The sequence below is a fragment of the Miscanthus floridulus genome, chromosome 9, assembly GCF_019320115.1.
Source record: "Miscanthus floridulus cultivar M001 chromosome 9, ASM1932011v1, whole genome shotgun sequence".
NCBI classification, from domain to species: domain Eukaryota; kingdom Viridiplantae; phylum Streptophyta; class Magnoliopsida; order Poales; family Poaceae; genus Miscanthus; species Miscanthus floridulus.
Window position 1 is genome coordinate 57,267,879 of NC_089588.1, and position 138,430 is coordinate 57,406,308.

General features: G+C 48.2%; 3 protein-coding genes and 1 pseudogene across 12 annotated transcripts; all 4 read right to left on the bottom strand.

The window, feature by feature from the left end:
• Positions 1-40,274: 40,274 nt before the first annotated feature.
• Positions 40,275-41,411, bottom strand: LOC136481974 (protein NRT1/ PTR FAMILY 5.6-like; annotated as a pseudogene).
• Positions 41,412-43,737: 2,326 nt separating this feature from the next.
• Positions 43,738-48,863, bottom strand: LOC136479960 (vegetative cell wall protein gp1-like). Its single transcript, XM_066477655.1, has 2 exons — positions 48,488-48,863; positions 43,738-44,288 (listed from the first exon to the last, which is right to left on the bottom strand). Exons 1-2 carry the CDS (start codon positions 48,861-48,863, stop codon positions 43,738-43,740), a joined length of 927 nt encoding a protein of 308 aa, XP_066333752.1.
• On the bottom strand, positions 44,881-45,989 carry LOC136483855 (transcription factor bHLH110-like). Its single transcript, XM_066481009.1, has 5 exons — positions 45,777-45,989; positions 45,532-45,620; positions 45,343-45,391; positions 45,165-45,212; positions 44,881-45,045 (listed from the first exon to the last, which is right to left on the bottom strand). The coding sequence occupies exons 1-5, from the start codon at positions 45,987-45,989 to the stop codon at positions 44,881-44,883; spliced, it is 564 nt and encodes a 187-aa protein (XP_066337106.1).
• Positions 48,864-57,932: 9,069 nt separating the features above from the next.
• Positions 57,933-110,419, bottom strand: LOC136483740 (uncharacterized). 10 transcript variants are annotated; one of them, XM_066480889.1, is made up of 17 exons: positions 110,183-110,419; positions 106,984-107,064; positions 106,473-106,872; positions 106,107-106,365; positions 99,735-99,954; positions 99,505-99,628; positions 89,172-89,384; positions 88,663-89,034; positions 78,006-78,473; positions 75,120-75,578; positions 74,217-74,281; positions 74,079-74,133; positions 72,127-72,534; positions 71,867-72,025; positions 71,535-71,725; positions 60,563-60,637; positions 57,933-58,291 (listed from the first exon to the last, which is right to left on the bottom strand). In XM_066480889.1, exons 2-17 carry the CDS (start codon positions 106,998-107,000, stop codon positions 58,210-58,212), a joined length of 3,567 nt encoding a protein of 1,188 aa, XP_066336986.1. In that variant the 5' UTR covers positions 107,001-107,064; positions 110,183-110,419; the 3' UTR covers positions 57,933-58,209. The 10 variants fall into 10 exon arrangements, with proteins under 10 accessions (XP_066336986.1, XP_066336987.1, XP_066336989.1 ...); XM_066480890.1 differs by having other exon boundaries at positions 106,984-107,094; XM_066480892.1 differs by having other exon boundaries at positions 88,675-89,034; positions 106,984-107,107.
• Positions 110,420-138,430: the final 28,011 nt, after the last annotated feature.

A 138,430-nucleotide genomic window follows, 5' to 3' on the forward strand; every position in this document is an offset into this window, starting at 1 on the left:
CAAAAGCAGAATTAAAACTATTGGTCTAGCCAAGACTACACCCCTCTATCTAAGTTCTCAAGCACCTTATGAAAGATCATACTTGGGCAACAAAGGTGCCAGGCTAGCTAGAGCTCACCTAACCAATTATAGAAGCACGGTCACACAAACCTATGCAACTAGTACTTGAAGCAACGGGAGAGCTCCTACTCAAACTAGTATGCAAAAGCACGAAGCCTAAGCTCACTAGCAATGCTCAATAACAAGGCTACACAAGCCAAATTAGAGAGCTCAAATTACTAAACTCATTGTTCTCCTTCAAAAGGTTAGTCTCACAAGACATAGAAGTAGAATAAGCATCTATATGTGAAGAACATGGCATAGCTAATAAATCATCACAAGAGGTGGATACATGCTTCTTGCCTACATCACAAGGGTTAGCAACAATATGTGATTGATCAATTGACCCATGTGAACAGCTCTCACTAGTTTTAATTTTCTCATTGGGATGCTTTTTAGTGAGAAGAGCATGGTCTCGTACCAAGTTATCATGAGCAACATTAAGTTTCTCATGAGCCAATTTTAGCTACTCATGTGAACAAGTAGTAACATAAAGTAGATGCTTTTGTTGTTCACATGTTTTCTTTAGAAAAGAGTTTTGATTTTTTAATTTCTCGGTTTTAGCCATCTCTTTTTCTAAAGCTTTGATCATGCAACCATATCTATCTAGAAGCTCCTCATATGAATCAAGATCAATCATATTTGCATTAGATACCTTGGTGTCACCTTGTGACATGAAGCAATGTGATGTAGTTGGAGAGCTTGTAGAAGTGTCACTCTCATATCCCGAGCATGAACCATCATCATCATCATCAAGTGTGGATGGGGTAGCATCAGTATTTGCATCACTTGTGGCATCATCATCAACCTTGTCAAGTAAACTTGCCGAAGGTCTTTCATCATCATCACTTGACCATGAGGTGGAGCAATCTTCCGTAATCACCGAATTATGGCTATGCTCAACATCCTCATATGCCTCCTTCTTGGGCTCATCATCATCATTATCGGAGACTATCCCGTATTTCTTATCGAGATAACTCCAAATCTCATGGGCGGTTTTCATGTCAATGATCTCTCCAAATATGCAATCATCCAAAGAACTATACATGATATTAGTAGCTTGGATGTCGAGATTTAGACATTTCTCTTGGGCTTGAGTTAGATTATTTTCATCCAACACTTGAGAAAAGCCTACATCTACCATCCACCACATTTGAGGGCAAATAAACTTAAAATTACATATCATCCAATTTTTCCACCGTGCAAAGGGTGTGCCATAAAAAATGTGTAGACAATCAACATCTAGCCCATAAGTCGCCATCCTCTCGGGTCGGTGAAGACCACAAATAAGAGACCTAGCTCTGATACCACGTGTATGGTCGAGATGGCGGACTAGAGGGTGGATGAATAGTCCTTTCCAAAAATAATCACGCCGGCTAACCGAAACAAGTGCGGAATTAAAAATATTGGTCTAGCCAAGACTACACCCCTCTATCTAAGTTCTCAAGCACCATTTGAAAGATCCTACTTGGGCAACAAAGGTGCCAGGATAGCTAGAGCTCACCTAACCAATTATAGAAGCACGGTCACACAAACCTATGCAACTAGTACTTGAAGCAACGGGAGAGCTCCTACTCAAACTAGTATGCAAAAGCACGAAGCCTAAGCTCACTAGCAATGCTCAATAACAAGGCTACACAAGCTAAATTAGAGAGCTCAAATTACTTAGCTACACAAATTAAGAAAAGTAACTAACAAGGCTACTCAAGCCAAATTAGTTAGGTAAGAGAGCTACTTCTATGCTATACAAGCAAGAAGATAACTAGTAAGCCACACAAGCTAACTAATTACAAGAGCAACTACACAGGCACAATATATGAAAGTAAATATAAGCTTTTGTAAGGGGATTGTAAACCAATGGAAAGATGATGACACGGTGATTTTTATCCCGTGGTTCACATGCTTGCCAACACGCTAGTCCCCGTTGAGACAAACTCCATGGTTGCCGCCGATCCTCTTGCTAGTGGTGACCGCAAATCACACTCTCCCACGTGGAGTGCTTACCAGAAGCTCTATCACTTTGACATGGCCGGATCACTTGTCGCTCTGTGTCTCGCTCTACTAGAGTTGCTCTTCGTGGCTCCCGCAGGGTGAGCACAATACACATCACAATCACTTCTCCAGAGCACCGCACAATCACCACGCGGGCTTCACAATGGAGACCACAATCCACCAAGCCGTCTAGATGATGGCAATTACCAAGAGTAACAAGAAATCCTCAAATCAGAAAGATTTTCTAGTGCCACCGAATACGAATCCTGAATTACACACTGAACTCTCGATCCCTCGCTCAAATTAGCACAAGCCTGAGAGCCAGCCACTTAACGCTCCCAGCGCAGCGCCCTCACCCACCAGGCCGCAGGCCCAGCAACGTCCTCGTATGACTCCCCAATGCCTACAGGCAAAGGGCACAGGAGCAACGGTCACACAGCAAACGGCCAGGCGCACGCAGCTGCTCCCTCGCATGGTTGAACAGCGGCCAATGGCTCCAGGCCAAACACCGCACACGCCCAGCAGTACTTAGCCCTTGTTTAGTTCGCGAAAAGTTTTTTCAAAAAATACTACAGTACCTATCACATCGAATCTTGCGATATGTGCATGGAGCATTAAATGTAGACGAAAAACAAAACTAATTGCACAGTTTAGTTGGAAATTGCGAGACGAACGTTTTGAGCCTAATTAGTCCATGATTGAACATTAATTACCAAATAAAAATGAAAATGCTACAGTAATCAAATTTCCAGCTTTTCGCGAACTAAACAAGGGCTTAGTCCACGAGCGCAGGAATGGCTCCCAGATGCTCCAGCCTTTTTTCAAATGGATGGATGAGCGGACGCACGCCTCTGCTCTCCCTTGCATGTGTGCATGCACCCCCTGCGCCTGCCATTCCTTTTCCTTGGTCAATGCATGCAGCAGCACCAGGCCCCACGCGGCTTAAATTAGCAGCAGTAGGCACCGGACCAGGGAAGCATCGAGGAAGCTTCCTGCTCTCTAGTACACGCTCGCTAGCGAGCATGCAGGCGCGGCCAACCAACACATATAGCAACCACGCATCTTCTAGAACACTGGTCGGCAAAGCCTTCCGAGCTGGTTTCTATTGGCCTTCAGCCATCGCCGATGCAGAAGCACTTGTTCACCGGTGTGAGAATTGCTAGTTTTTTTATAAGCAAATCCATGTCCCAGCCTAGGCCCTACAGACGATTCCTACTTCTTGGCCCTTTGCATGTTGGGGACTAGATATGATCGGGCTATTCAAGCCTACGCCAGGAGGATTCCGCTGGGTCCACGTCTGCATCGACAAGTTCTCCAAGTGGATTGAATACAAGCGCCTTGTCCAGGCCACAGCGAAGAAGGCAGTAGAGCTACTCAATGACATCATACACAGGTTTGGCCTGCCAAATAGTATCATCACTGACCTGGGGTCCACGTTCACCGATAGCGACTTCTGGGATTTCTACGATGAAAGATGCATCTTAGTCAAGTACATTTCGGTGGCACACCCCAGGGCTAATGGCTAGGTCGAACGCACCAATAGCATGATTTTGGATGCATTGAAGAAGAGGCTCTACAAGAAGGAGCAGAAGCACCCGGGCAAATGGCTCAAGGATGTGGTCTAGGGACTAAGAACCCAACCCAGTCGCAACATCAGTGTCTCCACATACTTCATGGTTTTTTGCTCTGAGGCCGTTCTACCTACCGACGTTGCCTTCCTAGCACCCAGGGTAGAACACTACAATGAGGAGAACTCTGACCGAGCTCGGGCCAATGATATCAATTGCCTAGAAGAAGAGCGCATGGTCAAATGTGTTTGGACGACAAAGTACCTTGATGGCCTGCGAAGATACTATAACCGCAACGTCAATGATAGATACTTCTTGGTTGGAGACTTGGTACTCTGTAGGAAATAGAAGACAGAAGGCATGCACAAGCTCTCGTCACCTTGGGAGGGCCCCTTCATCATCAAGGTAGTCACCCGACTAGGATCTTACAAACTATGCGACATGGATGAAGTAGACGTCCCAAACTCCTGGCACATTGATCTCCTTAGGTGTTTCTATATCCTTCAAACGTTCCATACAAAGATATGTACCTTTCATATTTGAGTATTAAATGAAGTTTTTTGCTTTGATGTTTCTTCATGTTGTTTCCCCCATGTTTTTCGCTAAGCGATCTTTCTCCATGTATAACATCTTAAACATGACATAAGATTATGCCTAAGGCAAATCCTTGAACAGTCATGTTTACATTTGGAGGTCCCCAGAGACGGCCTTGTCTCCGGCTTCTCCCTACACGTGCACGAGCATCTACCCTCTGCGTTATGGCGGTCGGCAATGGCTCCTTGGCGATGCTTTGTTCTTACTACACATACAAGGGCTCCGCGCTCCATGTTATGGTTAACAGGCTAGCCAAGGCTAGAGACTCAGCTATAAACTAACTGGCCGGATGGTTTATATTAAATATAAACACAAACTTCACATTAACACTAAGTGTTCACCAAAAGCTGCTAAGCAACTTTACATAGCATTCCAACATAATTTTTTCCTAATCTACTAGACATTGTCTCGTCCCTCGCCGAATAGGTCAACATCTCTTGCAAGCCTCGCCGCCGCCTCCTCTGCCTCGTCTTCTAGCTTCGTGATCTTCGTCTAATTCTTCCCTCGAGCAAAGTCGATCATTATCACTTTAGGTTTCATCGAAGCATAATGCAACCGTAGTACCACGAGCGCGTGGATGATGGCTCCATGGGTGGCGCTGCATGTGAACTCCTTGAATCCATCCACAACATCTGGCACCGATCCACGATCAATCTGTGGGGTAAGTCACTAGGCAGCCGCGTTGATCCCTCGGGTGGCTCGAAGCCGACGCAGTCCAGCACGGGTTTGATCCCTGCTATCACTGCCTCTAGCTTCTCCTCTCGGGCCTTCACCTGATCGCCGAAGACCTTGAACTGTGTCTGCGCATTGTACCGATATTTTGCAACAAGATGATAACATGTCAAACATGTTTCCAGCATTACAAGAACGCATTCTATAGAAGACTCCCTCTCCTTCAAAATCTTTGGTGACTCTATCAGCCTTCTCCTCTGCCTCCTCCTTCTCCTTTTGGAGTTGGGCAACGGCCTCACAGGAGAGGTGGAGCTCTATCTCCAGCTCTATATAAGAAAAGACAGATAAACAATCTACAACATTGAGCAATCATAAGACAACATTGAAAGTCTTACCTCTATGTTTGTTGGTGCCGCGACTAAGTCGCTCGGTGAGCAAACCATTCTCCATCTCTAGCAACTGGCGATCTTTCTCCAATGCTAGGACCTTCACCTCCAAGTCCTCTCCTCGATGTCGTGCCTTGGTCAGCATCATCTCAAGGTCCTTCACCGATGACTGCAACCTCTTGTTCTCCACCAGAACTGGAGCCATTTCATCCAGTTGTCATCACCGCTACTCAAATATCTTCATCACATTCTGCAGAAGCGAGTGGTCAAAAAGTGCACCTCAAGAAGAACACAGCAACAAGATTGCTTTTGGCTTACCTCAATCTAGCCCATCATTATTGATAGGTCAGTCCTTAGCCTCTTTATCTCTGCGTTCACCTCCTCCTCTTCCCGCATGTCAAACTCGTCGCCACACCGAACAACAATGCAGAGGAGTTGGGGAGGTATTTCTTCAACTTTCACAGTAGCTGTCCTTAGAGGCGACCCCCTTTGGGCACTGCTGTGCTCAGTCAGGATGACCGAGGCCCATCTCCATCACCTGTGGCGATGTGGTCATCGTGTGCTCCACGATCGCAGGTGGATCCTGCGATGCGCTACTTGACACACCCCCCGCGGCCTCCGTCGTTGCCTGCGTAGGGCCAACAGACACGCTGCCCATGGCCCACACCTCTTCACCGTCTGACGCATCCACAGGGTCACCCTCGTCATGTGCCCCACCACCGGGAGTGGTCGGCCCAGTAACTAGTGGCTCCTCCATCGCAAGAATGACCGGTTCCGCAGCCGGCGATTTCTCCATGACAGGGGCAACGGGGTCCACTCCTACTCAGACCTGCTCAGCTCTAGGAACCTCTAGCTCCACCACTCGCTGTCCATCATCACCGGCTGACGGATGCAGCTCTTCCGTTGACTCCGTGCTACAACAAGGAAATAGAATCACCAAACAGCAACCTTACATACATACGACGATGTAAACAAAGGAAACTTACAATTGAGACTTGCGCTGCGTGGTTCTATATCAGCGTGACCTCCCCGAGCCACCCTACCCCACGGTAGAGCCATCTAGCGCTCCTGCCATCCTTGGGTTGGTCGTTCCTGTCGTTATTGGTGTAGGTACCCGAGCAGGCTCGGGAACTTGGGTGGCGGCTTCCCTCATCCGGCGCCTCTCCCGCATCTTTGCACTGACCGGCACAGCTAGCGGAGGCGTCTCAGTGGTTGGAGGAGGAGGAACTGTCGGTCTGTCGTCATCTAACGAATCCATCACTACCATCCTCCGCCTCCAATGAGGGCAGGGCCCCCAATGCTAACACCTCCCTCCTCGCGGTGGGAGGAACTTGAAGTCTTTCTCCTCTTCGACGATGGCTCATATTCAGCCAACCATTTCCCTCAAAGCTTCTCACGGACATACACAGTCCGCCCATCTTCATCCGTAGCTCCATGGTGCTTCGACCCCTCTTCGTCAGCATCTGAGCTAGACTGACGCTGGGGACTGCTTGGCCAGGCATGTACAGCCCTCGGCCAGGCATCTGATGGCACCACTGAGAAGTACACCACCTGGTCCTATCCATGGATCTTCAAAAACACCTACTTCTCTAGCCTTAGGCACATTGAACATGATAAGGTTGATATTATGTACATTGTTCATTCTTATAACATGGGTGATAAGATCAGAAAGATGAGCATGAATGTCGTATTTGAGTACATGTAGCAAAAAGGTTGAGTTCCTTAACCTATGGAAGGATTGTCCAACTTTACATAATGTAACAAACTTTACATGATTGTGACTATGATCTTCCAAAGATAAGATATGCAACATTTTAGCTCATTTGGTTAGGACTATGAGATCGAGAGAGTGGTGCTATGAACAAACTTAAAGAACAAGACATGTTGAATTAGTTTGGTTGGATCAAGCAAAGTTATAACTCGAACATGTTTGTTTCTTAATTATGTGCATAGTAGAATCAAGAGAAAGCTTTATTTTTTTTTACCACTTACCTAAAGATGTTACCTTTGTCATTGAAGCATGAAGGCACCATGTGACAAAGAGTAGATGACTTGTGGTGATCTTTTCTTTCTGCTTGAAGCTTTCCTTGCTTGACTAGCCTCGCATCTTGAGCTGTTCATGAGCATCTTGTATCCTATGTTGCACTCCTTTTTTCTCATTCTTTTATCATGCCATCTTTTTGTTCTTTCTTTGTGAATGTTTGCATTGTTTTTGGACCTTTTGCTCCACTCATTGATTCTTTCTAGTGTGCCAGAGTGACAGGAGCCTAAGAGGAGGAAGAGCATGGTCGTACCATCTGTAGAAGGGTCGGCCTTCCTCCCCCACACTTGGACTTTTATGTCACTCGACACTTAAAGTCAAGTGTGAATGTTGAAGCATCCCTCAGAGTGTATTGCAACTCCCATGTTCTCAGACATTGTTCATCCTTCATTTTTTAAATCTTAACCTGTAATGGTTAGTGACCAAGAATACCTGAAGGGAACTTGTCCTAGGAGCATGTTCTTGTTATTTTTTTATTTGTGGAGGACTTTATTAGAGAGGGGAGTGAGAGTTTAGTTGTTCCAAGATGAGTTGTTATGGACTTTATTGCCACCACACTAAGCATCTCGTGGGTTTTTACACTCCATAGAGGTGTTTTATGGGGCATGAAAAACCTTGACAACACAGCCCTAGAGAAACTAAGCCAAATTTTATTATGCAAAGAAGTAATATGAGCACATTTTTATTTCTCTTAGATATATTTATAATTTTTTCTTTTCATAACTTAAGACAAGATTGTTTTAAGTTATTATGCATGAAGGAAAAGAGTTTGAATCAAAAAATAAACATGCAAAAATTCAAAATCAAAAGTTGTATGGAAATCAAATATGAGATAAATACCGATTTACCTGTCGGCGAGGTGTGCCACAAGATGATGATAAAGATGTGAGAGAAACAAATGAAGATAAATATGTCTCTCATGATCAAGTGGTGGCACAAGCTCAAGATGTTGATGCTCCACAACTTCCTCCCCAAGTGGTTGAAAGAAGAACAACTCTACTACTACAATCGCATCCACAAGATCTCATCATAGGGAGTCCTTCAAGGGGTGTAATGACTCACTCTCAAAAACTTACTTCATTTATTGAACATCACTCCTTTGTCTCTTGTGTTGAGCCTACTAGCATAGATGATGCTCTCAAGAATCCCAATTGGGTGAATGCCATGCACGAAGAATTGAATAACTTCACCCGCAATCAAGTTTGGACACTTGAAGAGCGACCACAAGATGCAAGAGTCATTGGAACTAAGTAGGTGTTCCGTAACAAGCAAGATGATCAAGGCATTGTTATGAGGAACAAGGCAAGACTAGTGGCACAGAGATTCTCTCAAGTTGAAGGCTTGGATGTTGGAGAGACCTTTGCACCGGTTGCAAGACTTGAAGCCATCCGTATCCTTCTTGTATATGAATCCCATCATGATATGAAACTATATGAAATGGATGTGAAAAGTGCATTTTTAAATGGCTTCATAAATGAACTAGTCTATGTTGATCAACCTCCTGGGTTTGAAGACCCTAGATATCCTAATCATGTTTATAGGTTGTCCAATGCGCTAGGGCATATCAATCACTTGCACTTCATCTTCATCATCTTTTGGCTTGATGGCTCCAACCGGCATGTTCTTCATAGCCTCCCTCAATGGTTCTTCACCTACATGTAACATCCCGAGTTTTTTTATAACACCAAAAATGTGAATTATTTAAAATTTTTCCTGCAATGTGTGAAGCATGCAATCACTAGGTGACTTAAGTAAAATTTCCCCCCTTTCTCGATCTAACTTCAATACCACATCTTTAAAATTATTTTTGCAACAAGCCACATGTCACGAAGTTGACCAAGTCAACAACATAACAAGAGGCATTTTCCCACATAAAATGTTTTTCAAATAAAATAAAAGTTGAGTTGAATTCAAGCCCCGCTCAAATTCAACCTACCACCGCATAAGTGATTTCTATTATCCTTAAAACGAAACCCTAACTCCCTTTCATCCCCTTCAAAAGAATTTACAAACAAACTTGACATATAATCTAGTTGCATACTTGAGTGCCTTGAGTTGGTTCTTCTTGGGAGTTTATTGTTTGATTGTAGGTTTAATAGCTAGTTGCTTGGACTAAAATCCCCTTTACCAAAATAGGAAAAGCCTACCTCCTCTTCTTGGACCTAAACCAACCAGCAGGCCCACCTCTCGCATGGCCCCGCCAGCCTCTCATCACTAGGGTCCACGCACCTCACCCCTTGGGCCTCAGCCTCACTTTGCAGCTGGCCCAGCCCCCTCGCCCCGCACCCCCATAGGCCCAGCCTGGGTGCAAGGCCAAGCTTGCCCAGCAGCCACTCCCCTACGCCCAAACATTAGCAGAGCTGCTGCGCTGCTAGGCGCTCCCAAGAAGGAGCCGCCGCCACCACCGCCTCCCTAGGACCCATGACCTCAATTTCAGTGCCCCATGGATGGCCACCATGTGCCCAGCCATGGGCACGGACGCCTAGGATGGACGGAGCCCCTAGGAACCCTAGCCTGTTTGCCTATAAAAGGAGTTGTAGCCACCGCTCTCCCTAGACTCCCTATAGCCGCCGCCACCTGCTTCCCTTTCCCTCCTCCTCTATATGGAAGGCCAAGCCGATGCCGGTGGGTGCCTCACGGCCATGGCCGCACCCCGGTTGCACAGCCTCGTCCCTGGCCGGCCACTGAAGGCCATGGCCATGCTCGGCCGGCCATGAGCCTCGCTGCACCACAACCATGGCACCAGCCTCTACGACGACCACAACCCTCACCTCCTCCCCGCTGCTCTCAGCGTATCAGCAGATGGAGCTACGCCATGACCAGCTGCACCTCTGTCTCTAGCCAGCCACGTGGGTGCTGCAGCTAGCCATGTGAGTTGCCCAGCCAACCTTGGCCACTGCTACGCCCACTGCTGCTGCTGGCCACAGCTGGCTGTAGCCAGCCTCATCACCTCCAAGACCGCCCTACGCCTCCTCGCCCTAGCCGTCTACACCATGCCACCAGCCACGACATTGATAGTCGTGCCACCGACCTCACCCCGACATGGAGCCCTATCGCTTCGTGAGCCGGCCGCTACCTCATCACGGCCATGCTCGTCTCCAAACCCAAAGCCAACGCCTTGAGCCTTGTCCTCATGAGAACCGTGAGCATGACGTCAAGCTAGAGTACAAGCCTTCGATGACCACGCCACGACGTGCTCGGTGGAGCACCATAGCACCACCGTCCATGACCTTGAGCACATGGTCGCCTCCTGCTTTGCTCCGGCTGCGTTTGCTTCACCCTGGCCAACTCCAGCCAGCTGTAGCCACTCCTTGGCTAGCCGCAGCCACCACTGGCTGGCAACAGTCGCCCCTGGCTAGCCACAGCGGGCCGCAACCAGCCACAGCAGGCTACCGTAGTCCACCGCTGACCCGGAGCTAGCCATAGTAGGCCACGAACGCCCTCGACAAGCCCTGGCCTTCCTCGGACCTCCTCGCAATGTGAGTAAGCCTCCTTCCTAGCCAAAGTTTCCACCTTGGATGCCAATTGCCATTCCTAACCCTTTTGCTTGTGCTGCGAGGTCGACCTACGACCACCACAACACTAGCATCGCCTTGATCGAGGAACCAAAGCCCGTGAACGAACCGCAAGCACTGCCAACCCCTACTTCGTCTACGACAAGCCCCGAACCGAACTCTACCGAGCGACTACAACAACGTAGCTGTGCTGTCGGCAATGATCCCTACCCACGTCAAGCGACCTACTGTCCGCAAGCCCACCGGTAAGGAACCAAAGGCCGGACCTTTCCAACCCCTGCTGCCGGTGGATGTCGATGAACCTTCCACCTTGACCCCTACCTACCTGCTGCCGGCCCAAGGCTGGTAACCCCTCTGTGATTGGCCTTCGAGCCACATTTTCTGTAGGGATGAAAGCCCTAGTTTGGTTTTGGATAATTGATGAAACCTATTTGGACTAACCTAATTGCTAAGTGTGTGTAGCTAAGAGAGGTTAAGTCCAAAGCCAAGTGGAGTGGTCGGCTATGATGATCAAGTGCTCCAACTTGGAAAGAAGAAAGAGAAAAACAAAATGGGCTCAAGGCAAAGGTATACTTGATAGGGCCATTTTGTTTTTGGCACTCGAGACACCATAGAGGGTGTGAGTGTATTTAGGATTGATAGCCGTACTATGAAGAGGGGAGAAGTTCATTTGTGAAATGCGGTTATCAAAGTGCCACTAGATGTTCTAACTCATTACATATGCATTTAGATTCTAGTGAGTGCTAACACCCTTGAAAATGCTTTGGAAATATGCTAACACACATGCACAAAGGTGATACACATTGTGTTTAGCACTAGGGAACAAGGGTGAAGTGTTTGGAGATGAAACAGGGTTCACTGAGTGTGATCGGACGCTAGCCCCCATGGGACCGAACGCATCTAGTGCTTAACCCTAGTGCACCGTACGCTGGCCCCATGGGACCTGATGCGTCCGGTGGCTAACCCTAGCCTCGGGCTCACTGGCCAGGGTGACCGGACGTTGCCTCTTGTATGCGACCGGATGTGCCTATGCCACTATGCGCCAATTGACAGAGAGTGCACTGGACGCTGGGCGCGTCCGGTCAAGCGGACCGGACGCGTCTGGTCGGCAAAAATAGGTTTTGGAACCTCTATGAGTTTGACCGGATGCTGAAGCGTGGCAAGTCCGGTCAGTTGACTGGACGCATCCGGTGGTTGAGCAGTGAGCGCGCATGAGCAGCCATTGTGCGCCAACGGTAATATTCAAACGGCTAGGACATGTCACTACTACAGGAATCAATTTGCGCAGCGTGGCCAAAACACGCTCCGTGGCGGGCACCTTTTTTGCCCGCCACGGTTAACCGGTGGCCGGCCAGCGAGGCCGGCCACCGGGGCGCCCGCTGCGGGAAATTAGTTTACCGCGGCGGGCAACCTTACCTGCCCGCCGCAGGAAATCGTTATTTACCGCGGCGGGCGGTATGAATAGCCCGCCGCGGTTAATATGGTTTACCATAGCGGGCTATTTAAACTGCCCGCCGCGGTAAAGACTTGATTTACCGAGGCGGGCGTTTTATGTTGCCCGCCGCGGTAAAGCCTGTACAAATACAGACCTCAGACCCTCCTTCTTCTCCACGGGTCTTCCTCTCTCAAAACTCATGGGGGGAGGCTTTGCCCTAAAATTTGAGGAAACTTTTGATTTGAGTTGAAGGGCTTGGATTTGAGGGAGGAGGACATCATAAGAGGTTCATAAAGGCTCTCCCTCTCTCCTTCCAACCTCTCTCTCTATTTCCATCACCTAGAGTTCTCTTTAGATCTAGATCTAGATCTAGATCAATTTTAATGGAAAAAATGATGTCATGTATTTCTTTAACTTTAGATTCATCATAGATGCATGCTTCATCTTTCACATCGTCATTTCCTCTCTTTTTCATGATTTTGGACGTAAAAATCATCAATTTCTCCTAATTCTTCTTTATTTAATGTTGATTGTGATGGATAATGTTCGCAGATACGATGGATAGATCGGAATGGATGTACCGGATCGATAGAGTGAATGATCCGCGATACCTCTTTGAATTAAGGAAGTTTATTGCGGCTGGTAAAGCTCACCGTGAGAGACTGAAGCGGATGACAACCATATGTCCATGTTCTCGTTGCAAGAACCTGAAAGCCCACCGAGACAGCGAGGTGCAAACTCATTTGATCATGTATGGTTTCATCGAGGGCTACACAGTCTGGACATTTCACGGCGAAAGAGTTGGTGCGAGTGGCGCTGCATCTGGAGTTACCTCTTCGACGCTGACAACGACAGCACCACCGGTGAATAAAGATCCTTCCGCAGCAGCTGCGCCAGCCGACAGTGACAACAGTTGTCGCGATTACATCACGGTGGATGATGTAATGCAAGACATGGCCGACGAAGCCAGCGACGGTGTTGATGGTCAGGATACTGTGAGCCAACCCGAGGATGTGCAGCTTGTTGAAGATCTAGTCAAACACTTCGATGAAGACGACGTTGTGTTGGGTTGCCCAAAGTGGTTGGAGAATTTCAGAGAGTTGAAACAGGCGGCAGTTGATCCTCTCTATAAGGACGGCGGCGATTGTCCAAAGGACTGCACGGCGCTCCGTTTTAACCTCCATATGTTGATGTTGAAGGCTCGTCATGGTTGGTCTGACACTAGCTTCAATGAGTTGTTAAGCTACCTTGCCACCACGTACCCAACGGCTAACAAGGTGCCCGCCAATACTTATCGGGCCAAGAAGCTGATCCGGCCAGTGGCGATGAAGCTTAGAAAGTTTGATGCATGCCCTAACCACTGCATCCTGTATCGGGGCAATGAGTATGAGAATTTGATGAGTTGTCCGCACTGCGGCTTTAGTCGGTACAAGAAAAATGCTGGTTGTCATGTGGATGCAGAAGACGAGGGAGGCTTACGGGGTGGTCGGAAGAAGAACAAGAAGGGGGCAAAGAAGAGTAGTGTGGCCAAACAGATCTCGGCTCAGCAGGACGATGAAGAAGAGGGTTACACGCACAGGAAAAGTCCAGCACTGTCGGTGTGGTACCTGCCCGTGACCGATCGCCTGCGTGCAATATTCGGGAACCCAGACGATGCCAAGCTCATGTCCTGGCATGCATCTGCTGACCGCCTGAACGACGATGGCAAGCTACGGCACCCATCCGATGGCAAGCAGTGGAAGGATTTCGACGAGGCCTACCCGGAGTTTGGCAAGGAGCCCAGGCATGTTAGATTCGTGCTAAGTACCGACGGGATGAACCCGTTCGGTGAGCTTAGCAGCTCGCACAGCACTTGGCCCGTCGTGCTCACCATGTACAACCTACCTCCCCATCTATGTCAGAAGCATAGGTACCTTATGCTGACCATGCTTATCTCCGGACCGAAGCAGCCCGGCAACGATATAGATGTGTTCCTGGAGCCGTTCATGGAGGAAATGAAGATACTATTTGATGTTGGGGTCCAGATGGTGGATGCATCCCGCAAGGAGAAGTTCACACTAAAAGCAATCATCTTTGTCACCATCACCGATTACCCCGGTCTCTTCTCACTGTCGGGGCAGATCAAAGGGAAGACCGGCTGCGTAATTTGCATCGACGGGACCTGCTACACTTACCTTAAGGGATCCAATAAGATGGTGTACATGAGGCACAGACGGTTCCTCGCAAAAAATCACAGGTATAGAAGAAGTATTATGAACAAATACTTTGACAATCAGGACGAGCCGCAGCATGATCAACCGACACAGACTAGTTGGGTGACAAAGGTGTATGAGATGGTCAAGGACATGGATCAGGTGGAGTTTGGAAAGAAGAAGAAGCCACCTGAAGAGGGGAGCAAGCAGACAAGGAAGCGAAAGCGGGACCAGACGGAGGAAGTCCCCTCCGCCGTTCCTTTCAAGAAGATGTCAATTTTCTTCAAGTACCTGTCGTATTGGAAAACACTGAATACACCCCATGCCATCGACTGCATGCACCTGGAGAAAAATGTCTTCGAAAGCACGATCGGTGTCCTGCTGGACATCAAGGGCAAGACAAAGGATGGTATTAAGTCACGGACGGATCTTGTCAATCTGGGCATCAGGCCGGACCTTCACCCGGGACCACCTCAGAATGGTAAAGTCGATATCCCGGGTGCGGCCTGCAACCTAACGCAAGACGAGAGGATGGCTTTTCTTAAGTTGCTTAGGGGTATCAAGGTGCCGACTGGTTTCTCTTCCAACATCAAGAGCCTGGTCTCCATGAAAGACCTCATAATGACCGGCTACAACTCACACGACTGCCACGTCATGCTGACGGTGTTCCTACCAATTGCGATTAGGGCTATCTGTCCAGAGTACGTGAAGATGGTCATCACACGGATGTCATACTTCTTTAATCGCATCACTCAGAAGGTCATTGATAAGGCTGAGCTGCCTACCCTGAAGGAGTTCATCGTGGAGACCCTTTGCCAGCTCGAGATGTGCTTTCCACCATCTTACTTTGATATTATGCCACACCTAATGATGCATATGGTCGATCAGATCCATCAACTAGGCCCTGTGTACCTACACCAGATGTGGACGTACGAGCGGTTCATGTCCACCCTCAACAGATACGTCCATAACCGCGCTTACCCGGAGGGCTCTATGATCGAGGCATACACAACGGAGGAGGCCGTGAACTGGTGTATGAGGTACATAAGAGATGGGAGGGTGATTGGGTTGCCTGTCCATCACCACGAAGGCAAAACCTCAGGAATGGGGTGCACAGGCCAAAAAGTGCGCACCGATGTGCCAAACCGAATGGTGCAAGAAGCTCATTACAGCATCCTTCATCAGTTAGTGAGCATGGAGAAATATATTGAAAAGAACCTAGAAGAGATCCGCGCCGCTAATGATGGACAACGCATGGAGGCATGGGTCCAGAACCATCACAAGAGCAATTTCGTAGAGTGGCTCAAAGAGCAACACATACCCCTTGAAGGATGCCCTGATGAAGATACGGAGACCGTTAAGAGGCTTGTGTTAGGCCCATCTAGCCAAATCACCACATGGCAAGGGTATGACGTCCAGGGCTACAGGTTCCACACGAAAGACAAGGACAAGAAGAGCTCGGCACAGAACTGCGGTGTTCGATACGAGGGCAAAGAAGAGTACACGGGCCAGAGGAGGCAATACTATGGGCAAGTTGAAGAAATATGGGAACTTGACTACGGCCAGAACCTACGCATAACCGTCTTCCATTGCCAGTGGGTCAAACCGAATGCGGTTGCAGTGGACAGTTATGGGCTAACCACCGTGGACCTCAAAAGTATTGGCTACAAAGATGACCCGTGGGTACTAGCAACCAATGTCGCACAAGTGGCCTACTATATATATGCAGAGGACCCAAAAAGGCATGTGGTTGTGTCCGGAAAGCAGCGGATTGTGGGAGTTGATGGGGTGCAGAGTCCCGAACAATACAACAACTACGCAAAGCTCGAGCTTTTTACCGATCACCCAAAGAAGATCAAGGCCGTCGAGGACCGATTCAACAAGTCCAGGATGATGCCGTGGGCCCGCCCCGATGGTGAGAAGAGGACGGTGAAAGCACCTGCACCAAAATGATTTATGTATCCCAGAGACATATATATATATGTAATAATGTAGTGGACTCTATATGTATCCCAGAGACATATATATAATAATGTATCCTAGAGACTCTATATGTAACAATCCCAGATACTCTATATGCATACTCTATAAAAGAGGATAAGATTCTTAAGTGTGCTACAAAAGTCAAGTAATAAAAAGCCAAGGGTTCTTTTTATCACTCAGCGCTTCTAGATAGGTGGTTGTTGAGTGTTGGTGCGAATGTCCCTATTACTTGTTAGGGATGCAAATATATCGGATATGGTGGGATATCATTGATATTATATTTATTTTTATATTTGTATTCGATTTTGAATTCTAATGCATTATGTTAGTATAGACTAATGAATATAGCTAATGAATTAGCTAATGAATTATGTTAGTATAGACTAGATTCATCTTCATGAGACTTAAAATAGCTAATGAATTCTGAACTGATGATCTTTACCGCGGCGGGCATATAATAGAGCCCGCCGCGGTTAATAGATTAACCGCGGCGGGCAACTTCACCGCCCGCCGCGGTAAACATTTCCCACGGCGGGCTGTTACGTTGCCCGCCGCGGTTAATCGCAACCTATATAAGCCATCCCCACCCTCAACATTCTAAGTCTTTCGCGCGGTTCAGTTTTACCCCGAAGGGCTGCCAAAATCTCACGCCGCCGCCGCCATCTCCACCACCGATTGAGCTCCTCCGCGCACCGACCCCCGCCCCCGTTCTCCTCCCCGTGCCCGGTCCGCGCCCCCGTCCTCCTCTCCCTTGCCCGCGCCCCGCCCCCGTGCTCCTCCGGCGCCCCGTCACCGGAACCCTAGCACCTGCTCTCGAGTCTCTCGACTCGGCTGCTGCCGACGCCGCCACCACGACTCCGCTCGCAGTGACTGGATCCTACCGCCGTAGCCCGCTGCCTGCCCGCTGGCCACCGCCCTGCTGGATCCCTGTCTCCCTCCGCCGGTCTGATGCCCTTGCCCCTCGGCAGGCGGCAGCTCATCTCGAGTGCTCCCTTCTCGCCCACGGTCGTGCTCACATAGCCCGGCCGGCGTCACCGCCGGAAAGGTGTAGGCAGAGCAGCGGCGCCGTGCTGCACCGCCCTCGGGCCCCGGCTGTCTTGTGCCACCACCCACGGCTTGTAGGGCGCAGGCTGGTGGCCGGAGCTCCGTTCCTGCGGTCGGGCCTTCAAGGTTGCACTCCTATTCGTCTGCTCTGGTATTTGTTTTTGTGCGAATTATATTGGGGTGGGGGGTTAATTGCTTGATGACATGATGATCTAGGAAGTACGGCCATCTTCTAGGCGACTACAGTACTAGATATGAATCGTATCAAATAAAAATCAGTTTTGTTGCTTTGCCCCTCTAGAATCTTTTCAGTTGAATAATCACCTAAACTGGGCTTATTGAATTTGGATCTGTATGTCTAGGGTCAGTTTTGTTGCTTTTGGTCTCTTTGCTTTGCCCCCTCTAGATCAGTCGAATAATCACCTGAACTGCATGCTTTGATATGTGCTTTGATAGTTCCTTGGATATGTGCTTTGATAGTCGAAGATGTATGTTGTAGCTGTTACCTGAGAAAGTTTTCATTGTTGTCAATCTGCATGCTTAGGAGATACATGAAGGCTTATATGCAGTTGACGCTATAGCTTTTGCCTGTGAACACTACTAGTATACTGCCTACTACTACTCCCTCCTCCTCTACTCCTCTACTCCCTCCTATACTACTAGTATACTACTACTACTGCCTACCTCTACTCCCTCCTATAATACTACTAGTATACTACTACTAGTATACTACTAGTACTGCCTACTACTACTCCCTCCTCCTCTACTCCCTCCTATACTACTAGTATACTACTACTACTGCCTACTACTACTCCCTCCTCCTCTACTCCTCTACTCCCTCCTATACTACTAGTATACTACTACTACTGCCTACTACTACTCCCTCCTCCTCTACTCCTCTACTCCCTCCTATACTACTATTCTACTACTGCTGCTCCTGTTTTTGATTTGTGAAAGGTTTTTGTTTAATGGGGCTGGTTCCTTTTTTGGCATATGCAATGATGAACTTTTTTGGCATTTGCCTCTCTTGCTTGTCATTGGCAGTTTGGCATTGCCAATTGCCATTATGCCCATTAATCCACTGCCTGCACTCTACTACCTACACTCTACTGTCTACTGCCTACACTCTATAGCTTGATGCAAATTTTTTGATTTGTGAAAGTTTTTTGAGATGGCTAGCTACTACTTATCCCCTTACTGGTACTCTACTACTTGATGCAAAATGGTACTTGTATTACCTATTTCTCTCTACCACTGTTGTCTTACTACTGCTGCTACTACTCTGAAATTTATGACAGTGGATTTTGAACTGCTATACTACTGATCTATGATGCTTTTGGTGAACCGTAGCATTTGAATTCAATTCTTTTTGCTGCCTATGATGCCAAAGAAATTTATGACAAAATTCTGAGCATATGCCACTGCCTATGATGCACCTTGCCTTTAAACTAATTCTGAGCTAAATTTGTGAGAATTTTGAGATGAATTGGTCACTCTGCTGCAATTTTGCCAAATTTGATATAATTTGTGAGAATTTTGAGATGAATTGGTCACTCCCTCCTTTACTACTAGTATACTACTACTACTGCCTACCTCTACTCCCTCCTGTACTACTACTAGTATACTACTACTACTGCCTACTACTACTCCCTCCTCTACTCCTCTACTCCCTCCTATACTACTATTCTACTACTGCTGCTCCTGTTTTTGATTTGTGAAAGGTTTTTATTTAATGGGGCTGGTTCCTTTTTTGGCATATGCAATGATGAACTTTTAAACTTATTGCTGAGGCAGTGGCATATGCAATGATGTGAACCCTTTTATGCTGAGGCAGCGGCGATGATGATCGAGTGCCCCCGCTAAACTAGGATGGCTTGTATACCAGATACAAGCAACCAGTTTAAAAGCGATGTGATGACAATGGGGCAAATCTGAGCCAACTACTACTACTTTACTACTCTAGTACTACTCTACTTTACTACTCTATAACTGTGTCTATACTGCTGAAATATGTATTCATTGTAGCTTTCCAATGGCGGAGGAACCGATAAGCGAATGGCGCGACCCTACCCCTAGTGCATCATCATCAACTAGCCTCGAGAGCCAAGTGTCCGTGACCCCGAGGCCAACAAAGAAACGTCGTACAGAGGACGATGATGATCCAACCTACCAACCGAGGGACGACGAAGTTGAAAGTGCACGGTCTCCAAACCCTGAACAGATGCCGGTGGTGCCTCGAGAATTGAATTTCGAGGAGGAAGAAGTCAGTGACAAAGAACCCCCCGCTCCATCTCCAACCACTTTAGGCAAGTCTAGTGGTCAGAGGACAAAGCTGAGAAGGGGGGAACACGGGAGGCACCGGAGGGAAATCCACGGCGAAGTCCATGTGATCCATGAGGTGGGACCAGAGGGAAACCCGTTGTCGCCACCCATGGTCCTTGCCAAGTTCAGCAACCAGGTGGCATGTATAGTCAAGGACAAGGTGGAGATCACTTGGGCGGAGTGGAACAATGTCCCGGTCGACTACAAGACACATATCTGGGGTGAGGTGACGAGGAGCTTCCATTATCCCGAGGACGCCGATCTGGACAAGTGCAGGGAGTGGGTCATGCACGTGGCAGGAAGAGCCTTTAGAAACTTCAAGTCCATGCTGACCAGGTACTACCTGAAGCTAGGCAAGTCACCCTGTGTCAAATACACTATGGTGAAGGAACATCACTGGGAAGAGTTCTGCAAACAAAGAACAACAGAAGAAGCAAAGGCAAAGAGCGCCAAGTTCAGCGCACTCGCGAAGAAGAACCTGCACCCCCACCACTTGGGCATGACTAGGTTTGCTGGTAAGAGGCCCCAGTGGCGGAAGGAAGAAAGGGCTAGAGCTGCCGCCGGGCTTCCCGATCCATACGACGGTGTAGACTTGAGGGCTAAGGACTTCATTTATGCCCGCAAGCCGAAGAAGCTCAAGGAGGGCGCGAGCAAGTTCAATGAGCCGAAGTTCGAGGAGGTGGAGAGGGCTCTCATCGAGGCCGCTAAATCCAAGGACAGCTTCGAGGTTCGCAGGGGCCAGGACTTGCTGACCCTGGCGCTGGGAACCCCCGAGCACCGTGGTCGCGTCCGTGGCATATCGTCGAAGATGAGCTGGAACTCAGTGGAGTCATGGCAATCCGACGCTGCCACATACCGGTCAAGGCAGAGGTACAAGGAGGGCATCTTTCAGAAGGGCTATGATCAAGGCGTGGCCGAAATGATCAGTCGGTCCATAAAAGAAGCCTTCACGGGCAATGACCCAGATATGGTGTCGATGAGGTCACAGATGTTTCGCCAGGCTGGCGTGGCCGTTTCATAAGTTCCACAAGGGCAGACACAAGGGCAGCCACTGCCGATGATCGAGGATCGCCCAAGGCACCCCGTCGACGACATCCAGCAACCCATGCGCGTCCACCTCAACATCCCGTTCGGCAGGGCGAAAAAGTTGACCGTGGGTGAGGGTTACATGCACCCCAAAGAAGATATCAAAGATTTCAACCAAGACCAGATCCCTGCCAACTATGCTGCCGTGATACTTACATGGTATGTGACCCAATACGAAGAATTTGAAATGGAATATCCAACTGCACAAGGGGTAACGATCCTTGGAGCTGCCATTGGTTCCGAAGTCCTATGGAACAAGGACGACAAAGAGATCATTCTCTCGACGCCGACTTCTACGCCGATGGCGACACCAGCATCACAACCATCCGTTGCCGGATCTTGTCCCCCCGATGATCCGGATCACGGCGACGGCGATGACGAAGGCAATGGCGGGGATGACAAGGGAAGGAAGTCACCCCGAGGCACAAGCCCTCACCCTCGTTCTCCTCCTCCAACAACAAGTCCACCTCCACCTCCCGATAGTCTGTCTAAGGGCACAAGCAAAGGACCGGGAGGCACGGAGGAACCGGGGGCAAAGACACCACCTGCTGCCATTGCGAGCACAAGCCACTGTCCTCCACCGCCGGCGAAGACTAAAGGCGACCAAGGGCATCTCACATACTCACTTGAGTTCGAAAGGTATGGTAGCGGCGAGCATAATTTGCTAATAACTTTTCTTTGCCATAATATGGTACTAACATTTCTATCCCAGGCCGAGATCACCTTTCCATCTATTTCCTGAATCGGATGACTGCCTCGGCCATTACGAGCATGGGAAGTTCATGATAACCAAGGCCCAGCTCGTCGACGAGGAAAGGTGGGAGACAAGGAGGTTTCATCTCTGGTACATGGAAGCGGCAAAAGCTGGCCTACATGGTTTTCTAGTCAAGGTTGTGGTGGAGTACTTCCACTTGCCCAGCAACGATGTAGAACTCCCCGTGGACTTCCACGACATGTACAGACTACTACGGGAACAAGACCTTGACATCGCCCAAGTCACCTTGTTCTCTATGTAAGTGATGAATTGCGAGTTTCACATATCACCTACCTTTGAATCGGTCAAGACTACTTATATATGCCACGATGGCTTGTCCTTGCAGGTTGATGGCCTATATATCCAAGGAACTAAAACTTGATGTTATCTATCTATCTCCAATGCATATTGCTCAAAGAGTTATCATTGGTTACCACCTAGATGACAATCATCCAACCATGAAAGACTTGACCAAGCGACAGAGAGAGGCGCACAGGAAGAAATTGATGGACAATGAGAAGTTGAACATTTCAAGGTACATACTAGGAGCAATGAAGAAGATCAGGAGAAATGGGTGTATCGTAGCTGCCTACCACTTTGGGTAAGTCAAAGACATGCCTGTAGAGATAAGTGGGTAGCTAGCTAGTATTATTATTTCTCATTGTAACCTGTATTTTGTTTCAATGGCGCAGCCAAGGCCTCGAGGGTCACTGGGTTGCATTTATCATCTATCCTCAGGATGGCAGGGCCTGCGTATTTAATTCGTTGAGAATGCCAAACTTAAAAGGGTACAAGGCCTTTGAAGATTGCCTCAGAGTGTAAGTGACTGAACTGTCTTCTCATATGCGTTCTAATGCCCTGCCTAATACTAGTACATTTCGTATAGCGCTTATAAGGAGTACGTGAAGGATCCTGAATGCTATGATCGAAGAACAGAGAATTTTAAGGCTAAGCATAAGAACCGCATCAAAATTAGACGCAACTTTCCGGTAAGTATTTGAAAGGTTTAATTGTGCTTTCTGTTCATAAGCGTTCTAATGCCTGTATTCTAATGCTTGTGTATCGATCATGCAGTGTGCCAAACAACCGGTAGGATCACAAACCTGTGGCTTCTACGTCTGTGAGTACCTGAGGGAGTGCAAGCAGTACAGCAGCAGTTGGAGGGTGCTCAAGAATGGATTGAACTGGTGGAGAGACATGCAGAGCACCCAACACTCCTTCAAGCAGACAAAGGCGGACATATGTAAGTTTGTCTTAGACAAATGCGTGCTTGAAGGGAGCACGTTCTTCAATGAGAACAGCCAGCTAGCAATTTTACCGGAGTACGAGAGGCTGAGGAAATGGCCCACGATGATGCGTCCGCAAGATTACTCCTTAGGGCATGTATAACGACTTTAATATGTAAATGTAATGAATTAACGATGACAAGAACGACTAAGTGAATGTATATATATGTATATTATCTCATGTGTAATGCCTGCATACTTTTTAAGTTTAATCTGTGAAATCTGGATGTGATTTGAATTTGAATTTGAATTTAATTATATGCTGCTGTATTTTTTTTAATTCAGGAAATAATTTACCGAGGCGGGCAAATAATAATGCCCGCCACGGCTAACTAACATAACCGCGGCGGGCGGTGTACCGTGTCCGCCGCGGTAAAATAATTTACCGCGGCGGGCGGTTCAACGTGACCGCCGTGGTAAAAGTATATTTACCGCGGCGGGCACGTTACACCGCCCGCCGCGGTAAATAGGTTAACCGCGGCGGGCACGTTACACCGCCCGCCGCGGTAAATAGGTTAACCGCGGCGGGCAAAGCCGCCCGCCGCGGTTAAGCCACGATTTACCGTGGCCTCTAGACCGCGGCGGACAGCTTTGCCCGCCGCGGAAAATCAAAAACACCCGCTTCCATTAAAGTTTGTGTAGTAGTGTGTGTCAACGGGCGATATACTGGATGCACGGGCACCGAACACGTCCGGTGCACCCTGCAACGCGTTCGGTGTGTGTACAAAAAGCCCAATGAGTTGTCCAACGGGTATGTTTTCAATGGGGTGTCTATAAATACTAGTTGGCCAGCTTTGGGCCAACTCTCTTGACAATTTGACATTGCTAACATCCCATTGAGCTAAGCATACTCCCTCCCACTCATCTCCTTGCTTGATATTGCAAATCTAAGTGAGATTGAGTGATCCAAGTGCATTGCTTGAGTGATTGCATCTAGAGGCACTTGGTGATTGTGTTTCGCTGTGGATTCCTCTTGTTACTCTTGGTGTTTGCCACACCTTGATGGCTTGGTGCAGCGAGGATCGTTGAGTGGAGGGTGGTGTTTGTCTCCGTCTCCGATCGTGGTGATTGTGAGGGGTTCTTGAGCCTTCCCCATGGGAGTTCACGAAAGGCATCTCTAGTGAATTGCTCGTAGCTTGTGGATCCCCATCTTGTGTTGGTTGTGCAGCACCCGATTGCGGGTTTGGCGTGTGATACCAATTAGCGCGTGAACCAAGTGGGTGAATCACTACAACAAGGACGTAGCTTGCCGGCAAGCAAGTGAACCTTGGTAAAAATCTTGTGTCATCATTCCTCCAAGGATTTCATTGTGTTTATCGATTCTTCACTTGCCATGGTGATATAACCATCTCTATCACTCCTTGGTATTTACATTGATATACATCTTGTGTAGAGATAGTTTATTTTACTAGTTGTAATTAGCTTTCTTGCTAGTTCGCTAGTAGTAGTTGTTGAGTGGTTAGATAAGTATATCTCACTAGACTTGTGGATAGGTGGCTTGCATCTTTTTGTAGTGCTAGCGCAAAACTCACTTTACGCCATTTAGTTATCTAACCATCTTACCTTAGTGTTGTTGTAGAATTTTTTATTAGGCTATTCACCCCCCCTCTAGCCATTTAGGACCTTTCAAGGGACCTCGACGACCACGTGTTAACGATGCTTGTAGACATGTCACACGTACACACGCACTCGCCGTGTCCTTCCGTGGCACTCATGCCTCGGACGACGCCGGCTTGTGACTATTTTTGCCACACAGACAAGCACCATGGCATGACCCGCATTGCATAACCGGGGGAAACACCAATGTCACCCACTATCGCTTGTGCGAGGCCTAGCCCCGCATTATTGCGGCCACCACGAACCCGAGTGCGCCGTGACCGAACTCTCGGATGCCATCCAGGACACCTAGACCGCTCCCATTTTATCGATGCTAAGTCGACCCTCACCTTCCCATCTGGGAGGCATAAGGGCGTAACTCAGCTCCACTCGAACCCTGCACACATGCCACGTGTAGCATCACGGACATGCACATTCTGGCCAAGACCCTAGCTTGCCACTATCGTGCACCCAAGGTACCGCCTTGCACACACTGACGCCTCAGCATTTTGTCGAGCACTCCGTGGCCCTCCTACTCATCGCTGCCCTTGCCGGCCTCGTAGCAAACCCGTGCTCACACGCAGCATAGCACCGCCGTGGCCATGCATGCAAGCACAAGCAACACCTTAGTAGTGCACGGGCATTTTGCCCTCCATGCACATGGACGACGGTCAAGACACCTTGCCCAGGTTGGAACACCATCCTGCCCTGCCCCGGCTGCACCACGCCACACCTCTACGCACTAGCACTACCACCCGCGCTCACCAAATCACACTTAATGCTATCATGGTGTCTCAACCACTAGCCATTGCGCAAGTCTACCATAGCAACACATGACCACCACACGTCGAGCTACACGCGTACACGGCCACCATACCATGCTACCTCCAAGCCAAGCATGCAGAGATTCCTTGGTCGGTGTTGGAAGCCACCTCTGGGTGCTTGTCGTTGGACCCCCGACCACTCGAACATACACTAGACGTACACGTGAACGCTGCGATAAGCACGCACGGTGAACCTAAACCATTGAGTCTGTGCCATCACCGTTGCCCAAGCTTAGCCAAAGCCTTACCATCAAGCACCTTGGTGGCCTAGCAGTAGCCCGAGCTAACAAGCTTTTAAGCCCTTCTACATCGCTAGTAGTTGAAGGCAAGCGTAGCAGCCTTGACTTCTCAATATGGCGAGAAGCCCACCTAAACACACCAAGCACTATGCTCCTTCTAACCCAAGTGGAGTCACTGTTCCCTTGTACTGAACCACCCCCTCCAAAGCAAGTGAGATGATGCCTTCACTCAACTTGAGCCAAGCCGAGCCAAGCCTAAGGCCCTTTTGCCGGTCTTGTCACGACACCCGAGTGCCCCTGACCTAGGCTAACCCAGCGGTTTGGGGCTGAGTCGATTGCATGCCGCCTTGCCATCAAGCCTACACATGCACCCCGCAACTCAGCCACAGCATGACCAAGTAGAATCCTGACCTACAGCTATGTGACCTAACCCTAGCTTAGCATGTGGTAATACCAGGATCAACCTAGACTAGACCATAGTAAAGATGGACCTCCACTTGTCGGCCTCATCCAATCCTAGCATAACACAGCCTTGGCCTATTCAACCCATGTAGCTGTAACAGCCCAACACCGACACAAGAGTCACCACCAAATTGTATGACTGGGCTGAACCAAATCCCACCATAGCACTCTAACCATGACCTGAGCCACCTTATGCCTACCATGTTCCCTAGCCACCCTTGAATGCACAGCCATGTATGAGTGCATTTGGTTCTTCTCTGTTTTATTGGTTCTTTGTGATAAATCTGTAGCTTATAGTGTTACCGGTTACACGTGCAACAGCTCTAGAGGACTCGCAAGACAAAGCTGACCCGGCGTACACTGAGTTGGGCGATGACAGAAACGAAGGTGCCATGTTCCACCCAACCTCGTAGAATCCTATTAGACATGCAAATACATATATGCTAGTGCTTTACTTTTGCAAATGAACTATGATAGGTTGCATGGTAGAATTGCTTGGAAAGCCATTACCTTGTCGCAACCTTACCCCTACACACCTGCTGTTAGGATAGACACTCGCATTACTTGCTCGCTACTTACTTCTACTTTGCATTATATCTATGATGTGATGCTGAGTGGAGGATTGTTTGTGAGTGGCTAGGCACTATGTGCCACTACAATGATAACAACTTGGGGAGATCTTGGCTTGTGTCTTGGGTGTGTGGTGAGGGTTGAGTCGATCGGATAGGATGCTACGATTAGTCTTTGGAGGAGTCTTACCGAGGGGGTGTGACCTAGGCATCCCCTGTGTGAGGTACCTGTGGCGGGTACATGTGAGGTGAGTAGATCCCGGGGAGGAGTGTCTTCATGGGGTGAATCCTCGGGATGGAGGTGCCATCGAGGCACATGGTGTTGGTTATCCCCCTTGCGAAGATGTCCTGTCTGGTCCCCCTAAGGACTGGTATGTTGAGAGAATCGGCTCATAGGACCTGCACGCCACTCGTTCCTGATGGGCGGGAAACAGCATGCCGTCTAGCTAGGGCGGTGCCACTACTACTAGGTTGGTAGCGGATAGTGTAGGGAGGTATGGGCTGGTGGCCCACACCCTCCTAAGACAGCATGGTGACCTTCGTGGCCTAGTTCTATGTCTCATAGTCTCAGCGTGCCGGTGGACTCCAGAGTGCCTTAGGGCTGAGTGGTAGGGTGGCATCGTACCGGTTAGAGGGTAGCCCGGTATCAGCCTAGATGGGGTCACTGTCGATGATGGTGATCTTGTAGTTCCAGGTGTACACGCTCTGCAGAGTTGATCAATCAATACATATAGCCGTGTCCACGGTTATGGACATTCCTATGTTCTACGCTTCCCTTGATTAGTGAGAGGTGTTTCCCTTCTCTCCCCCTGGTTTGGTTTGGATACGGCTGTTAGCCGCTGAGGCAAGGATGAGAGGGAGTTGTCCTTGTTGCCTAGAGAGCGTGGTGGTGAGATGTGAGAGTGTGGTGTGACTGTGTTGGATATGGGATGGGATGGATGGATGGAAATGGGTTAAAACTTGAGAAACAATTATAAAATATTGATGAACTTGCATAGGAAAACTATATCCAAATAGTAGGCCTTTCGTTTACCCTTGCATACCACTTACCACAAAGCAAACGCAAAGCATAGGGTGGGAGCCAGTGGCCAGTATAAATCGTACTGATAATTGTTCAGCAGGTTTGGAAGCCGTCTACGACTACCACAACGTTGATTAGAAGGATTAGGTGGTCTTGTCCTACGCGCAAGGTTGCCTATGAAGGAGGAGTCTTCACCCGCTGAGGCGCTACATATACTCTGATGTTACTCTGTGTGTGTTTCTGCTAGTACGGTGTTGTACTATAGTGTGTATCTCAGTGATGTAATACCTTGTAAACCTATAATTCGTGATGTATGACTATGGTATCAACTGAATAATGATAATGTGATAGCTTGATCTTCCTGGGACTATCACATTATGATGTAATCTATGGATTTCCCTTCAAGGAAATCGTGGATCGTTTCACTACATCATCAAAATTCTCATGTGCTCCTTAAGAGCCATTGGATTCATCGAATTCCACATCATATGTTTCCTCTACCAAGCCGGTGGCATGGTTGAATACACGATATGCTTTGAACTTCAATGAGTAACCAACAAGAAAATTAATGTCACAACGTCTTTGAAACTTCCCTAGGTGTTGTCGCTTCTTGTAGATATAGCATTTGCAACCAAACACCCGAAAGAATGAGACATCCGACTTGTTCCCACTGAGCAACTCATAGGGGATCTTGTTAAGGAATCGTTGAATGAATAAGCGGTTGGATGCATAACAAGCGGTGTTGATAGCTTTGGCCCATAAACTCTTCGGTGTATTGTACTCATCAAGCATAGTCCTTGCAAGGGTGATCAATGTTCGGTTCTTTCTCTCTACTAACCATTTGTTGGGGAGTGCAAGTTATGGAGACCTCATGCTTGATCCCAACTTCATCACAATAGCATTCTATGTTTGTGTTGTCAAATTCTTTGCCATTGTCACTTCTTATCTTCTTTATCTTCACATCAAATTTATTTTATGCTCTCTTGGCAAACTTCTTGAATGATGTGGCCACTTTGGTCTTGTCATAAAGGAAGAACACCCAAGTATATCTTGAATAATCATCAACTATTACAAGACAATAGAGGTTGCCTCCCAAATTTGCATAAATTGTAGGTCCAAATAAGTCCATGTGGAGAAGCTCTAACACTCTTGATGTTGACATATAAGCCTTGCATGGATGAGTATTGGCAACTTGCTTGCCAGCTTGACATGCACTACAAAGCTTGTACTTCTCAAACACAACATCTTTCAAACCTCTAACCATGTCCTTCTTCAATAGCTTCTTGAGTGTACTCATTCCAACATGAGCAAGCCTTTTATGCCATAGCCACCCAAGAGATGATTTCGTGAATAGGCATGTCTTCAAGTTAGCATCATCGGAGGTGAAGTCTACTAAATATAAGTTGTTGTATCTAAAGCCTTTGAATATGACTTTATCATCATCCTTCTTTTACATAACCACTTCTTTCTCGGCGAATAAGCATTGAAAGCCAAGATCACACAATTGACCAACAGATGGCAAATTGAAACTCAATGAAGCAACAAGAAGCACATTTGAGATTCAGTGATCATTTGATATTGCAACTTTGCCCAACCCTTGTACTTTGCCCTTTGAATTGTCACCAAATGTAATCCTTTCTTTATCATCCACATCTTCATCTAGTGAGGTGAACATACGAGGATCACTGGTCATATGTTGTGTGTAACCACTATCAATAACCCAATGACTTCCATCGGTCTTGTAGTTCACCTACACACATAAGAGATCAAGCTTGATTCTTAGGCACCCACACTTGACGGGGGCCAACCACTTTCTCAACTAGTGACTTTGCTACCCAAATTTGCCTAGGCCTATCTTGTTAGGTGGACCTAGAAACACAACTTGAGATGAGTCTTCTCAATTTTGAGTCTCTTGTTCTCCTCTCTAAGCATCTCAATGTCAAGAGCCATATCATAATCTTCACCTTGCTTTTCAATGACAATTGTCTTGTTGGTTGATAGCTTCTCAAAATCTTTCTTTAGCTTCTCATTCTCATTCTTGATCTTGACAAAATCATCATAATGATCGGCCACAACCACTTGTTTGCCTTTGCTACTAGATCCTTGCTCAATGTTCTCATCAATCAAATCATCACATGATGTAGCTATATCAATCTTAACAACATGGTTAGTAGCATCATGTGTTTCATTTAGCAAGCTATAACTAGTGTTGAGCTCTTTGTGTATCCCCTCAAGTTTATCATATTTTTCTTTAAGCTCTTTTAAGTTAGCTTTGAGCTCCTTGAGGGTGGATGACACAACCTTGTTTTCATCTCTAAGCTCATCACTAGTTTTTTGGGCTATGCCATACTTAGCTAGAAGAGATTCATTCTCAAGTTCAAGCTTTTCATTTTTAGCTCTTGTCTTTCTTATGATTTTAGAGTACTTGTTAAGCAAGGCAACTAGTTCATCATAAGAAGGTGCTTCAAATTCATCATCATTATCACTACCACTTTCATTACAACTACTGTCATCATCACTTTGTACCTTTCGTTCACCCTTGGCCATGAGGCATAGGTGTGTAGAGGATAATGGCGGTGGTGATGGTGGAGGTAGTGAAGTCCCAATCATAAGAGCGGCCACCTTCTCCTTCTCATCATCACTATCTTCACCGGATGAGCCACTTGATGATTCAATATTCGTGAGCCAACCACCAACAATATAAGCTTGCCATTCTTCTTCTTGTTGTGTTGCTTCTTCTTGCCATCTCTTTTCTTGTATGACTTTTGTTTCTTCTTCTCATCATCACTTGAGTCATCTTTGTTGTCCTTGTACTTCTTCTTGTACTTGTCTTTCTTGGGCTTTGGACATTGATGAGCTAGATGACCAAGATCACCACAATTGTAGCAATCTGTTTCAGAGATGGGCTTCCTCTTGCTACTTGTGAAGAATTTCTTCTTCTTGGAATCGAACTTGACACCATTCTTGTTTAGCTTTTTGAGCATCTTGGTGGTCTTCCTCACCATGAGAGCAATGTTGGTGTCATCTTCATCTTCACTTGAGCTTTCAAGAGCCACTTTTGCTTTGCCCTTCCTTTCTTGGCTAGCCTTGAAAGCCAAATCTTTCTTCTTAGTGAAAGAGGAAGAGCCATCTTGTGGAGTGATGTGTATGTACATCTCATGCACATTGATCTTTCCCAATTTTTATGTTGGTGTAGATGTGGAAAGATCACCGTGGATAGTCACAATATGCCCATACTTGTCAATGGGAAGAACACTCAATATCTTTCTTACAACATCGGATGGTTGCAATTGTGTAAGTCCAAGCCCGTTGACTTCCTCTACAAGCACATTTAAGCGTGAATACATCTCATTAGCACATGCATTAGGAAGCATTTCAAAAGAATTTAGCTTTTTGATAATAAGATGGTAGCGTTCCTCACGCTCACTCTTAGTTCCCTTATGGAGCGCACAAATGTCCGACCATAGTGCATGGGAGTTTTTGTGGTTCCGGACATGGTTGAAGACATCCTTGTAAAGGCCTCTAAAGAGGGTCTTTTTGGCCTTTGCATTCCACTTTTCATAGTTGGCCTCATCACCAACAATGTTTGTAGGATCCTTAGGTTTTGGGAAGCCTTTTGTGGCGGCTCTAAGCACTCCAACATCTATAGCCTCTAGGTACGCCTCCACACGAATTTTCCAATAAGGAAAGTCATCTCCCTCAAAGTAGGGATGGGGTCTATCCCCATGAGACATCTTGCTCTAGGCGATTAAGCCTAAATCAAAGAGCACTCAGCTCCGATACCAATTGAAAGAATCAAGGTGCCCAAGAGGGGGTGAATCGGGCTTCTCTAAAAATTCTTGGAAAAATAAGTCCTATCCTTAGCCCACTTCACCCTAGTGCCTAATTGTGTATCCTATTGTTCTAATGCACAATGAGTTTAGCACTCTAGGTTCAAATCCTACTCTAGCATGTCAATTCTAAGAATGTAAAGACAAGAAATGAATTGCTCAAAGTAAAGAGAGGGAAGGAACACAGCGATGTTTTGCCGAGGTATCAGAAAGTCGGCACTCCCCACTAGTCCTCGTTAGAGCACCCACGCAAGGGTGTCGCTCCCCCTTGATCCGCGCAAGGATCAAGTGCTCTCTATGGGCTGATTCTTTGCCACTCCGGCACGGTGAATCGCCCACAACTGCTCACAAGATGAGTTGGGTCATCCACAAGCTCCGCTGGATGATCACCAAGCTCCCAATCACCACCAAAACATCTTGGTGATGCCGGTCACCAAGAGTAACAAGCACAAACTCTCACTTGATCCAAACAAGGCTAATGAGGAAGGTGGATGCACACTTGCTACTCCCTAGACACTAATGAGCTCCTTAATATTAGATTATCAAATCTCAATCACCCCACTAGGCACTTGCTCTCACTTGAACTCCAAATGGTTGCCTCAGCTGAACAAATGAACAAGAGAACTAAATTGGATGAGTAGGGGATGTATTTATACACCCCACAATCAAACATACCCATTGAGGTCCAACTCAGCAACTTCAGTGATGACCGGATGTGCCTATCGGGGTGACCAGACACGTCCGATCAGTAGCCAACGGCTACGTGACGTCAGCTCTAACAGGCAACGGCTAGTGTGACCAGACTCTGCTAGGGTCCGGTCCATACTGACCGAACGCGTCCGATCATCAAAATCCTTCTCTGGAACCTCTCTCAATTGGATCGGACACGCTGGCCTCCAGTGTCTGGTGCCATGGGCACAGCGTCCGGTCCTCATAGGAGACAAAACCCTAGGCACAGTCGTGTCCGATGAAGACACTGTGCCAGAGTCTGGTCGACTATTGGGTTCCCTCTGCGCTGTCTTACACTGGCTGGACGTGTCCGGTCCCACAGGGATCAGCGTCCGGTCCCTCTGTCATAGCTCCAAACACTTCCAAATCAAAACACTTTGTGAATGGAGTCGACTTCAAATGATTTTTGTGTTAACTCTAAGCTACCTAGTGCTAAATTTGACAAGTGTGCACCACACCTAACACATTAGACTCACCTAGGTCAAGCTACTAGTTCATACCCCCCTTAATAGTACAACCAAAGGAAAAACAAAGCCCTAAACTAATCTAAGTGTCTCTCCAAGGCCAAATGACACTTAGAACTAGCCGTCCTTGATCTTGTTGTCCATCATTTGAAAACCGAAATGATTTCCATCGATAGGGGCATGAATACCATTGATTGCCCAAACAATCACCATTATCATGATCTAACTCAAATTGTTTCTGCAAAACACACGTTAGTCATAATAATCTTCTGTTGTCATTAATTGCCGAAACTCACTAGGGGCCTAGATGCTTTCAATGGGATCTCATAGGATGTAAGCGTTGGTCAGACGAAAGCCTACGTGACTACATAAAGCACTTCACACAGCGCAAGAACCAGCTCCAAGAGGTCCCGGACTCCAGTGTCGTCCACGCCTTCATAGCAGGCGTCAAAAATGAAGCCCTCATTCGCGATATTGGGCGAAAGAAGAACATCAGCATCAAGACATGTTCGGTTTAGCTCACAAGCACGCCGACGGCGAGGACTATCTTAACGCCAGCAATGGCAAATACAAATCACGCCCCGCTGACAAATCAAGCCAATCCTCACCCATGAGGAAGGACCGCAAGTGCAGAGGCGAATTTGTGTCCAGCGTCGAGAAGAGTGATGGCAGCAAATAGAAGCAAGGCCATGGGAGCTGAGGCAGGTTTGAAGAAATCAAGAACAAGCCATGCCAGAATCACGGCTTTCTGGTGAATCATCTGGCCAAGGATTGCCACACGTACTAGTAGCACATCGCCCGACAAGGTGGCAAGGATGCATCGAAGGGCAACACTCAGGGCAAAGGCCAGAAGGGAGACGACAACAACGATCAAGATGACTTCCCTCACGTTCAGGACATCATGAACATCTTCGGCAGCCCGAAAGCCTATGAGGATTGTCGCCATCAGAAGGTAACACGTCGGCTAATCTTGGCTACTACCCCCGCTATGCCCACTTATTTAAAGTGGTCAGAACGTCCGATCACCTTCGACACGGACGATCATCCTGATCATGTCATCGAGGCAGGTCATTTTCCCCTAGTGGTCAACGCAGTGGTGAAGGGTGTAAAGATGACAAGAGTCCTGATGGATGGAGGCAACGGCATAAACATCCTTTACAAGGATGCCTATGAGAAGTTGAACATCGAGGCAGGAAAGCTACGCCCCTCGCGCTCCCCATTTCACGGGATCGTTCCGGGATGCCGGGTCATGCCACTCGGCATAGTTACCCTTTCCGTCACGTTCAGTGACCAGATACACTACCGTAAGGAAACACTCTCCTTTGAGGTCGTCGACTTCGAAGGCCCATACAATGCCATTTTTGGAAGGCCATGCTACGCCAAATTCATGGCGGTCCCAAACTATGCCTACCTCAAACTGAAAATACTAGGCCCATGTGGTGTAATTACCATAACTGGTAATTTAAGAGACGCCTATGAATGCGAAAAGCAAGCAGTGGAGCAGGCCGAGCGTGCTCTGATCCTCGATGAGCCGAACCTCGGCGACGGGACCAAAAGCAAGATGAGTTTGGAACCCTCCTGATGTGCGCTCTCGCCCTGAGCATCATACTACACCACCCACTCTGGCCAGTGTACTGCCTACCCTCCCTTTGGATTCAGTCTCAACGGCGACCCCGGTGCCTTAGGAAGCACCCAAAAAAGCAGAGCCAAAGGGAAAGGGATGCGACTCAGCAATGGACGGTAGCCCCAAGGCCGAGACCTGAAGCGCCGGCGACACCGTCTGCAATAAAGCTTGGGCCAGCCCTGAGCGTCCCAAAGACGTAGGACCGAGTAAAATGGACTACCGTGCAGTGTTGCATTGTGGCGGGGATGTCGGGCTCCAAGCCCATGTTTGTCGTTCATTCACATAAAAGAGAACGAGAAAAAACTGAAAAGCTGCGGCAAGTTGGGCAGCGCAAAGTTCTCTGTGTTCGTTCTCCACTCTCACGTGCGTTCTGTGTGTGTGGTGATCGCTTTCCGGCAGCATTCGCCTGTGTTCGCCGCCGGCAAGATCAGGAGCTCGGCGGTCACCGCCGGTTCCTACACACAGGAGCTGGCGCGGTCCGCCGCCGTGATCACTAGGCTGCTCAGGAACCTCCCCGCGCCGAAGACGCTGAGGTAGAGCCTGACGCCGATGTTGTCCATGCTACCTGGCACCCCTCGCCAGAGACAAGTCGAGCACACTAACTGCACACCAGGAACTCAGAAGAACACACACGAACTCGAGAGTGTTTTTGGTGCCGCGCACTACTTGCGACGTTTTTTTACTCTATTGATATAAACGTACAATGTTTGAGCGCACTTCGCGCCACGATGCTGCACTCCCCATGACCTCCGACTGGACCGCGCCATTCCACGGTCGAGAGCATGTCGAGTACCTCCACTACTCTACAGAAACTAAGAAAATGGGAGGCCACTGCATGAACGCAGCATGCATCTGGCTCCAACTAACTGACGCTCTCAACCTGGTTAGGATTGGGCTCTCCTTATTCTAATCTAGGCCGATAACTATGAGCTGGTCCAAGCTAGGATTACAACATTTCTCCCCCTAAGACTTACTCGGATCAGCTCAACTTGATGACGCCAATCTTGGTACGCAGTTCGCAGAAGCTTCCTCGCCCAAGAGACTTCATCAGGACGTCTGTGAGCTGCTGTTGAGTGCTCACGTAGTCCAGGCAAATCCTCCCATCCTCCACGTAGTCACGAATGAAATGAAAGCGTGTATCAATGTGCTTACTCCTGTCGTGAAGCACAGGATTTTTGCTCAGCGCGATGGCAGACTGACTGTCCATCTTTAGTTCCGGCGGCTGAACTTGAACGCCGATGATGTCTGTCAGCAGCCGGGTGAGCCACACAGCCTAGCACGCTGCAAGTGCACCGGCCATGTACTCAGCTTCACAGGTGGAGAGTGCCACTGATTTCTGCTTCTAGGATTGCCATGAGATCAGCTTGTCCCCAAGGAAGAAGATTACTCCTGCAGTGCACCTCCGTTCGTCGACATCTCCCCCCAAATCACTGTCACTGTACCCCGTCAGCTTGTTGTCGCCACCACTGGCGACCTTGGAGTAGAGTATGCCAAATTCCACCGTGCCTGCGATATATCACAGCAAATGCTTTATAGCGACCAGGTGCTCCTTGCGTGGTGTCTCCATGAACCTGCTCAGGTATCCCACTGCAAAGGTTATATCTGGACGTGTATGGATCAGATACCGCAAGCTGCTGATCAAGCTTCGGTACTCAGTAGCATCCACCTCTGGTGTGGTGCTCTTGGTTGATAGCTTCAAGCGGACTTCCATAGGAGTCTGACACGGGTTGCAACCAGTCAGACCCGCCTTGTCGAGCAGCTTCTTTGCATAGGCGGCCTGCCCCAGTGAGATGAAGTTCTTTCTCTGTTTCACTTCGATTCCCAGATAGTAAGAGAGAAGACCAAGGTCGCTCATCCGGAACAGCCGCTGCATCTCCTTCTTGAACGCTTCAACGTCCATGTGTGTCGCGCCTGTGATGATGAGGTCATCAACATAGACACCCACCACCACCCGCGACGTTGTAGCTCCCCTTGTGTACATGCCGTACTCACTTGCACACCTCTTGAAACCGAGCTCGCACAGGCTGTGATCAAGCTTGATGTTCCACGCTCTGGGAGCTTGGCAGAGCCCATACAACACCTTCTTTAGCTTGAGCACCTTGCCTTCGTGCCCAGCAGTAGTGAAGCCTGGCGGCTGCCGGACATAGACTTCCTCCTTGAGCTCCCCATTGAGAAAAGCCGACTTGACATCCATGTGATGGACAAGCCAATTTTCCTGTGCAGCCACTGCAAGAAGGGTTCGAATTGATTCCATTCGAGCAACGGGAGCATATACCTCATCAAAATCAATTCCGTGCTGCTGGACATAGCCTTTTGCAATGAGCCGGGCTTTGTACTTGATGATCTCCCCTTGTTCATTGCGTTTGAGCTTGAACACCCATTTCAGACCGATCGGGCGATGGCCTGGGGGTAGATCAGAGAGTGCCCAGGTGCTGTTCTCTTCTATGGAGGCCATCTCCTCCATCATGGCCTTCCTCCAGTGTTCGTCGCCACGTGCGTCCTCGAACGTGGTGGGCTCATCATCCACGATGAGCATGAGTTCGCCATCTAGCTCCCGATCAGCAAGCTCCAGAGTAGCCGCCGGTCCCAGAACGTTCTCCAGTGTTATGAACCGGAGTGGCACCTCGTCGTTGTGGTCGGCGTCGAGGTCCAGCTCCCCTAGTGGTGGGGATGCAAACCCCACTCCTGCAGGTGTTCCTGGTGTAGGCGAACCCGCTGGAACAGCTTCCTGTGCTGGTGTCGCTGGTGTTGGGGCAGTAGGCGTGGCAGAGGTAGTGTGCGCTAGCGACATTTGTGGTGATGTCGCTGGTGACTGCGGCACGTGCCTGCTGCCCTGGGAAGACAACGTCATGTACTCCACGATGAATGGCTCCCCCGGAGCCATGCTCGCCGCCTTGTCTCCCTAGCTCCAGGCCCTTCCTTCTTCAAACACCGCATCTCACGATATGTGAACATGCTCCATGCTCGGATTATAGAACCTGTACGCCTTTGAACCGAGCTTGTAGCCGATGAACACCATGGGTGTGCTACGATCGTCCAGCTTACGCTAGTGTCCACCGGTGACCTTCACATGGGCAACACAACCGAAGGTGCGAAAGAAGTGCACAGCCGGTTTAGGGCCATACCAGACTTCGTAAGGTGTCTTCCCCTCCATGCTCCACGTAGGTGATCTGTTCAGCACGAAGATGGCGGTGCTCACCACCTCACCCTAGAGCCATCCGGGCGCGTTCATTGCCTTCATCATGCTGTGGGCCATCCCCAGCACAATTTGGTTGCGCCGCTCCACCATGCCATTTTGCTGAGGCGTGTACGGCACGGTGAAGTGTGGCTGGACCCCATGATCTGCGCAGTGGTCAACGAACGCCTGCGTCATGAACTCGCCGCCGCGGTCGGTGTGCAGCGTGCCTAGCTTCTCTCCAGCTTCCACCTCCAGACGCTTCTGCAATTGTATAATCGCAGCAGCAACTTGATCCTTGGACGCTAGCAGGATCAGCCACATGTACCGGCTCTGTCATCCACGACAAGCAGGAACATGCGCTTGTCGCCCGGTGTCTCCGGCGTGATCGGCCTGTAGAGATCCACGTGCACGAGCTCCAGGGAACGCGACGCGCGGAATCTGCTCACCACCAGGAACGGCTGATGACGTTGCTTCCCGGTGAGGCAGCTCTCGCACACCTGCTCCACGTGGTCGATCGCCGGGAGCCCTCGGACCATCTCCTTCCTGGATAGCAGCTTGAGCCCTTGGAAACCAAGGTGACCGTACCTCGCATGCCACTTCCAGGCGACGTCGTCGGCGTGTGCGGCGAGACACACCGGCGCACAGATGCTGAGGTCGAGGGTGTACAACCGGTTCGCCGAGTGCTGCACCTTCGCCAGAAGACGCCGGCGTTGATCCCAAATGCGCAGGATCCCATCCTCGATTAGGACCTTGTACCGATCCTCATCTAGATGCCCGAGGCTTATGATGTTCGCCGTCAGCTTGGGGATGAGGTAGACGCCGGCGAGCCTCTGGTGCTCCCCGGTCTTGCAGCTGAATAAGATGGTTAAACGCCCCTTGATCTCGACGATGGAGTCGTCCCCAAACCGGACTGTACCATGCACGCCGGTGTCGATGTCGGAGAAGGCAGACCGCTCCCTGGTCATGTGATTCGTCGCCCCCGTGTCAAGGATCCATCGAGTCCGCCCGTTGCCGCCGTTCTCGCCAAGCTGGACGAACAGCTTGCTCTCCTCGAGGTGGACCGCCTGACGCTCCTGCGACGAGGATGCGGATGCATCTGCCGCCGCAGCGGACACTAGAGCCACGTGCGCCATGGGCTCCGGCTCCGCCTCGGCAAGAGCCCATGTAGCACTCCCCCGCCCTCGATCTTGACGGAACGTGCGCCCTCAGACGACTGCGGCGATGGAGTGTATGACGGCGGCAAGGTTGGGGAATGAATGACGCTCAGTGACGTCACCCCCAGCAGCAGCGCCCCTTCTTTGGGCTCCTCCTCCGCTTGGGCCGCATGGGCCGCCTCGTCGCGTTTCTTTTTGCGGCATTCGCGAGCCCAATGGCCCGTTTTGCCGCAGTAAGCACATTCATCGCCGGCGATCTTCTTCTTCTTGCCATCGCCGCCGGTGGGTGGCTTGGAACCACCACCTCTTCCACCGCTTTGGGATGAGCCACCACCGCGGCCGTGTCGTTGCTTGGACGGTGGAGGCCGCCCAGCTCCGGAACCGACCTCGCCTGAGAGCTGTAGCCGGGACACCACCCGCGCCACTAGCTCCTCCTCCGTGTGGTTGAGGCGCGCCGTGGAAGAGCTTGAACCTCCACCGGTGTCGTGCCCGTCGTCAGCCGCCTTGAGCCTCCCCGTGACCTCCTCGATCGTGAGCTCGTTGATGTCGAGGAGTGTCTCGATGGAGATGACGAGCTGCCTGTACCTCGGTCGAGCGACGCGGAGGTATTTGGCAACCACCTTCGGCTCCGGCTCTGGGTCGCCGAGGATCGCCAACCGCTGCACGAGATTAGACAGACGCAGGGCGAAATCCTCGACAGACTCACCATCTCGGAACGCGATCTGCTCGTACTCCACACAGAGACTCTGCGCCGTCGACTTCCGCACCCGATCGTCGCCGACGCGCATCGTCCGGATCGCCTCCCACGCCTGCTTGGCCGATGGCTTGGTCGCCAGGGTGGGCACCATCTCCTGGGGCCGGAGCAAATCACCTCCAGCGCGGAACGGTCGTCGTGGTAGTCGACGTCCTCGTCCTCAATCGCCTCCCAAAGATAGTGAGACTGCAGCTTCAGCTTCATCAGCAGCGACCACGAGTCGTAGTTCGTCTTCGTGAGCTGCGGCCAGTTGCCGGAGCCGGTCGTCTCCCTCACGGCGCGCTCGACGGCGCCCTCACGGCGTCTCGTTCGCGAACGGCGAGCGCCGCGAGTCCGCGAACGGCGCGTCGGTGAACGGCTTGGGGACGGCGAACGCCTTGGAGACTTGTTGCCCGAGCCGTAGCCTTTCTCCTTCGTGCCTGCCGGCAGCGGCGAGCGGCCTCGGCCCTTCGATGACCCCATCACGACGCGCTAAGTCCCTTATCTTACAGCTCCGGTACCTATTGTTGTCCACGCTGCCTGGCGCCCCTCGCCGGAGACAAGTCGAGCACACTAACTGCACACCAGGAACTCAGAAGAACACACACGAACTCGAGAGTGTTTTTGGAGCCGCGCACTACTTGCGACGTTTTTTTGACTCTATTGATATAAACGTACAATGTTTGAGCGCACTTCGCGCCACGACGCTGCACTCCCCATGACCTCCGACTGGACCGCGCCATCCCACGGTCGAGAGCACGTCGAGTACCTCCACTACTCTGCAGAAACTAAGAAAACGGGAGGCCACTGCATGAACGCAGCATGCATCTGGCTCCAACTAACTGACGCGCTCAACCTGGTTAGGATTGGGCTCTCCTTATTCTAATCTAGGCCGATAACTATGAGCTGGTCCAAGCTAGGATTACAACAGCCGAGGCTGCGCATGCCGTCGGGGACCTGCTCGTACAAGTACTCCTGCAGGCCCACCACCGCGAACGCGTCGCCCACGCCCATGATTACGAACTGCGGCACCAGCCACAGCACCGACGACACCGGCGCCGCCGCTCCACCGCCGCCGCCACGCCCAGCGCCACGGTCGAGAACGCCATGCCGACGCCGACGCGCTTCAGGATGCTGAGCCCGCGCTCGCCCCGCGTCGTCCCGGCACGGCGCCGGAACAGGCACGGCACCAGCGCCCTGTCGTAGACCGCCACCGTATCATGGCAACCGCGGACAGCGCGAACATGGACGCCGGAGGGAGCTCGAAGCCGAAGCGCGCGCCGCCCAGGCGCTTGTCCATCACGCTGCCCTGCTTGATGAAGAAGGTGGAGCCCTGCGCCGCCGTCATCTCGAAGTTGAGCGTCGACACCCAGATGGGCACCGTCGCCAGCATTAGCTTCGTCTCCTCCACCTCCGTCACCGTCGCCAGCCGCCACGCCCCGCTCGCGTCCTCGCCGGCGCCGCCGTGCTCCAGTATGGCCGCCCGGCCTGTCGAATAACCTGCATGTGTACGTACGAGCCACTATTGCATTAATTTTCCCTGGGAGCAACTGCATTTCGCGAGCGCTTTAGTTTAGTTGTTATGTTACCGAAGTCGGTCGGTGTGGCAAGCAGCCTCTTGTTGACACTCTGCGGCGGCTGGACCTCGTACAGCTCGGCGGCGTCGTCGGGAAGCCGGAGGCGCCTCTTCCTGAAGGCGGCGTGAGCGGGCTGCTGTCGGGCACCCTGTAGCGGTAGGTCCGTCGGGCGGCGAGGAAGACGGCGAGCGAGGCGGCCATGACGGCGGCCAGCACGAGGGTGGCGGCGCCCCAGCCGAGGCGGTCCTGCGCCTAGACGACGACGGTGACGCCGAGCAGGACGGTGCCCGCGCAGAGCGCGCATGCAGTTCCACCAGTTGAAGAAGGACATCTTCCGCGCCCCAGCTATAACACGTCGCGACTTCAGTTTCTCGCGCGGGAAGTCAGAGGTGCAATGCATGCAAGCGCCAGCGAGCCATCCATCGGCAGCAGCAACCAGCATCCAGGCATCTAGCACCAGCAGGTCACAACGCGTTCAGAAGCGGCCGCGGCGCCGTGATGCAAAGCAATTGGCCGGGTGCGTACGTTTCGATCTCTCGCCGGTTGACTGTATCCAGCAGCTGTTTGTTTCCTGCTCCCCTGTTCCAAATTACTATAAGATGGTCTGTCTTTTTTACCTACATAGATAGATGCATAGGTATTAACTAGCAAACATGCCCGCGCAATGCAACGGGAAACAAAAAAAAAACGCTATCAAATGTTCAACTTATTCGCTTCATGTTGCTACACTGCTGCAACGGCTGCAATAGTTTAAATTCATATAGGTGCTATTTTTTATGTTGAGTAGTTGTTGCACCAATCACAAACGAATGGGCTTGTTTTTATGAAAACAAGGATGGCAATGTCACATATCTATTTATGTTTTATCCTTTTTTATAAAAAAATAAAATTTGTACTTTATTTTATGATGAACATGGCATCCATAATATAAGTAAATATTAGCAATAATATGGCAATGTCTTATTACTTCATGTATTGAATTAGATATAACCTTGATATATTTTTTCTTTCGTTATAAGGCGTAAATATATTTACTCGTAAATATATCATAACTTTAGTTTTCATACTATTCATGTGTAGATAGAGTTAGATATCATGTTCTATGACTTCTTTTGAGGATCCACAAAAATATTTAATTTTAATATGTTATCAAAGTCAGCAATGATTAGTCATCATCGTATCAAGAATTGGTCTCTCTATTGATGAGTATGAAGTATGACCGATAAGTTTCTTGATTTCCACATGCCAGCCCTTGTCGAGAGTTGCTCTGGTATATATACGAACAACTTGGAGATTTACACTGGTATATGCGGACAACTTGGAGAAACATTTAATTGATTAGATTGGATGACAAACTACTCAAGATTTTAGTTTACAGTTTGATTAGTTAAGCCATCGGTCGATTCAAGTTGATTAGTTAAGTCATTGGTAGATTCATTTTATAATAATAATTTATTCCTCATCAAAATTAAGTGACAACTCAATGATAGAAATATTTATTTATTAGGTAATAGTCACAGTTTCGAGGACCTGTAATACTGTTTTATTATTTATTTTTTTTATCTTTATAAAAAAGCAGAGTTACATATACCAGAAAAGAAAAAAAAACAGAAAGGGAGGCACGGGACGCACACCCATAATCCACCAACGGGGGGAGCACTTTCCTTATTATTTATTTTTTATCTTTATAAAAAAAAGCAGAGTTACATATATCGGAAAATAAAAAACACAAAAAAAAACCGGAAAGGGAGGCACGGGACGCACACCCATAATCCACCAACGGGGGGAGCACTTTCCTTGAGACGGGACGTATGGACTACCGACGACTACGCAACACCTCCGAACGGGAGAAGAAACCGAGACGGAAAAAAGACAAACACGGACAGAACATATTTATGGGACGAAAATTTGATTTGATGGCAGAAATTTTGACACTTTTGTATTAGGTATAGATATAGATATATAGATATAGATTTGGTGCTCCCTACGGTTCGAATTGCCCGTCGTTTCTACAACTTCGAGACAAATTTGTGACGTCTTCTTCTCTAAATAATGGACGACATATTGTTTGCGCGGCTGGCATAGTCCTGATACTGGTTCCGAGGCCTGCTCTGTTGCTTTTGACGGTCGCTCCACGTTGACGTTGAGAGATTAGGGGGCAAACATGATTTTTAGTGATTATGACTCAATTCCTTGGCATGTCAACTACCCCTCCTTTCTTTTGATGAATCAGAACCCAGCCAACGAAAGACGGAACGAGCCAAACGGTTTTGCAAGTCATTCTATTTCATATAGAAACATTTTTTAGCGAAAAAGCAAATCCGGTATGTAGTAGATTTATCACTTTTTAAGTAAAAAAAAAAGACGCTCCAATATGCATAGATAGAAATATAAGAGGCAACAGAAGAGAACGTCCGGCCAAGACTTCAGATCTCGGCCCATTCCGAAACTGCTATTGACATTGAATCATTGAATGCTATGCGTTCTCCTTCTCGCTCTATCAGGGAAGAAAAAGAAGTACTGAATTTCTGATGAAGTGATGATCTATACTTTTCCTGGAATCGTCGAATGGATGATCGCAAGAACTTTAAACTTCTGGTCTGATTTTATTCATATCATAATCATGGCTCTTGAGCCTGATCAAATTAACACAAATCATAATTACTTTTACAGCGTATACGAATATCGATCGATCTCTCCTTTAGTTGAAACAATAATATAAAATTCCTCTCGTGTTATCCGGGCAAAAGCGCGCGCGCGCGCATGCGTCAGTTCTTGGGGTTCTGCTGCACCGTCGTCGCAGGGATGCCATCGCTGCCGTGCAAGGACGGCGGCGTCCACGGGTTTCTTGGACGTGGATGACGAGGCCACGGCCACGCCGGCATCGGCGGCGGGTGGAAAGGGAACGGCGGCAGCAGCGGCCAGTTGCCCCCGGGGTGCGGCCACGCGGGCACCGGCAGCGGGTGGAACGGGAACGGAGGCAGCGGCGGCCACTTGCCGCCCAGGCCGGGGTGCGGCCACGCCGGTGGGAACGGCGGCGGGTGGAATGGCGGCAGCGGCGGCCACGGGTTGTTCCCTAGGTGCGGCCACGCGGGGAGCGGCAGCGGGTGGAACGGGAACGGCGGCAGCAGCGGCCACTGGCCGGTGCCTGGGCGCGGCCACGGGAACGGCCAAGGCGGGCTCTGGCCGTGCGGGCTGTCGGCCGCCGGCGCACCTGGTGTGTACGGCTCCGGTCGTGGCGCGGGTGGCGAAACGTCCGGCTCCGGCTCCGGCTCCGGTGGCGCGTGGTGCCCGTGGTGCTTGGGCGGCGCCTTCGGGTCACTGGGTGAAAAACGCTTTGTTGGGACGGCCGCAGATCGTTGGTAAAGCGGCTCCGTCGGCCGCCCCTACCGTCTCTATATATTATGTATTTATAGGGACGGTTCTCAGATCGTCCTTACAAATTAATTTATAGGGGTGGATGGTGTTACTAGCCGCCCCTATAAATCGATTTATAGGTGCAGCTACGGTACCAACCGCCTCTACAGTATATTTTTTCGCTAAAAAAAATTAAATTTACAATTTAAATTCGACCCGAATATATATATATATATATATATATATATATATATATATATATATATATATATATATATAATTCAAATCAGGCATACTGAATCTACAAGTGCCGTCACAACTCAGGCATACTGAATCTACAAGTGCCGTCACAACTTGTTATATAATTCAAATCAGGCATACTATAATAATAACCTCAAAAAGCGCATGAGTAATTTTTATTTTTCTAAGTGAAATTGAGTTCTAACGCTGCAACTGAAGGCCTGATGACACCAGCCGGCAACCGTCGATGCCATGTCTGATGTCTCGTACTCCTACCCTCTACCAACTGAACCATGGCAGCATCCTCCGGCCGGCTACAGAGTGCCGAGGCAGCGCCAGTGATCCTCTGTGAAGGCCGCGTCGCGGTGGCGGAACGCGGCCTCGGCAGACACGAGCTGCACGACGGCCGGGGACAGCGGCGCCACGCACAGGCCTCGCCTGCGCAGATCCATCGCGCCGCCATCTTCCTCGTCTGTGTCCTGCCAACCACAGAAGCGATTCAAAGCTTTCAGTTTCAGCGCAGATCTTTCGTGTGAAGCACATTGAGAATTTAGACAAAAAGTCGCTTTATATGCTATATGATCCCGTAATCGGGTACCTGCTGTGACGCTGAAGAACTAAATTCAGGGTAGGAGGCGGTCAGAATCTGCAGAAAAAAATGATAGCGAAACGGTGACGGAAAAAAACCGTGAGTTGCTGCAAATTTGTTACTGCTCGTGTACAAGCGTCGCGTGACCATTCAGTAAGAAGCTGATGCAATGCAACATCTGGCTCACCTGGATCTGCTCGTGGAGATGCTTGATGCAGGTAGCTGCCTCGTGAGCACTGATCCGTATCGGTCTGCACACGCGGGTAGATCTTATTCAGGTTTCAGAGACACAAACGCTCTTCAGATTGGCTCATGCTATGCATGCAGATCACAAATAGGAATACACACACAGCATGGGCAGCAAAGGTCGACGAACTGCTGGAGCTTTACCTTGCCATACGGGGAGACGAGCTGCTGAAGCGCCGTGATTTTGTCCCCCAGCTTCTGGGTCCTCTTACATGGTGCCTGCACAAAGTATATAATAACCAAAAAAAAAGGAAAAAAAACATTCAGAATACAGAACGTTCAGGTGATGTTGATGTCCGGGATCAGGCAGGCATCGAAGCCAGCCTGTTGTGCATACAAACGGGGTTTACACGCGAACAAAACAACCTCGGTTACCTTCATCATAGACTGATTTCTTGTTGGTTTGGGATTGCACCGTTGGCCGTGCTGTGGACCTTGTGCTGTCGCTGGCGTCGTTGTCTTGAGCCTCTTTGATCCCCTGAGACGGCTGCCATCACCGGTCACCGTCTCCCCCGCTGCCGTCCATTTCATCGAGTAGTGCTGACAGAAACAGGCATGTCCAAGACGCAAACTTAATACTAGAACCATTAGCATGATACTAGAAGGTTTCAACTTGAACAATGTGAAGAGAATCACGAGTGCATACTGACAATCTACAAGTGCCGTCACAACTTGTTATTTCTCGTGAGGATGTGGTTCAAGTAATCAGGCATCCCAGAAGACATATAAACCAATCTCAACAAAGAAGATCCTAAATTTGATCACTATATATTATATAGGCATAGAAGACAATGAGGACAAATTGAAAATACAGAAGCAATATGTCAGTATCTCAAATGAGAGAAGCATAGAATTGGCAAGAGATTGTGCCCATTTCATAGAATAGAGAAGAGTTTGTTACAGGAACAAACTCATATATACATATGCTAGATGCTACTGATGATCTTCCAATCTAAGTTGCTTATGTCAAATACAACAATTCCAGTTTAGCATCTATGCAACTGGGATTTGTCCAGGCTCAAAACTAAGGACCTATGATGCATATGAAGCCATTAGCCATTATGTTCAAATGCAAAACAAACAGGGACTTGGAAAAATGGGAAAAATCAATATGGGCAAGATCTTAATTGAGTTTCAAAATATTCGAATTTGTGTAGAGACAGTGGTATGTCCTTAAAACTTTGGTGTTACTTTACGCAGGCTTTTTATGCAAGTATATATGCATTTTTAAGAAAGTATATTAGCCATTTTTTCAGAGCTCCTTCGAAAAAAAAATCATACATGGTGCTAACCTGCTAAACAGAGGAAACAGAGCTGTCCCTTGAAGCAGCCAATGGATCTCTGGAATGGAACTAACTAATCAATAAGATAAATCCCAGGAAAATGCACAGTCAGCTGAGACATAGAAAAGCAAGCGAAAAGTTCAACTCTAAACTAAATGCCCATAGCTACCGCCTCTATCATTATGTGTACCCAACCCCTATCATACTGGATCTCCCAACTGGAATGTAACGTTACTTGGTAGGTAGCAAACAAATATAACCATGAAGGGTAAAGTTCTGATAGGCTATACTTGCAGCAGTTGCACAAAGTGGGAAGATTAGACAAATGTATGCATCGATATATGTATGTACCATGTAACGCGATCGAAATGCTCTGGTTTCATGTTGCATTCCTGTTGTCCTGAGGTAAGATAAGTTTTATATTGGTACCCACAATAATCGTATATCTGTAATAATTTTCAGGTATTTTGTTCCGACCGCGTTAACATGTAGAGATGACATTACTGCTGAAAACATATTTAAATTACACATTTCATCTATTACATTCTGTTCTACATGATCTGCCCAAAAATCACAAGAAGTTGTACCCTGATCTAAAGACCCAAAAAATTGTTTTGGAATACAAACCGCAAGAAGCCAATCTTATGGAAAAAGGGCATCAGAAGGCACCTGCACACTTCTATCACCGGTACTTTCTCGGCGAACACCTTGAATATGGCACTTGGTCTTCCTCTAAGGCAATGCATCAAACACCTTGAGTGTGCCGTGTGGTCCATACATGTGAAGCATCAGCAGTGTCCACCAGCAGGTAGCGAGGAAGACGGGGAAATGAAAGATGGGGTTCAGGCTCACCGAGGATGATGCTAGTTGCTAGGTAAGACGGAATTATGGAACATGGAAAAACGTTGTAGTCTGATGCTATCTAATTAGCAGGGGGTGTGTGCGCTTAACCTGGGAGAGACAGTGAAGCGAATGCAGTCCAGAGTGCGACGTCGTCCACGAGCAGCGTTACCTGCAGGGGAGACAGCGGAAGTTACAGCCGTCAAGATTAGGCATGGTGGTGCAGTAGCGACTTGGGATCTGGATCGTGGTACCTCGGGCTGATGTGGGAGGCAATTCTTGCGACGGCATTTGGAGGGACAGGGGGAGAGAGGCCGTCGGCGTACTGTGCAGGGCCCGTCGCGGCCGGAAGCACCAGATCCAGCGTGCGAAAGCGCCCAGGCCGCCGCCTTGGGACAGCCGCAGCTGGGGCTTGGCCAGATCGCCACGCCGGGAGGGGGAGCGCCTATGGCAGGGCTGCCACGGTCGGGCGCCCGTGGCGCGAGGGCCGGCGGGCTGGCCGCGGCCAAGGGCCGGTGCGCCGGGTTCGGCCGTGCCGGGGGGTGCCGCCGCCGGAGGGGAGCCCGTGGGGACGGCCGGCGGCGGGGAGGCAAAACCCTAGGCTCCCCTGTTCGCTTCGGGAGGTCGCGTCGAGAGGGAGAGGGAGCGAAGAGGAGAGAAAGAGAGGGCGACGGGCGAGGCAAACCTGCTTAATATATTAGAATTTTATTGTCGGTTCGGCGGCCGGTGATTCAGCCGCCTCTATAAATGGACATAGCAAGAGCGGCTGGTATTACCAGCCACCTCTACAAATCCGACCCATTTGTAGAGGCGGCTCGTATCACCAGCCGCCCCTGCTGTTCTATTTGTAGGGGCGGCCGGCCTCTGGGCTCCCGAGTACGCAACTGTAGGGGCGGCTCCATCACTAGCCGCTCCTACAAAAAATTTGTCTCGTTGCTACAAAGCGTTTTTCACGTAGTGGGTGGTGGTGCTTGGATTTCGGTGGCGCTGCCTTCTCGTGGTCCTTGTGCTTGCTCTTCACGTGCTGCCGTGGGGGCCCGTCAACGGCGGCGGCGATAGGGGCGGACTCCGGAGTTCCCACTGGCGGGGCTGCAGCATCTGCAGCCGGCGGCTGCGGCTCTAGCACCGTCGCCAGCTCCGGGGCACCGGCCTGGCTGCCTTCCGGTGCATCGGCAAATGAGGAGGAGACCAGCAGTGACCTCGAGGATGCCACGCAGCATGGTGCAAGCAGCGCGATGGCGAGTGCCACCATGCATGACATCTTGACGACTGCTTCCGCATGCGTGGAAGCTCTTCTTGCTGCCATGTTGGCAGATCGCTTGGTTTTGCATTGGTGCATGGGGTGGCTATGCTTATATAGGCTACAATGTGTATGTAGTGTTGTGGGTTGGTAGGGTAAAAAAAGCTATTTACCTGTGGAATTTTAAGCTTCAACTGAGTTCGGTATTAGAACATTTTGTAGTGGTCCTCCTTTTTACCTGTCCAGTGCCGAATTCAAATGTTTTACATGGACAATGGGTTGTTGGCCAGTGTGCCCATGATTCGATGAAGGTGACTAGCATTATATGAAAGTTTAGGCAGGAGTCATTTTTCACTGCTCATGGTGGATCTCCATGATCTCTCTTTACCAATGATGTCTTGTATTCACCCATCAAAAAGATATATGTTCTGTTGTTCAGTGTGTAGCCACATATAGTGTCCATAATAACCGTAGCAAATCTAAGTGCCCTGTTTTTTTTTCTTGTGTGGTTGTCCTCCTAGTATACCAATAAAAGTTTTACAATCTGATTATGAAAGACTTAGTCATTCAAACTTTCCATCCTTCCACATTCAACGCATATATAGAATTTTGCGAGACTGACAACGATCTCATAAACTTTCTATGACAAGGCATGTGATCTGGTCCACGGCCAACCAGATGCACAAAGGTATCCCTATTGGGGCAGTTCGGCTGATGGTTTCTGCGGTTGATAAGTCCGCTGATGCTATTTTGTTGCGAGAGAAAAACACTGTACTATGGCTGATAAGCCGGGCTGATAAGTTCAAGCGAACAGGACGATTGTTGATGCCAAATCCGATCACACACAACAAAGGCTAGATCCTGGGTCACACATAGTCGAGATACGCCATAAAGGGAGTTCTAAATTAAACGGGTCATATACACTAGCAAATGCAGGTCGACCGGGCCAGTTTTACGCTTGTTCTTCATCCAAAGCATCCAAGAACACCTCTCAGAAAGACACGTCGGCGAGATGTACCACAGAGGTGTCCTAGTACACTAGGAAATCTCATTGAGAGAAGTGCTGGACAACAACGAGTTGGAAAAGCTAGGGTTTGGAGGTAAAAAGTAAATGTAGACTGATTTTGAGCAATTGGATAGATGTATCTCTCAATCGGCCATGATACTCTCATATAAATAGATATGGTGGTATTATCCCAGTAGGAAACTTATTTCACACGCGATTTACAAAATTCGCACTGAGATTGAATGAGTTTCCAAAGAAAATAAATCACAATTAGGGTCTTGAAGAGCCAAAACCGGCTTAGACCGGTTTAAAAAATAGCCTTCATGGCCCCCCTAGAAAAACTGGCCCAGGATGGTTCTAACTGTTGCTCAATCACCGATGCTCCAAACCAGCCTGGGGCCGTTTTCAAATTGGCCTAGACTTGTTTTCCTGAAATTTGTCAAATTTTGGCCCAAATCAAATCAAATTCGATCCTCTTTGTTTGCATATAATTCTCCAGTCCATCTCAAACTCTCCCAATCATATTTTGGTTGTCAACATATGTCACCCTATTTTCAAGCAAAGCATATGCAAGTTTGAAAACACATGACAACCATAGTAATGATGTGAGTTCATCAGCTATTTTTAGTCTAAATGCGATGTCTACATAGGCCATTCTGTTCTAAGGGTAATTGTGTATATTGACCATCTTTGAAGCAAATCTAGGCTCCTTGCTTGCTTTTCTTGCAATGAGCATGTTAAGGCCCTGTTTGGTTGGGCTTTTGGCTTTGGCTTTTGGCCCCAAAAGCCAAAAGCCCAACCAAAGGGGCTGCTTTTGGAGGGTGCTTTTTCAGAAGCAGTTGCTTTTCCGTAGTTCATTTTTGAAAGCTGGGTTGACCCTGCTTTTGGTTTTTGGCTTTCTGCTTTTCGAAATTGGTGGAATAAAAAACTCTTCCATAGTTGTTTCAAGAGAGATAAAGATAAAAGGTATATTTTATACTTGTTTAACCAAACAGCTTTCAGCTTTTCTACAGCTCACAGCCCACAGCAGCTTTTCCACAGCTCACAGCCCACAACAGCTTTTTCCCACAGCCACAGCTCAACCAAACACACCCTAAAACTTGCGCCATTGCATCTTGGTCAAACCTAGTGTCACCACTTTGGTTGGAAGTACTTGGAGTCTAGCTAGTTGCTCTCAACTTCATCACCATTTGCAACAACTTCTATCTCCAATTTCTGCATAGAGAATTGAAATAGATTTCAAACAATATTGACTTATCTATCTCCAATTCCACGGAGCTGATTGTAATAGATGTTTCCTTTGTGGCCTTCATGGGAACCTCCTTTTTCTTAGGCATATAATTTGCTTCAGAGAAGGCCGAACTTTTTTTTTATAGGCTGATTCACCAAATCGATCCTTTGCTTGGTATACTTGTTCATAAGTCGGTCAAAAGTTGATTTTGATTGCATATCTTTGCTAGAGATCTTGATTTTATTTGTCTTCCAAGTTTCAATCTCTAGATTCCTTGGTGTGCAGGTACGCAGGGTATTTGATCCACCTTAGTTAGGCCAATTTGAGAAATCAGCCTTGTTTTTGTCGTTCAACACCTTGAACAACAACAATATCACATTCTTTTTGCCTTTCCATGGGAGCTTTTGCTTGCCCCATGAGCCCAGAAGATTAGATGGTGATTTTAAAGTTCTCCCAACTATCAATGGACTTCTCAAGCACGACTTCGTGGCCTGAGATCTTCTCATTCTTGCATCTTCACTAGGATTACCAATTATCACATTTTTTCTAGTAGTGGATTCAGCTTGATCAGGCCACACCAAGACAATAGGATTTTTTTCTCAACTCATTGATTGGGAAGGGCATTATGTTGATTTGTATCCCTGATAGACTCAATCGTCCTTCATTAATAGCCGGTTGGACTTGCCGCCAAAACGCATTGAAGTCATTAGTAGCATGAGAAGTGGAAGTATGCCACTTACAATATACATGACGCTTCAACTCATCAAGTGGTGGCAAAGGATGTGACAATTTAATGTATCTGTTTTCAACAACTCATCAAAGATGCGATAGCACTCGGATACATCAAATGTAAAATTCATCTCCTCTTGCCCATTCTTGTGAATCGGCTCGAGGAAAGAGCAAGAAAATGATTTAGCTTGTGCTGGCCAAATAGATTCAGCAACAAAACATTCTTTAATTTTATGGTCCGAGCTATCCGAAAAATACTTAACTAGGTGCATACCCCGTGCGTTGCTACACGAACAGCAGTGACGCCAGCATCGCCATGAGTAGCAGCGACAGCTTCGTTTTCTCCATCGAGGGCTGATCTGTTCAAGGGCATATTTTTTTAGGGGGTTCAGTGCATATTTTTCTGCCACGTGGCAAGTTAGGACCTACAGTGTATGTTGATGGTCATTAAACTCCAAATCTAACAATCAACTATTGCATAAATTGACATGAAATGAATCATAAACCATAGTCATAATGCATATTTCTAACCAGTTCCACGAGTTTTGGTGCTCTCACTTGTCTTGCAGGATATTTAATTTTTCACCAAGCAAAACAATCTCAAATGGATATTTAGAGTGCACCATTGCAAAGAGCTCGTCGAGATGATCAAAATGGATATAGTATTTGCTATAATTGGAGCACCGAGGAATTAGATATTAAATTTGCAAATTAAAAAGGAGTGCTCACGTCATTGCCGACGTCAGCGCCCCAAAGTCAACGAGGCAGCAGGCCCCAGGCAGCCAGGCGCCTCGACAGGCAAGGCGGGGCCCAGCTGTCCCCACACAGGGGAACCCGCGACCCATCCAGCCAACGGGACGGCGACACGCGGCGCCAAGGCAGCACACGCGCGCGTCCACGCGGACGGGGGCGAGGCCGCTCAGCCAGCAGGGGCACGTGGCGGGCCTGGAGAGGCCACCCGGCCGGGTTGGCAGCGTGAGCGCGGGCGGGAGCGGCTGGATCGCTCGGGTCGGCAGGTCCAACTGCCCAGAAAGGCCTGTTTCAGCCCAGAGAACACAAAACAGCGACTGTGTCATCGGTTCACCTCCGGTTCAGGGCCCAAATGGCTGGTTCTTCACCGGTTTTCTGCGCAGGTCGGTGCGAAACTAAGTTACCGACCTGACCAGGTCAATTGTGGCCATGTGGCGCAAGGAGATTGGCTTGGGGAAACTTGGACTTGAATCTTACTCCATCCTGGAGTAGCCCCTACTCTTCCTACCCCTATAAAAGGACGCCCATACCTCCTCCAGAGGCACACCTACCTACCTATGCTCTAGAGCTTCATATTTTCATACACTTTGTAATAGTGTCCCTCTAGGTGGCTCTCACCTAGTTGTATTAGAGAATATAGAGAGGAGAGGAGAGAGCTAAGGAGGAGCCGGGTCCGTCAGATCCTCCTCGACTTTGTACCTCTACGGATCTGACTCATCTTTGAGTAATATCAAGGTTCTTCTTATGGTAATTCTAAGTTTTCTATTTAATTTAGTTCTATTCTTACTTTACTTTGCGTACGGGATCTCCGCTCGCATCGAGTGCTATAGTTATAGATCGTGGTGTCTAGGCTAGTGTTTACCTGATTTTGCGTCCAATCCCACGGTTAGTTGTGGTAGCCCAGAGGTGACAGCTCTATCAGGCCTTTGTAGTCCACCACGTTCAGATTGGTGTTTTTGTAGAGCTTTAGGCAGCCTTCCCTCGACTACTGTTTTTTACCTCCTTTGAGGGTCGTAAAGGTACTGTTAGTCCAAAGTAAGTATAGTAAGCCTGATCCTAAGTTATCTATTTTATCTTAGGAAAACCATAGAAAACCCCTCTCTACCCACAAAAATATTTTATCTTATCTTTCCTTGGACGTTCTTGATCCGTTGCTAGTTCACTTTCGCGTTCCCCGTGGAAATCGATACCTTGGAATACTCCCGGGTGAAAGCTATAGCTGTATCCATGCGCTTGCGGATTTTTTGTGTGCGTTAACAAATACCAACAAGCTTTTCTGGCGACGTTGCCGGGGAACGGTAGCTGTTCTAGGATCGAACCAAGTTCGCTCGTGTATCCCTTTATCTTTTACAACCACCTTTACCACATGGACTCCACACCTATCATTAATTTTTCGGCTCCTAAGGGCAAATCATTGGAGCCTCCACTATCCTCACAACCTATCCTGACATCTGGCTATGAACTTTGTCTTGCTTTCATAGCCATGGTTCGGGAGCAATCCTTATCTGGGCAAGAAGACAAAAATCCTTATACCCACCTTTAGGAATTTGAGCAACTGTGTTCTTGCCTAACTATTTCTGGCATGACACAAGAGACCATTAAATGAAAATTGTTTCCGTTCTCCCTTTTAGGAAGAGCAAAACAATGGTACGCTCATACTATAGGAAACGTAAATGGAAATTGGGATGAACTTCAAGACAAATTTTGTCTTGCTTTCTTCCCTCTTTCCCAAATTGCTGCTCTTGTTATAGAAGTTATTACCTTTCAACAGAAAGAGAAGGAGACATTAGGAGCAGTCTGGGCTAGGTTCATAAGCCTTATCAACTCCGGCCCAAACCTTTCCTTGCCTGACCACGTCCTTCTACATCACTTCCATCTTGGCCTTAGCAAGGAAGCTGCTTTGCACCTCGACATATCTTCTGGAGGTTCGTTCGCGCACAAAACCATTAGTGAGGGGAATGCCATTCTTGAGAAAATCCTTGAAAACACCCCTTACACTGGCATTTTTGATGAGTTTCCTAAAGAAGAAGAAGAAGTCGAACCAAGCCCCAACCAACAAGAGGAGGCACACGCAACCGAATCTGAAATTCCTTCAAATTCTTATGATTTGGTTGCCAAAGAACCTCCCATTGAGGGAACACAATATGTTTTGGAGGATGATGAACCCCATCCTTCTATGTTCCCTTTGAATTCAAGGAAGATCTTTTTGAAGATTTTGAAAATGCCTTGAATTTACCTGTACAAGTGAAGCCTCTGGTGCACTCTGCACCATCTGAGGATGACGATAGTCCACATAATGATTCCTTCCTTTTGGAACACATCAAAGGACTCTCGGCCATCATGAGTCGTGAGTGGTTGGCAGAAATGGAGTTATCCACCGAGGCAGCCTGAATCATTGCCCCCTCAGATGTTCTATCTTGCATCCTAAAGAAACCACCATAGAGGTTCACTATAGTCCTACCGTTAGGATGAATGTCATTTCAAAGGCTTTGGCTGAAAAACTTTGCCCCAACGAGGCCTTGATCCCATCACATAAGATTTTGAGAATTCCTTCTAGAGTTACTCTTGAAAGTTATGGGGTCATGAGATCAATTCTTTTACGAGTAAGAGGCTCCGAGTATCGCTTAGATTTTCATATCAATGATATTTCAGACAAGTCTCTCTTGATTGGTGTACCTTTAGGGACACTCTTTCGAGAATGACCAAAACAGGGTCTCTTAAATTTAAAGCTGGGAAATTCTACTATCGTCATTCCGCTTGCTCGCTCAAACAACGCGATAGTAGAACCCAAGCCCGAACAAGACCCCGTTGAGAATGTCTTAATGGCATCTCTAGAAGACATGGCCCAACCAACTCTCAATGATGAACACTTCATTCAAAAAGGGGAAGAGCTGGCAGAGCCTGTCGAGCTAGACCAAATGGAGGTGCCATCACAACCCTTAATTGAGCTAAAACCCATTTCCTTCAGGCTTGAAATATGTCTTTCTCAATAACAACCGAGAAACTCCTATCATCATAAGTGACAAGCTTTCTGAAGAAGAAACCAGTAAACTTGTCACTGTCCTAGAAAGACATAAATCGGTCATAGGCTACTCACTCCAAGACCTCAAAGGGATTAGTCCCACTCTCTGCACTCATTGTATCCCTATCGATCCTGATTCTTCACCATCGAGGGAACCACAATGGAGGCTTAAACACCATGCGAGAAGTTGTTAAGAAAGAGGCCCTCAAACTTTTGCTCACGGGGATTATCTACCCCGTGCCATATAGTGAGTGGGTTAGCCCTGTCCAAGTTGTGCCAAAGAAAGGAGCAATGACGGTCGTTGGGAATGAGAAGAATGAACTCATTCCTCAATGAACTGACACCGGGTGGCGGATGTGCATTGACTACCGAAAACTTAACAAGGCCACTAAGAAGGACCACTTCCCGTTGCCGTTCATTGACAAGATCTTAGAACGCCTTGCGAACCATTCCTTCTTCTGTTTCCCCGATGATCAAAGTAAGACTACTTTCACATGCCTGTATGAAACTTACGCATACCGACGAATGTCGTTTGGGTTATGTAATGCTCCAGCTTCCTTTCAACGGTGCATGATGTCTATTTTCTCTGACATGATTGAGAAAATCATGGAGGTGTTCATGGATGACTTTACCGTACATGGCAAAACCTCCATTGATTGTTTGGAGAATTTAGATAAAGTCTTACAACGGTGCGAAGAAAAGCACTTAAACCTAAACCTGGAGAGGCCACCTAGCCGGGTTGGCAACACAAGCACGGGCGGGAGTGGCTAGACCGCTCGGGTCGCCCGGTCCAACTGCCCAGAAAGGCCTGTTTCAGCCCAAAGAACACAAAACAGTGATTGTGTCATTGGTTCACCTCCGGTTCAAGGCCCAAATGGCCAGTTCTTCACCAGTTTTCTTCGTAGGTCGGTGGAAGTTACCGACCTCACAAGGTCGGTTGTGGCCAGGTGGCGCAAGGAGATTGGCTTGGGGAATCTTGGACTTGAATATTACTCCATCCTAGAGTAGCCCCTACTCTTCCTACCCCTATAAAAGGATCCCCTACCTCCTCCAGGAGGCACACCTACATACCTACGCTCTAGAGCTTCATATTTTCATACATTTTGTAGCAGTGTCCCTCTAGGTGGCTTTCACCTAGTTGTATTATTGAATATAGAGAGGAGAGGAGAGAGCTAAGGAGGAGGCGGGTCCGTCGGATCCTCCTCGACTTTGTACCTCTACGGATCTGACTCATCTTTGAGTAATATCCAGGTTCTTCTTGTGGTAATTCTAAGTTTTCAATTTAATTAAGTTCAGTTCTTACTTTACTTTGCTTACGGGATCTCCGCTCGCATCGAGTGCTCTAGTTATAGATCGTGACTAGAGTAGTAATCATTAGCGTGGACGTGGTATCTAGGCTAGTGTTTACCTGAGTTTGCGCCCAATCCCACGGTTAGTTGTGGTAGCCCCAGAGGTGACAGCTCTGTCAGACCTTTGTAGTCCACCATGTTCGGATTGGTGTTTTTGTAGAGCTTTAGACAGCCTTCCCTCGACTACTCTTTCTCACCTCATTCGAGGGTCGAAAAGGTACTGTTGCTCCAAAGTAAGTATAGTAAGCTTGATCCTTAGTTATCTAGTTTATCTTGGAAAAACCTTAGAAAACCCGTATCTAGCTAAAAAACATTTTATCTTATCTTTCCTTGGTCGTTCTTGATCCGTTGCTAGTTCATTTTGCATTCCTGTGGAAATCGATACCTTGGAATACTCACGGGTGAAAGCTACAGCGGTATCCGTGCGCTTGCGGATTTTTCTGTGTGCGTTAATAAATACCAACAGTGCATATTTAACAAGTTTATGTACCCAGAAATACATTTTCAAAGTTTAGGGGTCTAAATGACACCCCATGACAAGTTCTAGAGCGTCCCATGCATTTAACTCATTTTTTTCCTATAAGTTTGATGAAGATAAACTTTCCACTAAAATTGTAGATCTTGATTGAATCTACAATTTTGTAGTTAATAAGTTTTTTTTTATTTCAATCTGTTTACAATCCCAAAATTTTGTTTTAACTTCTCATATTTTGAAATTTAAATTAGAATTTTCAAACAACCTTAGATATTTACATGGTTTATACCAAAGTTGTAATTCTAAATACAATCTATATCTTTGTAATTGACAAGTTATTTATCCAAAGTGGTTTAGAGTCACAAATGTGTGTTTTTAAGTTCTTAGATTTTAAAATTCAAAATTTAGAATTTCCAAATGACCTTAAATATTGTTCACATGGTTAATACCAAAGTTGTAATAGTCAACCCAATCTCCTAGTTTACAGTTGATTTTTTTTATTTGAAGTTGTTTAGAGTCTTAAAAATTTGGTTTATGTTGTCATATTTTGAGATTCAAAATTTAAAACAATCTTAGACGATGAGACGTTCTATGCAAGAGTTATAGTGGTTGATAAGAATTAAAACTTTATAGTTGAAACCCTTTTCATTTAAGATCATTTAGTTACAAGAATATCCAATACAAGATTACAAAATGTTGATAAAAATGATTGTGTGCTATATTGAGTTGTGTGTGAAGGTGATAGGTTTGTTGAATCTTGAAAGACACTCTTTTTTTTTTTTTTTGCTTTTTGGGTTTCTGGAAACCAATAATAAAAACAGACATCTTAACCCAACCATCTGTCTTTGAAAATATTTCCTGTACTAGTGGGCCCTAAAGCTGATCAGCTCTTGCCCGGATGGCTAGTTAGCGCTGGCCAATCAATTTCAACCATTTCTATCCTGTCGTCAAATCCAATCACAAGCCTGCATAGTAAAATGTCACAGATTAGAGGTATGATAATGAAATTAGTAAGAATAATAATAATAATGTACCAAACTTTCAAAATGAGCAAAAACGAATCATGAATATAATTCTAACAATTACACATATTTTATAGTATATACATGTGTTAGGTTAACAAGATAATGAAATAATTTTTAAGATTAGAGAATTTTAGAAAAAAGATGCACATCCACTTTCCCTGAAGTTAATTTTGCGCAGTTATGCGTATCCATCTTCTTTCCCCACCAAGTAACATAGTTGTTGGCTTGGCTTTGAAACGATAGATAGTAGCTTGATTAAGGCTTTACTTTAGCACAACTTCTTCAGCGGTTTCAATGAAGCTATTTTTTTGCCAAACGAGTTCTCTGTCAACGCTCTACTTCACTTCGCTCAAAAAACAAGCTCTTCGAAGCCAGGATCGACTACAGGAGCAAAACAATTGGCTTCCCTAGCTCCTTCATCCATGCGCGTGGGCCCTTCACAAATGGCCCCTCTCCATGTGGGCACGAGGTGGACGACGATTGGGGCACGACAAACAGCTGCCAGCGTAAGGCGCGGGTGGACAATGGGCTTCGTGCGAGGCAGGGTGAGGGAAGAGGAGGCGACACACGGACAATGGCGGGCTCTTCCGTGCGGGCGCAGATGGATGGTAGGCTCCTCCATGAACTCCGACAACCATGAGCCTTAGGTCGGCCCAAGGCGTTAGGGCACGATGATCGAAGCAGGCAGAGGCACTCGAGCACCGGCGGCCAAGCGGATATGACAGAAGGGAAGAATGAAGAAATAGAAGAGAAAAAACAGAAAGGCATTATGGTAATTTCATATTCTATCTACCATAAGAAGCTATTTTATTAAAAGTTTTACTAAAATAGCTTCAGCTCTGTCACTGAAGTTGCTCGTGGAGCTGAAGCCAAAAAAAAAATCCTGCCCTGCCCCACCAGTGAAACAGAGCTACCAAACAAGTCCTAATAAATAAATTTATATTGTTCAAATTTAGTATATTGATTTCTGGGTACATTTTATTAAAAAATTTCCCCAACCACAATCTAGAGCACTGATTCCACTACTTAAAGGTCCCAGTGTTGGAGCATCTAAGATGGCAACAAATGTGCCATTTATAGAAGTGCCACACTGCCATGCAGCGTTTCTCTCTACTGTTGTCCATTTGGGGGTTTCATTTATATTCTTAAATAGCAAACATGTTCCTGCGTGGCAACGGGACATGTAGTTTGTTGCGTGGTGCACGTACCAATAACAATAAGCTAGCTATTTTTTTAATTTAATTGGATTTGGCCAAACCTTAAATCAAATTATTACAATGCAAAATAAATGCTATAAGAGCATCTCCCAGAGTTCCCTAAATCCCTTCATAATCCTTGGCTTTTAGCCAGATGAGAAAAAACCTCTCTCCAACAACTCATAATCCATCCTCCTAATCTTTTAGACCTCCACGTCTGGCCGGAGGATGCCCTCATTAGACCTCCACGTCTCTTTTCTTGCAGGGACTGCGGCTGCCCTCAGCCGGCAGAGGCTGCTCTCTAGCCTGTTGTGGCCGAGCCACTACCGTGGGGATGAAGGCTATGATCAAAGTTCAGGGGATGCTGCAGTTGATTGTGACCAGAGATGAACACAGACAAGTTCAGCTAGCTGCTTGGCGGGGGTGATCTGTCAGAGCAATGGCGCAGAGGAGGTTGAGGCCTTGGTGTGAAGGGGCGGACTTTTGCTAGCAGCTGAGTGGTATAGAGATTGAGCTATTCTAGAGACTGATTGCAGGAGTATAACTGGCATATTCTTGTAACCAGATTCTCAGCGTCACGGATGAAGGCAGGGCATTCTTGAGATGACGATGTTCAAGCATAATGAATTGAAAAGAGAGAACAATTGTGCGCATGAAGTTGCACAACTGACAAAGGGAAATAGACATATCCTGCAGTATGGCGTTTGCATTTTCCAGTTTTTGCGCTCGAGAATGTGAAACTGTTCTTGAGTAATATATCAGAGCTCTCCTTTCATGGCAAAAAAGAGTAGCGTTGTAAATAAAGGACACTGATTGTGGCAGCCTCACTTCTAGCAGGCCAACCTTATATTCTGACTTATATGAAAGCCTCTGGACATCTTGATTGAATGTGAATACTTTCTATGATGATTTATCTTATGTTTGTGATTTCAATTACTGATTTTGTCAAGGCGACATGATCATTAACAGTAAAGCCTTGATAAAATAAAGGATATAGAAGTTAATTTATGAGTACCTTTTTATGCGCTCTGTGTCTATGAATCCAAAACCTTGAATGGAACCGTCACCAAAAGAAAGTGTTTTCTCAAGCCTGACAAATTCAGAAGCACATCATTAGGATAATTTGTTTTGTATTGAGAAAAAAATAGATTGCCAATAATTAGGTAGGAATTCATATATATTGTTACGGATTAGTAAATGAACTACAAAAGTAGTAGTAAGAACAAGAATGGTAACGAAGTTTTTAGGTTGAATCGATAGGTGCATGTAACCCTTTTTTAATCTCACACTTGGCTCTAGGGACTTGTATTAATCAAGGAGAGCTCAGCTTAGTCACGAGCTACCACATGTCTTACATTATCGGGAAGATCATCTACCCAAAACATCGAGTGACCCGTGTCCCAACCCATGCCTAACTTACCTAGCTCGTACGCAGACAAGTTACATGATCTTGGAACATTAGAAACTCTAGAACATAGGAAGTGATCAAGCAAAAGCTCACGAATATCCCTAACAACATCCCACTTGGTTCTAGGTCTCTCTCATTGGACTGTATCGCTTCTCGAAGCTGGCATGAATCAGTCTCTATCTGAATGTGAGAATGTGCAGTGGCAGACAAGCCAAGGCAGACTTCGATTTTGAACCTGCGCGTGTGTGACACGATGAAGACGTGCTGAGCCTCACCGATCGTATGGAAGGGTTCCAGAACAGCATCCCATCGCGGACGAGAGCGTCAAGGGCTCTTCGAGGAGCCGCCAAGCGGGCGCCAGCAAAGGGGACCCACCTTGGAGAAAGTGATACTATTTGACACGCAGGGAAAAATTCCTTTTGGTCAGGCATACGTTCGTATTAGCTACGTACATTCATGATCGTGACTTTCTGATCAGAAGTAGCCTGCATCAGTTTGGAGATGTTCAGATTTCTTTCCTTGAGCATGATAAGGCGTGGAACAATCATACTTTGACCCTGAACCACAAGGTCTGGCTTAAGCCTTGTTCGGTTCCTTTGGATTGATGGCTTGGAACCATTCCAAATTGGAATGGTTCACAATCCAACCTGGAGTGGTTCCAGACTTCCAGGTGATCAATCCAAAGAAACCGAACAGGGCCTTATGCTTATTGGGTTTCTGTTAGATTTTTGGTCTCAGCCTAATCTTGAGAAGGTGATTGGCTCTTTTGTTAAATTGATGGTCCGGGAAGACCATAATCATTTGGTTAGAGTTCTAGTAAAAGCTAAAGTGGTCGATTTGAAGGATGTGCCTTGGTTCATTCTGCTTACAGAAGCAGATGATTTTGAAGGGGAATCCTGGACAGCCCAATGCGAGATTCTCCAAACTCACATGCTTGATGCAGCCCCTCCAACCTAAAGATCCAGATGATGTTAATGCTCAGTTCTTTTACTTCTTTGATTTTGGAATGACTGGGCAGGGGCCACAAGGTCCTCCACTTGGAGCAGTAGGTGATCAAGCTGATCAAGATCCCCCTGTTAATGAACAACACCATGGGGGTGAATGGCCTGGGACTCTGGCCTCATGCACTGGCTAATAGCTTGATTAATGAGCATTGTAATCTGAATGACCTACCTTCTCTTCTTGAACCCAATGAAGCTTTTTTGGAGCTGAATGGTATCCCTGAGTTGGCACCTTTACAACAAGTGATAGAGGAGGGGGATGCAACTGATGACGACTTAGTAGGAATTGGGGCCCTTATTGCAGAAGCAGCTACAATTGAGGCTGCTCAAGGAGTTGCTGATGTATTAGATGGCATTGTACAAGGAGATTCTAACTTTGGAGGCTCTGATCCTGATTACTACTGGTCCTTTGCTAGACTTGAACTTATCTCCTGAGAATGTGGATCCAATAGCATCCCCGCTTATTTTCATTCCTGAGGGCATCAATGAAGATGACCTTATGGATGAGAACTGCTGAACCTGAATGATTTAGAACAATAGGATGTCAATATGCATGGCTCAAGTAGAAAATTTAAATCATGACCAACATTTGGGCTTTGTGGAGCTGTTTGAGACATTAGACGACCCCTATGTTTTCCAATCTTCACTTGGGTGGGATTAAACAACATCCAGAGGCAGTTAGACTTTGGGCCAAGCACTTTGGCTATGGGCCCCCATACAAGGCAATTGAGTCCTTTGCCTTGGGCCGATTTCATCGCGTTTGCTCTTGTAGCCCACTAGTTTTGAAGGGGCCAAGAATTTCATCTCCTCTGAGGCCTGGAGTTATTTTTTATGAAGTCCCAATATGGTAAAATCTCGTTTTCTATTCCGTCATGGTGATCATGTTGGTGCAACCTCTGATTCTTCTTTGATGCATGTCCCGGGTTGGCCAGCCCCCTCAGGTCCTGATTTCCCTCAGGGGGGCATGCTAGCATCGAGACCTTCACCCCCAAATCTAAGAGTGTGATGGTGCCCATCAATATGATGAATATAGACTTGATCATTTGGCTAGCACATTTGGTTATGCTAAAGGTTCTTTACTTTCACTTATTTGGGCCTACCTCTTGGGCTTAAGAAACCAAGAGTGGAGGATTTCTGGGCCTTAATTAGCAAATGTGAACACAGACTCGCAAGCACAACTTCTCTCTCTCAACCAGGTAGACTAGAGTGTTGGCTGCCAGAGGGGAGCTTGGCCAACAGGCCATTTGGATTGTATTGAATTGCAATAATGACTTGGATACAAGAAGATGCTAACGACTGCATATATAAGCAAGTGGTGTACCTACTCCTTAGCATATTCTGACTGCATAAAGCAGATGCTATGATTCCTACTTTGGTTGCCAAGGCACCATGATCAACTTGGTTGCCAAGGAACCTGAAAATTACATGACAGTGAATAGTAAATAGCTATAGTAGGTAACTGGAAAACATGAACACTAGGCTAACTACTGACAATTCTCCCCTTTAGCCTTGTGGTCCTTGGAAGTGATCTGCTTGAGCCCAATTCTTCCCCTCATCTCTTCAAATTTTGATCTTCCAAGAGACTTGGTTAGAATGTCAGCCAGCTGATCAGTGGTGGATATGTGATCAGCCCTGATACTTCCATCTTCCAAGCAGTTTCTGATGAAGTGATACTTGATCCTGATGTGCTTACTGCGCTCATGAAAGACTGGATTCTTGGCTAGAGCAAGTGCAGACTTGCTATCAACTTTCAGTTCAACCACTTCCACATTCCTTCCAAGGAGGTCTGCCAGCAGCCTGGATAGCCAAATAGCTTGTGTTGCAGCTGTGGTAGTGGCAATGTACTCAGCTTCACAACTAGATAGAGCCACCACCTTCTGCTTCACTGACTGCCAGCACACAAGATTGCTTCCCAGAAAGAACAGAGTGCCACTAGTGCTCTTGCTGGTGTCAATGTCCCCAGCCAAGTCACTGTCGCAGTACCCAACAAACCTTGCTCTCCCTGGAGCCTTAGTGTAGTGCAGGCCAAACTCCAGAGTACCAGCCACATATCTCAGGATGCGCTTGATGGCAGCTTGGTGCTCTGCAGTCGGCCTCTCCATGAATCGACTGACAAAGCCCACTGAGAAGGCTAAGTCAAGTCTTGTGTGGACCAAGTAGCGCAAGCTGCCCACCAATCTTCTGTATTGGGTAGGATCAACTTCTGCACCCGTGCTCTGCCTGCTCAACCTCAGCCTTCCTCCATTGGTGTATGGGCGGGGTTGCAGGCATCCATACCTCCTAGCTCAAGGATCCTCTTGGCATAATGGGTTTGCCTCAGAGTGATCCCAGCTGGATCTTGGTGTACTTCGACCCCCAGGTAGAAGGATAGGAGGCCGAGGCCGCTCATGTCGAAAACCTTCTTCATCTGAGCCTTGAAACCTTCTATGGCTTGAGCGCTGGCACCGGTGATGATCAAGTCGTCAACATAGACGCCGATCAGCAGCAGCTCCTCCCCTGTTCCTCGCCTGTACATCGCGGCTTCATGGTCGCTTTGCTGGAAACCCATCTCCTTGAGGGTAGCGTCCAGCTTGGCGTTCCAAGCTCGCGGAGCCTGCCGCAGGCCATACAAAGCCTTGCGCAGACGGTACACCATCTTCTCCTTCCGGGCGACGGTGAAGCCAGGCGGCTGCTTTACGTACACCTCCTCCTTGAGGTCGCCGTTGAGGAAGGCCGATTTGACGTCCATGTGGTGGACACGCCGCCATCCTTCTTGGGCTGCCAGCGCGAGGACTCGGACGGATTCCATGCGCGTCACGGGAACAAACGCGTCGTCGAAGTCGATCCCTTCCTGCTGGACGAAGCCCCGCGCCACCAAGCGCGCCTTGTACTTCGTCACCGCGCCCCGCTCGTCCTTCTTGAGCTTGTAGACCCACTTCAGAGTGATGGGCCGGTGACCGGGAGGAAGCTCCACAAGCTCCCACGTGCGGTTCTGCTCAACCGCCTTGATCTCCTTCAGCCTCCGCGAAGCTGGCCGGCTCGCCGGCGTGCGTGAGGTGAAGCTCGGCGAAGAGACGTGAAGCCGGCAGCGGTGTGGGCGCGTCCCCGATAATGCTGGGCATGGTACGGTACCGCAGCTGCTCGCCGTTGTAGGAAGCGTCAAGGCGATCGTCGTCGTCCTCGAGCGGTGACGCGAACTCAACTGGGTCCGCCTGCTCGGTCTCCGCTGCTGGTGAAGCAGAGGCCGGTGGATCGTGCTCCCCTGGAGCTGGTGACGGCGTGCGCGGCGGAGCTCCGTCTGCGTCGACTCCCCAGAACTCGATGTCGAAGTCGCTGGAGGCAGAAGCAGACGTCCCGGCGGCCGAATTTGACCAATCACAGCCGCGCCCTTCATCAAACACCACATCGCGGCTCACCTTGACGCGTCCTGTCGCCGGATCAAGGACCCGGTAGGCCTTGGCGCCCTCGGCGTAGCCGATGAAGACCCCAGCCTTGCCGCGGTCGTCGAGCTTGCGCAGCTGCCCGAGCTCCCTTGTGTAGGCGACGCAGCCGAATGTACGCAGATAGCTCACCGCCGGCACTCGTCCGTGCCAGGCCTCACAGGGGGTCTTGCCTTGCAAGCTTCTTGTCGGCGCGCGGTTGAGCAGATGCACCGCCGTCATCACCGCCTCCCCCCAGAATTTGGCCGGCATGGACCTCTACTTCAGGAGCGCGCGTGCGGTCGCCACGACCGTCTGATTGCGCCGCTCCACCACACCGTTCTGCTGCGGTGAGTGTGGTGCAGAGTAGTGCCGCTTGACTCCTTCGGCGGCGAAGTACTACGCCAGCTCGCCGACGGTGAACTCTCCTCCATTGTCGGTCCGCAGCACCTTGAGCTCACGGCCGGTCTCCTTCTCTGCTTCGGCCTTCACCCGCTTCACGGCATCCGCGGCAGCATCCTTGGTCGGCAGAAGCACCGCCCACATGAAGCGGGTGGCGTCGTCCACCATCAGCAAGAAGTAGCGGCGCCCTCCTGGCGTCGCCGGCGTCACCGGCCCGCACAAGTCGCCGTGGACGAGGTCCAGGGGCGCCTGCGCGCGGTACTGCACCTGCTGCGGAAACGGCTTGCGGCGGAGCTTGGTGGTGACGCAGGTGTCGCAGACTTGCTCCGCATGCTTGATCACCGGCATCCCCCTCACCATCCTGCTTGCCGAGCTAGTGCAGCGCCTCGAAGCTGAGATGCCCGTAGCGCTCATGCCACCTCCATGACTCGTCCTCCTTCCTGGCGGCAAGACACACCGGCTGCGCGGCCTCCAAGTGCAGGATGTACAACCGACTGGGCCCGCGATGTACTTTGGCGAGAAGACGACCACGCCGGTCCTAGATGCGGAGCACTCCATGATCAATCTCCACCCTGGAGCCTCCTTCGTCGAGCTGCCCCAAACTCATAATCGAGTTCCGGAGCGCTAGGATGTAGAAGACGCCATGGAGGACGCGCTGCTCCCCGTTCTTGGCCTGGAAGACGATGGAGCCGGTCCCCTTGATCTCCACTCGAGACGAGTCGCCGAAACGCACCGTGCCGCGCGCCGTGGTGTCGAGCTCGGCGAAGAGCTCCCGGCGGCCGGTCATGTGATGCGTGGCCCCGCTGTCGAGGTACCAGCCGTCGAGCGCCTCCTCGTTGGCGCTGGTGTTGAGGAAAACACGCGCGCACGGCTCGTTGATGTCGAGGGAAGCCGTGGCCTTGGAGCAGACGGCTTCGGCCTTCTCGTCGAGCTCGAGGAAGCCGTGGGCGAGGAACAGAGCACCATCATCGTCCTCTGCCTCTGCGATGTGCGCAGCACCGCCACGCCCACCACCGCGCCGTGCACCTCGATCACCTCCAGCGTGGTTGCCTTCGCGGTCACCACCACCGCGATTGCCTCCCCCGCCTTGGTTGCCACCGCCGCCGCCGCGGTCACCACCACCACGGCGCGGCTAGCGGCAGTCGCGCGCCCAGTGGCCGCGATCACCGCAGTTGAGGCAGGTGTCGTCATCCACCCCGCGATCGTCGCCACCGCCTCTGTCTCCTCCGCCGCGATTGCCCTTCCCGCGCTGCTTCTTGCCGCCGCGTGGACGACGTCGCGGTTCCTTGCCTGACGCGGAAGCGGCAGCCTCCTCCTTCTCCTTGGCACGCCCCTGCTCCCTTGTCAGCAGCAGACCACCGATGGCGGCCGGTTCCGCGGCCAGCGCCTCCATGTCGTCCACCGTCTTCAAACGCCCAGACACCTCGATGGTGAGGTCCTGGAAGTCGAGAAGCGTCTCGATGGCGATCCGGAGCTGGGCGTACTTCGGCGGCACGACGCGCAGGAGCCTCTCCACGGCGCGCTCTTCATCGATGTCGTTGTCGCCGTGGAGAAGAAGCTGCTGCTTCAGGGCCATCAAGCGAAGGGTGAAGTCCTCGATCTGCTCTCCCGAACGGAAGGCGAGCTTCTCCCAGTCGCTGCGGAGTCACTGGAGCGTGGCGCGGCGCACCCGATCGACGCCGATCCGCGCGGCGGCGATGGAGTCCCAGGCCTCCTTGGCCGATCCCTTCTCGGACAGCGGCATCTGCATCTCCTGCGGCACGGCGGCGATGATCGCCTCCACCGTGCACCTGTCCTCATGGTACGGCAGATCCTGGTACTCGATCGCATCCCAGAGTTGCCGCGCCTGGAGCTTCAGCTTCATGATCGAGGCCCACTCATGGTAATTTGTCTTGGTGAGCATCGGCTCTCTCAACCGGCTCTAGATACCAATTGTTGGCTGCCAGAGGGCAGCTTGGCCAACAGGCCGCTTGGATTGTATTGAATTGCAATAATGACTTGGATACAAGAAGATGCTAACCACTGCATATATAAGCAAGTGGTGTACCTACTCCTTAGCATATTCTAACTGCATAAAGCCGATGCTATGATTCCTACTTTGATTGCCTAAGGCACCATGATCAACTTGGTTGCCAAGGAACCTGAAAATTACATGACAGTGAATACTAAATAGCTATAGTAGGTAACTGGAAAACATGAACACTAGGCTAACTACAGACATAGAGCTCATAAATTCAGTATTCTCAGCCCTTCCTACCTTCTTTTTGTGCACCTTTTGTCTTCCTAAAACAGTAATCAAGCAAATTGATAAGTTTTGCAAGCACTGTCTTTGGAGGGAACAAATCTTCAGTCATAAGCCTGCTAAAGCTGCTTGTGAAATGGTTTGTAAGCCTAAGCAAGAGGGTGGCCTTGGCATTCTGAACTTGAGAACTCAGAATGAAGCGCTTTTTTTGAAGCACTAGCACAATTTTTTTAGCAGAATGGATGTCCCTTGTGTAAATCTTAGCAACATGATAAGTTGCCCAATCATGTCCAAAAAGGTTCTTTCTGGTGGAGGGACTTCCTGAACTTGTTATATTCCTTCAAAGGCCTGGCATCAATATCTATTCATGATGGTAAATCTTGTAGTCTTTGGGAGGATATTTGGCATGCCCGAGTGCCTAAGTTAAGCTACTTCAAGCTTTTTTTTCCTTTGCAAAGCAAGTAACAATTTCCTTAAAGAAAGTTAAGACAAGTTCTAATCTCCGAACCTTCTTTCATTTACCCCTTTCGATGAGGACAATACCAAGAGATGGAAAAAGTCCCGTGTTACCTGAGCATACAAAAAGAAGGATGAAAAGCTACAAGTTCAGTACGTAGTCTCCAAGTTGGGAAGGTCCATGTGAACTGGTCAAAGCAGTTTGGGATTCATATATGTTAGAGATGTTGCAAGATGGTTGTTGTTATGTGGCTGCTAGGATTGAGAGGAGAGAGTTGAGGAGAGCGACGGCGGCTGACGCGCTACAATCAGTGTGGTGGTGGCGGCGGCTAGGGCTAAGGGCGCAGGGGGAGGCCGGCCGCGGGGCTTCGCCCACGGCCGGCAAGAGAGAAGGGATTTCCTTCTAATCTCTTGCTTTCTTCTAGATTGATACATCTCCTCTCATTATATAGAGAGGTCTGACTTGGCCACTAAGCAAGCGACTAATTAACCCTAATGGGCTAAGGCCCAATAGGCCCTTGACTCCTCTAACACTACACCCCACCTGGACATGCAGCTCGTCCTCGAGCTGCAATCTAACGATGACACTAACGATGCCTCCACTAGACACAAACCTAACACCTAAAAATAAGCCTTTTACATCTCGGCTTATTTTATTGACCTGAAGAAGACTACGACTCTTTATTTTTTGACTCCTGAAGATACGGCGGGCACCCTCCGCTTGCTGGACCAGCACGTGTGTAGCCACCTGGATCCCATGGAGACCATCGGAACGAGAGGGGTGCACGGGTATGGCCACCTAGAATTAGTGGCAACAGCAACCAGCGGAGACGTGCTCGTGGCGAACGGTGGCGGAATGCGATGGCGCTAGGCAGCGTGTTCCCGCAGCTGACAAGGAGGACAGCTGCTCCCATATCGCCGGTGCCGTAGAGTTGGAGTTCGCCGCCCACGGAAAAAACACCATGCTTGCGCCTGAAGACAACAGCAGGTTGGCACGGTTGCTGGTGGCCGTCCGACCAGGCGAGGTCGACCGACCATGCTAGGTCGCGCTCCCCTATGCTGAGGTCGACCGCCGCCAAGGTCGCCTCGTGCATAGGTGAACGCATCTTCTGAAGCCGCCGGCGCGCTAGGAGGCCACGCGCCGCAGCCTGCAGCCGCACCGCCGCAAACACCTGGCAGGCACTCGCCCGCGCAATCGCCTTCCTCTCCGTGAGCTGCAAGGCTGCTGCTGTAGGGACGACTGGCCACAAACCGGCGATCCAAGCCGGAAGCGGTGGCGGCGACGGCAGCAGCTGCTGCTGGGACGGCGGCGGCGGGTTCGGCTGCTGCCCCAGCAGGAACCCATGAATCCCGGCCACCATCTTGCCGAGGTCAAGGACAGCCGCCGTCAATTGCTCGTTCGTCATGACGCCCACGGCGGAGGACGACGAGTGGACATGATCGAACCACATGATCGAACCAGAGATCTCTGATACCAGATGTTATGTGGCTGCTAGGATTGAGAGGAGAGAGTTGAGGAGAGCGACGGCGGCTGACGCGCTACAGTACCCACGCGCTACAGTACCACGGGTACTGTTCATGTGGTGGTGGCGGCGGCTAGGGCTAAGGGCGCAGGGGGAGGCCGGCCGCGGGGCTTCGCCCACGGCCGGCAAGAGAGAAGGGATTTCCTTCTAATCTCTTGCTTTCTTCTAGATTGATACATCTCCTCTCATTATATAGAGAGGTCTGACTTGGCCCCTAAGCAAGCGACTAATTAACCCTAATGGGCTAAGGCCCAATAGGCCCTTGACTCCTCTAACAGTTGTCCACCAAGAGAAGCCCAAGTGATGGCCAAGCAACAACCAATATACACATATCGCCCTTAGAACAGTATGGCCGATGTATACATCACCCTTAGACAAAAGTAGCCGATGAATTCGACATCGTCTCTAAGGTTGTCATGTGTTTTTAAACTTGCATATGCTTCACTTAAAAACCGCATATGTTGACAACCAAAATATGATCGGAGAGCTGATATGGATTGGAAAACATGTGCAAACAAGAAAATAGCAAAAAAGATTAAATTTGGAGTGATTTGGGCTATGTGGCATCGTCTAAGAGAAACCGACCTATGTCGGTTTTGGCAAATTGCCCGTGGTGCTCAGTAGAAACTGGCCCAGGCCAATTTTGGAAACCGGCCTAAGCCAGTTTTGGCTGTCCGAACCCAAAGTCATGTTTTTCCTTTGGAAACTTATCCGATCTCGTGGAAAACTTGTAAATTGCGTTGGAAAAGATCTCCTACTGGGACAAGACTAGCCCTTCTATTTATATGAGAGGATCATGGCCGATTATCCATCTATTCATTTGACAAAAAAATACATCTACTACACCTTTTATCCTCTCTTTTCCCCTATACTACTGCTCCTCATTCTTCGTTGCTGCTACATGGCTGGTGGTCCAACAACGGCGAAGCTCTAGAGCGGTCAGGCCAGCTAGATCAGCAACCCATAACAGCCACGCACACCCCGATGGGGTCCCTCCCAGACGTGTGGGATTTTGGGTTTAAAGAGACTTTGCCGGCATGTCTTGCATATCATGCTCCTGACCAGGCTGCTCCAGCGACATGTCTTGTGTACCCCGCCCTACCATGGCTCGCTAGGGCTTGCCCTGACCTAACCCCATCACATCTTGTCCACTGCTATAGCCGACTGGGCTTGTCTGCGCACCCGCCACCGCCACTCTTGTGCGCCCTTGTGACCTCATGCTCGCGTGAACGAGTGATGTCTTGGGGCACAAGCTCGTCCTACCTATTTTGGGATGGCTTCCTCCTGATCTAAGGACAATATCCCTTTATAGGATCATCCCACTTCTAGGTATGTTTTAAGTAAACACCATAAAAAATATCTCACTTTGTCCTTGTCCCACCTGTCCGCCTCCAAACCAAACACTATCTAAACATGTGCACAAAAATTTTTGATTGGTTAGGCGAAACTGATTGACCACACAAGAGCTATATATAAGTCACTCATATCTCAACAAATAATTAGACACAAGGAAAAGAAGGTTCATGTATTATTATGCCGTAAAAGCTGACACTATACCTGCATGTATGGAAGTTCCAAAGATAAACATCCCCGCGATTTGTGCCATGAACTAACAAAGGACGCTCTGGGTGGCAGGCGATAGCAACAATCTGTGTTCCATCATCGTTCAACCATTCATCCACCCGTGTTTCATCATTCACCAGAATTTCAAGTGTGTGAACGCATCTATTTGACAGCACATCCCAGATCTGATTCACAGCAACCAAGACATGACTGATTAATTATTTTTCTGTCCAGTAATTAATAATAAGCATCTATACTCGCACAAAACTAAGTAATGCATATGCATGTGGTCTCCAATTTTGCTGCAAAGTTGTTGGTTTACGCACCTGTACTCGTGTGGTACACTTGTGTATCATCCCGCACGTGCTGTCACCAATAGCCAGATAAAGATACTTCCGATCAATGCCTTGGACGCAACAGGCAACATCAGCGGGGCCAGCATGCATGTTCATCTGATGCCATTTTGTATCGTTATTGGTCCAGATCTGTAAATTATATACGATCATACATTACAATTAATTAAAATCAGAAAACCGTATGACGGTTTGGTTATTAGCAACCAAAACAAGGGGAAAGAGAGCCAAACTAATATGTCTGATCCAGTCCCGCTGCCGTCCAAGTCTTGGAATTTTCCTGTCTTGTAACAACTATTGAAAAAGGTCATGGTGTCCTTGGCGTTAAACTCTATGTGACGCACACAATCCACGGTAAAGAATACTTGAGCAATTTTGCAGTCCAGATCCCAGTTCCACAGCGAGATGCGATCATCAGAGGAGGACAGCAGATATGGGCGAGTAGAGTGAATGGCAAGTGATTTGATGCGTCCATTGTGAGCTCGGAACCTGTTTTTTTTCTTCAGCCCGTCATTGTATGTGTAGACATGGATGAGTCCATGGTTATCTCCGGATACAATCCAATGCGTTCGTGCAATAAACTTAACACAAGTAAATATATTACAGAATTCTGTAAAGGACGTCTTCACATAGGCACTTGTCTGGAGATTAAAGTGAACAAAGGTTAATTATCTCAACACGAACAAACATATATTGTATAAAAGAGCCACATGTATATATCTGATACTTTTGAATTTTATCGTTGATTTTAAAATGTGATGAGTAGATTCCATACGTGATATATATATTAGCGATACTACTAGCATTTCAACAACAACAACAACAACAACAAAGCCTTTAAGTCCCAAACAAGTTGGGGTAGGCTAGAGTTGAAACCCAACAGAAGCAATCAAGGTTCAGGCACGTGAATAGCTGTCTTCCAAGCACTCCTATCTAAGGCTAAGTCTTTGGGTATATTCCATCCTTTCAAGTCTCCTTTTATTGCCTCTACCCAAGTCAACTTCGGTCTTCCTCTGCCTCTCTTCACGTTACTATCCTGACTTAGGATTCCACTACGCACCGGTGCATCTAGAGGTCTCCGTTGCACATGTCCAAACCATCTCAACCGGTGTTGGACAAGCTTTTCTTCAATTGGCGCTACCCCTAATCTCTCACGTATATCATCGTTCCGAACTCGATCCCTTCTTGTATGACCGCAAATCCAACGCAACATACGCATTTCCGCGACACTTAGCTGTTGAATATGTCGTCTTTTCGTAGGCCAACATTCTGCACCATACAACATAGCAGGTCTAATCGCCGTCCTATAAAACTTGCCTTTTAGCTTCTGTGGTACCCTTTTGTCACATAGGACACCAGACGCTTGCCGCCACTTCATCCACCCTGCTTTGATTCTATGGCTAACATCTTCATCAATATCCCCGTCCCTCTGTAGCATTGATCCTAAATATCGAAAGGTATCCTTCCTAGGCACTACTTGACCTTCCAAACTAACATCTTCCTCCTCCCGAGCAGTAGTGCCGAAGTCACATCTCATATACTCAGTTTTAGTTCTACTAAGTCTAAAACCTTTGGACTCCAAAGTCTCCCGCCATAACTCCAGTTTCTGATTCACTTCTGTCCGGCTTTCATCAACTAGCACTACATCGTCCGCGAAAAGCATACACCAAGGGATGTCCCCTTGTATATCCCTTGTGACCTCATCCATCACTAAAGCAAACAAATAAGGGCTCAAAGCTGACCCTTGATGTAGTCCTATCCTAATCGGGAAGTCATCCGTGTCTCCATCACTTGTTCGAACTCTAGTCACAACATTGCTGTACATGTCCTTAATGAGCCCAACGTACTTCGTTGGGACTTTATGTTTGTCCAAAGCCCACCACATAACATTCCTTGGTATTTTATCATAAGCCTTCTCCAAGTCAATAAAAACCATGTGTAGGTCCTTCTTCTTCTCCCTATACCGCTCCATAACTTGTCTTATTAAGAAAATGGCTTCCATGGTTGACCATCCGGGCATAAAACCAAATTGGTTCATAGAGACCCGCGTTATTGCTCTCAAGCGGTGCTCGATAACTCTCTCCCATAGCTTCATAGTATGGCTCATCAACTTAATTCATTTCAACATGGGTGGTAAATATACTCAGTGTAAGCTACGGTTAAAATGTAGAGGGTGGAGTGTTACCTCTGGCTCTTTCTTCCAAAGGCAAATATATTTTGAGTGAGCTGTCACAATCCTACTTTACAGAATAAAAGAAAATGAATTGGACATTGTTGAGACTATTTCGCTGCAGAAAAGGCAGAATAGAAACGAACGACTCACCATGGCTGCGTGGGATGCACGTCCATGCATAACACTGGCCCGAAATCCTCATGTATATATATGGCCTTATTATCAACAAAGTAAGTTTAGCAAAACTAGTAGCATACGACGAATGTCAGTATATACTAAATCATACCTATGCTGAACCAGATAAATGAAGAAGAGGTCACACCAACGGGTACGAAAACAATGAATATGCAAGAGTTTGGAATGGTGAGCCATGAATGATAACTAGACAATTATCTAGGGTACACATTTTTCACTTTGTGAAGTTTGTGCTCATGTCTAACATAATTCTTTGTACTGTTTTTTCATTGCATTGGATATATATATTAACCACAATCATTTTTCATGAGTGTCTAATAAATTGTTGATGGGTTCAAGTAATAGTAGATCTGGCTACTCCCCTCTAATGATCAATATATCTAAGTCCATTTATACTTATCCTAATTAAGACAGAATTTTAATATTTAACCACGAATAATTAAAATTCATGTAGATTGATAACATAAGATTAGAGCTACTGAATTTATCTTGAAAGTTACTTTCATAACATACACATCTTTCTATATAAGATAATTAATTCTTATATAGCCCCTCTGTTGTCAAATATAAGTCCATCTAGCTTTCTCTCAAATGCACCAAATGTAACTCATGGTAACCTCTTCGCTTGATTATTCCATGACTATCCTCATTAAAATGCACACTAATCAATACAATACATTTGTGATCCATCTTAACTCTAGCAATGGATGATGGGCAATATAGAATTTATAATACTTCTCATCTTAATTATTATGACCAAGTCCAAATAGAGTTATACTTGGAATCGGAGAAAGTAGTTTCCTTCGGAGGAAGGAGTTTTAAAAGATTGATGAAGATTTAAAAGGAAGCTAGTGTTACCTCTTTCTTTTTTGTTGCCTCAGTGGCTTGCTCAGGATTACATATGACAGCCATTAGTGACACCTCGCATGCCCAACCTCCACCCTCTCTGATTCTCTTTATTAGTTGAGGATGCTTGCCGACAGGGTGTGACATGGGTTTGAAGATAAGCTCTGAACTTCCGCACGTCATCATCAAGATTCGAATGTCACCAAGATGCAGCAGTGGGTATTCATCATTTTTCATTGTCACGTGGACAGAACATGTGGAATGTGGCCATATATAATCTTGGTCGACGTCTATGTTGATGTACGCTTTGTCGTCTGGTGTATTAAGTGTAATAATGAAGCAAAAGGCATGCTCTGATTTGTTGACTAGGCTTATTGAGGATCGGATTGACTTGTTCGGCTCGAATGGGAAGCAGAGCACTGATGGGTAGATTTCGACAAACTCAGTCACAATGGACCCACCAGAGCTTATCTGTAGTACAAAACTCCCATGGTTAATATATTTGATTGGTGATAGAAATAATTACTTCCATAGCGCACTTCCAGATGTATGTATACATTGCAGTTCAAAATGGAAACAAGCCACACAAAAGGTGCTTCTATATATGATTCAGCTCTGAGTTGCATAACATAATTGAACACTCTTTGTTCAAACGTAAGTTTAAAAAAAGGGCGTACCCAGTGCAGAGAGCTCCCGCGTATTTTAGCCGAGTAAACTGCCCCTTATTAGGAACATGGGTACTGGGATTGTGCAGATGGCTCATGTGAGTTTATAGTCTATGGCTGTTACTATTTTTTAGTATTGATCAGTATCCCTTATTTGTTACCAAAACACAACGCAATTACAAAGAGGTTTACAATCACCTATGCAACATCCAATGTTAAAAGAAGTGTGTGACCTTGTTGATCCACGCCCACACATGTCCATGCCTATGAGTAGGGGTGACAAGCCACTCTCCAATACCCCGGAAAAACATCACCACACCGATTCTGCATTTTCTATCCTATCCATTCCAACCTTACATTCTTTTCTTTTTAACTCCAACCTTACATTCTTACATTTATATTGTGTGTTTACCTTTCCTAGAATTGACGTGTATAATTCGTAGGATTAGGATATAGGTGCAAAACCCTTTTTTAGCGCAGTGATAGCAACATACTTCACCCATCGCCCCCCAAAAAATAGTCATTCTAGCGTTTAAATTATGTCCCAAAATAAGTGTCGCTTTAGACTACTGTACGTGGGTCTGAAAGCAATAAGGATTGTGTGGAATAATAGATTGATTGATTGGAGAGACCTATGTACATATATATAGGGGAGAGGAGATCTCGTGGTTTATAGAAACAGGACCAAACCGAGATCTCCTCATATCTCTCTAACCAAATATAGGACCGGCCGGCTATACCAAGGCCCAGGCCCATATACACACGCATATATACATTTACAGTCTAACAGGGTCCAACAATTAACATCCAGCCCTGCAGCCTTATCCCATCACTCGCCTAGCAACCCCATTGCTTGCCCCCCTCTGTCGGCACCGAGGCCTGAGCGGTCGACGTCCAGCCCCTCTCAATGGCCCCCCTTCTCCTCATTCTCCGGCACCCCTCTTCTCCTCCACCAACGTGCAGGTGGAGGTGGGGCAGTCCAGATCCTGATGCGGACCCTAGAGGTGTGGCGTCCAGAGTTGGTGCTCGTGTACCCACCGCTGCAGCTGCCGAGGGAGGCGATTCGGCAGTTAAGGTGGTGGCGAATCCAGCACGAGGCAGAGGCAGATCCAGCAGCTAGCGTCGAGGCGGCCCCCAGCCAGAGCTGCCTGTCTCCATCTGATTTTCTCGAGCTCGATTGATCCATTTTTTTGAGCTCGATTGATCTTATTTTTTTGGGGCTGCACTTGGCATGGGGAAATCGAGCAAGCGAGCGGAGGAGAGAGACGAGTCGCTGTGATGTGTAATGATTGCATAGGGGTATTTTGTTCTTTTAGCTTTTACATTGGTTTTCGTGAATGACTCTAGAACGACAACTAATATATAATGGAGGGAGTACCATAAAATTTAGTGTGTATTCAGATAGATATTGACATATGGTTTTTTGTATGTTCAGTTTGAGCTTTGGTTTCCAAAAGACGTAATTCATCTCATCTCTTAATTAGGACAAACATTGTTCCACTTGCTTCATCATAAAAAAAATCATCGGCCCACAAAACCCAATGCCCGATGTTGATCCAATGTTTTATCCTACCAAATACACAATGACGGGAAACCAATATTCCCAAGAAATACTCTTATGGAAACATCTATCAACAATCAATATAGAATATAGCAATATTATGGAAACGGTTAGCGATTCTATATATTCTCCTTATATTTCAGGACCGAGGGAGTAGTTGCAAATGCAAATTATGCTACATGCAATGAACAAATTACGTCCCAGATACGAGAACACCCCTCCCCACACACACACCTCCTCGAGGCTGAGACACATCTTCGATCCAACACCTAGAATCGTTCCTACGCCAAACTCAAGGCAAGAGTTCAATGTTATGTGAAATAAACAAAGGGGATGGAATAAATTTTCATCCTAAATTATAGGTAAAATAAAAGTAGCATGGAAACATAGTACACGCTTTCATAAATAAAAAGGGCGTACCCAGTGCAGAGAACTCCCGCACTGTGCAGGGTCTGGGGAAGGGTATTAGTGGCAAGCCTTACCCTCGCCTGTGCAATGCGAGGAGACCGCGACTCGAACCCGGGACCTTCCGGTCACAGGCGGTAGAGTTCCGCTTGCACCAGGCCCGCCCTTCACGCTTTCATAAATATAAGCTCAAAACATTTAAGAAATGCAAAAAAAAACGATACAACCAGATTTAAAGCCTGGCCAAATAAAGAGTTGTGAACTTACCATTATGGTTGTGTCTTGAACGTCCTGGTCTTCGAGGGGAGGCACATGTAGAGAGGACTGCTGCTGGGACGATGGTGCTACAAACACAATATCCAACATTACATCCTGCACATCTGTCTTTTTCTCGAACAAGGCCAGACTTACGTCTTCAGGCTTGAGATCATTGCTAAGGATGGCGCTCCGCACGATGACGTTGTCTTTGTCCTGTGCGTTTAGTAATGCCGCTTCCTGTGCTTGCACCTTTAAGATGACTACCCACGTCGACCATGGTGGCAGGATTCCCTTGCTCCGTGACCAAGAGTATTTCATTACCTTGCTGGATGACATAGGAAACAAAAACCCAACGTAGTCATTTGTTCTGTTGGTCAACTGTAGTGAGAATGACAACACCCTATTTAGGTCATCCAGAGGGTAGGACAGCTCGCGGGGATAGACCTGGAGCAGCTCTGTCGAGTCACGCAAGCATGTCTACAAGAAAAGAAGACAGATGGATGGTTAATGGGATTGAATCAACCGCTGAGGGATGGGGCGAACATGTTTAAACAACATCATCCTATATTTTTGCATCACATTTTTGTGAATGGAGAGGGACAGATGTGAAATCCATTCATGATGACGCCCATCATATGTATATATACAGTGTGAATGATGGGTATAACGATAAAAATTCAGATTACAAGAAGGAAACAATACAAAAAGATGTAGAGGTAGCTGTAAACATCCAATGCCTTAAGTGTACACAATACTAAGATACAAATTATTAACAATGTACTATACATAAAAGTATACTACATACATAATACCACATCACTACCATCTCAATTCTCATCCCTGCCACTCCATTTTGGATTGGAGGGGATCATATCCTATTTGGTCGACGTCTCTGCTGGTTAAAAGCCCTCCTAGGCCTGTATGATTGAACCTGAGAGTAGGGATAGCTCACGCACCTGCACTAAAAACTTGAGGCTCAAGACTGCCTCAGCCCAAACTCCCTGTCATGTGAAAATCCTCACCTGGACCTGAACTCGATGTGTCATGGAAATCTAACTTGATGGGGAATTGGGGATTTCCCACAGATGGAGCCACCGAGCTAGTGAAGTGGATGATCGACACAGACACCAAATATGTTTTTTTGAGAAATCAGGAGGAGCCAGTGGCTCCTACAGTGATTAAATTAAAGTAAAAGACAACAAGTAAATGTTACAACCAAGACAAGAAGTGAGGAAAAAGAAGAGAGAAAAAGAAAATCAGGGAACAGAGAAAGAGAGGAAGAAAAGCCAAAGAACTACAAGAAAATCAGGGAACAGAGAAAGAGAGGAAGAAAAGCTAGACACCAAATATGTGGCTCGCCGAGAATAAGGCTTGCGGGGGCCCACCCATCTGTTCCCCTCCTTCTGCCCGTCCTTGCTCCATCCATGGACCACGGCTTCCCCTCCCGCCGCTCCTAGGCGGACGAGGTTGAGGAGGAGCTTCCTCAGCTTGCAGCTTCGCAGGTCGATGTCGTCAGGTCGTCGAGTCTAAACCCCGACGCGGAACCTTTCTATGGGAGCTTCTCGTCGGCCGGCCAGGGCAGTAGCTATGGTGACAGGTTTTCCTTCAGTGACTCTGAGGCTTCGTCAGGAACTCAGGATCCGTGCCTATGTCCCCGCCGCCGGATGGGAAGGGGAAGGCTGTCGCGGCGGCCGGTGGCTGCCGCCGTCGCGTGCGGCGTCGGCCTCGTCTCGCCAATGCCCCTAAGGGCTTCATGGTGGCGGCAGGTCGCTCCCACCCTCATCGAGACCAGCCCCCTCCTGCACCTACGCAGAGGCGCCTAGCCTCCCTGGTGGTCCACCCCGCGCGCCCCTCGACTACGCCGGACGCCGGATGGGTTCCATCGGGTTGAGAGTCGTCGTTGTTGGCGCCAGCGCGCGCAGCCGAAGCCGGCTAGGCCAGGTGCCTAAGAACCTCGTTGGCTTGTGCTTCAACTGTTTCAACTGCAGGTGCGTGGGATATCAGGCTTCTGCCTGCCCGCTCCCCCCCACATCCAGGGACGGAAAGCGTGGACGTTCTCCGGCACGGCCGTTCGGTGGTCGCTGGGCAGCTCCGCGGAGGACCACCTACAACCCGCCTAGGGTCGACGTGGAGGATACTGCCTCTGCACACTCTGCCTCCACGGGCCGCGCTACGCGTCGGTGCCGCATTGCTGGGCTACGCCAAGCATGTCGCCGCCGCCTTCGGCGGCCCCCCACCAACCGAGTTTGAGGCGGAGATTGAGGCGGCGGAGGAAGAGCTGATGCTCGCGCTGGTCGCCGTCGTGGCTAGGACCCGGCCGCCTGTGGCGCCAGCCATGGTCCGTCAGTTCCTCCTCGACCAATTCGGTGTGTCGGAGGAGGCTGCCACCGTTCATCGCCATAACCCGAAGGACTTCGTCGTGCGGTTCAGGCATCGCGAGGATATGGAGTTGGTCCTGGGCACACCAGCGGTGGATGCCCCGTTCTCGCTGATCTGGCGCCCATGGCAGAGGACGTCCATGGCCTCTGTGGGTACGTTCAGATACAGGGTGCTTGTCGGGATGAGACATGTCCCTCTTCACGCCAGGAGCATCGCTGTTGCACAGACCATTCTGGGGTCTTCTACCTATGCCGGCGTTGAGTTAGCTCCGCCGGAAGTCGCTCCTAAAGACGATGACCATGAGTTCTTTGTTGTGGCCTAGTGCCTCCACCCTCGGTTCATCCCCGACGAGAAAATCATCACCGTCCTGGAACTGCGCATTCATGTCCATGAGGGTCCCCTCTACCTCCATGCCCATGAGGTAGTCCACACTGACCTCCCTAGGCTGCGCATCGTGGAGTACTAGGACTGGACCATGCTGTCGGCCTCGTCCGATGACGAGGGGTGGGGTGGCGGTGCGGGGGACGACAACGACTCCGACGACAGTATCGACAACGGCTACCACCCTAGTTTCGATGACGGTCGTGGCCGTTCGTCGTGGGGTCCGAGGATTGTCAGGTTTGCCGGCGACAGCAACGATGCCCAGTCGCTTGGCCGGGGTAGTGGACCCGCCTTTAGGCTATGTGGAGCCATTGTCATGGGCACCATGGAGTGCCCGGTTCCCCAAAAGTAGCTGCCTAAGGGCGTCCCAAACGGTTGACAACTTGCTAGCTAGGAGGACTGGCTTATCCAATCAGGAGGAGAGGATGAGAAAATTTACAGCGCTAGCGACGAAGCAAGCGCCTAGCTCGCACGACTTTCCAAATTTCCTGAGTCTCTGACCTGCGTTCCCTATCTTGGCTGTTTCATTTTTTTTATTGTTTCTAGCTAACACAGTAGCCGGCGATTTACTCAGGCTGTTGGGGATGCCCTAAGCAGGTGCGGGCATGCGAGAGCGTTGGGTCCTACACCCGCTTAGAGCTCGAGACCCTGCCCTTCGGCAAAAAGCAGGCGTAGGACAGCTTTGGCCTAGTGGCAAGTCGCATCCGGTTGTCCCAAGTCGATTTCGGAAGGGATGTTGACCGCTCATCGAGAAGGCTATATCGCCTTCCGGGTTGGGCAAGGTGGTCCAACCCGTGGAAAGGTGCGATGATGATGTGTCGCTCGTCAATCGTGGTGCTGAGGGCAGCGCGAATCGTGGTTTTCTCGGGGAAAGGCTGTACGACGATCTCTCCCTGCTCATGGGTGCGCAGGGCAACAAGTCCATGGACCCGATCAATGGTCCAGAAATCCTGTTGCTTCCACAGGCATGTCGTTCAGTCGTTGATAAGCCAAGCTGCTGGGCCTCTGAGTTGGGGTCATTGGAACGGCCTAGTCTGGCCGTGTCCTTGGGCAGCCCTCCTGGGCGGCCCATTATCGGTGGACGCCCAGAGCCCACGGGTGAGCGTTTCTCCAGCCCGAGACGTCATGGCTGCGGCCTCGCACTATGTCGACGCGCTGGCCTCCCCGTCCGCCCTAGTGGCTGAGTTTGCAAGACATGTCTGTGCACCGCTGAAAACACCGCTGTTCAAGGCACCGCCTCGCCATCGTAAACGTCGCTCCCCATGCTCCGCCTCCATTCGTCAGAGTGGACGCCTTGCGGTAAAGTGTGGTTCACGTGCTGCGAACGCCACGCTACAGGCACAGAAGGTGCTGACTGCTAACCACTAAGTGGAACCCCTCCAACCTTCAACAGCACAGGTCGAATGAGGAAATAGCGGCATTCAGGCAGGTGTTCCAGGAGCCTTTGGACTCGGCTAAGGGGGCGGCCCTGTGGGAGCTGATGAAGTTCGATCTGGAGGGGGTCGAATGCATGTTCGAGGAGGCATGTTAACCCTCACGTCTGCCGCTTAGATGGTCGAGACTTCGGTTGTCTATGGCTAGCGAGAATGTATTTGTGTGGAATGTATGTGGCTTAAACACGCGTGCACATCGCAGCTCCATTAGGGAGTTCGTACTTCGTAGTTCAGGAAAGGGTCTCCCTCTTGTGCCTCGAGGAGACCAAGATGGTTGATGTACCGCCTGCTCTAGTTAATGACATGTTAGGACCCCAGTTCGACTACTGCTTCCTCCCTTTCGTAGGCCTCGCCGGGACATTTTGATGGCTTGGCGTTCTGACATTTGGATGGTTGTGGACGTCTCCCGCCAACGGTTCTCCATCTCTGCCAGAGCTTCCATGAGGAATGTTGTCAGCCAACAGTGGTGGATCACGGTCGTCTACGGTCCACATGAAGATACTGATAAAATTGAGTTCCTGGATAGTCTTGTCGTCGTTCGTGCTGCATGCCCAGGCGCTTGGCTCCTGTGCGGAGACTTCAACATGATATACCAGGCCATTGACAAGAACAATGGTCGGCTTGACAGGCGAAACATGCGTCGCTTCGGAAACTTCATTAACCGGATGGAGATTGATGAGCTGCATCTCTCTGATCGTCGCTACACCTGGAGCAATCGTCGTGACACCCCTACGCTTGAGAGGCTGAATTAGGTTTTTGCCACCGCCGACTGGATGTCCTTATTCCCCAATCACCTACTGAAGGCCCGGTCGTCCGATTGCTCGGACCATTGTCCGCTGTTGTTACGTTCCAACACCATTCAGTGGGCGCGCGGCCGGTTCAGATTTGAACCATTCTGGGCCAAGCTTCCGAACTTCTTCCGTCGTTGCCTTGGGTTGGTCTGCAAACCTCATCCATGCGGACCCTTTCGCATCATCGACTACAAGTTACGTAGCATGGCGGCAACACTGAAAACTTGGAGTTCCAAGAACATCGGGAGCGTCCGATTACAACTATCGCTTGCAAGGGAGGTAATCCTTGGGTTGGACGTTTCCGAGGAGTCACGCGATCCCTCAGACGAGGAAAAACTCTTGCACAATGAACTCAAAATGAAATGCTTGGGCTTGGCGTCGCTCAGCAGAACCATTTACCGGCAATGTTCAAAGATCTTGTTGCTAAAGGGGATGCGAACTCTAGATTCTTTCATATGCAAGCATGTCATCGAAAATGGAAGAACACACTGACGACGTTGAAAGTGGGCAATTCGGAGCTTGTTCAGAACAAAGACATGGCGTAAGCTCTGTTCGAGCACTTCGACAGCATTCTGGGGCATCAATTCCCGCGGTCAACCAACGTGAGCTCCAACGCGTTAGGTTTGCCTACTTTGGACCTAGCGCAGCTCGATGTCGTCTTCTCCGAGCAAGAAGTCTAGGAGGTCGTTGTTAGCCTACCGTCCGATAAGGCGTCGGGTCCAGATGGTTTCTTAGGGCTATTCTATAAACATGCATGGACGATCATCAAGGACAATATCATGAGAGCTCTCAATGCTTTCTGGTCAAGGGGTTTTAGGAGTTTCAACTTGGTCAATGAGGCATACATGATCCTGCTGTGGAAGAAGGAAAATCCAGAGGAGATCAAGGATTATAGACCGATCAGTCTTATCCATAGCTTTGGTAAGTTGGTTGCCAAATGCTTGGCCAACCGACTGTCTAGGTTCCTAGGTTCCTGAATGACCTCGTTCGCCCCAATCAGAGTGCCTTCATTTGTGGCTGGAGCATCCACGATAACTTCAGAACACTGCAGCCAACTGCCAGGTTCTTGCATTCTATCAGATGGTCCTCGATGCTTCTAAAAATTGACATCGCAAAGGCATTTGACACCGTCTCCGGGGCATTCCTCCTAGACCTGCTAGAGTTCTTGGGATTCAACCGTCGTTGGCATGATTGGGTATCAGCCTTGCTATCCACTGCGAACACCAAAATCCTTCTCAATGGCCGGCCGGGAGGTAGGATATGTCACGCCAGAGGTCTAAGGCAAGGGGACCCTTTGTCGCCAATGTTGTTCGTCTTAGTCATGGAAGTGCTCAACGGACTCATCGGCCGAGCGGACCAAAATGGTTTCCTCAGCCCTTTGCCTGCCAGGGCGTCTCGCTGCCGAGCGTCGCTCTACGCTGATGATTTGGTCGTCTTCCTGGCCCTAGTGCATGGGGATGTCGCGGTGATGTGAGAGATCCTCAGGGTGTTTGGAGAAGCCTCAGGCCTCTTTACTAACATAGATAAGTATGTTGCCTCCCTGATCCTATGCTCTACTGAACAGGCGGGATTCTTCTAGACATCATTTGGATGCAGGGTGGCCGATTTCCCATGTCGGTACTTGGGTATACCCCTATCGATTCACAGATTGAGTCGAGCCAAAGAACAGCCTCTTGTCGATACGGTGGCCAAGAGAATTCCGGCATGGAAAGGATCATTGCTCAACCTGGCTGGAAGAGCAACACTGACGGCCGTGACTCTGTCCGCCATCCCAACTCACCTTTCCATTGTCGTTTGTTTATCCCCATGGGCGGTTGGGGAAATCGACAAACATCGTTGAGCATTTCTCTAGTCGGGTACTGACCACGTCGCCGGCGGGCAGTGCAAGGTGGCCTGGCCAGTCGGTTGTCGTCCTAAAGATCTTGGAGGGCTAGGCTTGATCGACTTGCGTCAATTCGACATTGCGCTCAGATTCAAATGGGAGTGGCTGCGCAAACTCCACTCCGACCGTCCTTGGGCATTGCTTCCGTCGAATAGCAACAAGACCTTGCTGACGGCATTTCATGCAGCTATGGATATCGTGCTAGGTGATGGCAACTCCACTGTTTTTTGGCTCGATCGATGGATGCCCGAAGACCACTCGGTACATGACATCGCGCCGAGCCTCCTGCGCGTCGTGGGCCGGAGGTTCCTTGGCCGTTCAGTAGGCGGACGCAATAGCAGAGAATGCTTAGGTCGGTGACATCACAGGCCCGCTCACTGTGCTAGTATTAGTCGACTACCTGAAGCTCTGGGAGGTCGTCCAAAATATGTGCATTTGACTGTGGGTGTCGACGACGTCCTGCGATGGAGGTGGGATGCCAGCTTGTCCTACTCATCATCGTCGGCTTATCGCGCTCTTTTCTGCGGGGCCTCCAGGCCTCTCGGGGCCAAGGAGCTCTGGAAGGTTTCCGCCCTGGCAAAGGTGAAGCACATCTTTTGGCTCGAGCTGCACAAAAGATGCTGGACTGCAGCTTGTTGGCACAGGCACGGGTTGCAGCAAACTCCGACATGCATTCTTTGCACGTCTGGTGTTGAAGAGATCGACCATATCTTGCTATCTTGCGCTTTCAGTAGGTAAGTCTGGAGCGCAGCTCTGGGCATTCTCGGTCTTGAAGACTTTTTGGTCGTAGCAGGTGACTGTTTCTGGTCATGGTGGCTGACGTCGCGCAAGAGAATCAACAAAGAGGTGAGGTGAGGTTTCGACTCCCTCACTTTCCTAGTTGGAATGAAAGGACGTTCGACTCCCTCATTGTCTCTGGAAGGAAAGGAACTCAAGGACGTTCGACGGCGCGTGCTCGACCGCGGACGAGGTGTTCCGAGCAGTCGTCGAGGAGGCCAAGCCGTGGTCTCTGGCAGGCTCCAAACACCTTCATAGCTTACTGCCGTTAGCTCTAGCTAATGTGTCACAACAAATGTTTTATGTAATTTAAACCTACGTGCTTTGCTCTTGTCAGGGTTCCGCCTTTCCTTAGTAATGCTAGGATTACTCAGGAACGATGTAACCTTTAACATTCTTTTTCTGCTTAATGAAACACGTGTCAGAAGGACACGCTCGCGAAAAAAAAGAATAAGGCTTGCAGATGATGGGGTTTGCTAGGGATGAAGCTGCCTCAACAGCTGGGAACCCAAACTTTTCCCCGTTTTATGTTAATGGACTCATGTCCCGTTTTATTTTTCGTTACCACACATGTTATGTTAATGGAGATGATCATATAAAAGCCATAGGTTAGCTTTTTTGTGTAAGATGGTACTTAAATAGAACTTCTGTATGAATTAGACTCTGGAGCCTTAATTTTATGATCATATCTTGACAATATATGTGTTAAATTTATGGAATAGTCTGGTATATTGACATTCCAAGTGCATTTAGATTATGCGACAACAGCGAATAAAGAAACTCCATATTTCCTTGATCACGGAAGGCCACTGCCCTTCCGCTTCCAAATGACAGAAGGGAAATTCTCCATGCGTGGATATCTTCCTTGTGGATGGACGGGGATTCTGTTGTCCAGAAAATACCTCTCCTCCATTTAGTTCCCTTGGTTAATCACCCTGTGGCTGCCAAACTAGCCCTAAGAGGGATGGTTGGGTCCTGGTCCTGTGACTATGGGGGTGGCACCCTAGGGTAGGCTCCATGCCTCTGCACTTCGCCAGGTTGTTAGAGCATGTATAGCCTGACAGGGGCGAATCCAGGATATCATGTCACTGGGTCAAGCACTAAGCAGTAGGATCAAAGACATGTTGATTCTCTATTTGAAAGACTAATTTGCAGGTGGATAAAAGAACTTTTAGTGTTTTTTTCGAAAAGTTACCTAGGTCGGGTGACCCCAATGAAGACATGTAGATTGGCCCCAGTAGCTTGGAATAGATCAAATATGCCATATCACATAGGATCTAGCAGACCTTGGCTTAGCACAAAACAGTGCAACATGCTAGCTGTGCCTCTTGGTACCACCAATCAGTTGAAAATGTTAACGGGGGGTCTCCCCCTCTGCTCATTTCCTCTCCCAAACCAAATGAGCAACATAGATTGGAAGTATGTTGTTGTTTTTTATGCTACTAGCACCGAGGCCTCGACTTAGGCGGAGCTAATATAAGTTGTTTATAGCCAAACTACCATGCAATGGTTTGCTCCGCGGCTAAGGGCCAAAAGGTGGATTTAGTACCCTTTTACGGCATGGGTTGCATATGCCCTTAGACCGTCTCCAACAACTGCGACCCAAAATATAAGACACATTCGTTCTTTGGGTAGCGCTACAGGCAAAGGGTTCAATATCTATTTTTTGTCTTCTCCGACAACAAGACCCAAAAGAGAACCATTTCTGCAAATGTGTCTTCAGGAGAGAGGAAAATTTGGGTTATGCTTTTCCTAGCACCCAAAATAGGTCTTCCATATATGTACTCTGTTGGAGGCTATAGGTATTTTGTTGAATACCTATTTTGGGTTTGGGTTCCGTATTGGGTCTCCTGTTGGAGATAGCCTTAGGTAGCGTTTGGTTGGAAGTCAAGGTGGGATGGGACGGTCCCGTCTCTGGTTTCTGGGATGGTACGAGGACGGGACGACTCCAGTTTCTGTTTGGTTGAAGAGGGAATGGGACAAACCCATTTTCTGTTTGGTTTGGAGACATCACAAGTGGGATCACCCACTGACACGTGGAGTCCATTTGTCAGCTTATTTTTTTCTGTTTTTTCTTTTCTTCCTCCCCACCGGAATTTCCGGGTCGAATTTCCGGCCGCGCTCTGAGGGAATTTCTGCGGCTCCGCCCTCTCCCGGCCGCCTGCTCGCCCGCGCTCTGCCGGCCTCCAGAGGCCGCAGCCTCGCCCCCGTCCTCCCCCATCTGCCGGAGGCCGCCGCTCGCTCGTCTCACCCCCGTCCCATGCGGCCCCAGCACCCGTCTCACTGCTCCCGCTCCTGCGCGCTCGCCTCGCCCGCGCGCGGCCACAGCCGGCGGCCCTGCGCGCCCTCGCGCCGCAGCCCGCAACCGGACCGGAGCCCTCGCGCTGCCGCCACGCACAGCCCCTCGCGCCGCCGCAACAGGAGCCCTCTCGCCGCCGCAACCGGACCAGCGAGCAGCGACTGGAGCCCTCGCCAGCAACTGGAGCCTCACCCGCGGCCACAACCGAAGCCCTTGCCCGCGACCCCGTCCGAGCCCGGCGTCACCTCTTCTTCCTCGCAGTCGCCAGCCAGCGGCTCATCCCACCTGGGGCGTCCCCGTCCGTGAAATTTCTGGGGACGGGGACGCCCTGCATCTGATGGGTATATTCGCATGTGGGATGTCCTCGACCCTGCTGGCCTCCCAACCAAACACAGCTCGTCCCAGGTCCGTCCCATCCCATCCCACTTCGTCCCTGCAACCAAACACACTTAGAGGCTTGCAAGCGCATGAGAGCTGCTGCAATTGGCCCCTCATCCACATGTGTGGGGCCTGGAGGCCTCATAATTCCATCAACGTACTCCATAGCAATAATAATACTAAATAAACAGTTGCTATGGGTTTATAACGTTTAGTTGATATTCAATTGTTCATAATACTTTTTGTATTTGAATTTGCCTTTGATAATGTGTATGTCAAGATAAATGTAAATACCATTTTAAAAGAAAAAAATATGCATACCAACATGATCAACATGTATACTAACCGTCAAAGTCACCTTATCGACCACTTTATCTGCTTCCTCCCTGAACACGTCATCAGTAATATTCGCTGTTGTCAGACCCTCATCCACTCTGGTGCTCTCCACATTAAACTCCCCTGTTTTACTATTCTTATAGTCTGGTGCCTTTTTTGCATCCAATGTTACTGTGACTTCACAATATGACTGTCGTGGGAGAATGCCATTTTCTGGTTTTATGCAGTACGGCAATGTGCTTGACGTTGAGATCCTAAAGGCAATGCTGTCATCTGTTACATTTGACAGCTTAATTGAGCGTGATATCTGACTTTGAAGCTTAACAGGTAATTGTAGTTCGAGTGGTTCAATCCCTAGCATGTCATCAGGTAAAGAGATATTCTGCAATTAAGTGAAGACCGATTTGGATTACCATGCATGAATGTATTGTTGAGTTTACCACTGTTGTACAAGTCATGTTTTGGCAGGTTTGACAAATCAAATAAGCTGCTTGAGGTTCATGGATATTAAGAACATACCTTGGAAACCGTTGATTCAATGGTGTTGCTGATGATGTGCTTGTCAGTTGCCATTTCATTAAGCTCAGTGATTATATCCTTTATATGAGGTCTATCTGTGGGCTGTTCACTCATGCATCGTAGTGCCAATTCGAGACATTTAGTCACTTGTTGGTACTCCAATCGTATGTGCTTCCCTGATTTTCTCCACCGGTGCCTCCATCTTCTACACACCTGCCATTTTTACAGAAGATATTTAGAATGATGACCATGCTTGATGCAAAAAGATAAGCACACTCCAGACCCCACAGCTCTAAGTTGACATCACAACTAATGATTTTAAGAAACAAACCCTCCGATTAATAGAGGCAGGCATTTGGGGGCACTGCCTCTAAAAATAATGAGATGGGAGATGGTATCCTAAGTCGTCAACCTCTGTTAATTGATTAACAGAAGCAAGCTTTCTAAAGCGATCGTGTCTGTAGATCAATTAACAGGGCGGCACTCTTAAAAGCCGCCTCTATAAATAGTTGTCTAAAAAACAATTCCTTCAAGGCGACTTGTAAATCTGATTGGAAGCTGTTTTAAAAAACTCATTCAGTGCCCTTTTGATATAGACCGGGCTGCTGTCTCTACCAAGTGCTGATAGTCAATAGTTCATCTACTTGCTGGATTAGAGCAATGCCAAAGTTCTCTAAAGCCATCACCTGGTTCCAGACGATTTTTCTGGAACCAGGTGATGGCTTTAGAGAACTTTGGCATTGCTCTAATCCCCACGGAGCAACCATGGACACCAACTGTACATTCACAACATGTGTTTATACACATACATCTAAGAGTCTTTTACCTGTGTGCCATTAAAAAAGTTTGCAATTGTCTAGCAATTGCAAACTTTTTTAATGGCACACAGGTAAACAATTGCAAACTTTTTTAATGGCACACAGGTAAAAGACTAGCACCCTGTTCGTTTGGGCTTGTTTGGCTTATAAGTCGTACTTTTTCAGCCAACGAACAGTATTTTTCTCACACCAAATCAGCCAACAGTTCTTTCAGCCATGGCTTATCAGTCAAACAAGCCCAGATGAACAGGCCGTACATCTAACCCATGAAATTGTCGCTTAAATATAGGACGACTGCTCCGGATCTCCATCCGTCAACGTATCTTTATTCGAGCCGGCGTTGTCCGAAAGTGGCGACATGGGCGGCTCTACAAATCCCGCCACCGCCGTCCTCCCAACCATCCCCTGCCTCGCCGCTGCCGGAGCAGCCAGCTAGAAGTTGGGCACGCTGCTAGGAAGGTGGTGTTGTGGTGCTGGTTGGTTCAAGGCCTGCTGCTTCACCCGGGGCTGTGGTGTTGCGCCTTTGGTGGTGCTGTGGCTGTTCCCTGGTGGCTGGCGCCTTCTATTGCGCGTGGCCGGCGCGTGATGGGTCTGGTGCAGGCGTTGAGCGGTTTCGAGAAGGTGTGGCGGCACCGCGAGCGGTGGCGCGGAGGCGACCCGTGCAGGGGCATGGTGGAGACTTGTGCGGGAGTACGATGCACGTCCAGCGGCGCGGCAGCCGCCCGTGCTGCGCTTGGCGGCGCAGATGCCACACAAGTTCCCTGTTGTATCTTTGGTGTGCGGGATTGTGTTGCAATGTTCGTGTGCAGGCTTGTGCAGTGGTGGCCATAGTCCATGTGCAGCCATCAATGCTAGTTCATGCTGATCGTTGGTGTGCTGTCGTTGAGAGTGGGTTGGGTGCTAGGCGAAAGCCTTTGTCTTGCTGTTGGGCTGACGACGCCTTTGCCTCTGGGAGCCGTACTCCTTGGACACGTCTGTCGATGCACGCCTCCTCTCTCAATGTGGATCTTGCAGGCCGGTGAAATTCCTGTCCATGTTGGACGGGTAGCGACGGTGTGTCTATGTCGTGTTCCACGCACGGTTCCCACTTTAGTGACTTCGTTTTGAAGTAAAGTTTCTAAGTAAATGAAGATGTGAAGGATTGCTACTACACGAGATCAAATTTTGAGGCCTGACATCAATAGTTTCTAAGTAAACTAGATGCGAATGATTGTTGCGGCACAAGATCAAAGCAAGTTTGAAGCAAGAGAATAGAAGTTGGAAGCTAGTCTTTCTAGCTCTCGTAGTCTTATTGCTCTTTATTTTTTGCTTACCTTAGTTTTGAGGCTTCGAGTGTAAAACCTCTTGTAAACTATGGCTGTGTATATCCACGTGTGGATATAAATGTAAGAGTGCGCAGCAGATCCGGCCCGGGTCGTTATACCCACGAGCTGACGCCCCTCTGGCCTAGGTCCACCGGAGCCCACAACATACTAAGGCCTTGGGCCAAACTCAACCCAAAAGACTAGCCTGATAGGTGAGGGCTGCCCCCACCTTTTATGTTATGCTCCCCCACCATCAATTACCGATGTGGGATTAAACCTAACAATCTCTCCGTCACACATCGGACCCAACTCTTCACATCACACAACCCCATGTGATCTCTGGAAGACGTTATCCAGGTCCTGAGTCCAACGCTCCATATCACACACAACCCATGTGACCTCCGAGACATTAACGGGCTCCCCCGTCACCATGTGACCTCTGAGATTTTTAGGTTTTTCCGACTATGGGCTCTGATACCACTTGTTAGAGTGCGCAGCGGATACCGGCCCGGCTCGCTATACCCACAAGTCGGCACCCCTCGGGTCCAGGTCCACCGAAGCCCACGACATGCTCCCCCACCATCAATTACCGATGTGGGACTAAACCTAACAATAGAGGCTGGATTTCTATCCATTATCTTAAATATAGGATGACTAGTTGGAAAGAAAAACTACAACTCTATCATACATTGGATGCATGCACATAGACACATATATCACGATTTCATGGTGGGTGCCCATGGTTGCTCCATGGGACCGTCCCCACAAATTTATTTCCTAAGTGTCCAAGCGAATATCTTACATTTATTCTCCTTATGGACCTTCCTAATTTGGTTCGGCTTGTGCCTCGCATAGGATCCTTTGAACTAAATCCAGCACACAGATTGCGTGGAGTACTTGTCATCAGCTATTGTAAGGATCTAATGGATGGCTAGAGGGGGAAGAGGTGAATAGCCTAATTAATATCCCTTCTAGGACAAAAACACTAGGCACAAAGGTTAGAGACAAAAGTGATCCCTAATAGCATTACAAGCCTAGTTTAGCACTTCAATGCAAGCCTTTCCTAAAAAATTCTAGTAGCAGGAGGATTATCTAGCTATCAACTAGAGCACACAAGCTACTTGAACTAGGCTACTCAACTTGACTAGTCTAACTACACTACCAACTACACAAGAACAAGAACAATGAAAGAAAGTGTAGTAAGGAGGCAAACCAACAAGGCAAGAGACACAAGAATTTTCCAACCAAGGATTGGTTGCATGCCGACAACTTACATCCCCGTTGAGGTGAGTCCTTGGATTTCCACTCCTCCACAAGCAAAGCAAGCCCTCAAGCTTGACCCTCAACATGGGTGCTCGCTATGAGATGGTGAATCAACAAGGCACTCCAACTAGCCTCTTGATTCCACTAATGTTTGCTCTTGCAGTCTCTACGAGAATAAGCACCAAGCCATCACAATCAATTGATCAGAGCTCTGCACAATCACCAAGCGGTGCTCAACAACCTCCACCTGCTCCAAGCCATCTAGGTGGCGGCAACCACCAAAAGTAGCAAGAAATACACAACCACCATGCTTCTCTAGTGCCACAAGATGCTAACTGACGAGATCATAACATAGGGATATGTCAAGTCTCGGGGTAAGAGGTTCCTGACCGAAGGACCCCCCGACCGATCCTAGGGATCGGTAGGATCGGTCGGGGGCTACACTCCTCAGGTGCGTTCGCCTCTAGCATAGGTCAAGGGCCAGAGCTGGAACTTGGCGCCCCGACGCCCAAGGCTCGGGGGCTCCTCGGCGCTGCCCAACGGGCGCAACGTTGTCATCCACTTCTCCGACAAAGTCACGCACGGGGCGTGACACAAGGGGACAAAACACCCTCCGATGGCTTCAGGGGTTCGGGGGCTTGCGGGCCTGCTCATCAGCCCCACGAGCCGAACACCTTCGCCACCAAGAAGCCTTAGAAGGTGCACCTGGTGGAGCTGAGGCCGGTCCAGGCTGACAAGGCCTGACGGTCCGAGCATCAAAACAGAGCAGCCGGATGACACCCAGGGCTTCTCTGATTCCATGACAACGCTGAGGTCCATCCACGCGGCAGCAGCACCCTCCAGGACTTCGGCGTATGTAAACCATAGACTAAACCCCCAAACTGTTATGTACCTGACCTACCTTAGTATATAAGGGGAGGTCGGATCCTAGAGTGGTGGGGGAGGCCGGAGAGGACGGGGAGGACGAGGAACAGAACTGAACTGAACAGAATCCTCATGACAACTCAGAGCTCTACACCGAGAGCAGGGCCTCCCCGAGAGGAGCACCGAGAACTCCTCCCCATCGACGGTCTTCTTCCCCTCCGACGGAGAAGAAACCTCACCGCCGACGAGCCTGGGAGATCACCGAGCGATCCCCTTCCAAATCTCTTACACACTCTTGTTGTAACCACCTGATTTTGGGTGCTCTTGAATACAAGGATCATCTGCTGCTGGACGTAGGGCCCCGATAGCCCGAACCAGGATAAATCAATGCGTCCTCTCTGTGTTCTTTGTGTTCTTGAGTCCACCCGAGCCACCGGAGACCCACACTCAGTGACACCCGACGAACAACAATGCTTGCCGCGGTTTCAACCCCGCGACACCAACTCTCAAAAACAATGCACTAGATCACTCCTATTATCACCTAAATGCAATCTCAAACAAGCCTATGTGAGTGGAGTGTGTTCTTGAGCTCTGAGTATGGGAGTATCAGCCATGGGAGCCAAGAGTCGCAAAGAGCTTGAACTCCCCTGTTTTTATATCCACCACCAAACAACTAGCCATTATGCTCTTGGAGGGTTGTTTGTGGGGTCACCAAAAAACTCTGATGACCACCAGAGAAGCTTCATCAGAGAAAAGATCCTAACAACTAACAGTTATCTAAAGCCTATATTGAAACGGTAAAATAGCCGTGGGAGAGCTACAAGCTCCGCTGCTGCCCTTGAGTAACCACCGGAGAAATCCGGTGGTAACTCCGAGCCTAGATGTGCTGCACAAAGGTCTTGCAGGCCCCTTTCTCCCCTGACCATCCAGGGGAAGCATTGAAGAAATCCGGTGGGCCTGGGAACCTTCTACAGAAGGTTCTTGAAGCCACCAAAAAAGTATGGTTTTCCCGGGAACCCTAAACCAGAGAGCGACGTCTCCGTTGAAATTTCCTATGCAGATATCACCGGTGCTTTGTTTTAGCCACCATCAGATAAAACCAGTGGTCGATAGAATAGAGCAAGCAATCAACACAAATAGTGGTTAGACTGGAGCCAAAACTCCGGTGCTTCCCCACCAGGGGCACTGTTAAAACTGCGCTAAGCCCTTCTCTCAAAGCTCTTTTCAAATGTGCAACTCCAATGTGTGTTTCGATGAATGCAAACACCTTAAGCACATGAGTTATCAGTTTCAAAGCATTTTCACTAGCATCCTCACCACGTCACTAGATCTAATGCACATGCACTTGTTAGTCATCACCTAGTGGCACTAGATAACCATAACTGCTTTAGAGTTCCCCCTCTTAATAGTACAACTATCTATCCTGAACCCTATCATGCATTCTATTGCACTTTGACCGGCAAAAGCAAAACCCTATTGATATACCTTTGCTTCCAACTCCATCTCCTTCTCTTCTTCTCCAAGGTTGAGCACTTGCTTGGTAAACATAATCTCCACCATCTTCTAGCCTTGCTCAACTTCAAGTGTGGAACTAGCGCAAGCATCTCCATGAAAGCATTACTCCACCAATTGTCACTCAATTACCAAAACCAAACTAGTGCTTTCAACTATCGAATTCCAAATTATGGAGTCTTGAACATCGAGATGCATTTGTATATTCACTAGGATATGGGATGTGAAATCAGGCCGCAGATCACTGTCAAGGTGTGAACACATGGTGGAGATGTGCCCATGTGTGTGTGTGATGAATGATTGACACAAGTGTGAGAGGTTTGAGGCTTTCTTGGTTGAGTCATATTTCATATGTGCTTGATTATGCTAATGACTAACCGGAGGTGTTGTGTTGAGTTGTGTTGTATTGTGAGTGTTGTGCAACATGTCTCTTGGCTATGTTGGTGCGCAGGTGTGGAGCACGGAGACGATCGACGGACATGGAGAAGGGAGACGTGCCGTGCCGATGGATTGGGAGCAGTGAAGGACGGACGTGAGGCTTGGACCGAGGGACCAAGATGGCCAGAAGAATGATCATGGTGGCTGACACTTGGGGACATCAACAAGCAAGAGTACATGTGTGATGAAGATGGCGTCGACCAAGTCAGGGAGGAGGACGATGGCATCGTGGCACTTGGCAGAGGCCGGACACGCATCTACATGGGAGATGTAGATGGCGTCGGTCAAGAAGGAAGGCGAAGGTGTCAAGCTTGGCGGAGGTCGGACACGCGTCAACATCGGTTAGGCATGCCTGGCGAGGCGTGCACGAGGGTTTGCCGGTTTGGTCCTCAAAACCGGGGATGGACGGTTTGGTGGTTTGGGCCTCAAAAACAGGCGTGGACGGTTTGATGGTTTGGGCCTCAAAACCATTGCGGCAGGTTTGACCGGTTTGGGCCTCAAAACCAGGCGTGGACGGTTTGATAGTTTGGGCCTCAAAACCATTGCGGCAGGTTTGACCGGTTTGGGCCTCAAAACCGGGGAGTGGCGGATCGGCGGACATGTGGTGGCATCTCGAAGCTTGCGTCGAGGCGAAGCGAAGTCGAGAAGGTGCCGGGTCCGTTGGATCGACGAGGAAAAACTTGGACGGTTTTACCCCTAGAGGGTATTTGGGTTGTGTGCTTCATGTAATGGCGTTTGTCTTTTGACGGGCGCCTATATATATATGGAGTGGTTGTTGGGGGCAGCCATCCTTGGAGGTGTCACTCTCATTTGTGTGGTGTTGAGAGGAGGCTAGGGTTAGAGAGAGGGGTGGCTCTTGTTCTTGAGTTTTTTGTCATCTTAGCTTTGATTTGGCAAGGAGTGGCTTGTAATCTGACCTCTTGAGTCAATCCAAGGATCAATTTCGTGCACCACTTGTTCTCCTCCCCAAATCTGATTTCCCCCTTCTAAATTTGGTTTTTCTCCTCCCCGAACCCTTCTCTTTGAGATTTTGGTGGTTTCTTTGAATCTGAGATTTTAGGGTCTTTTGAGTTGGATCAAAACGTGCAAGGACACCTGAGAATCATTCCCACCAAGTGGTTTGGGCAGATTCAACTCGAGCACGAAAATCCACTCTTTTGAGGAATTTTGAGAAAACCCCACCCTAATTGATGGATTTTGAGATTGCTTGCGATTTGTTGGGTTTTGGGTGTTGATGCTCTGAAGATGTCTTCTCAACACTCCCAAGAACATCCCTGCAAAGTTTCAAGTCGATCTGAGTTGATTTGGTCGAGTTTCGGGCTTCGAATCGATTTTTACTGAAATCTACTCGTACATGCCAGACATGTCCGGTATGAATTTCGGACATGTCCGGTAGGTCAAACTTTCGAGTTTGGAGCTGAAATTTGGTGGAGATCTTCCCTAAGGTGTCTAGAGTCACAGGTTAAAATTTCATAATTTTTGGACACCATTTGATAGGGTTTTTCCTATTTCTCCCAAAGTCGCTCTGTGCTGTCCAGCGTACCGGACATGTCCGGTGTGTGCTGACTGCGCCCAGTTCAGCAGCTTTTCTAAGGTCGTGATTACCGGACATGTCCAGTGCAGTTCCTAGACAGGTCCGGTGTGAAGTGTAGCTGTGCTGTTTCCTCCGCGGTCTGTGCATTTGAGCTCCGTTTTGCGATCCGTCTTGGTTTTCCACTAATCTAAGAAACTTATCTAGGTACCCTTGTCACTGGTTGGCTTGGGTATTTTAGATTCGGGAACTTGCTTCTTATCAATAGAAGTTGAGTATCCGCTTTTCGGTTTCTCAATTCGGTGTGAGTGCTTCTCGGTCCGTTTGCTTTGTGGTGCCCCGCTGTGTTCCTAGGGAACATCCACCCACTCATTTGGATCGTGGACATCACGGTTCTCTTGCTTCTTGTTTGGAGGTGATTTTTGGGACAGCGGCCAAGAGTTTCAAAAGAAATTTTACGGCTCCCATTCACCCCCCCCCCCCCCCCCTTTGGTCGCTGTTTTCGCTCCTTCACAAGGTCACGACGAAAACAGATGAGAATTGGGCTTGAGAGAGAAGACTGCGGGCATACGACACCAACCACCCCGAGTCACCGAGGAACCGTAGGCGCCGAGGAACCATCACGCGAGTGCTTTGCCCACAATGCTCGGCAAGTTTGGCTTTCGTGTTCCAATTCAGTGGCTCGCAGAGCCGAGAGGTGAGGAGACAAACCGAGGCAGCCGCGGTTGTGTCGCCGCACCGCCGCTCCCACTTCCGCCATAGATGTGCAATGATCGGAAGGCTATCAGGATGCCACCTGCCATCCGCACGGTGGCGGACGCTGATGTCAAAATAGTCACGTCCCCGGCCATGCCGCTCCTCTATTGCCTCGCCACCATCCGCTCCTTGGCCACCGCGGGGGATCCCCTCGACCGGCTCCACCCTGCGGTATGAGACTTTACCCTACACTGGACAACTAACAGTTCTTTAATGCAATTTAGTTTTTCAATAGAGCATCGAAACAATAGTCTACATGAGAGTCCGTTGTTCTTTATGCTAAAGTTTCTTTCGAGTCTCTCATCTTCTCGTGCTTCAATTCAGAGTTGCAGAGCTAATTCTATGATGAGTTGAGCTAGGTTCACAACCAATCTCTTTTACTTCATAAACAAAGTATGAAAAGAACCAATACTCAAATAATTGTTTGTTGACTTTTTTGTTAACTAGGGTAAATTTGCTTTTGTTTGGAGAGCCGTTGAAGATCTTATGGACCGCTAATAGAAAACAAGTTGCACCTCATCAACAAGGAAAAACTTGCATGTTCTTCTCTTCGGTTCCTTGGCTTTAATCAACATGATTCACATGAGCTTCTTGCTTTTCTATTTGGTCTCCATGAAGATATTAACCATGTTAAATGTGAAGCCTTGGAACAGGGCAGCGTTGAATAAAACACAATAGTCTTTACTCTTCAGATACATTGATAGTGTTATATAGGTTGTCAGTGGTTGATATATACCTCTGCCATGGAATCAAGTCCAATTAATTCATCACTGTCTACGTGCTTTGTTATAGAATTTTGGAACCGGAATCAGTCAATATCAACATTAAATTTTTTAGATGATGTGCTTTGGAACCTACCTTGTTCTTGTTCTCATGGTTTGTAGGTTATGGAATCAAACTGAAAATTATTACTGATTACAATTATATATTCCTAGAATATCAAGGATGATGAAATATTGAAAATTTGATCACTTTTGGTCATGCTCATACCTTGATTGGACTATTAACAGCCTTATGGCTTGATGTTCATTTTTTGTATGCATATTTTATTGTAAGAACAAAAGTTCTTATTCCGCCATTGCATATGAAATATTAGACATGTACGTGTCGCACATGCATGTCTACTACTACTACAACAACAACAACAACAACAACAACAAAGCCTTTAAGTCCCAAACAAGTTGGGGTAGGCTAGAGTTGAAACCCAGCAGAAGCAATCAAGGTTCAGGCACGTGAATAGCTGTTTTCCAAGCACTCCTATCTAAGGCTAAGTCTTTGGATATATTCCATCCTAAGTCTCCTTTTATTGCCTCTACCCAAGTCAACTTCGGTCTTCCTCTGCCTCTCTTCACGTTGCTATCCTGGCTTAGAATTCCACATGCACGTCTACTAGTACACTTAATTAACCACCTTAATTTGAAACCAGCCAATGGCTAAAGTTGTCCGGTTTTAATAATTGGAGGGCTGTGCATGTCTGGTTTTGGAGTTTGAGAGCCAAAAATAGACTTTTTTCTTTTCCTAAAACAGATTTAGCTATACCAGTGAAGCTGCTTATGGAGCCAAGCAAAACAAGCTGCTCTACCGGTGGAGCAGAATTGTACCAAACAGGGCCTAATTGTAGTCGGTTGGAGTGGCATGCAGGCACTTGGCATTGTATTTTTGCTTTGATTTGGTTGCCTATCTAACCTAATCAAATATATAGAGGAGACCAGGAGAGCGATCCATACAGAATGAAAGAACATGTAAGAAACCCTGTCTGCACAATTAGCTTTTTGGCATGACTAATTATAGTAAAAAAGGGATCATACACAACAATTAGATTTATTTTTATGAGAAAAACAACTTACATTTGTGATGCTGCACATCTCCTTACTTCCGGTCACCAACTCTAAGATTATCACACCCAAGCTATAAATATCTGATTTTAGGGAAAACTTGCCATTGGATCGGTATTCAGGAGCACAATACCCTCTGCACAAAGAAATTTATGTGAGCAGATGTAAACAGAGATGGGGAGGCGGGGGGTGGGGGTGGGGGGGTGGGGGGCATTCATGGTCTCTCTTGGTATGTTTCTTACAGTGTGTAATGACGTTCTTTACTCATAGTTTGTGATTTTCCATCAAATCTTGATATACCAAAATCTGTAATCTTGGGCACCATATCATCATCGAGTAGTATGTTAAGTGGTTTGAGATCCATGTGAATAATACGCTTTTCATTGTGTAGATAATGCAAGCCCTCAGAAATTCCCCTAATAATTTGCAAACGTGTGTGCCATTCTTCTCCCCTTAATTCATCTGCATTAAGTAAAAGATTAAATAAGAGTAGTGTTGAAAGGTGAGACATATGGAGACCTTGAATTATGCACGGTAACCTATACTAATTATAACAAACATTTCGAAGTTCATTTCTCAAGTGTTCAGTCATTTCAATTTCCTGCACCGTCCTATCACAATTTGCAATCTAATCTATTTGATCATTAGTGTGTTGTTCCTCTCCCAACCTGTCAAACCTTTTTCCCAGTACTCTACAGTTTGTTCCCCTACGTTGGTTCGCCTTCATGAACAACCGTCAGGCACCACCATAGAAGGCATATCATGGCCTTGTTATCGACCACTGACAGGCGAGGCATGCAGCTCCATCCACTCCTGATTGCTGCCAGTGCCAGTTCTCCTTTCCACCTGCTGGAGGTTATTGAACCATTAATGGCTTCAACCTCTCAAGATGATGTCGCTCCAATCTTATCTCCATTTATTTTAGTTTTCAGAAGTTCAGCAGATCTTGATGGTGGTTTCTTGCCATTATCTTTTCTTTTTTATCTGTTAGAGTGCGCAGCGAATCCAGCCCAGCTCGCTATACCCACGAGTCGGCACCCACTCTGGCCCAGGTCCACCGAGGCTCACAACATACCAAGGTATTGGGTCTAACTCAACCCAAAAGTCTAGTCTGATAGGTGAGTGTTGCCCCCGCCTTATATGTTGTGCTCCCCTACCATCAATTACCGATTTGGGATTAAACCTAACAATCTCTCCCATCACACATCGGACCCAACTCTTCACATCACACAACCCCGTGTGATATCCAGAAGACGTTTTTCAGGCCCCGAGTCCAACGCTCAATGTCACACACGACCTGTGTGACCTCCGAGACTAACGGGCTGCCCCGTCCCCATGTGACCCTAGAGATTTTCTAGGTTTTCCGACCACAAGCACCGATACCACTTGTTAGAGTGCGCAGTGGATCCAGCCCAGCTGGCTATACCCACGAGCCGGCACCCGCTCAGGCCCAGGTCCACCGGGGCCCACAACATACTAAAGTCTTGGGCCTAACTCAACCCAAAAAACTAGTCTAATAGGTGAGGGCTTCCCCCGCCTTATATGTTGTGCTCCCCCACCATCAATTACCGATGTGGGACTAAACCTACCATTATCAATGATGCGGTTTGTGGAATGACATAATGATGGTTATTCAGTTGAGTTTTATCAGAAATTTTGAGAAACCTTCAGTCCACAAGTAGTTAGAAATGTTCCATGATCTCCATGTAGGAGACCTACTGCTGTTTAGTCTAAATTTTGGGTTTACCACTCTAATACCGAATGCCCAAGAAGCAAATCTGGTCCAGCAATACTGACCAATTTCCCTACTAAAAGTGAGTTTGAAAGTGTTTAATAAAGTGACTACCATGTGCATGCAACTCTAATATATACACAATGAGTACAGTGACAGATAATGTTATTAGCACAGCTCAAATGGCCTTCATGCGCAGGGGTGTTGTTATCTTCAATGAAACGGATCATGAATATCACAACAAAAAGTATAGTGGAGTGATACTCAAAATGTATAGTGGAGTGATACTCAAAATAGATTTTGAGAGAGCCTATAACAAAGTATGCTGCCCTTCTTGTTTCGGGGACTACATATGAAAGGCTTCTTGCCTAAGTGGATAGCTTAAGGGAGTAGGACTTTTTTTTGGATGGCAGCATAGGTATCAATGTTAATAATGATGTTGCGCAGTTTTTCAAACCAAAAAAGTTCTACACAGGGATATCGCTATCTTCGCTACTCTATAACATTGTAGCTTAGATGTTACCAATTATAATTAATAGGGCCAAAGAAGATGAATAAATCAGTATAATAGTGCACCATCTAGTTGCTGGTGACTTATCTATTCTAGAAGGAGATAGACGTAACATGAAGTTATTGCTTTGTGCATTTGAGTATCTGGTTTAAAGATTATTTCCTATAAGTATAAGCTATTATGTTTTGGAGATGCCCATGATGCGATGGAACAGTACACTGAATTATTTGACTGTAAATCTGAAGATTTTCCTAGGTATTATTAATTAGAAAAAGGTGGCAGAAGAGAACTTTGAGAAATGACTCAGCATTTGGAAAGGCAAACACCTCTAAGTAAGGTAGACTCGCAAAGATAAATTCAGTGATGAGTAGCCTCCCAATGTACTCCCTCCGTTCCAAATTATAAGTCGCTTTGACTTTTTTGGTACATCCATTTTGCTATGTATCTAGACATATATTATATCTAGATGCATAGCAAATTGGATGTACCAAAAAAATCAAAGCGACTTATAATTTGGAACGGAGGGAGTATATTTTTTTGCCATACCTAGATGTGTTCTTAAGAAACTGGATTGTTTTATATCCATATTTTATTGGCAAGGAGATAATCAAAATAAAAAAAAATCATCTCACCAGGTGGAGCATATTATGTCAACCCAAAGATCAAGAGGGTTTACGAATTCATGACTTGCATATCAAGAACACTGCCCTGCTTAGCAAATGCTATTTAAGCACCTTAACATAGATGACACATGGTAGCAATTATCGAAATAACTATTTAGGATCAAAACACTTAGTATAGGTTGAATGGAAAACTGCGGACTCACACTTCTGGTCGAATCTTATAAAGACGAAGTCACAAATTCTCTGCTTTGGATTCTTTATAGTGAAGAGTTGAGCATAGGTGAGTTTTTGGGAGGACAAGTAGCTAAGATATGCAGCATAGCAGAAGTCATCTAAACCACTCCACCAAACCATTTTTGGCTCAAAGACCTTACATGTCCCAAGCTAGTACCATGGAACCAATTGTTACCATGACTGCTAACATCGAATTGGTATGCGAGAGGGACTAGTTTCACTAGAACCGGTGAAATCACATTACCGAACATTAATCTAGATCGTTGTCCCTAATATTAATAAGTTTTTTTAGAAACTAAAGGCACCACTAAAAATCAAAATTTTGTTATGGTACTTATGCAAAGGAATAATGCTAAAAAATGATTTAGCCTGGCGAAATTAGCAATCTAGCAAAACATGTTGCTTTTGCCACAAAATGAGACAATTAGGTACTTGTTCTTTGAATGCCAAGTTGTACATGCTATTTGGACCATAACTCAGGTGGCTTCAGGTCTACCTATGCCCCATAGCATGTCACATATCTTCAGCAATTGGTGAAGGGGAATTAACAAAGGACCAAAGATGGTAGTCCTACTACGGGTGGCCACAACTTGTTGGTCACTTTGGTAAACATTAGTGGTATCATTTTTAAAGGACACAATTTAATACTCCTTTGCAAGTTATTTACTCACTTATACATTGGCTATGTGCTTGTGCTATCATCCAGAAGCCGGATTTATAGGGTTTGGTTGTGGTAGTTTTGCAGTATTTAGCACAAGCCAAGGATATTTTTGCTTAAGAAATGGGTGGTGATCTAGTCTATGGAGTATGGATCGATAACCATGAGAGTGTGCATGTTAGAATCCTTAATTATGTTTGTGTGCTTCTTGTTAGGCAGAGTCTTAGAGTTATTTTAGAAAAGTTATGTCATCACAATGGAGTGTTATTGAAAATTAAATAAAATCTTGCCTTATCAGAAATAATCAATATTATACATTTGTTAGTGCATGGACATAAGATATTTCATCTTTTGACGGTATTAGTGGCTTTAGTTCCTTGATCCTTTGATATTTTTAGTGCATGAGTTCACGCTATTTGTTACATTCAATCCTTTTTATTGCATTAAAATCTATACACAACTAACACTTTCTAGTGTATTTGGTCAAACAGCTTCAAATTGTGGACAATGAATTATTAGGGGATTATATTGTTGGAAATTTATCTAGGAAAGTTAAAAGCTATAGTTGAGAAGTCAAGGTTGATATGTGCCCATGACTAAAGAATGATGTGCGATTGTTAAGATGATTTGAGGCTTTCTAGTTATGCTCTCAAGTCATATATGCTTGATTATGCTAATAGCTTACCAACAATATTGTAGTGTTGTGTTGGGTGGAAAAATGTGTCTTGTGTTGTAGTCTCTTGTCTTGTGAAGTCTATGTGATGGATGCGACATAGTGGTCAACAACCAAAGGTGAAGGTCAAGCAAGGTTCACACTGATGGAACAATGGTGGTGATGGGCGAGTGAGGAGCCTTGAGACCGATGGACTAAGTATGACCAAATGGGTCCAAGGGTGATCCATATCACTCACGTGAAGATCAAGAGTACATGGAGTGAAGATGAAGATGAAGATGGTGTTGACAAAGTCAAGGAGGAGGATGACATCGTGGCACTTTGTGAAGGCCGAACATGACGTGTCTTCTTTGGGATGATGAATATAGCGTCAGTCAAGTCTAGAAGGAAGGAGAAGGCATCAGACCTTGGTAGAGATCAAACATGCATCGATATTTTACCTCCGCACATGAGTGCTGGCGGTCTAGTCTTCAGATTGATAGTCACTAGCGTGTCTGGCTGTCTGCACCTTTGATAAAAAAAACATTTTTAGGCTGAGAGCTTCTATGTAGAGATTAGAAGTGATCTTAAGCAACTCGATGTAATTATCTTGAGTTCAATAAAATGCTTCATAAATAGAAAAACATTATGCTATTACAAAAGCTAAGCTAATGTTGTGATATAAATAGACACAAACTTTTCTATTTTTCTAAAACAAATATATACGTTTACTAAAATTCCACAGATTTGTTTCAAGAATGAGTATCTTAATCTTGTTGTGATTTAAAGTTCTTATATATGAACAAATCATTTCACAAGTACAAGAGAGAACATTCAGGCATAATTAATTGTGCACCGAAACTATTATAATTGAGCAAGTATCTATCTATATAACCTATATAGACGGAACCCACTAAGGGTAATTTATTCTTATTTCTCTGCTACCACGTTAAGCCATGTCATCGCTTTTGTTTCAGCCGTCCGATCTTAAGCAGCTATCACGATCGTAGCCATCCATCATCCTTTACCCTGGCCACTAACGTTACATTGCTTAATTAACTGCAGCACTGTGCTTTGCCATTGCTCTACGCCTCTACGTCTTCATCATTGGTCACCTCTTTAATATTTTGTACCCAATGACTGATGAAATTCTTAGTAATTAGTATAGAATAATACAAATAGACTCTATCTTCCCGGCCTGTCTATATATTAAACTGCAGAGGAGGATTGGAGGATGAGTTCTTGCATACTCACTCTCTCCCTCTCACATACACAGTTCTACAATCTGGTATGAAATTTCAAGAGGTGGTCAATTTGTTGTTTATTCACAGGGTCCAAGTAGCCATTTTTTTACCGTAAGTAATATTTGTTCTTCTTACTTCGTTTATTAATTCTATATAATAATGAAAGATCAATTTGTTGTTTGTTCACAGGGTCCAAGTAGCTATCTTTTTTTACTGTAAGTAATATCTGTTCTTACTTCATAACGTTTATTAATTCTATATAATGAAAGATCAATTTGTTGTTTGTTCACAGGGTCCAAGTAGCTATCTTTTTTACCGTAACTAATATTTGTTCTTCTTACTTCTTAACGTTCCGATGTTTTCTTTCACAGGTGAAAGGAAATATAACTTACTATACTAGGATGAATAAAAGAAACATCTTATTGGTAGAGCCACTATACAGGAACTCTACCGAATAATGTACCACATATCGAGTACATACAGTTCTTGTTCAAGTGCCATACTCTCTGTCCCAAAATATTTGTCGCTATGGTTTGCGTGCCGGTAAGTTTGACTAAATTTATAGAAAATATTAGCAACATTTGTATCTCCAAATAAATTTATTATGAAAATACATTTAACAGTCTATCTAATGATATTAATTATGTACCATAAATATTAATATTTTTTTATATATTTAGTCAAAGTTATTTCTCGGGAAGTGAAAACGACAGATAAAAAGGGACAGAGGGAGTACCTATTTTCTTTAGTTATTACTTCATTTTTTATCTCTTGAAAATTATATCCCACAGCCCATATATAGCTACACGCAATCCACCTAGTTTATTTAACGAATTAGGTCTTTCGACTCTTGCCCAGTGTGCACCTAATCATTATTTGACTGACTTTTTAAAATAGAAGCGGTAAAGAGGATTATGAAGAAATAAAGAAAATAACTGCATCAGATGTTTGCTCATGTACCGGTAAGATGGTTCTGAAGGCTTCCATTACTGATATACTCGAAGCAGAGCAACATCTCTCGTATCTCGGCGTAGATAAATGTTTTTTTATATTCCATTGCCCTTTTCTCTGTATGTGAACAATAGCCTAGAAACTGCACAATATTTTTGTGCTCAGCCCTTATGAGGCTTTGAACCTCTTGATCAAATTGCTTGTCATCGATTGTACAATGGCTGTAAAACTTCTTCACAGCAACAAGCCGCCCATTCGGGAGGATGCCCTGTTTAATATTCCATTTTAAGCATTAGTATGATCAATTTTTGATCGAGTTTATGTTTTGTTCTGAAGGAAATTTAAAGGATCCATGTAATATGTAAGTAATTTTACCTTATATACCTCTGCACATCCACCACGGCCAATTATCCGTTCTTTAGAAAAAGAGTTTGTGATGTGCCTTAAAACCTGTAAAGATAGATTTTCAGGCTTGGTGCTTCCCTCAAGTGTACTCTCCAAGGCACTAAGTTCTTCATATTCATCAGCGCCGTATTCATCTCTGCTGTATCTTAAAGCTTGCAACGATAAATTTTCGGGCTTCATAGTTCCTTCAACCAGTATACTCTCCAAGGCACAAAGTCCTTCATATTCAGCACTAACTCTGTGTTTATCTTCGTTCTGTCTGAAAGCTTGTAACAATAGATTTTCAGGCTCCCTACTTTCCTCAAGCGGTATACTGTCCCAGGCATAATAATGTTCTTCATATTCATCGATTGCGCTTTGGTTGAATATACTTGAAAACATTGCAGTATATTCAAAATTAAAATCTTATTGGATGCAATGTTTTCAAACATTGCAGTACTTGAAAACTATGAGTATATTCAATAACGTTTTGTATGCTGACCTCGTCATTCCTCCCATTGCTTTGTTTTTGCAGCAAGGACCAAATAGCAAATCCAGCGAGTGCCTGGCCCCGTTTGTTTCGCTGAAAAAACAAGCCGAAACACTGTTCTGGCTGAAAAAACAAGCTGAAAAAGACGGATTATAAGAGAAGCGAACAAGTATGGCGGCAGGGGGGGCCTTGCCCATTACACTCATACAAATTAGCAGGCGGTCATGGTCGTCTTCTTAAATCTTATTGAGTTGCTAGATCTCTGCTGGCATTGAGAACATTTTCTGATTATGGTAGACTAGTGTGATAATTAATTTTTTTTTGTGTGTGTGAAATTTGCGTGCTCTTCTGTAGCTTCATATCTGTGAGATTATTAAGGGATCAACGTACAATCACAAAAGGGATGCCCTGCTTATACTAAAGTAATCATCTATCAGATCTCAAATCGCAAGCTGCTTGCTTCAGCCCCTTCCCAAATGGAAAACAAATAAAGCTGTACATTTCACTCGAATACTGAACATTATTTTTATTCACTATGCCCGCCAGCATCATGTTCGGGACTGGACGTTTCATCTCGCACAGCCCAAACAGATGCACCCCTGATTAAATTAAAGCCCACTTTATAGAATATGTTTGAAGAATCGAGGAGGAATGATGCAATAGGATTTAAATTGGTTCCTCCAAATAAACGAGCAGGTTGCAAAATCAAGCAACTAACCCCCTATTTCGCACCAACACTTAGGTAATAGCAGACATGAAGAAGCAGCAATATATGAACCTTTTGTACCTTTTATGTTTATTAGTGTGAGGACATAGATGACAGTGGTAGTAGATCCGGTGATTTAACACATACTCCGTAGATTAGAAACCTCCAGACACCAATTAGGTTAATTAAACCGCGAATTTGCATTTAATTTACACATTTTCATCTAACTTTCCCACCACTACTATGAAAGATAATCTAAAGTAACCGCATCTAAATTACTCACATCTACCATTATAATAAATAATCCATGTAACATCTTAAATTATGTATCTAATGTACCTAACTCTATTATTGTTAAAAAAAAATTTATAATCCCCCCAAATTTACTTCTAAATTACCATCTTGTACTATGAAAAAAAATCCCATAAAGCACACCGACATATTATTCTAAATACCAATTATGCCACTCTTAAATTAGAAGAGAAAATTAGCACAAAGTAAACATACATGTGTGCTACTATGCAGAGTTGCAGACTAAGTATAGATGAATGCAAGAGCTATAAATGTATATTTTTGTAGTATAGAAAACCATAAAATATTCCCTTAACAAATCACATACCAATGAAATTTGTAGAATAAATCACTAACATTAGTAACATATATAACATCAAAATTACTTTCAGTTGTCTATGAATTTTTTTTGGTAGTGCCTTTATTATAGCTTGTAGATGTTAATATATTTTTATAGAAACTTGGTCAAAGCTATGAAAGTTCGATGTAGGAAAAGGTCAAAGTAAACTAAAGTCAAAGTGAATTATAATTTAGAACAAAGGATGTAATTAGCAAGGTTCTATCTCTCGAAAGATGGAACATGAAATTCTGTCGACGGCTCTAGGTACTAAACAGCACACAGCCACACACCAGCCAAGTCCGAGGTGTCCACCCTGCTGAGCATTTGCTACCTTGGGAAAAGAAGGCACCACCCTTTGCTTAATGTAAAGAAGTGTTTGGTCAGGGGATTTTGGTGTGATGGATCATTAGATCCTAACTCCAAACCTAACTAGCACATTTTGTTTGAGGATGGATTTTGGATTGACGTGATACATCTTCACATTATCCCTTACAAGCACATGGTTCGAATGGTTAATTTGGTCCCACCAAAATTAACGAAATGGGTCTATTTAACACTTGGAACTATACTTTTGGAAATATAAATTGTGCCTTTATTGGTTAGTAGTACTCAAAAGAATAAATTTGCTGTAGGACACTCTTTAATGGTGGTATTTGGTGATGGACATTACTCAATGTTGTCTTTGCTAGAAGACACTCTTCAATTATGGAATAGTGTCCTACAACAAATTTATTACCCTACTCAAAAAAAGGGCACTTGAATCATGAATTATGCTATTTACGAAATCACAAGGCATATGGATGAATTGAACAATAACAGAGCCGAACACTCAACTACGGCTCTTTGAGAAAATGGCTTGACGTGCTAGGTGTAACTATGTCTTGCCATACGTAATAGTTAGAACTGTCACAGAGTGTTCCAATTTCCTTGTTTGTTGGTACCATGCTCATTAATATCACAAATGGTCCATTGATAACCGCATTCTCTATTTTTTCTTTTGAAGGGCTCAAGAGGGGTTTTGGCCAATTGACTATATCAATGACATTTTTTAAAGAAAACTAGTATGTCAATGACAATTTTCTATTATAAACCATATCTGATATCATATAGTAGACTATATAAGAAACTTTTCCTTATTTTGTTTGTACATTGTTTCTCCTTTGGTACTATCAACATCTGAGTTTGAACTCAAATATTTGATGAACTCCAGTTTACTCGCAGCAGGATAATTATGCCGCTCTTGTTCTTAAAAAAATAGAAGGAAGGAAGAAAAAGGTTCTGATAGTATTTTTCGTATTTTCATCGTGTGCAGCCCAAAAACATCAACGTAACTTAGGTGTACCCCAAAAAATAAACCCACTTTAGGCCTTGTTTGGATGTTTGGATGTTGTCGTATTCACCTTGTCGTGGATTGAGGTGAATACGACAACACCCAAACGAGGCCTTATAGTATCTATTGTGAGGAATCCAGGAGGAGTAATAACATATTTTGGATTTAAAGTGATTCCACCAAGTAAACGAGGTTACAAAAATCATGCATCTATAGCCCCCTGTTCCGCATCAACAACACTTAGGAAAACCATAGCCAGTGATGAACCTTTTGTAGTGTGAAATAGACGACATGGCAGTAGATCCGGCGAACATATAAAGGCACCAGCTGGTAAGATCTGTCCGAAATGACACAGATTCTCTCTCAAAAAAAAAGGAAAAAGAAAGGAAAACAACACAGATCCGTGGAGATCGAGATCAGATGGTTTACATGAAACCCAGCTGGTAAGATTTGAAACTGTATGCACGCGCAAGAAGCTAAGTAGGAGTATTTGTCAAGAAACACAGTGCGTGGAGATATTGGCAGCGCAAAATCGACCACTAACCTGGTAGAAGATGGCGACGGGAGAGCGGCCTCTTGTTACGCAGGCAGGCTGATGAGGCTGCTAGCTGCTGCGCGCGTCCCAGACTCCCCGTGTCCCAGAGACGTGTACCTACGCGGCAGCGAGGCGGAACGAGCTGGAGTCCTCGTCCATGGTGGCTGCTGACCCAGATCTAGGAGGAAGAAGGATATCGAGTCGATATGCAGATTGGTCTGGGGGTCCTGGCTCTTGGCTCTTGGCACTTGGCACTTGGCCAGCTAGCCAGAGATACATGGAGGCGTGGACCAAGGAGGCGTGGACTCGAAACGTCAACGGCGAATTCCCGTCGGGTTACTGCCCATCTCCGTCTCCACGGGGATAAATTTCCTCCGTTCCTGTCCCCGTAAAGACTCACGGGAAGCATTTCTTTCCCATTTCCATTCCTGTTCGGGGATTTAATCCCGCGGGGATTTCCATCCCCGCATCAACTCGCCACCTGGTGGCTGGGCCACGCGCATCAGCTGCGCCCCCACGCCGTGCAAGCCGCTGGCCCAACTCTTGCACTACGATAGGCCGGCCCAGCTTCTCCACAGCGCCAGCTAGCTTAAGCAGCAGCCTCTCCACCGCTCAGCACCCAGTGGCCCAGCGCTCTCTTTCTTCTCAACCTAGCTACGCGCTCAGCAGACAGCTTCACAGCTAGCCCAGCTAGCTTAAGCAACAGCCTCCTTAGTACATATTTCGGGTCCCCACGGTGAACAGGGACGGGGGCATGCATATCATCTCCGTCCCCGTCATACCCGATGGGATGATTTTTTCTCCATTTAATTCTTCATGGGGAGAAGATTTATACCATCTTCGTTATGACTTCCCCGCGAAGAATCAGGAAACGGCCCCGTTGACATCTTTAGCATGGAGCCACACCGCTCGCTACATGGAATGGAACCACACTGAACTCCTGCGCGTGTACTGTACATCATGTGTGATAAGGCTGCACCGCTACAGTATGGTGGAGGGCCCGAGTTTGCGTGCGCCCAGGCAAAATAATTGGCCGGCCAGTATGCCTCCTTGCTTCGTTCATTTGGAGCTGGAGGCCACTTCGCTCCTCCTGGCGATCATGGTGGGGCAGGGCCACCCAGCGCGTAACATGGCACTGCGGCAGTCCCGTGAATGCATGCCTGCCTAGAGCCTACACGGGATGGACGTTCGTCCTTTATTTGAGCAGAGAGCAGGGATCTTGGATCGACGGCACTAAAATTTAGTCCATGTTATGTTCCTATACTAGTTAAAAGCGTTAAATATAGACTAATTGCATAAATAAAGATTAATTAGCGAGACGAATCTATTAAGCCTAATTAATTTATGATTTGCCCATGTGATGTTGTAGTAAACATATGCTAATCATAGATTAATTAGGCTTAATACATTCGTCTTGAGAATTATCCCGACGTATGCAATTAGTTTTATAATTAGCTCATGTTTAGTCCTTCTAATTAGCATCTAAGCATTTGATGTGACCCGCACTAAACTTTAGTATAAGATCCAAACAAGATTAGTTGGCCAGCTAAGTCCAGAGGAAGGAAACGAGTGGTTGAGTTCGTAGCAATTACCAAGCAGCACATACTAGCTCTTGCCGCTAGCCAGACAGTACTCTGTCCTAGAAAGAAAGACGTTCTAGCGTTTAAATCGTGTCCCAGAAATAAGGATGTTCTAGCCTACATGTGGGTCACATAACCTATTACGCAGTACGACATCCTACCTCTGCTTCCTTCTTCCCCCACCCCCTTCCTCGCACTTTCCGTCCCATCTCCACTCGTCGCCGAAGCGTCACTGCCCCCTCCCTCTTCCCGGTCTGTCGTCGCCGCCCGCCTCCCCCTTAATCACCGGTCGTCACCACCCCTATCCCTGCTGGAGCCGCTCCTCTTCTCCTCTGCGAGAACCGGCACCCTCCCTTCTCTTCTCCTCCATCGGCGGCCATCTCCCCTTCTCTTTCGTTAGCGCCCCTCCTCCTCGGCCCGACATGTCGCTGCGGCCGTGGCCTACACGCCAATGACGTCGGAGCTCGCCCTCAGCATGCCGGCGAGGAGGAGCCCTCGCTCGGGCATCCTGGTGTGGGGGTCGGCGGGGCGGGCCCAAATCCGGCACCCTCCCTTTGGTTCTCCTCCATCGGCAGCCACCTACCTTCTCCTCTGTCGGCAACCTCCTCCCTGGGCCTGAGATGCCGCCACGCGTGCGGCCTACACGCCGACAACACCGGAGCCCGCCCTCCTCAGCGCGCCAGCGAGGAGAAGCGCTTGCCCGGGCGTCCAGGCGTGGGGCAGCCAATGCCGGCCCTAAGTTTTCAAGGGCTCTAAGGCGAACTCATCGCGATGGGCCCTTAAGACCATGTACATGTTTTGTAGATATATGTGTATATATATATTTTCAGTTGCAAAGCAAAACAAAATCCACGACATATTCTCAATTTAACACTATTTGAAACAGGATCTTCTAATTGGTATCGAATAAACATATGTATATCACCCTTTTGTGACTTAGTAACACCCCTTTGTGATTGAATAAACTTATATATAGCATCCGGCCTTTTTGTGATTGAACAACACTCCAACTAGAAAAGAATACTACTCCATCAGAGCATGGGCTCTCATTGTCTAGGATGTTGGGAAGGCCATATATTGACTAATGAGCTATTATTAGCTAGGTTACATACTTGAGTTTGGGCCCCTCTCTAGGCTGGGCCCCTGGCCGTCACACCCGCCGCACCCCTCCAGGGACGGCCCTGGGGGCGGCAGGGCAGGCGTTGCCCGTGCGCCAACAAGGTGGGAGCCCGCCCTCCTCCCTCGCATCCATGAGCGGACGGCGCGGAGGCGGAGATGGAGCGGACGACGCAGAGGTGGAGTTGACGGTGGTTTGCTAGTGCTTCATAGGTGGAGTTGACGATTCGCTGGGAGCAGGAAAAGCCAGTTTTTTTGCTTCACCTGCTCCCACTGGCTCTGTGAGAGGAGGAGGGAGAAGAGATAAAAACGGCTCATGTGAACAGTGTATGAACATTGAATACGTCAGAGACGTGTGTTTTGTCACTCTCGCTCCTATCCAGCCATGTGCGCAGCTCTTCCCAGCGAATCGTCTCAACCCGGTTCGTCACGTATACAATCTGATGCTAACATACTTTTTGTTAAAAGTCATAATAACATCTTACTATTACTAATTAGAGACCCTAATAAAGTCTCCACGTTAATTCTCACTAGATGCATTAAGAAAAAAAAAGATAAATGCTACAATTTTTTCTCACATTATTCAGAAACATCCGATAATCAAATCGACAGACTCTAGCCACAGGTAACCATTGGATCTATTTCTTTTTCTAGGACTATCAATAATTATTAGAGGCCCAATGGAACTTTCACGTTAATCCTCACTAGATGAACTAGAAAAAAGATAAATGTTAGAAATTTGTCGGTACAGAAAGTTACCAACTAGTGAATATTTGTAGTTTTGCTATACGTTGTGATTGGAGGTGGCCTAGCACTCAATGACACAGGATTATACTGGTTCAGGCAACGTGCCCTACGTCCAGTTTGGGTCGGTCGGTGACTTTATTCCTGAGCCCAGGTGCTCGAAGTCTGCAGTGGGGTTATAAACGAGAAGGAGAAAGATGGGGGTACCAGAGGCCCGGTCGGCTCCGGTCGGAAGGCCCGAGAGCGACGGGAACTCCGCTATGAGCTAAGTGTTCAAGCGTGTGCTTGAGGTCCGAACCTGGCGGTTCTGTGGTTGTGAGCTATTGGACTAATGAATCTAAAGGAACTGAGCTTGAATGAATCGATCGGTCCTCCTGTTGAAGGGAGTGCATCCCCTTTTATAGATGAAGGGGATGGCTTTACAAGTGAGAGGGAGAGGGTATGGATGCTTTTAAGCCTTGTTGCCCACGCCGATGAGGATTGGATAATGGTAGGTGCCCACAACACTGTTGAAGTCACTGTAGAATGTCAGGTGCATGTAGGAGGTTGCGTTGTCTTCTTCAGGAAGGGTTGACGTCGGTACCTGCAAAATACTGCTGGATGCCTAGAGGCATGTGAGGAGTCTCACCACGTTTACCGGGTATGGTGAATCCCAGCGCCTACAATACTGTAGGGATAAATATCGGCGCCTACAATACTATTTGTGTTAGGGTGGTTATGGAGCACTGTTCCCGCAGGTGTACAGGGTATGGTCCCTGTACCATGGTTTGACTCGCCTGCTGCTTTCTCCGTTCGTCCCTGGTCCCATCCGAGCGGGCGTCCCCGGTCAGATGGCCCCAGTCGGCTTCGGTTGCGCTAGTCGGAGAAGAGCGGTGAGCAGGGTTCTTACGTACCCTGGTCGGAGACGTGGAGTTGGAGTCGGAAGTAGGGCTCGGGGCAGGCCTTCCGACCGGAGAGGCCATCTGGAGGCGGTTGGAGCCCGAAGTGAGCGCTCCGGTCGGATAGATGGGCCGAAGTAGCTGACGAGCGGGCGTTGCTCTTCTTGGGCCAGGCCTTCAGGTCGGTTGTTGGACCGCCCATTTGCCCTGTTGTTTTTAGACTCTCGGGTCGAGCCTTGGCATGGAAGCCGGTCCCTGAGGGACCCCGGGTTTATGAACCCGACAAGAGCCCCCGAGCCCCTGGGCGATTCGGGCAGAATCATCCGGGAGATTTTTGTCTTGTCGGCGGGTGCGCGCGAGCGCACCCGAAGGTGTAGCCCCCGAGCCCCCGGGTGGATCGGGCAGAACCGGCTGGGGGGGTTTTCTGTGTTGTTAGCGGGGGAGGTTTTTCTGTTGTTCGGCGGGTGCGCGCGAGCGCACCCGCGGGTGTAGCCCCCGAGCCCCCAGGCGGTTTGGGCAGAACCGTCTGGGGGTGTTGTTTTAGCGGGCGTGTGTGCATGTTTTTAGTCTGAGACGGATTTTTGTTTAACCAAGGTGTCATTGTGGAGCCGAGGTGTTTAGGCACGGGGATTGGATTGAGACAGAACTTACTAGTCCCGGCGTCGATGCGCGCCATGGATCGGGTGAGAAAGTTAGTTCGGACGTGAGAGAGCTCACTGATCCTGGTGTCGATGCGCGCCATGGGATCGGGTGAGGGAGTTAGTTCAGGACAAACCCTAGCATTGGTGCGCACCACGGATGGAGACAGTTTAGTTCGGATGTGACTGAGCTCGCTGATCTTTGGCATCGATGCGCGCCGTGGGATTGGGTGAGGTGGAGTCACGAGCGGACCCAGGCGTCGGTGTGCGCCGTGGATCGAGAGAGTTAGTTTAGTTAGTTTAGGAATCGGTCGAGCCAGAGCTCGTGGATCCTAACGAGGCAAGTTCAGGGTCACGGTCCTAGGAGTCTGGAGCGCAGTCAGAAGTGAAGCCGTATGACGTGAGTTTGGGGTCATGGTCCCAGGAGTCTGGAGCGCAGTCGAAAGTGAAGCTATTTGACGTGAGTTCGAGGTCACGGTCCTAGGAGTCTGGAGCATAGTCGGAAGTGAAGCCATTTGAAGCTGAAGCGTAGTTAGTTAGTTAAAGATCGGACGAGGCGGTGCTCGCGGATCCTGGCGTCGATGCGCGCCGTGGGACCGGGCGAGTTAGGGTTGTGGATCTGGTGAGTTCAAGGTCGTTGTCCTTGGTGTTTGTCTTGAGCCCCCGAGCCCTGTCGAGCCTTCGTGGGGGTCGATGTGAGTTGTGTGCGTTACCCCATCCTCAGTTCCTCACAACCGAGGGGGCTGAGTTTCGTCGCTTGTCCTGATCTTTCGGGCTCGAAGACTAGCTCGGTGAGTTTGCTAACAGATGTGATCAAGCGGAATCCAGGTCTGTCGTTCGTGATGGGGTCGGCATAGCCCTCTTGTGACATTCCACTACTCCTTTACCTGCAACCCGGCAGATGCCTAGGTCATTCCAGAGACTGACCCAGGTGGCCTAACGGCCTCCCTTTGATGGAGATTCTATGGGCCTGGCGAGAGGTTCAGGATCGAACAAGAAGGTTGAGATGACCCAGTCTGCCGGATCGGGCAAGGGCCGCATGGTGCTCATCTACGGTTTTCTCCCCTAGCTCTGTTGGTTGCTCATGTTGAATGAGGCAACCGCCGCTTCGTGACGCAACACGGAGCGTTCTGATGCATTTCGCTGCACGTGCGATGCTTAGTTCCTGAGCCCCCGGGCAGTTCAGGTCCCGAATCGTCCGGGAGGTGTGGGCGTATGGAATGAATGCACATATGGATGTATGAAATGATTGTAATGAAATAGAGGGGGTTTCATAGTGTTTACCTTGACGACTGGAGTGACGGGGCTCGGAGAGCTTCAGTCGAAAATGTCCGACCGGGACCCGTGCTTGTCGTTCATGACAGAGTCGGCATGGCCTACATGGGGCGTCCTTTCGCTTCCTACCTGTATCTCGGTGTGGATACTGAGCGACTCGATCGACTCAGTGGGGCGGTTGGTCTCCCGGTGGAGATTTCATTTTTGGTCTCCCCAGGTCTGTCCTGGGGAAGCGGGGAGCCGCCCGCGTGCGGTGGCGCTTCGGTTCCTGTGCCCGTCGTGTGGTAGTGGTTGATCATGCGGTAGTGGTGGGCCATGGCCAGGCCACGTCCCTTCTGATCAGGAGCCATTCCGTCGGGCAGAGCATGTCTTATCTACATTAAATGGAAAAGTGAGAGGTTTTCTCGCTCCGCCGTTCTACCTTCCCCGATCGGCGCGTCCTTCCCTAACTGTTGTTTCCTTTTCCTTAAGTAGGAGAAGTGAGAGGGTTTTCATTCCATTCTTTTGCCTGTTCCTCCTCTACCACCGCCTTCCCTTCTCCTTCTTGCTGTGAGCGTTCCTGAGAGCCGCGGTGGTTTCTAGGAAAGAAAGGGGAGAGAGCGAGGGAGGAGAGAAGAAACTCACCGATCCTTTTGCGATCCGGAGCGAAATGTCAAACTGGAGGTCATCCAATGTGAGGAAGTCGGTGCTGGAGGCTTTCATCAAGAAGGGGTTTCTGCCGCCGCAGGAGGTGGCACACCGGAGGGTCCTTGGGGGGAGGAGTTCCCGCAACCTTGTCCCGACAAGGTGGTTTCTTTCCTTACCTTCCATGAGCGTGGATTAGGGTACCCCACTCACTGGTTCCTGCGTGGGCTCCTCGATGAGTGGGGTCTGGAGCTGCAGCACCTTAATCTGATGGGGGTGCTACACATTGCTGGCTTTGTCACCGTCTGCGAGACTTTCCTCGGGATGGAGCCGCACATGGATTTCTTCCGGTGGCTGTTCTTCGGGAGGACCCTGACGGCAGGGAGTTCGGCCGAGACCACGCTGGTGGGAGGTTTCGCTCTACAGAGGAAGCCGAGCGTGGGAGATTCGTACCCCCGCGTACTCCCCCTGTGACTCCAACCGGGGGTGGCACGGGAAGTGGTTTTACATCAGGAATCCGGCGGAGGCGCCGTTTCCAGCGTTCACCGGTGGGAGGCCGGAGAAGCAGAAAAGTTGATCATGGGGTTGCGCCCACCCGGAAAGGCACAAGGTGGAGGCCATCGAGGAGGAGCTACGGAAGCCCTTGGTGTTTGTCTTGAGCCCCCGAGCCCTGTCGGGCCTTCGTGGGGGTCGATGTGAGTTGTGTGCGTTACCCCATCCTCGGTTCCTCACAACCGAGGGGGCTGAGTTTCATCGCTTGTCCCGATCTTTCGGGCTCGAAGACTAGCTCGGTGAGTTTGCTAACAGGTGTGATCGAGCGGAATCCAGGTCTGTCGTTCGTGATGGGGTCGGCATAGCCCTCTTGTGACATTCCACTACTCCTTTACCTGCAACCCGGCAGATGCCTAGGTCATTCCGGAGACTGACCCGGGTGGCCTAACGGCCTCCCTTCGATGGAGATTCTATGGGGTTCCACACCCTCTTCCGCCGCCGGGTTGCGCCGTTGGCGGAGAGGACGCGGCCGATGTGGATGTACAGTGGTCGGTCATACCCGGACTGTGCGTCACCGGAGGACCTGCCAGATGACAAGGTCTGGAGTTGCCTTGGCCGAGTGCTGCAGCTGAGGCCCAAGGATACGGTTGTGGGGAAACCCATACCGTTTAATGCCTCGGTTGTGTCCAAACTGGTATGATCCCTTATTTTGTTCGTGTTTCTTCCTCTGATTTTCTTATTTCTTGATCCCGTGCCATCCGTTCCATAGGGGCTTGAAAGGTACAAGTCCCGGCCGCACCTTCCTAAGGGACCGAAGGGCAGGGCCCGGCAGGCCGCCTAGAAGGAGGTGGTAGACGCCCAGAAGAAGAAGAGAACCAGGGAGGTTCAGCAGAAGCAGGAGAAGGAGAAGGAGGTCGCCCGGCGTGTGAGGGTCGGGGAACGTAGGAGCGACGTCGAGTCGGAACTCGCGTCTGATGATCCTATGGATTTGGACGACATGGTCTTCTCCGACGAGGAGGGGAGTCAGGAGGTCGTTGTGACCTCGGCGGAGCGTCGTGACCCTACGGCGATGTCCGCTGGTGAGGAGTAGGAGGGCGCGTGGCATGCGGAGGTTCCTACGTCGAGGAAGCGTGCGGCGAGTGTGGACGCCATCGGTGGACGAGCGGCAAAGTGGACGCGGTCACCGCGCCCCTCGGTGGTGTTGCCGGTCCCGTCATCGCCTGTGGCGGACGCGGCTGAGCAAGTCGGGCGGCCCAAGGAGCAGACTGGAGCTTGTGCGGCGACGGGACCGGTGCCAATGCCTGACTCGCAGCCGGAGGAGGCCCTGCCTACCATGGGTGCGGTCGAGCAGTCCGAGCGGTCTGAGGGGTAGACTGGCACCCGGGTGACGCGCGACTTGCAGTCGGAGGACGCTCCGCACGCTGCTTCGGTCAGGAAGTCCTGAGCCGGAGGTCGTAGTGACTCGCAGACCGAGCAGGAGCCGGTCGGGATGACTCCGCCCCCATCTGAAGTGAGGGGATGCGGGTCGCAGCCTAGGAGCAGTCCTTGTCTCGTTGGTCCATTGTCGTCGAAGCCTGCATTCAGAGTCGTGCCGCTCTCCTCCCGGTATGTTTTCCTTTGTTGCTCTTCGATCTTTTGCTGGTCAAGTCTTTTTGGAGTGTGACTCACCTGTAATTTTCGTCAGCGGCCGGGGGATGCCAGGGTTGAGCATCGGCCCAACCCCCATGCAGGAGACTTGGAGGCCCACCCTGCAGCGTGTTGCGGCGAGCGAATGGGGCAGCAGGGTGGTGGTGGCAAGGCCTTCCCTCCCCGGGGGTGGTGCCCCCTGGGGCGGCTACTGATAAGGCGGCAGCAACGGCGTCGGTGTTGGTGGCGATCCTAGTGCCGATGGTGGGGGTTACATCAGAGGTAACTCTCGTGGCCCCTCCTCCGCCGGTCACGGTGGAAGAGACGAGGGAGGGCGACCTCCCTATCTTGCCGGGTGGAGGGCTGCACGGCTTATCCTTGCCGCTAGAGCCGAAGGCGCCAGAGGGAAGTAAGGCCAGGACGGAGTTGGGACGCCCGGCAGCGTTCCACACGAATGAGGTGGTGAACATCCCGTCTGACGACGAGACGGATATCGCAGCGGAGCCGCCGGTGTCATCGTGGGAGCTGGCGGTGGTCCAGTTGGAGGTTGGGCCCTCTGGCGGTTTGCCGGAGAGTGACCTAGAGTGGCCCTACCCTGAGGACCCATCGAAGGCGCGGTTCGTCCTCCGAGATTCCTGGGAGCGTCAGCTCTGGGACATTTTTGGGGGGCAAGGGCATGCTGTGGTGTCCGAACTCACCAAGCTGTCCGCGAAGCTTGAAAGCGCCCAGAAACAGGCTCAGTTCGCTCGGCGGTTGGTTGAGGTCGACCTGCAGCTCGTCACGGAGGTGAGTTTCTGGTACTTGTCCTTGCCCTTTGAATCTTTTGTCGGTTGTTTTTAGCATGCTTGTTTTTCGTAGAATGTGAGGAAGATGTCGTCCCGCAAGTCTTACTTCTTCCAGACGGAACACGCCCGGATGGCCGAGCTCGAGCATCGGGTAGGGTCCGCTTGCCGTGAGTCCCAGGACCGGGTGCTCGAGCTCGCCATGGCGCAGGTAGAGGGGCAGTGGAGCGGGCGACTGCCGCCGAGCGAGGGCTCAAGGCGACGAAAGCCTGCTAGGCGGAGACTGAGGCCGGGTTGCGGACCGGACGCAAGACCTCAGCGTCCGGTCGCTCCGGTCATGTTGACTGGACACTGGACCTCAGTGTTCGGTCGCTCGATGACAGCCACGTGTCACCTGCTTCAAATACAGTATGCCCGATCTCAATGGTCATATGACGACCGGACGCTGCAACCCCAGCGTCCGGTCATTTCCTGTAAGGTACCGGACATGACCGGACGCATCCGATCAGTCGCGATCGGACGCAGCACCAGCGTCCGGTCACTCTCTAGCTTCTCTGCTCTGCCTATGTCATCATACATCACCCTGACCAGACACACACAGCCAGCGTTCGGTCACTTTCAGTGCCAGCGTCCGGTCGAAGACCGACGCTGTACGCTCTCTGCCGCCACTGACCGGACGCAGGACCCCAGCATCCGGTCACCACATGACTAGCGACCGGTCCACTCTGTGAGACCCTATCTTTTCTGTATAGGGCGCCGGTGGCACCGTCGGACTGTCCACACTCTACGGGAGGACACTCCACCGGTGGAGTTCCTAACCCTTCTCGCCTCCATTTCATCACTGAGTTGATCCACATCAACTCCAACTTCATCTCCTTTGTAAATGTGCCAACACCTCCAAGTGTATGCCACCATGTGTATGTGTGTTAGCATTTTCACAATCATTTTCCAAAGGATTAGCCACTCAACTTGCCACGCCACTCAATCCTAGCGATGATGTAAAGTTAGATCACTCGAGTGGCACTAGATGACCGATATACAAACAAGTTTGCCCCTCTTGATAGTACGGCCATCTATCCTAAACCCAGTCATCAACTTCTCTACACACCTATGACTGGTGAAATGAAATGCCCTAGGTTATACCTTTGCCTTGCGCATTCCATTCAATCTCCTCCAATGTCGATGCAACACATGCACCAACATGATCGACAATGATATGATCCACTTCATATCATCACGTGATCATATTGGTTCATCGATCTTGACTTCACTTGCTTTTCACCATTGCCTTCATCCATTGGCGCTAAGTCTTGCTCAAGCTTCACCGCCACGCGGTCCATCGCTCCAAAGCCTCTGACTTGCCCTTCACGCTTGCAACCGGTCCATCAAGCCAAGTCTTGTCTTGATCTTCTCCACCTTAATCACATGACTCAATGTCATGTCTCATGTGCAATAGGCTCCTTCATCATCACATCTGTGAGCTTTGCAACATCTTCAAGCCATTTTCACCTTCATGGCATATGTTGCTCACACATATGTACCTGTGGACTAATCACCTGTGTATCTCATATAAACATAATTAGTCCACCTAGGGTTGTCACTCAATTACCAAAACCACACAAGGACCTTTCAATCTCCCCCTTTTTGGTAATTGATGACAACTCTACAAAGATATAGAAATTAAGCTCTTTTGGATTCATGTTGCTTGCCCAAACAATTTTACCATGTGTAAATGATTTTGGACAAGTACCACAAATCCGAAATGGTAGTATTAGCTCCCCCTACATACGTGCTAGAGTGTTTGTTTTGAAGCTCGCACATATGCATAGATTGAAATTGTGGGAGAGTAATTACTACTAAATGGTGCTATGGTGTATAGAATAAACCTTTGAAGCGTGTACCAATCGGAGTTGCACCTTTAAGTTCATCCTTAGCACCATGGTTAGCTAGATATCACTTAGAAATAAAATCACTAGATACCTCGTGAGATCAACATTAAAAGCAAGGTACTAGCATTACTTGAAGAACATACTAAGTGTCTAGCTATCATCCTATACATGCTAGTTATCAAATCATCATTCAAGTTCTATAACTAGCATACACCATACAAGCATGCATATTGAATTTGAAAGCTTATGCAATGCAAGCAAGCACATGAATATGCACATATCAAATGCAATCAATCAAAGTTCATGAGCTTGCTCCCCCTACTTGTGTGCTTCTCTTGTCCAAGAATTTTGATCCATCTATTTTCTTTAATGTTGCTCCCTCTTTGTCCATGTCCATGTTCAACCTCTACTTCTTTGTTTCTCTCCCAAAGCTTTTTATATCTTATCTCTTCCCCTTGTACAATCTTAATCCCAAAGCTTTCATATCTTTGTACAATCTCTCCCCCTTTGTCATCAATTTCCATAAAAGGTGTGCTTCTTATTGATGCAAAGGTATGTATATTTGGGGTAGATGGTTGAGGCTTGAATTTTGCATTTTTTATGGACATTACTTGATTGTTGGAATGACACCACTTGTAGATACCACTTGTAACTTGTGCCACTTCTATCTTGTGTAGGGCTACTTGATATACCACACATAGGATCTTTGATCTTGATATCAATTTGTGGGATACCTCCCCCTATGTGATAGCATGGGTCATCCATTTGATACACTTGAGCTCTTGTAGGTGAGAGATGCATTCTTCATTTGATGATCACTTAAAGTTGAGGATCACTTGTGGAACCATCGTCTTGCATGATTGATACCACGTGTAGATGTGATACCACTTGAAAGATTTTTCTAGTATGGAACCACTTGTTGGATTTATCAATAAAAAAACTATTTCTTAAACATTTGCTATCTTTATGAGTACCACTTATGGGATATCACTTGTGAGTTGATCTAGACATCACTTGTAAATTCTTGATGAAATACTTGAGTCTAGATACCACTTGTAAAAAACAAACTAGATATTCACTTGCATTGTTGTCTTGTGCTTGTACTCTTATCACTATCATGAGCTTATATGATTGTCTTGAACTAAATTGATTTGCCTAAGCTTCCAAGTCCGGTTTGAACCAATGACAAGCTTCTTCACACCTCTTGCAAGGGTTATCTTGCCAATGTTGTACTTGTCACTTGTTAGCAATCCAAATTAAATCAAGTACTTGGGTTTACTAGCTCATGAACAAATTCATATACCACCACTAGGTCAAGTAATCATTCAAGCAATAGTGGTGGGTTATGAATTTAAACATTTCCTTTGTTATGCATGATCCTATGAAGCATGTACTATATGCACCAACCGCATACTAGTAGGGATGAAATGATCATGCACATTACAATGATACCTTTGCTATGTTGGAGTAGAGGATAGTCACATAGATTCCAATTCATTACTCCAATAGCAATGTGAAGTCCAATTATAAGCTTGGTGAAGACCAATAGATACTATGTTGAATTCCATTCTTCACCCATATGAAATAAATATCATTTATGATCAAGTGCACTTTCTTGTTGTGGTTGGCTTGCTTTATCTTTTGATCTTTGCTTGCATGAGAGAACTTATTTGGAATACCACTTGAAGGATCATGGTTAGCTCTCTTTTGGGTGTTGCTTGCTTTTCTTGATCAATCCTTTTAATTGCTTCAACTAAGCATCTCAAATGTCCTTTAGATCACCACTTCCATGTTAGCCTTCCAAGTACCACACTTGGTTCACCTACTCATAGGCGGCAAGCCCCTACACTAGGGAGAAATGACCTCTCTCCAAGAACCATTCTTGATACTCTCTTGAAATAACTTGATTGATTGATCCAAGTGATGAACTTAACTAGATGAGTAACATCGATTCCTTCTTTAAGTCCTTTTCTTTCTACTTGTTTAAGTCATTTTCTTTCTACCAAATGATTTCCACTAGTCACTAGAACTTAAACTTCAACTTCATCTTGAGTTTGATCTTAATCTTCCAATTAGAGTACCAAATGTGTGCAGAGTACACTCCACAATTAAATGTCCTTGTACTCTTTGCTTGTCATGCTTAAATACCATCTCAAAACTAAACTTAGGTACCTCAAACACTTATAAGCATATTTCCAACTTGAGGACCTTTCAATCAAAGTGACTCTAGATCCATCCAATATTTGTCACTTTTCTGGCAGATTCTGTATCCTTTAAAGAAATAAGCATATCTCCCAAAGTACAAATTCAAATATCACTAAATTTGGTGGAGATGTGCTTCACTAAGTTATCTAGCAACTGTAAAAATTTGAGCTTCAATTGACTTCTAGATTGCTACCAGATTTCAATTCTTCCATCACTGCTACATGCTGAAAACTGCTGCACTATAGCTGACAAGATCCACTCCAAAACTAAAGCATTTCTTATCCAATTCTCATGAAAATTTTACAGCATCTTATACCATAAGTCTAGAGCATGTACACCAATTTTTATGCCAATCCAATAAGTTTTGATCACTCAAACATGGCTAAGATCACAGCTAGCTCAGATTTTGCAATATAGGACAGATTTCAACAATTGAGCTATACTTCATCAAATATGAATCAAACTTGAAACCAACTTGTTTGAATACTTTCACAAGACATAAATCCATTCAATCCACTTACTAAATGTCATCTCATGAATTTATCCAACACAAATCAATCCAAACTTGATTACTAAGCAATTATCCATTCAATCAACTTATAGCAAGCAACATTGCATATTTATCCAATTCAATCAACTCATATGCACCCAAATGAAATGATCAACAAGAGATATACCTTGGTTAGCTCATGATCATTCAATTAGAAAGTTTCAACTCAAATATTTTGCAAGCCATCAAATATTCCAATAAGTCACCCCAACTTGAATATGACACTTGTATGTTGATAACACTTGGACTTCACTCAATTTTCACTTGGTATTGGGTTTGGATGTGCACTAGGCTTCATATCTTGACTCAATATATGATGATCAATATGAAATCAATTGAATCAAGTCTCCAATGCCAATGGTACCTACAATCAATCATCCATTTTTTGATGGTACCCAAACAATTTTGGGTCCTCTCAAGTTAGGAGCAACATACTTAGGCATAGCCTTAGTATGAATAGCGGAATGTTTTGCAATTGCAACCAATGAGGTACCATTGCCATCCTTCCTAAGCATAGAATCATCATCAATTGAAATAGGCTTAGGAGTGTTACCTAGGGGACATGAATGTGCCATGTGTCCCCTTTCCCGGCATGAGTAGCACTTTCTCTTTGATTGAGCCTTCTCTTCCTTGCTCATGTGGTGCTTCTCATTGCCTTGCCTCTCATGAATTGCTTGAGCCTTCTTCTCAAGCTTGGTAGGACACTTAGAGGCAAAGTGTCCCATACTTCCACACTTGAAGCACTTGATGTGAGCATAATCTTTCTTCTCATCTTCATTCTTGCTCATCATCTTGGCATCTTGAGTTTGTATTGTATGCCTTGCCTTTTCACCCCTTCTTGTTTTCTTCTTCTTTATCATCAAATCACCACTATCTTCATGGTTGATCTTGATTTGCTCTTGGGGTGTCTTCTCTTGCTCAACTTGTGGCTTTGGTTGAGGCTTCACTTGTTGCTTCACCAATTGCTTGGTTGGGCACATTGAGGTAAGATGACCCTAAGTGCGTCACTTGAAGCACTTCACATGCCTTAGCCTCTCTTCTTCTTTCTTCAACTTGAGCGTTTCTTCATTGGGGCAACCATTTGCAAGATGTCCCACTTCATGGCACTTGAAGCATATGAAATGAGAGAGCCTCTCTTGTTCTTGCTTCTTCATCTCTCTTTCATATCTTCTCTTGCCCCATCTTTTGCCCTTGATTTTGTTCTTATTGAATCCAATGCCACTTGTGTCATTGTGGCTTTGTTGATAATTGACTTTGCTAGTCTTGAAGCCGACTCCACTCTTGTCACCAAAGTTTCTTTGAGTCTTCAACATGTGCTCAAAGGTGACTTGAGAGTTGTAGCACCTCTCTAACTTGTTGCTCAATTTTTTCACTTCATTTTTGAGCTCATTGTTCTCCTTCAAAAGGTTAGTCTCACAAGACATAGAAGTAGAACAAGCATCTATATGTGAAGAGCATAGCATATGTAGTAAATCATCACAAGAGGTGGATACATGCTTCTTGCCTACATCACAAGGGTTAGTAACAATATGTGATTGATCATGTGACCCATGTGAAGAGCTCTCATTATTTTTAAGTTTCTTTGTAAACATTTTAATGAGAGAAGCATGTTGTTCTAATAATTCATCATGAGATGCAAGTAGTGTCTCATGATTCAATTTGAGCTCATCATGTGAAGATTTATATGCATCAAGTAATTTCTTATGTTCTTCACAAGAGTTCTTTAGAAATGAGTTTTCATTTTCTTGTTTCAATATTTTATCTTTCTCATTTTCTAAAGACATGGTCATGCTAGCAAGTCTACTAACAAGCTCATCATATGAATCAACATGATCAACCACATTATTATTTGATACCTTGGTGTCACCTTGTGACATGAGACAATGTGGTGTAGTTGGAGAGCATGTAGTAGCATCTTCATCATGGCTTGAGCATGAACCATCATCACCATCAAGTGTGCATGGGGTAGCATCATCACTTGCAACACTTGTGGCATTATCATCAACCTTGTCAAGTGAACTTGTAGTTGATCGATCATCATCATCACTTGACCATGAGGTGGAGCAGTCTTCCACAATCACCAAATTGTGGTCATGCTCAACACACTCATGTGCCTCCTTCTTAGGCTCATCCTCCTTCTTGAATTTCCCATCATCCCATGTGGAGGAGTTACCGAAGGTTTCCTTGATGGACTCCCATATCTCACGAGCGGTTCCCTTGATGTTTACTTGTTTTATTAAATCAAAACTCAAAGCATCCATTAGAAAACAACAAGCATGTGCATCAAATTCATAGAGAACTCTTTGAGCTTTGGTGAGATTTCTATGGTCCAAGACATGGGTGAGACCACTAGTGACAACCCACTAAAATTTAGGTCCCTTTGCACGAAAATGATCAAGCATGTGATTTTTCCAAAGTGCAAAGTTTGTGCCATCAAAAATATGTGTCTCACAAGCATCTAGCCCATTAGACGCCATCCTCTCGGGTCGGTGAAGACCACAAATGAGAGACCTAGCTCCGATACCCATTGAAAGAGTCGAGATGGCGACTAGAGGGGGGGTGAATAGTCCTTTTTTAAAATTAATCGCGTCGGCTAACCAAAACAAGTGCGGAATTAAAACTATCGGTCTAGCCAAGACTACACCCCTCTATCTATGTTCTCTAGCACCTTCCAAAGATACTAATTAAGCAACAAGGGAGCTCCTACACATGCTAGTAAGCAAAAGCACAAAGCCACCTAAGCTCACTAGCAATGCTCAATAACAAGGCAACCAATGCCAAATTAGAGAGCGCAATTACTTAGCTACACAAACTAAGCAATGTGACTAACAAGGTTACACAAACCAAATTAGCCACGTAAGGGAGCTACTTCTATGCTACACAAGCAAGAAGGTAACTAGCAAGCTACACAAGCTAACTAATTACAAAAGCAACAACACAAGCTCAATGTATATGAAAGTAATTGCAAGCTTGTGTAACGGGGATGCAAACCAACGGGAAGAACAAGGTTGACACGATGATTTTTCTCCCGAGGTTCACGTGTTTGCCAACACACTAGTCCCTGTTGTGTCGACCGCTCACTTGGTGGTTCGGTGGCTAATTGGCATCACCCGCCAAGCCCGCACGTCGGGCGCCGCAAGAACCTATCCCGGATGTGAGGGTAGCTCAATGACACGCTTTACTAAAGTTGCTCTTCATGGCTCCCACAGGGCAAGCACAATGCCCCTCACAAAGCACTTCTTCAGAGCGCCACACAAGCTTCTTGCAGGCTTCGACGGAGACCACCACCAAGCCATCTAGGAGGTGGCAACCTCCAAGAGTAACAAGCACCACCAGCTTGCAACTCGATCACCTAGTGCCACTCGATGCAACCCCATGATGCAATCACACTAGAATCGCTCTCTCACACAATCGGATGATCACTATCAAGTATATGTGAGATGGAGGGCTCCCAAGTACTACCACACAAGCCACCAAGGCTCTAGTGTGCTCAGCTCCTGACCTAAGGCCGACCATGGCTTCTACTTATAACCCCACGAACAAATAGAGCCGTTTCCCCTTCACTGGGCAAAAGTCGGGTCGACCGGACGCTCCGGTCATGTTGACCGGATGCTGGACCTCAGTGTCCGATCGCTCGATGATAGCCACGTGTCACCTGCTTCAAATATAGTACGCCCGATCTCAACGGTCATATGACGACCAGACGCTGCAGCATGAACTGACCGGACGCTGCAACCCCAGCGTTTGGTCATTTCCAGTAAGGTACCGGACATGACCGGACGAGTCCGATCGGTCGCGATCGGACGTAGCACCAGCGTCCGATCACTCTCCAGCTTCTCTGCTCTGCCTGCGTCATCATACGTCACCCTGACCGGACACACACAACCAGCGTCCGGTCACTTTCAGTGCCAGCATCCAGTCGAAGACCGACGCTGCACGCTCTCTGCCACCACTGACCGGACGTAGGATTCCAGCGTCCGGTCACCACGTGACCAGCGTCCGGTCCACTCTATGAGACCCTGTCTTTTCTGTATAGGGCACCGGTAGCACCGTTGGACTGTCCACACTCTACGGGCGGACACTCCGCCGGTGGAGTTCCTAACCCTTCTCGCCTCCATTTCATCACCGAGTTGATCCACATCAACTCCAACTTCATCTCCTTTGTAAATGTGCCAACACCTCCAAGTGTATGCCACCATGTGTATGTGTGTTAGCATTTTCACAATCATTTTCCAAAGGATTAGCCACTCAACTTGCCACGCCACTCAATCCTAGCGACGATGTAAAGTTAGATCACTCGAGTGGCACTAGATGACCGATATGCAAACAAGTTTGCCCCTCTTGATAGTACGGCCATCTATCCTAAACCCGGTCATCAACTTCTCTACACACCTATGACCGGTGAAATGAAATGCCCTAGGTTATACCTTTGCCTTGCGCATTCCATTCCATCTCCTCCAATGTTGATGCAACACATGCACCAACATGATCGACAATGATATGATCCACTTCATATCATCACGTGATTATATTGGTTCATCGATCTTGACTTCACTTGCTTTTCACCGTTGCCTTCGTCCATTGGCGCCAAGTCTTGCTCAAGCTTCACCGCCACGTGGTCCATCGCTCCAAAGCCTCTGACTTGCCCTTCACGCTTGCAACCGGTCCATCAAGCCAAGTCTTGTCTTGATCTTCTCCACCCTGATCACATGACTCAATGTCATGTCTCATGTGCAATAGGCTCCTTCATCATCACATGTGTGAGCTTTGCAACATCTCCAAGCCATTTTCACCTTCATGGCATATGTTGCTCACATATATGTACCTATGGACTAATCACCTGTGTATCTCACATAAATATAATTAGTCCACCTAGGGTTGTCACTCAATTACCAAAACCACACAAGGACCTTTCACCTGGAGTTGGCACGGATGGCCCTAGAGGCGGAGCGGAGGGCCCAGTCGGAGGCGGACCAGGAGGTGCTCATGCTCCGAGGCCGGGTGATGGGGACAGAGGAGGCGAACACCCGGCTGTGCGCGCAGGCGGCTCGACAGGCGGAGGAATTCTCCGCCCTTGAGAACTCTCGTGCTGGTACGTACCCTTTCTTGTTTTTTGTTGCGTTGGTTTCTTTCTTCAGCCTGTTCCTGAGCTTGTCGCCCTTCCTTCAGAGCTGGATGGAAAGGTGAAGACGCTGGAGCAGGACCTGGAGACGACCAAGGCGACCCTCTGCCGGAATACAGAGGAGCTAGCCAAGTCCCATGAAGAGCGACGTGCTCTTGAGGGGGACCTTAACCAGATCCGCAACATTGCCCAGCTCGTTGTCTCGGAAGTCTTCAGGTCGGTGCCAAGCACTAGCGCGCCTGCTGTCCAGCTGGCGGAGGTCCCGGACGTGGTCAAGGACCTTGTCAGGAGCGGGCTGTTTTACGGAGCTTCGGTGGTGCTGACCTCGGTGGCGATGCACCACTCGAATCTGGACTTCGCCACTATCTGCAGCGGGTATGCTAAAGGCCTGAGCATGGGGGACATCCAATCGATCTAGGAAAGCTTGCTGCCGCACGCGCGGTCGGTGTCAGAGCAAGTCTCTGCCGAGTGGGTGATGGATGTTCACCGTGAAGACATAGCCCGAAGCATGCGTGGGGAGTATGCTTCCGAGCCTACGGATAGCACGGAGCCTGGTTCGGGGGGGAACATCGCCTTGGCTCCGATTGAGCCAAACGTCGTGCCGCCGGGGAGTGAGCAGCCTACGTCTTCGTCGGTCGTGCCACCAGCAGATGCCGCCGGGCCGGTTCAATAGCTTGTAGGATATAAGTAGTTTAGTGAATGTAAAAAAGTTTAATTTTGTGGGGGAGCCCCCGTGTAAATGTTTCTGTGTGCTTAACGGTTATAATGGTATTTTGTTTTCTGTGATGGAGTCACTCCGTTCGGGGAAGCTTGTTCTCTTTTGTTCCTTAGCTTTCCCTTAGCATAACTTTGTTTTTTATTTCTTTCTTTCTCGTACCTGCCTGTTTGTCCCGTAGGCTGCAACCTTGGGAGCCCAGGGCATGGCCCACGAGGCTCAGCTGCCTGTAACCATAGGAAAAGGCGGGGTGCGATCGGTCAGAATTTTTAAAGCAAAGCTACGTAAGGTAAATTAAGGGAATGAACCACCCCTTTGTTAGGGTAGGAAGGAATTTCTCCACACGACAGTAAACAAAATAGAGAGGTAGTAGTACCCCCTAGTGGAGCCCCCGAGCGCCCGAGCCGAAAAGTGTTCAGGTCGGGGTGTTCTTACAGGAGCGTACACTAAGTAAATAATGGTAAGACTGAAACTTAGGGGAAGAAAAAACGACATAGCTGTTCCAAGGTGCTCGGAGAGAGCATCGTCGTTGTTGTCCTTCAGTCGGTAGGCGTCCGGTCGGGTCACTTCATCCTTTAGTCATCTGGATTCTTGCTCGCTGCGCCCCCTTCTTCGGTTGCTGCCTCTTCACCTTTTTCTTTCCTTGGCATGCCAGTCTACCTCAGCAGGCGCTTGAGGAGCTGGCGGTCCTTGTAGCGATGTTTGACGGGATAGTTGTGGTTGGTGCACGGGCTCTCCATGAGCTCGTGAAAGTGGCCCGGAGGGTCTTGCTGGGGCTGAGTGCCCGCGTGATCCGCCACGGCGACTAATGCGGAGTTGGCCGGTCGGCGGCGATCCTTTCTGTTCATTTCCCCTCTGCGTAGAGGGGCCCTCATTTTGTTCCTAGCGCTTAGCCTTACCTTTGCCGTGGCCTCCATTGAAGCGCGGTGAGAACGGCGCTTGCTGGGGGCGTTGGGCAAAGGTTGGTGGTCCCGGACCGTCAGTGCTAGGACTCCGGTCGTCGCTGCATGTGCCTCGGTTTGGTCCAAGCCGTGCATAGATAGGTAGTTGGTGCAGAGCGGTCGTCAGGTCAAGACGAGGTGCCGTTGCGGCCTCATGTGCCGCGCTCAGCGGTTGTTGCGATGATAGGGTGTAGTGCCCCATCTGCTACGTCCCTGTTCCTCGGACGGGGAGCGAGGTCGCGAGTCGGTGTCGTGATACGGAGCACTCCACTTGTTGAACGACGGTGGTCTCCACCAGAGCCCGTTGGTTCTGGTGGATCGCCTGTTTGCGAGGGTCATTTGGCTCGGACAGGCCACGCAGGAGCATTGCCATGGCGACAATGTTCTGACTAGCCCGAGCAAACTGCGGGGGATCGGTCCCCCTAACCGGGGTGTTGCGCTGGACCTGACGGGTGCGACCCCGAGCGCCGTTCGCTGGTCTATGCACATGGGGCGTAGTGTGGTGCACCGAGCGCGCTGGTGCAGTCGGTGGCTGATGCAGCCACTGGCGTCGTAGATCCTCCCCGTGCTCACGTGTGAGCTCGGGGGTCTCCATATGAGGGCCCAGAGGGGCATGAGTCCATGAGGACTCCGTTACCCCTGGCGGCTGCTCCGGAGCGTCCGCCATAGCGCACTCATGGGACGGACGGTGGCTAGGTGCCACGTCGCCGATGCTAGAGCCGTCACTCCTGACGTCGTCATACATGATGTCGAGGAAACAGGTGGGAGCATAGCTCGCCATCCCCATGAACTCAGACGTGAGAGGGAGCAGCGCCATAATCTTTTGGGGCCCCCGGGCGCATGCGTCCGCAGGAGACACGAGGCCGTAGGGGAACCGGTCGTACGGTGGCAGCGACGGGGACAACGGCAACCCTCCGGGTATTTGGAGGAAGATAGAACGTAGTAAGTGAATAAAAGCATGTATATTACTCACGACGGGGTTTGAGCAGAGAGTTTGCTCAGAATGAAGCATAGATGTCGTGTCGTCGAAGTCGCGCGTCCCGGAGTCGATGGAGGACGTCTCTCCGACGGGTGCTGGGTCGCGAGTCTCCTCGCGGAGGTGGAGTACGCCGAGCCGGTCAGTGATGAAGTCTAGGCTTCTAAAGAGGAAGGCCTGGGATGGCTCGAAAACGGGTGGAACCCGCACCCCAGCAGGCGAGGGTACGGGAGATTCCAGCGAGCCGGAGCGAATCGTATCGGCCGAGCCTGCCACGGCGGGAGTGGCGGAAAAATGGGCCATCCGATGACCAAAAAGTGTTGAACGTACAGCGTCTTCCCCACGGACGGCGCCAACTGTCAGTACAGAAAGTGACCAACTAGTGAATATTTGTAGTTTTGCTGTACGTTGTGATCGGAGGTGGCCTAGCACTCAATGACATAGGATTTATACTGGTTCAGGCAACGTGCCCTACGTCCAGTTTGGGTCAGTCGGTGACTTTATTCCTGAGCCCAGGTGCTCGAAGTCTGTAGTGGGGTTACAAACGAGAAGGAGAAAGATGGGGGGTACCAGAGGCCCGGTCGGCTCTGGTCGAAAGGGCCGAGAGCGACGGGAACTCCGCTATGAGCTAAGTGTTCAAGCGTGTGCTTGAGGTCCGAACCTGGCGGTTCTGTGGTTGTGAGCTATTAGACTAATGAATCTAAAGGAACTGAGCTTGAATGAATCGGTCGGTCCTCCTGTTGGAGAGAGTGCATCCCCTTTTATAGATAAAGGGGATGGCTTTACAGGTGAGAGAGAGGGTACGGATGCTTTTAAGCCTTGTTGCCCACGCCGGTGATGATTGGATAATGGTAGGCACCCACAACACTGTTGATGTCACTGTAGAATGTCAGGTGCACGTGGGAGGTTGCGTTGTCTTCTTCAGGAAGGGTTGACGTCGGTACCTGCAAAATACTGCTGGATGCCTAGAGGCATGTGAGGAGTCTCACCACGTTTACCGGGTATGGTGAATCCCAGCGCCTACAATACCGTAGGGATAAATGTCGGCGCCTACAACACTGTTTGTGTCAGGGTGGTTGTGGAGCACTGTTCCCGTAGGTGTACAGGGTATGGTCCCTGTACCGTGGTTTGACTCGCCTGCTGCTTTCTCCGTTCGTCCCTGGTTCCATCCGAGCGGGCGTCCTCGGTCGGATAGCCCCAGTCGGCTTCGGTTGCGCCAGTCGGAGAAGAGCGGTGAGCAGGGTTCTTACGTACCTCAGTTGGAGAGACGCGGGTTCGGAGTCGGAAGTAGGGCTTGGGGCAGGCCTTCCGACCGGAGAGGCCGTCCGGAGGCGGTTGGAGCCCGAAGCGAGCGCTCCGGTCGAATAGATGGGCCGAAGTAGCTGACGAGCGGGCGTTGCTCTTCTTGGGCCAGGCCTTCCGGTCGGTTGCTGGACCGCCCCTTTGCCCTGTTGTTTTTAGACTCTCGGGTCGAGCCTTGACGTGGAAGCCGGTCCCCGAGGGACGCCGGGTTTATGAACCCGACAAAACTCTTACATTACTCAAAAACATCCGACCATCAAATCGAAAGACTCTAGCCACATATAAACCATTGGGTCTATTTCTTTTTTAAAAAAATTACCCACCTACGCCATTATGTAGATAAAAATTAGCCAAAACTCTAATTGTCCGGGAGAAAAAAAATCGGTTATACGGAGAAAATCTAGATTGGCTGATCACGTTCATTAATGCATTAGTTAATAATAAAATATCATACCGCCATACCGAAATATCGGACGTACCATCATGTTCGTGGTTGTTGGTCAATCTATTCGTAGAAAATCTGATATAGGAGGTTAATCTATTGATAAAATATGAGAGGCAAAGAAGGTTATCCTATTAAATATCAGAGGCAATCTGTCAATGCCAACAAACAAGATGTACGTGTGGCAGACTGCTGGTATGTATAAATAAAGAAGAGACAATTTTCACTAACCACACGGCTGTTTGACACTTGCAATTTGTTGCGAAATGGTTCCGACGGATGCGAAGGGTGACCTTCGGCGTATGCCAACGACCCTAGGAAGATGCTGAGTGAGATGCACCCTTACAAATCTAGGGTTTCATAAAATGTCTTTCAACTCACTCTTCATGAGGTTCACCCTCCCCTTTTATAGGTTACTGTACAGGGAAAAATTCTTTTACAAAAATACCCTTCGAAAGTACGGGTATATACTCGTGATATTCCTGTTCACAGACTAAACCTCGGGGGGGGGGGGGGGGGGGGCACCTTGGGTCTTCTCTTTCGCCAACCACCTTGCTTCATGGGCCTTAACCGGCACCCATTGGAGGCCTATCTTCCAAGTCTTGCTATCTGTCTCCGCCCCAGAGGCCTTCGCCATCGCGTCCCGCACCTCGTCGGGTCACCGCCGTGGCTCTGCGCCGAGCCTTCGCCATGGCCTCCGCGCCTCGCCGGGTCTCCGCCGCCTGGAGGTCTTCACCATGGCCTCCGCGCCTCGCCGGGTCTCCGCCGCCCGAAGGCCTTCGCCATTGCCTGCTTAGGAGGCGCATGTGGAGACTTCCTGCATGATCCCTGCAAATTACTTTTCGCACTCATATATTTGTGTCCCAATAGTTCCCCCCTTGAGGATATGGTCTGACGTAGGCGGACCGTGACCCTCAATTCCTTCACTGATATTGAGTCGCGAAGGCTTCCCTCCTCCCCCTGCTGTGTCAGACCCCGCGGGTTATGTGTTCTTTTTTGATTGGCTGCGGTGGTTCTGAAATCGACGCACCGCTCTGCTGATGTGACCGTTGGGGGCAAAAGTTGAAGTGTCCGCCCGAGGGCTATATAGGGGGGGGGGGGGGGGGTGTTCCCCACCACTGGAGCCATCGCTTTTCTTTAGTTTGCCTAGTTTTCGGAGGTGGCTTCTTCTGCTAGTTCCCATTCTCGTTGGGCTTCCTTCAGTGGCCCTTATATTACTCTCGCTTGGTAGGCGTTAGGGCTAGTGGGTGGTCCAAGCGTTTCGAAGAGTGCATGCTGGCTGTTGCGAAGGCCCAAGAGATTGAGGAGGAGCTTATTGGTGTTGAGGCTTCTGTCAGCGATCTTATTGGCGCTAAAGAGGCAGAAGACATGTCTGGGCCCAAGAAGACGTGGGATTTTGGGCCTTCCCTCATGACTCAGGAGATGATCGAAGAGTTGGAAAGAGAGGGTTGCATTGCCAAGGGAAAAACAAGGCCTCCGCAGGGTGAAACGATCCCCAGGCCTGGTGCTGCCGATGCGGTGGTCTTCAAGGACTTCTTTGCCTGTGGCCTTCGTCTCTCGGCTGTGCGGTTTCTCCACGAGGTTTTGCAAGATTTCAAGGAACAACTTCACCACCTTACCCCCAACGGCGTCCTTACTCTTAGTAAGTTTCGCTGGGCTTGCGAGTCCTACGGCTCGGAGCCTAATTTGGAGACCTTCTACGAGTATTATGAGCTTTAGCGCCAGCCGAAGAAGATTGGCGAAGAGCAGTTTGAAGCCCAGTATGGCAGTTGCGCTTTCATTGCGAAGAGGCAGCAGCCAGATCCTAGGTTGGAGATTTCTTACTGCCAGAAGAATAATTGGGATAAGGAATGGATGCGGTATTGGTTCTACGTGAGGACCTCCGGCACAACTTCCACAGGTTCTGATGGGAGAAAAGTTACCCGCTACCCACTCGCTTCTATCCTGAATAACATGAGGGTAACGCCCAGCTCGGTGGTGGATCCTCCACGCGCGGCTTGCAAGAAGGCCTTCGCTATGGCCTGCCAGTATTCTGGAGTCCTTGACCTGGTGGAGGAGATGGTGGCCTCCAAGTGCTGACCTCTTGGGAAGAATCGGCCGTCGTTCTCGCCGGAAAAAGTCAAGCTTCCCATTTTCAGCGAAGAGGATGGATTGCCCTTTCCCCGCTTTAAGATAGAGCTGGGTGATGGTGAGAGCGCCGAAGAGTTTGTCGCCACCGTCGAACGGGAGGCGTGGGAGATAGTCGGTGACATTACCGACAAGGAGTATCTGGCGCGAAGGGTTACTGCAGGCTCGATGTCCCGCCTTAACCACGTTTTTTGAAGAATTGGGGGTGCACCATGAGGATCGTCCAGTTCCGGAGAAGGTGCTGAGATCTATGGTGGAAAAGGAGAAGAGGGCTGCTCTGAAGAATGCGACTGCCGCAGAGGAGTCAAAAAAGAGAAAGAGCGCTGGTAGGGGGAAGGTGATTAGCAAGAGGCGGAGGGTTGCAACCGCCTCCACTGCCTCCTCCGCCGGCTCTGATGGAGATGTAGAAGAGTCGAAAGCAGAAGCCGCTCCGCCAATGGCGGAGAATGTTGGGGGCACGGAGGCCTCTGCTTTTGGTCGGGGCGCTGATCTGATGGCGTCTGTTTTGCCGATTCCTGGCGGAGTTCCAACCCCCAAGGCGCCTGAGGACGAGCCCATGCCCTCTGTGTTTGGGCATGCTTCTTATTCGTCCAGTTCTTAGGACGGTGGCGAGGACGTCGGCGATGACGCGGCCGCTGATGACGAGGTCACGTCAAAGGGGCGAGCTGTCTCCGCGAAGGCTCGCCGAGAGGTGTCTGAGGAGTCGTCAGAGGACCAGGTGCCGCATGCAAAGCTCCCGCTGGCAAGTGACGAGGAGGTTGTGGGCGCTGCCCAAAGCATTCTGCGCCTAGGTGAAAGTTCATTGTCTGCCTTTTGCTCTGTTTATCCGTTTTTTGTTTTCAAGTTTTTGATTATCTTAATGCTATTTCCTATAGGAGATCTTGGCTCTGACCTTGGCAAGGCCTTGCACGAAGGCAATGTGTTGCTCTCAACTTGCGATCTTGCCCGGTTGGGGCTGGATAATACAGGTGGTGGCATCGGTGGTACCGGCCTCCCAAAACAGGGTGGGCCTTCGGCTCCTCCGCAAGGCGGAGGCGAAGGTTCGTTGTCTCTTCCCACAATAAGTTGCTGGATATACTAAGGCCCCGTTCGTTTCTACCGGATTGGCCCGTTCCTGAGCCCGTTCCGGGTGGATTGCTGCGGCCCGTTTCCAATCCGGATGGGAACTAGACTATGCGTTCGTTTCGGGCCGGCCTGGAACGAAAACTGGCCCGGAACCAAAACTGGCTTCTCTTTTCCCAGTCTCCACGGCCCGGAACGGAACCACACCTCCTACCATCCGGATCGGTGCCGGCTCCCTATCTCCACTCTCCACGGCGCGGGCACGCGACGACGCAGCAGAGGCGACGGCGGGGCGGCGCGAGGTGACCACGGGGCGGCGCGGGGAGACCGCGGGGCGGCGTGAGGCGACGGCAACCCTACGTCCTCCCCCTTCCTCGTCCTTCTCGCCGGTGATTCCCTCGCTCTCCCCTTCGTCCTCGTCCTCTCTCCCTCCTCTAGGGTTCTCTAGGGTTCTTGGAAAAGGAAAAAAAATCTCCTGCCGGCCGGTGAGGATGCTCGGAGGTGGGGCTTTAATTTGTGTGGGGAGCGGAGCGGCTGGGGGAGGGATGGAATCATGGGTCGGTCGACCTGATCTGAGCTCGTAGTGCTGTAGCTGCTAGCTTCTGGACCGCTATAGCTTGTATGCCTCATCTGATTTTGGGGGAAAATAGAGAGCAGAGGGAGAAGTGTGAGCTGCTACTTCTGGCCTAATGTTGATCTGCTCGTGATGAATAAGTAGCACAGAGAAAGAGAGAAATTTGCCCAGGTGCAGAGGGGTGTAGGGAGGTGCTAGCTTGCTGTGCTCACGTAGAAGTGAGTGGAGAAGGAATAATTGATAGAGGTATATGCTTGCTGCTTGCTTGTTTAGTGCTTAGTTGGGAGCATTTTGGTCAGTTGCTTCCATCGTTTAGATGTTAAGAGAATGGAAAATTGATTTTGGCTAGATGGCTAAAAAATGGAAAAAATCATGGTTGTTTGATTTCTCGTAGTCAAAGGTAGCAATGTGTATGGTGCTAACCGTGCTATGCAAGTCCAGTCTGTATTATTAAAAATCAGTACTGCCATGTGCTAATTTTCATTATATTGAAATATTCACATTTACTTATTGTGGGGCCTTTCAGTTCTGTTAGTGGAAGCAAAAATATTTCTGTCGAAGGACACATTGAAGGACACCCCATGTGATCTTGCATTC

Bases quoted from the DNA above. Each gene is read 5' to 3' on its own strand.
- LOC136479960 (XM_066477655.1), bottom strand. From the start codon at position 48,863: ATGCACCAATGCAAAACCAAGCGATCTGCCAACATGGCAGCAAGAAGA. The intron at 44,289-48,487 runs ACCCACTACGTG...TTTCACCCAGTG, and splicing joins ACCGAAATCCAAGCACCACC to ACCCGAAGGCGCCGCCCAAG.
- LOC136483855 (XM_066481009.1), bottom strand. From the start codon at position 45,989: ATGGTTCTAGTATTAAGTTTGCGTCTTGGACATGCCTGTTTCTGTCAG. The intron at 45,392-45,531 runs GTTCGTCGACCT...GATACGGATCAG, and splicing joins GGCAAGGTAAAGCTCCAGCA to TGCTCACGAGGCAGCTACCT. The intron at 45,046-45,164 runs GTACCCGATTAC...TGTGGTTGGCAG, and splicing joins GTTCTTCAGCGTCACAGCAG to GACACAGACGAGGAAGATGG.
- LOC136483740 (XM_066480889.1), bottom strand. The intron at 75,579-78,005 runs GTAAGTTCACAA...TTTGTACTACAG, and splicing joins TTCAAGACACAACCATAATG to ATAAGCTCTGGTGGGTCCAT. The intron at 72,535-74,078 runs GTAACACTCCAC...TTTAATCTCCAG, and splicing joins TTTGGAAGAAAGAGCCAGAG to ACAAGTGCCTATGTGAAGAC.